The sequence below is a fragment of the Mytilus trossulus genome, chromosome 12 (genome assembly GCF_036588685.1).
Source record: "Mytilus trossulus isolate FHL-02 chromosome 12, PNRI_Mtr1.1.1.hap1, whole genome shotgun sequence".
NCBI classification, from domain to species: Eukaryota; Metazoa; Mollusca; class Bivalvia; order Mytilida; family Mytilidae; genus Mytilus; species Mytilus trossulus.
Genome location: NC_086384.1, coordinates 42,731,899 through 42,852,031, shown reverse-complemented (window position 1 = coordinate 42,852,031; position 120,133 = coordinate 42,731,899). Strand labels below are relative to the sequence as shown.

Sequence of the window (120,133 nt, the reverse complement as noted above, 5' to 3'; positions counted from 1 at the left end):
CATAAAATGACCTGTACCAAGTCAGGAAAATGGCCACTGTTTTCATTATAGTTCGTTTCTGTGTGTGTTACATTTTGATGTTGTGTCATTGTTCTCTTATATTGGATACGTTTCCCTCAGTTTTAGTTTGTTACCCTGATTTGTTTTTTTCTCTATCGATTTATGAATTTTGAACAGTGGTATACTACTGTTGCCTTTATTTAGAAGCCATCATGTCCTTCAGCTTATGATTTTTATGGTCTTTTTAGTATCGTGTTAATCATATCTTTGTAAAGCAGAAACTGTCTCCAATATGCATTATACATGTTATAACGTATAGCGGGATATTTTCGCGGGGTGTAAATTTTTGCTTATTTTCGCGGATAGAACAAAATCGCCAAAATAAATTCTGCCAATTTAACAGTGTACATGGAAAGATTATGCTAAAAATGTTGAATCCGCCAAAATAATAACCGCCAAAATTTTTTGTATACCTTATTCAATGAAAATCGCGAAATTTTACACCTGCGAAAATAACCCGCTATACGGTATCAAATTCAATTAAAAACAAGAACAACCATGTAGATTTCAATAGGTTTATTCCAAAGAAAATGCAGTTAATATAAAAAAAAAAAAGGTAATTATATTGCACTCAAAAGAAACTAAAACTAATTCATTTACCATTTCAATTCATAGCTAACAAAGCAATTGTACAAAAATGGCACAGAGAAACTTGTCTCAACCTTTAAGCATGAAGACTATTAGATTGATATTATCCTCGCAAATGTGAAGAGAGAAGGTATGATAAAGCCTCTTAAATGGTCACTTGTATATGAACAAATAACAAAATTGTCCTTATCTCTTTATTATCTATATTATTTCAACTAACAACATCCTTAAGATGTCATAATACTTCAAAATTATTTTTATTTTGGATCATATATTCTTCAAATTTCATGCAATTAATGCTTAACAGTAAAACTGTCAATAGAATATCACTTTAGTTTTTGTAATATATCTTTCTGAGATATGAAAACGGCCTAACATAAACTATATTTTGCTCATAGTTATCTCAATACTATATTTTAACTGACCATTTGTGGTAATTTTAAAAGGAGTAGGTCCAGTAAGACCCCTTTTAAGCCCCAAAATATAGCAGTTTTACAAAATTGTTAAAATGTAAACTTTTAGTTATTTATTGGACAATAAAATGCTTCTGCTACATAAATATGAGCTGTTTTTGACAATACAATGCACATATATCGGGTACTAGCACCATAAAGTAATGCTAAATTACTGAAAAATTCTAGACGGTTTTCGCTCAAATATGAAAAATCTATCAAATATGCCGAAAAATTTCACTTTTCAGTTGTTTTTTGTCAAAAATGAAAGTGGCCGCATTAGTGTTCATCCTTAATATTGAAATGTAAGTTGTATTTTATTATAATACATAACATATATAAAGGTTGAGGATGAACACGGATGCGGCCACTTTCATTTTTGACAAAAAAACAACTGAAAAGTGAAATTTTTCGGCATATTTGATAGATTGTTCAGATTTGAGCTTGAATCGGATCGTTTTTAATGACTTAATCAGTTAAAATCTTTCACATAAACTGATTGATTCAAATGAAATAGACATTTAAGTGTTTAAAAAGTGGTCAAAATCTTCCGTCAGATGAACCTGAAATTTGAGGCCAAAATTGGGCCTTACCAGACCTACTCCTTTGTCAGTCAAATTAGAAATGACATTTTGCACTATAATGTTCACAGTGTCATCCAATTAATTCAGAAATAAAATAACACAATTTTGAATTATACCATTTTTCCAATTTTTATGGCCAAATAATAGCTTTCACCAACCATTCTCCTATTAGAGAGCAATAAATATACAATTTTTGTACATTGTCAGAAAATATAAAAATTTATTTGTCACACTTTAGAAGCAGGACATAAAAGCTCAACGAGATATTTCATATTTCCAACCATATACATATTGTTTTCATCCTGCAATTAGCACCCTGCACTAGAAATTTAAGTTGTTAAAATCTGTATCATTGTCTATTTTTTTCAACGAAATCAGCATAGTTTTAACAGGGACAGCAAAGAGGACCATAAAATGAACTGTTAAGCAAAAAGAATTATCCACATTACTGCTTGCTCAACATGTAGCAGGGTAACACGAGACTTTACTTGTACAAGTACAAATAAAACAAAAAAATATTTGTGATATGTTGTTTTTACAATATGTGGCTGCTTGCAGGACAAATGTGTGCACCTACATGTAAACAAATAATTTTTTATCTAGGTTAATGATATAGTCTCTTTAGAGAGGTTTCACTGTGACATTTTCAACATGATTGAATTAATTAAAGAATACAATATTTTCATTAGCAACACAATTATCAAATTAAATTTAGAATAAGCAGCCTTAAATGATAGATTGGGCTTTGATTTTCAGAGGAATAAAATGTCGCAAACAAACAAAAAAGTGAAAAAATTTACCCTGCTAAAAGGTGATTACTACAAAATTTAATTTCTGTGCAAATAAAGCATTTTCCAGTATCTTCTTAGATATTGATATTTGTAAAAGTGTCATTAAATCAATGCAAAGAGGAAAATTAGAGATTTATTTAAAAATAACTCCCATTAAATTTTGGACATTTAGTGTATGCAAATATGCGCACGTCTATTTTAGATGGTGCAATATTTCTAATATGCAAAAACAAAAAAACAGCATCAAACTAAAATCAAAAGAACATTTTTCATTTTAAAACAAATTCCATATCTCTTTTCATTTACTTAAACTTTTCAAATGAAAAATAATTGATACTTCTCAGCAAATATTAATTATTTTCATCCCAAGAACTTTCAAACCACTACCAAATTTAAAAATTAACATTAAAACAGTTAAAAATTTCAAAAAGCAAATTGAAGATGCCTGCCAGTGGAGCTGACATCTCTTTTATATTCTCCTTGAAAAATGTATAAATGCTTAAGCAACAACATATTATGAGTATAGCAATGGTGTATTAATAATATTTATTCTCAACTGGACATTATAAAATATCCTAAAATTTAGAGTTCCCAACAAAATATGTTAGAAAAATAGCACTGATGCTTTCTTTATTCTTCCTTTATAACACACAAAATCTATGATATATAATGTAGCCTAATAACCCGTGAAATGTTTTAGTTCGTTGGGACAATACAAATAATAAAATACAGAAGTGATCTTGATGCACTTTTGTTGAATCTTTTATTTTTGTGGGTACAAATTTTAGTGGAGGGAAGCATTATTGTATATTTGTGGTTAAATTAATGGTTTTGCCATATTATTCATACAAGCGTTTATTTAATTTGTACTTTATGACACATTTGAAGTTCTGGTTCACCTTTATCAACAAAATTTATAAAAATTGGTACATTGCGAATATTTCATGATATTTATTTTAATTCTGTCCATTTTTTGGTTTCTCAAAAATAAGAAGTATGGTTTATACAAAATTGAAAGAAAAAATACATCTTAGACCATCAAAAAGCATTAGACGTATAGACAAAAAACAATATGGTTCTTTACAAATGATAGTTGATGGTGACAAAACAATTCTTAATAGGCACAGTTCCTTAACAAACAAATCTTCTCAAGAATATACTGTAAACCAACTTATTTTGGCAAATAGAAAAAAAGGCGAAAATATATTGTCTTGAAAGTGCCACACAAATAAGACTGTTTGAAACTTAAAACTTGAATTTTCTCCGATTTAAAAACATCAACAAAATTAAAAATCATGTTAGACTAGTCTAAAAGCTGCTCAAAAGGGTATAAACACTGAAGTTGTGTCTACAAAAATGAGCTGGTTCACAGTATCTGATGACTTAAAAATATATGTATTTGACTGTATTATGTACAAAAGGCAAAATAGTGATCTAGCTCACACACATATATTTCAAATTTATTTCAAGTCAAACCAATTTAAGGTGGTGACCTTTTACAGTGAATCCTAGCGATTGTGGCGTATACACTCTAATGAGGGTCCTAATAGGGGTACTTTCAAGACGAATAATGATTAAAATACTTGCAAAATGACATAAACAGTTTTTTTGGTGCATGCAATAAATTGTACACTTCATTTGGACGATAAAAAAATCTACTGATTTTGAAGAATCACGTTAATTTTTGTCTAAAAATGATGGTAACATTAATTATTTGAGACCTCTGACGAATCATAAGGATACTTTGATGAATCACGGTAAATTTTTAACCATTTTTTTGCTTACGGTAGCCTAAAAAAGACAATATGAAACCTGACAATAAAGGACAATACTCCCCTCTATAATGTACATGTGTATTTCTCTTCTTTCTCTGTATATATCTAAAATGTAATACATCTTATGATTGAGTTGAAATAAATGTGCTTTCAACTTTAATCAGCAACAATCATTTTAATCCAGACAGTGACACAATACACCACCAAAAAAAGTCTCAATTTTGTGTAGAAGGCATTTAAAGCATTTTATCACAGATAATTTGACAGTGTAAATACATAATGTTTGATATAAGAAAATGCCCATTCAATGAATTCTAGAAAAATGGCCTTTCAAAGAATGTTCAGAGTAATGCTTATACTACATACTGCTAATTTTACATTTTAATTGATGAATTCAAATAATCAAATTACTCTATATAAATAATTTAAATATTCAAACATTTAATTTTCAGAATGAATAATATGTATTGTACAGGATAAGGTTTTAAGATGATAGGTGTGTAAAAGGCATCAAGAAAATTATTTTTGATAAGTTTGTTTACTGGAGATTAATTGATTTATTGGTGATTAATGCCACTTTCAACACAATTGTGCTTTTTTGTAGTCTTAATTTTTATTGGTAGTTATTTACAGGAGAAAAACTGACCAATATCGATATATTATCTTACAAAAAATCTGTATAAAAATGTAGACTAAGGTGACCAAACTGATGAGTAAACCTTCATTACAATGAAAAATGTGAAGATGACCAAATGCTTCAATGATTTTCTAAATCTCAATATTAAACTTTAGCCTCCTGAGATTGGGTAAAGATAAATATGAATTAATGTGATGAAAATTTTTCCTAAACCCTAGTTTGTTACCAAAATGTGTGCCCTGATGGGTCATTGCTAATATTATAAATGACCTTTAAGACATTAAATTAAATTTATGAAATGATTGATAAACAAATTAATGCACAAAATGATACATCCCTTCAAAAACTCTGCAGGATCAAGGTAAATTACAGAATTTTGCAAAGACATTGAAATAACAAAATTTTACCCAAACCAATTCAAAACATTTGACTGGTATGATTACTTTACAGGTAAAAAAACAAATGTATTAGTGTCAACAAAATTAATCAGTTCTAATGAATCTAAATTGATTTTTTAATTTCAGTCAAATTTGAAATTTGAAAATGCACTGAGCTGAATATATGTGTGCTTGAAATCAAAATGAAAGTAAACAAACTACTTAATAAATGGAGCGTTTTACACATGTGATGCATGCTTATACACACGTTGAAACAAACTTCCTGCAAAGCAGAATAAAAAATGTATGAATTGCAAAGCAGCAGAATGCAAACATGTGTTCACCAACTTTCTTGCAAATGGTTTATTTATTTCAAGTTTTATCAAAAGCTTTTTAAAAATTGATAAATACTTTTATATAATTCAGGTAATATATATTGCTTTGATCAGACGATCTTAAACATCATTTACTTAGGTTCAACATTACAGTTTCAGTACCAATACCTTGTTTTATATAGCACTAGATAAAAACAATATAATTCACAACTTGAAAAAAATATGGAAAGTAAGGAAAATTGATAAACACTTTTTTTTTCCCTCAAGCAAACCATCAAATAATGGTATTTCATAACTTATAATATTTGACAGTGTCAAACAAATCTCATAATTTTCTACAGATAATTTTGTTGCTTTCATTATAAGATCTATGTACTTAAATGTATAATTTCATATAGTTTAAAGTTTCTTAATTTTTTATTTTACCTAGCAGTTTGCTTAAATTAATAGTAGCAACATAAAAATAGCAGTTATAGTTTCAAAATACATAAAAAATGCTTAAGTTTGGTAAAGATCAGACTACTCTTTCATCACATTACATAAATATTACGATTAATCATAAAAATTTCAAAGGATTTCAAAGATTTCTATATATCTTTTTTTTAAAGGTTGTTGTTTTCAATTTCACTTGCATCAATCTCCTGGATTTTATCAATTGTTGAACTTGAATTCTTATCTAAATCTAGTGGAAGAACTTTTATATCATCTGAATCATCTGTACAAGATAGTTCAGTTGCCTGGTTTAGACTAGTTTCTACTGGTTCTGACTTGGCTGGACTAGTATTTACTGGTTCTTGCTGTATTGGACTAAGTTTGTTTACTGGAGATTAATTGATTTATTGGTGATTAATGCCACTTTCAACACAATTGTGCTTTTTTGTAGTCTTAATTTTTATTGGTAGTTATTTACAGGAGAAAAACTGACCAATATCGATATATTATCTTACAAAAAATCTGTATAAAAATGTAGACTAAGGTGACCAAACTGATGAGTAAACCTTCATTACAATGAAAAATGTGAAGATGACCAAATGCTTCAATGATTTTCTAAATCTCAATATTAAACTTTAGCCTCCTGAGATTGGGTAAAGATAAATATGAATTAATGTGATGAAAATTTTTCCTAAACCCTAGTTTGTTACCAAAATGTGTGCCCTGATGGGTCATTGCTAATATTATAAATGACCTTTAAGACATTAAATTAAATTTATGAAATGATTGATAAACAAATTAATGCACAAAATGATACATCCCTTCAAAAACTCTGCAGGATCAAGGTAAATTACAGAATTTTGCAAAGACATTGAAATAACAAAATTTTACCCAAACCAATTCAAAACATTTGACTGGTATGATTACTTTACAGGTAAAAAAACAAATGTATTAGTGTCAACAAAATTAATCAGTTCTAATGAATCTAAATTGATTTTTTAATTTCAGTCAAATTTGAAATTTGAAAATGCACTGAGCTGAATATATGTGTGCTTGAAATCAAAATGAAAGTAAACAAACTACTTAATAAATGGAGCGTTTTACACATGTGATGCATGCTTATACACACGTTGAAACAAACTTCCTGCAAAGCAGAATAAAAAATGTATGAATTGCAAAGCAGCAGAATGCAAACATGTGTTCACCAACTTTCTTGCAAATGGTTTATTTATTTCAAGTTTTATCAAAAGCTTTTTAAGGAAAGTAAGGAAAATTGATAAACACTTTTTTTTTCCCTCAAGCAAACCATCAAATAATGGTATTTCATAACTTATAATATTTGACAGTGTCAAACAAATCTCATAATTTTCTACAGATAATTTTGTTGCTTTCATTATAAGATCTATGTACTTAAATGTATAATTTCATATAGTTTAAAGTTTCTTAATTTTTTATTTTACCTAGCAGTTTGCTTAAATTAATAGTAGCAACATAAAAATAGCAGTTATAGTTTCAAAATACATAAAAAATGCTTAAGTTTGGTAAAGATCAGACTACTCTTTCATCACATTACATAAATATTACGATTAATCATAAAAATTTCAAAGGATTTCAAAGATTTCTATATATCTTTTTTTTAAAGGTTGTTGTTTTCAATTTCACTTGCATCAATCTCCTGGATTTTATCAATTGTTGAACTTGAATTCTTATCTAAATCTAGTGGAAGAACTTTTATATCATCTGAATCATCTGTACAAGATAGTTCAGTTGCCTGGTTAAGACTAGTTTCTACTGGTTCTGACTTGGCTGGACTAGTATTTACTGGTTCTTGCTGTATTGGACTAATATTTACTGGTTCTTGCTCGATTGGACTAGTATTTACTGGTTCTGAGGTTTGAAGTTGCAAGGTAGGTTTTGAATCTGAACATTGATTATTTTTATCTAATGGAAGATCAGGAGAATTGTTAGCACTATTTGATTCTGACTTTACTTTATCATTGAAGTTAGAATCTTTGACTGGACTTTGATTAACATGGTACATGACAAATTTTTCTGGGTCCAAAGGTGAATCTAGCTGTAACTGGTGTATTCCAGTTTGAACCTGCTCATCGTGAGTATTAAGATCTGATTGGAGGGAACTGGTTGCATCACATGATGTTAAATTCTCTGGTTGTTTTTTGTCCTTAAGAGACTTCTTCTTTTTGCTTTTTTCAGATGATTTTCCACTTTCTCCTTCTTCCTCTTCTTCACTACTGGTTAAACTCTCAAGGTTGTCCTTGCTTCCAGCCATCATGGTGTGAGAGGTCAAAGGTCTAACCATTATATCCTGCTTCATTCTGACCCCAACAACTTTCATCACTGTGTCCAGCTGTTTCAGGTATTCACCATGTCCAGTGACCTGTGAAAACAATGAAGTTATTTGTTTGCATAAACACATTATAGAGTTAGAATTCTTTCATTCATAATATAAAATCTTGTTTGTGCATGCTTGGGAATACATCAGAGCAAATCCATGGCCCAATGAGATATATCTACAGTATGAGTATTTTCACATAGATAGTACAAAGGGTAAGCACTTTGAAAATTAAGGAACCAAAAGTAGAAGCAATATTGGAGAGTTTTACATTTTTAACTTGTACATAAAACACTTAATCCAACTTAAAAAAAAAGTTTGCATGTAGATTTCCTGCAGACACTTACTATTGCTGTGAGATCTATGTTGTGCATTCTTCTGTCATCCCATTTGATTGGCTGTAACCCAGCAACACTAAATTGTACTGATGAGGTTCGGTAGAGGAACTTCAACATCCAATCAGCCCTGCAATATATCAATAAATACATTTGATCCTGTAATATATCAATAAATACATTTGATTGGCTGTTTGATTGGCTGTAATCCAGCAATACTTAATATGACTGATGAGGCTCTACAGAAGAACTCCATTTACCAATCAACCATATAATTAAGATAAAAATAATTTTCAGTTTCGGAAAAGTCTGGTAACTTTTAGCAAAAATCCTGTTTTCTCATTGCATCAAATTGTTCTGTAGTGTATGGAATCAGTTGAAACTGTAATGATAAATCAGAATAATAGGACAGGATGCTTTTATTAGATTTTCCATCTTCACATGTTTAATCAGTTTTTTAATTGATGCAAATAATGTAAGAATTCATTTTTTTCCTTGCATTCTTCTTTTTGGATTTACTTTAATTATGAGATTAACTATATTTTCTGTTTCATCAAAGCTTGCTTAAAATCTTCCAAAAATAATTACTTTGAATATCCATTGATGATTTTTCCTGCCACTACCTTGCCCAGGGTTTTCCAACTTTTTGCATCACCAGTAACTGGGGCTCCCAGAAGGATAACATCTTCAATTATGCCTTCACAGCCTATAAATATAGGAATGACAGAAGTGTAAAAGAAAATAGGGAGAGCTCAAAATAGGATAATTTAAGAAGATATTTTATTAAGAAATAATTCTCTTATGCCATATGCTGTACGCTCATTTTGACATGGGTAGGCATTATATTTGTCAATATCTTTATACCAAACGTAGTGGCGTAACCATTTATAATACAACTGACGTTGCAGTTTCAATTGTCACATCAAACATGTGCAGCCCATTTTTTATTCAACTTATTATTACAACATGGCCTTGATTCTAAAGCGAAAGAAGGGTGTCATATTAGAATTACTTTCAAGGTAAGAGGTCCAATATTGAGATTCAATTTTTTAAAGGAAAAAAGGGAGTGTCCCCATAGAACTGGTGATAACAGAATTCACAAACCCATGTCAACTGAATAAAATTAGGGAGAGAGTTTGGTGCTCTCTGTACATTCTGTATGTATGTGCCTGTCCCAAGTAAGGAGCCTGTAATTCATTGGTTGTCGTTTATTTATGTGTTACATATTTGTTTTTCTTTCAATTTTTGTACATACATGTAAATTAGGCTGTTAGTTTTCTCGTTTGAATTGTTTTACATTGTCATTTCGGGGCCTTTTATAGCTGACTATGCCGTATGGGCTTTACTCATTGTTGAAGGCCGTATGCATGGTGACCTATAGTTGTTAATTTCTGTGTTATTTTGGTCTATTGTGGAGAGTTTTCTCATTGACAATCATACCCCATCTTCTTTTTTTTTTTTATAATTTAACCTCCCCACATTCTTTATGTGCCTGTTTACAAGTCAGGAACCTCTATTCAGTGGTTGTTGTTAAGTGCTGTATATCATATTTGTTTTTTTGTTCATTATTTTGTACATAAATAAGGCTGTTAGTTTTCTTGTTTGAATTGTTTTACATTTGTCCTTTCAGGACCTTTTTATAGCTGACTATGTGTCTTTTGTGATATGGGTTTTATTCATTGATGAGGGCCATACAGTGACCTATAGTTATTAATTTCTGTCATTTGGTCTCTTGTGAACAATTGTTTCTTTGGCAATCATACCACATCTTCTTATTATTTATATTATCAAAATTACTTACATTTTCTCTTTGCCATCTCTTCCAAACAGTGAAATATAACCCTAGCACCTAGACTGTATCCTATCAAAGTTACTGGCCTGTTTCCCTGGAAAGAATACAATGCATTGTCTTAGAGTTTAACTATTTGATTGTGGACTTCATGCATAAAAGTTGTGTCCAAAATTGTAACTCATTTTTTAGAATTTTTTCTTGAGTCACATAATGGAAGGGCAGACACGAAAATTACTGAACAAATAGATTGATATGTTCTCCATTCGTGGTGATTTTTTCAAAAAAAATCAGAGGTTATGCATTTTCTACATCCAACTTGATAGATACCCATGTCGTCAACTTGATATCTAATTGCTCTGCTTAACTATATGTAATAGACAAATTGAAACCTTAAGCAAATGGTGTTTTAAAAACAGAACACTTCGTAATTGAGAAGAAAATAGTAATTTTATTTGTTTCTATTAACTTTTTAATTTTTTGTTACTATAGTAAACATTACAGTGAGCATTTATCACCTTCTCTAACAAAGAGCTTCTATTCTTTTGTTCTATTTCAACCGGGTTTCCCCCTGAAAACCATCAATGATTCTGAATTGAGGAGTACCAAAATTGCATCCCTGCTTTAATTCACATCCTCAAAAATCAAATAACATGTTTTGTTCTATAAATTCAAATATTTAGAACAATTTAACATTAGTTCATGCATGGTATTCTTTTTTTTCAGAAATGGGTGCTTGTGACATATGATATTTTATTTGCCCCTTTCTAAAAGATAAATTTTTGTAAAGGTTGCATGGCAATGTTTCTGTAGGTTTTACTTTTTCAGAGAATGGTTCATGTTGATACATACTGTGAAAATTTTGTGTATATCTAAATATATTCACCTATGTTGGAAGACATTCTTATCGGGGTCTTTTAAAGCTGACTATGCGATATGGGCTTTGCTCATTGTTGAAAGCCGTACTGTGACCTATAGTTGTTAATGTTTGTGTCATTTTGGGTTTTTTTGTGGATAGTTGTCTCATTGGCAATCATACCACATCTTCTTTTTTATATGTATAATGTCAAATCATAAAATTACAATTTGTTTGGTGTTAAAGAAAGCTTATAAGATTTCCACACCTACTTTTGTTAGAAAAGGTGCAATTTTGGTAGTGACGTTATGCATCAATTTCCAGTTAAATTCTACCATAAAAAGATGCACCTCATGCATATTTCGTTTATTTTTTTTTGTACAAAAAGTAAGTTGATACATTTTGTACCACACTTCTAAAGTAGAATATATATTTTGTACCTCACATTTGGCAGTAAATAATTACAGATGTACATATATTGTCGTTTGTTTATGTAATATATACGTGTTTCTCGTTTCTTGGTTTTTTATTTTATATAGATTAGACCGTTGGTTTTCCCGTTTGAATGGTTTTACACTAGTAATTTTGGGGCCCTTTATAGCTTGTTGTTCGGTGTGAGCCAAGGCTCTGTGTTGAAGGCCGTACATTGACCTATAATGGTTTACTTTTTTAAAATTGTTATTTGGATGGAGAGTTGTCTCATTGGCACTCACACCACATCTACCTATATTTATTATTATATTTATAGGCAGCAAGTACATTTTAACTGTACCTGTTCTCTAGCTAACAAGGTTTCTGCTAATTCTTTCCCCACCGTGACAGATCTCTGTAAACAAACACTCCAGGGATTGTCAATAATATTAGCAGCTGATATCAGAGTTGCTGGCCAAGCTATAGCACTTATTATCCCTAAAAAAGAAAAGTCCATCTTAATGTTACATGTGCAATCATCTTACCTTCAAACCTTATATACTGAATAAGATTCATTTGCTCCTCTAAAATCATTCAAATTGCTGTAATGATCATTCTACCTCTTACAAATTTCCTTGTAGGCAGTCAATTGTATTCTTAATATAACAGTAAATTAAATCTGTATGGCCTTTTTAAGAATTGTTTTACATTTTTCATTTCTTGGCTTTTTATAGCTGACTTTTGGGTATGGGTTTTACACATTGTTGAAGGCTGTATAGTTACCTAAAGTTGTTCATATTAGTTTCATTTGGTCTCTTGTGGAGAGTTGCCTCATTGGCAATCATATCTCTTATATACCATTCTTATCTTTATATTGGCAATCAAAATTACTTAACCAGAATAATAGAAATGACTTATTTCAACTAAACTTTGGAATTTCATTTTCTTTGAACATCTTTCAGTTTTTGATATAATAACTAATAATATATTTATAAAGAATTGATTACTTGTAATTAAATTTGTACAACTTTGAGGAATCTTATAAAAGATTTCATCTAACCTGAGAGAAGTGTATATTTCAATGCCTCTTGAGTTGCCATGGAAACAGCTCCGCTTAAAAACAGTTCAAAGGCATCACCAAGGATACAGAGATGTTTGGATTCATAACGTAAACAATACTGTTCATTTGATTCTGCCAGATTCTTCCAGGGAATCTTGACATCTAAAATAAAAATATAAATTCAATGTACGTAAATACCTGGCTGCGTCAAACTTATAAAACTAAACTTGGGTAAACTGATCTCTTGCATCAGATCCTACAGTTAATATTTTGTCAGTAGTCAATAAAATTGAGAATGGAAATGGGGAATGTGTCAAAGAGACAACATCTCGACCATAGAGCAGACAACAGACCAAGGCCACTAATGGGTCTTCAACGCAGCTAGAAACTCCTGCACCCGGAGGGGTCCCTCAACTGGCCACTAAACAAATATGTATACTTGTTCAGTGATAATGGACGTCATACTAAACTCCGAATTATACACAAGAAACTAAAATTAAAAATCATACAAGACTAACAAAGGCCAGAGGACACCTGTCTGTTCTGAATAAATCAGACTTACTATGGGATATCATTTACTACTGGTACTGAACTAAAAATAGTTTTATTTACATGTTTTAAAACCACTTGGTATGCACTGCTGCAAAAGAGATACCATTCATAGAGTTAAGCCAGTATATATTCATTAAGAAAATTTGTGATTAGTTGAAAAATCAGTTCTTGTTTTCCCTGGACCAACGAAACCCTTGAAAATTGGTTCCAAACTAATACTAATGAATCCACTATGTTGCATTTGGTTGACGGTAGCCGCATAAAAATAAAAATAAAACATTTATATAATTAGCCATAGAAGCTCACTGTATCACTGAACTAGTATACATATTTGTTTAGTGGCCAGTTGAGGGACCCCTCCGGGTGCAGGAGTTTCTAGCTGCGTTGAAGACCCATTAGTGGCCTTGGTCTGTTGTCTGCTCTATGGTCGAGATGTTGTCTCTTTGACACATTCCCCATTTCCATTCTCAATTTTATTGACTACTGACAAAATATTAACTGTAGGATCTGTTTCATTATAATACGTTATTCTGATTGGCTAAACTGCAATCTTGCGTTATTCCTTATTCAATTTCACTACACAATAAAATTTATCATTCATGATGACACGAGATCCCACAATAAAGTGCACAGGTAAATTGAATAAAAACTTGATAAAAATGAGACAGCCAGCCAGTGACAGCAATAGTAGCATGTAACTGTTTAGACATAGAAGCCCTCTGTAAGGCTCCACCAGATATCATTGGCTTAGCGATACTTACCTTTCATTGAGTGAGACAGCCAGCCAGTGATAGCTATAGTAACATGTAACTTTTTAGCCATAGATGCGCTCTGTAAAGCTACACCAGATATCATTGGCTTAGTGACCCTTACCTCTCTTTGTGTGAGACAGCCAGCCAGTGACAGCTATAGTAACATGTAACTGTTTAGCCATAGAAGCTCACTGTAGGGCTACACCAGATATCATTGGCTTAGTGACCCTTACCTCTCTTTGTGTGCGATAGCCAGCCAGTGACAGCTATAGTAACATGTAACTGTTTAGCCATAGAAGCGCTCTATAAGGCTCCAACAGATATCATGGGCTAATTAGTGACCCTTACCTTTCATTGTGTGAGACAGCCAGCCAGTGACAGCTATAGTAACATGTAACTGTTTAGCTATAGAAGCTCTCTGTAAGGCTCCACCAGATATCATTGGCTTAGTGACCCTTACCTCTCATTGTGTGAGACAGCCGGCCAGTGACAGCAATAGTAACATGTAACTGTTTAGCCATAGAAGCCCTCTGTAAGGCACCACCAGATATCATTAGCTTATATTAGTGACCCTTACCTCTCATTGTGTGCAACAGCCAGCCAGTGACAGCTATAGTAACATGTAACTGTTTAGCCATAGAAGCCCTCTGTAAGGCTCCACCAGATATCATTGGCTTAGTGACCCTTACCTCTCATTGTGTGAGACAGCCAGCCAGTGACAGCTATAGTAACATTTAACTGTTTAGCTATAGAAGCTCTCTGTAAGGCTCCACCAGATATCATTGGCTTAGTGACCCTTACCTCTCATTGTGTGAGACAGCCAGCCAGTGACAGCTATAGTAACATGTAACTGTTTAGCCATAGAAGCCCTCTGTAAGGCTCCACCAGATATCATTGGCTTAGTGACCCTTACCTCTCATTGTGTGAGACAGCCAGCCAGTGACAGCTATAGTAACATTTAACTGTTGAGCCATAGAAGCCCTCTGTAAAGCTACACCAGATATCATTGGCTTAGTGACCCTTACCTCTCATTGTGTGAGACAGCCAGCCAGTGACAGCTATAGTAACATGTAACTGTTTAGCCATAGAAGCACTCTGTAAGGCTCCACCAGATATCATTGGCTTAGTGACCCTTACCTCTCATTGTGTGAGACAGCCAGCCAGTGACAGCTATAGTAACATGTAACTGTTTAGACATAAAAGCCCTCTGTAAGGCTCCACCAGATATCATTGGCTTAGCGACACTTACCTTTCATTGTGTGAGACAGCCAGCCAGTGACAGCTATAGTAACATGTAACTGTTTAGCCACAGAAGCTCTCTGTAAGGCTCCACCAGATAGCATTGGCTTAGTGACCCTTACCTCTCATTGTGTGAGACAGCCAGCCAGTGACAGCTATAGTGACATGTAACTGTTTAGACATAAAAGCCCTCTGTAAGGCTCCACCAGATATCATTGGCTTAGCGACACTTACCTTTCATTGTGTTAGACAGCCAGCCAGTGACAGCTATAGTAACATGTAACTGTTTAGCCATAGAAGCTCTCTGTAAGGCACCACTAGATATCATTGGCTTAGTGACCCTTACCTCTCATTGTGTTAGACAGCCAGCCAGTGACAGCTATAGTAACATGTAACTGTTTAGCCATAGAAGCTCTCTGTAAGGCACCACTAGATATCATTGGCTTATATTAGTGACCCTTACCTCTCTTTGTGTGCGATAGCCAGCCAGTGACAGCAATAGTAACATGTAACTGTTTAGCCATAGAAGCCCTCTGTAAGGCACCACTAGATATCATTGGCTTAGTGACCCTTACCTCTCATTGTGTTAGACAGCCAGCCAGTGACAGCTATAGTAACATGTAACTGTTTAGCTATAGAAGCTCTCTGTAAGGCACCACCAGATATCATTGGCTTAGTGACCCTTACCTTTTATTGTGTGAGACAGCCAGCCAGTGACAGCTATAGTAACATGTAACTGTTTAGCCATAGAAGCTCTCTGTAAGGCACCACTAGATATCATTGGCTTAGTGACCCTTACCTCTCATTGTGTTAGACAGCCAGCCAGTGACAGCAATAGTAACATGTAACTGTTTAGCTATAGAAGCTCTCTGTAAGGCTCCACCAGATATCATTGGCTTAGTGACCCTTACCTTTTATTGTGTGAGACAGCCAGCCAGTGATAGCTAAAGTAACATGTAACTGTTTAGCCATAGAAGCCCTCTGTAAGGCACATCCAGATATCATTAGCTTAGTGACCCTTACCTCTCATTGTGTTAGACAGCCAGCCAGTGACAGCAATAGTAACATGTAACTGTTTAGCTATAGAAGCCCTCTGTAAGGCACCACTAGATATCATTGGCTTATATTAGTGACCCTTACCTCTCATTGTGTTAGACAGCCAGCCAGTGCAGGGACTAAACTTAACTGTTTTTCTCTAGGAGCCAGCTGGGCCCCTAAGATATTTTTTTCAGGGGCCCGCTTAAAATTTTAGGAGCCCACTAATATTTATACTAAAATAAAACAAAACTGAAAATTATTTAGTATATACTTACTAACAGTGTTCCAGCTTAAATCTCAGGGCAGAAGGGTGCTAGTTTTCTGAAAGGGCACTTTAGCGCAATAACCGGGATTGTAAGGATACTTTGTATAAATTACCTTGAATATTGCTAGCTATAGGCTCAGCTGGAGAACATTAATTGTATTTAAACCTTATTCAGAAATTAATATGTTCTTGATGTTGGTTCCAGTCAGATTTTTTTTATCAAATTATCATACCATGAAGCAAAGCAAATCATTTTGATGTTCATGTTAACAAACTTGTACATTTGTTAAGTGCTCCTACGTAAGGAGGATCGTTCATACAAGAAGTAAAACAGGAAGTGAGTGACAGCTATAGTAACATGTAACTGTTTAGCCATAGAAGCTCTCTGTAAGGCTCCGCCAGATATCATTGGCTAAGTGACCCTTACCTCTCATTGTGTGAGACAGCCAGCCAGTGACAGCTATGGTAACATGTAACTGTTTAGCTATAGAAGCCCTCTGTAAGGCACCACTAGATATCATTGGCTTAGTGACCCTTACCTCTCATTGTGTGAGACAGCCAGCCAGTGACAGCTATAATAACATGTAACTGTTTAGCCATAGAAGCCCTCTGTAAGGCACCACTAGATATCATTGGCTTAGTGACCCTTACCTCTCATTGTGTTAGACAGCCAGCCAGTCACAGCTATAGTAACATGTAACTGTTTAGCCATAGAAGCCCTCTGTAAGGCTCCACCAGATATCATTGGCTTAGTGACCCTCACCTCTCTTTGTGTTAGACAGCCAGCCAGTGACAGCTATAGTAACATGTAACTGTTTAGCCATAGAAGCCCTCTGTAAGGCACCACTAGATATCATTGGCTTAGTGACCCTCACCTCTCATTGTGTGAGACAGCCAGCCAGTGACAGCAATAGTAACATCTAACTGTTTAGCCATAGAAGCCCTCTGTAAGGCACCACTAGATATCATTGGCTTAGTGACCCTCACCTCTCATTGTGTGAGACAGCCAGCCAGTGACAGCAATGGTAACATGTAACTGTTTAGCCATAGAAGCCCTCTGTAAGGCACCACCAGATATCATTGGCTTATATTAGTGACCCTTACCTCTCATTGTGTGCGACAGCCAGCCAGTGACAGCTATAGTAACATTTAACTGTTTAGCTATAGAAGCTCTCTGTAAGGCTCCACCAGATATCATTGGCTTAGCGACACTTACCTTTCATTGTGTGAGACAGCCAGCCAGTGATAGCTATAGTAACATGTAACTGTTTAGCCATAGAAGCCCTCTGTAAGGCTCCACAAGATATCATTGGCTTATATTAGTGACCCTCACCTCTCATTGTGTTAGACAGCCAGCCAGTGACAGCTATAGTAACATGTAACTGTTTAGCCATAGAAGCTCTCTGTAAGGCTCCACCAGATATCATTGGCTCAAAGCGAAACTCTTCTATAGCACCAAATCTTTTACGCATTTTGTGACCTGTTAAAAGTCATGTGATAAACTTATATACCGGTATGTAAGATAAGCGAAAAGATATGAGAATGTGTCATAAGATATAGCTTACTGAGATAAGCTTTGTAAAAACATGAAAAAATACATAATACATATAAAGATTTCTTGACATTTCTTTTCTTAAAATTGTGGAAAAAAATAGTCAAGGAATAGATGATTAGTACAAGGAAGGTGGTTATACTAAAGCAGTCAGTTATTATCTAAGAAGATCTAGTTTAGTTCTCAAGGAATTTATAAAACTCAGTAAACTATTATCTTTCCATAAGTCTGTCTGTCAAGGCATGTATTGTAATAACTGTAATAACTCATAAAACTGATCTTTATAAAGTATTTACACAATGTTGTATTCAATGAAGATCAGCTTTGATACTTCCTTTCAATATCAACTGTCATTTAGATTTAGTATTCCAGACAACATGACTTTGATCGTTAATGCTTTACAATTCTAACCAAATCTCAATTGAATTCATACGAAGTCTACATTTATAGAATTTTAAATTGAGAATGGAAACAGGGAATGTGTCAAAAAGACAACAACCCAACCAAAGAGCAGAAAAAAGCCAAAGGTTTCTGTTAATCAATGGTGGCATATTTATTAGTGGATTGCAGAAATTTTGCAAAAACAATTCTCCTTAAATGACTGACCATACCTGCAAGTCCAGCCCCTGCAACACCAAATAGGGAGCCAATGATGGCCACACCTGCAGTTGTACCCAATGCTGCTGCTCCGGCCCCTCCAATGATGGCAGATGCCCCTGCTGCTACAAGGGGAGCTGCTAGTCCTCCAGTCAAACCTGTAGATAAATCACACAACATGAAACTATTTCAAATCTTATATGTTTTGATTGATTGATTGTTGGTTGCTTAACGTCCAGTGGCAAATATTTCATGCATATTCAGGATGAGAACAAGTTAACAATATATACAATAGAAAGGTCTTGTCATAATATCTAGGTCATCTGGAATGTGATGGCCAGGGAAATTTGGACTGCCACTGGAAAATGAGGGTATATTGGATAGGGACAGAAATTTTGCCGTGCAACAGGCCACCTACGGACCCCTCAAAGAGTTGTTGCAAGGGTTCTTAATGTACAAAGAGCGTGGCACTCTCTTTACACAAGACATCAGATTTAACGTCTCCATTCTGATCGGACATGACTGCGTACTTAATACATCCGGCACAGTCAAACGGAAGCCCCACTTTGGCAAGCGTTTTACTGCCGGTCGGGAGAAGACCAAGTGACCATATTTCTATTCCCCAGTCACCCTTGGGGGGTATATGTTTTGAATAATGTTATTAATATCATTACAGTGATATAAACACTTTATAAATTTGGTGCATCTGAAGCAACGCTTAAACCTCATAGAGCTTAAATAAGTGAGGAGCTAAATATATGATAAAAAAAGACCTAAAAAGAATAACTAAATCTATCTAATGTCAATTTTCCTGAGGGAGTTAGAACCTTATTTTCTTAATAATTTCTAACTTTATTAAATGTGAGTTTAAATAACGCTTTCTTATAAATAATGTCAGTATCCAAGCACAATTGTGGCATTTCCGGGATATGGTAGTTAGTTGAATCTGTCATGTGACTTCAATCACCATATGACGTAAATGTAGGCAATGTCACTTGTGAACTTCCCACTGTATATCTATACAGCCTTAAAAACTTACCTATTAAAGCACCACCACTAACTGTTGCTATGCCAATCAAAGCATATCTTTTTATTTTTGAGTTTCTGGATTTCTTTTTCTTTTCAGTTTCTTCCTCTCTGAAAATTTCAAAAAAGAACATTATTTTGCAACAGAAAAATACACTTAATCATAAATTCCTGCTTCAATTTTACAGGATTTTGATTAGTATTTATGGAAAGCTAGGACAGGACTTGTATATTAATTTGGGTTTTCTTGGACATAGAAATATGAAGAAGTGGTATGATTGCAGCCACCAGAGTTCAAATAATTGGACATGATGGTTTTTCTTTAAGTTTGTTTTGCTTCACATTCTAAAATTGGGTGAAGATAATTTTTTCCAAACAAAATCATAAACGAATATTCAATATCTTAGGGACGACATCAAAAGTTCAATGAAGGATAAAAAACTTAATTCACATAGTTTTTTCACTGACCCCCACACCCCCCCTCTTAACTTAATTTTGGAAAAATTGATTGACCAATAGGGATATATGTAAAATCCAATTTAGATTAACAAAACTTGCAGCAATGTTGACCCCCCAACCCCCAAACTATTTGATTTAAGTTTTTTATCCTACATCGATCTTTTGATGTCGTCCCTTAATTCCTTCTACCCAAAAATTTTACAATATGTTACCTTATAAACAAGGCACAATTCAGTCTTATATATGGTATCAGTACAGATTTCATGGTGAATTTACAGGTTAAAAATAAGTGTAGCTGTCCCGCCGGGGTTTCAGCTATTTCTCCCTTTTTTTCAAATTTTCAAAAATGAATAAGGGGGAAAAATTAGATAAAAGATGTTTGAACTTTAAATAGTAAGAACACACTTGAAAACACAGTTTTATTAATCCTGATTCAACAAAGTTTGTAAAAAAGAAGTTGTGAATGTGCATTCTTGAATTAGTGTCTTTTCTTATTATCTTAAGCAATAAAGAACTATAACTGCTGATAAGCAAAAGTGAAAATTTGTTAAAACTAAACCTAATCTCTATTTTGTCATAAAACTAGAGGCTCCAAAGAGCCTGTGTCGCTCACCTTGGTCTATGTGAATATTTAACAATGGAGACTGATGGATTTATGACAAAATTGTGTTTTGGTGATCGGGATGTGTTTGCAGATCTTTCTTTTCTAAACATTCTTGCTGCTTACAATTATCTCTATCTATAATGAACTTGGTCCAATAGCTTCAGAGGAAATGTAAGTGAAAATTTACAAATTTTAGGATTTTTTTTTAAAAATTGACTGAAAAGGGCTATAACTCCTTGGAGGGTCAATTGACCATTTTGGTCAAGTTGACTTGTTTGTAGATCTTACTTTGCTGAACAATTTTGCTGTTTACAGTTTATCTCTATCTATTATAGTATTCAAGATAATAACCAAAAACAGCAAAATTTCCTTAAAATTACCAATTCAGGGACAGCAACCCCACAACAGGTTCTCTGATTCATCTGAAAATTTCAGGGCAGATAGATTTTGACCAGATAAACATTTTAACAACTGTCAAATTTGCTCTAAATGCTTTGGTTTTTGAGTTATAAGCCAAAAACTGTGTTTTACCCCATATGTTCTATTTTTAGCCATGGCGGCCTTCTTGGTTGGTTTGGCGGGTCACGCCACACATTTTTTAAACTACATACCTCAAAGATGATTGTGGCCAAGTTTGGATAAATTTGGCCCCGCAGTTTCAGAGGAGAAGATTTTTGTAAAAGATCACTAAAATTTACAAAAATGGTTAAAAATTGACTTTAAAGGGCAATAACTCCTAAAGGGATCAACTGACCATTTTGGTCATGTTGACTTATTTGTAAATCTTACTTTGCTGAACATTATTGCTGTTTACAGTTTATCTCTATCTATAATAATATTCAAGAGAAAAAAACAAAAACAGCAAAATTTCATTAAAATTACAAATTCAGGAGCAGCAACCCAACAACAGGTTGTCCGATTCATCTGAAAATTTCAGGGCAGATAGATCTTAACCTGATTAACAATTTTAATCCATGTCAGATTTGCTCTAAATGCTTTGGTTTTTGAGTTATAAGCCAAAATCTGCATTTTACCCCTATGTTCTATTTTTAGCCATGACAGCCATCTTGGTTGGTTTGGCGGGTCACGCCACACATTTTTTAAACTAGATACCCCAATGATGATTATGGCCAAGTTTGATTTAATTTGGCCCAGTAGTTTCAGAGGAGAAGATTTTTGTAAAAGTTAACGACGACGGACGACGACGATGACAGACGACGACGACGACGGACGACAGACGACGGACGCCAAATGATGAGAAAAGCTCACTTGGCCCTTCGGGCCAGGTGAGCTAAAAAACTACATTCCAAAATGTTAAAAAAATGTTAAGCTATTGTTCAGAAACCCAACATCAAGTGCCATTTTTGAAACAAATTTGTTTAATTCATGGCCTGGGAAAAGCTTGAAGGAGATACAAAATATTCAAGAAAATTTACAATAAACATGAAAGCAAACATCCTTCTCACAACTCCAAAATATAAGTACAATCACTACTTTTGTACAAGTTAAACGACTTTCATGACCGCAGGTTAAGTTTTCTAAATGTTTCAACTCGAAATGAAACTCCTGACCACGATTGTTTATGATTCCCCCATTTTGTTTTTCACAATGGAGGTTTTTTTTTCTCAACAATCTTTGAAAAAACATATTTTAGCAGTGTTTTTACGCCCGATACTAAAATATCGATGCATTTGGTGTTTATCATAACATCCATGGAGCAACGGGGCCAAGAAACATGTTTAAAAGTTGATTTTACTGTTTGCACTGTGACCGTCTAAAAATAAAAATCTATGTATCCTTAAGGATACATTGGGCATCTACACCAGTGTGCCAAAAGGATACATTCGGCATGCGCGTGGGTGTGCCAAAAGGATACATTCGGCATGAAAGGGTTAATTAATAACATAAATTATATCTACATTTTCTGTAAATATAAGAATACAGGTACATTGTACAACAAGAAAACTTATAAATATAAAGGAAAGTGTATATGTATATCTAAAATAAATATATGAAAATCATGATCAGTAAAAAAACAACACAAAAAGGTATTAAAATCTGAACAATATGAAAATTAGGAGATGTGGTAGGATTGCCAATGAGACAAATATCCACCAAAAAAACATACAATGAAGATATAATACATTGTATTATCGGTAATTCGTATATTTTCCCTTTGATCTTACTGCCTAATATTTTAGAGTATCAACGTACTGGCTGTTTCACTGAAAATAATAGGCAATACATTGTGTGACGTCATAATTACATTGTACCGATAAACAGAATAATAGGTAGTTTCGTTTTTGATACTGACTATATCATGTGGAATATCTAGACGAGCCCGTTAGCCTTACGGGCTCGTCTAGATATTCCACATGATATAGTCAGTATCTAAAACGAAACTACCTATTATTCTATATATACATTTAGTACAATGATCCATAGCTGCCATAGGTAATTTATTTGTAATTAACATCACAACATGGGTAGTGAATTCATGATAATTGAGCACTTTAATTATAAAGTTTCTGAAGTACAAATTGTGGTTACAAAATGTAATGTCATAATATAACTATGGAACATGTGGAAACATTATTTCAACTTAAAGTCATATGAAACGAGTGACTGGTGAAAAATAATGCTTATCCAATTCTTGAACCAATGCATGTATATATCATAAACTTAGTCTTCTGTGCAAGAATTTATCATTTTTTACGCAAACATATCGTATAATCGTCAATTTTTTTTTCTTTCTGTTTTGAAGTGAAAAAATATGGAGGCCAATACATTGTCGTGTTTTCAAGCCGTTGTTTACCGATTGTCACCTTATAGTAAACAATCAACAACAAAAAAAGAAGCATGGATATGTAGCACCTGTATAACATGAACAATAAGATAATAGTTTATTGCAGTGACAGATCGATGTGTATTGTGACACCTGATTTTTACAAGGGGGTCACGCTAAAGTCACTTTGCAAACGTAAAATATGTCGGCAAATTGCTTCCTGGAAGCAAACAATTAAAAAAAGTCATCTTTTTCTAAATATGGACAAATTAAAGAATTTTCTTCAGAAAAAAGTATATGTACATAAGTTTAATATAAAAACTATCCATTTTGTTTAATTTGAGGTTTCATATGACTTTAATGTGTTGGTTTACTCTACCCAACAACAATAACATGATCTTAAATCAAAATTGTTTCACCTAACCATTTCTATGGCAGTTCTCGATTCAGAATTTATAGCACTCTTTATCATTGTTTTTTAAAAGTTTACTTCAAAATGTTGTCATTTATAAACAACTCACTTAACAATTGATATTCAACCAATTTATTTGATAATTAAACATATGCTTTGAAACTAACTATAGTCCTTAACTACTAAAATGATAAAACAATTACCATTTTGTTTCAATTTGTTTACAACATTAATCTTACCTCTTGCGCTTCCTTTGACAGAAAGTAAACAAAAAATATACAGGTATTATAACATTGTATAATATAAGCAACCTTGAGTAGTAATACTTTTAATATATATTATTACACAATGAGCTGTTGCTTTATATACTGGTATGCCAAATAAACAAAATGCTCACCTATTATCTCAGTCGTGGATCCAGGGGTGCATGGGGTTGGACCCCCCCCCCCCCATTTTTTGACGAGATGCATTTGAATGGGGACATATATTTGGAACTACCCCTCCTCCCTTTATCCTGAGTTGGGAACATCCCCTTTTAAAAGGGCTGAATCAGCCCCTGAACCTATTACAGAATACTTTTCAAGTCAATATCAAGAATATAGTTTTCCCCTCAATGTTTGACACTTAAGGTGGTACCTAACACTACAGGGAGATAACTCTATAAAATCAGCTAAAAGTTTTAATTACGTTATGTTGTTAATAGAATATTAAGCTTCTCAATGATCAAAATTAGTGTTTGTCAAACTGCTATATAACCAGTGTAATTTTTCTGATAAAACGGTTGGTTCAAATTTTTGAAATTTTTATATTTTTGTCAAAGGGTCAAAGTAAGTATTTTGTAAAAAATTTATGAAAATTAAACGAGCCAAATAAATTTTAGTCAAGGTGTTGGGTACCACCTTAAGAAAATAAGGAGTGTCAAATTCTATCTATAGGGTTGTTTAATATATGCATAGTGAATTACATTTTCAAAGACCTACATGTACACTATAAAGTTGAAATACTATTTTGTCTCAATCAACTAAATTATTACAACACAGGCAATGTTTCTGCAGTACTTGGTTTCAACATGTTAAATGGGTACAAATGAAGACTTAACTCTATGTAAAACTATTAAAGTCTCCACTGAATACTATATGCCAACAAGCAATCAGTCTATCTAATTTGAATACATACTCTGATATTTCATATTGCTTTGCTTCTAATGTTTCTGCCAATACAGTTTCTATTTCCTCTATATGATCCCAGCTAACTCTCAAATGCCAGGCCACATGTTTTATCAATGTTCTCATTCTTGAATCATATCGCCCTAAAAAAGCAAATCAACATTAGAATTAAAATATTTAGCATATGTAAAGTATATAGCAGGGGTTTAGCTTATTGGTGAAAACAGTACGGTGACCTATAGCTGTAAAGTTTTAAGTCATTTGATCTCTGATGGAGCTGATTTGCTTATTGTTGAAGGCTGTACATTTATAATTGTGGTGTTCAGTCCTAAATTTTAATATACTTCATATGTCAATCATATTTTAATCTTTATATTTTTTTTAAAATAAACTAGGATGGTTTTTTTTATGTTTAACCTTTGTATTTTTAGGGTCTTTCATACACATGTAGCTTAATTGCTATGCTGTATGGGATTAGCTCATCGTTGAAAGGCTGTACAATGCCTTAAGCTGCACACGTATTTGGACTGATAAGCTCTGGTAGTCAGTTGTTTCATTGTTAATCAGCTTATTTTTATATTGAATCTGGATTTTTTGTTTTCTTTCCATTTTATCATTAAAACGCCAAAGGAACAAATATATCTTAGTTTAAACATACTGTATTTGTTAAAAGGGACACTTCTAAAAAGTACTTTAAGTCTTTTCAAGAATACCATTACTAAAATCATACTATAAATGCCTAGCAGAAAATCAAGATAACATATATTGAATATATAGACAGCTTATTGAACTGGTACATACCAGTGAGTAAGGAGAAGGTTACCAGGTCAGTAACAACAGGTACACCACTGCCATTTAAACAGGACTCAGTCAGAAGAATATCTGCATATGGTTTAGGATCATCAACTCCTTCTCCCTCTGTGATAGCTTTCACTGACTCACATGCCTGTTAAAAATATCAATAATAACATCTGACCATGCAAATTATGCAGAGAGAAAAAAAACAGATGCTCTGCAGAGCACAGCTTTATACGACCACAGAGGTCGAACCCTGAACAGTTGGGCAAGTATGGACACAAGATTTAAGCTAGATATAGCTCTGAATTTGGATTGTGATTAAATAGTTGACACAACATAGTTTTCTGACACAGAATGAATGTGGTCTAAGAACTTAAACTTAAAAACTTAAAAATTTCAAATTGGACATTTACCTGTTATGGTCCAATATCCAAAATCTAAATACATGGTTAGATTCAGCATACATTTGTATCATAGAACCCCAAGAATTCAATTTTTGATGAAATCAAATAATGTTCAATTTTAAACCCTTTAAACCTCAATGTGAACCAATTTGATAACCGGGCCCAAATATTAAAAATCTAAATACATGGTTAGATTCAGCATACTGAAAAACCCCATATACTCACATTTTGTTAAAATCAAACAAACTTTAATTTTGCACCCCGATTTAAAGCAACTTGAAAACTGGGCCCATAATCAAAAATCTAAGTACATGTTTAGATTCAGCATATCAAAGAACCCCAAGAGTTTAATTTTGGACCCTTTGGACCTTAATGTAGACCAATTTGAAAACAGGACCAAAAATTAAGAATCTAAATACATGGTTAGATTTGGCATATCAAAGAACCCCAATAATTCATTTTTGATGAAATCAAACAAAGTTTAATTTTGGACCCTTTTGGCCCCTAATTCCTAAACTGTTGGGACCAAAACTTCAAAAATTTGTAAGGGTTCCGCGGAACCCAGTGTCTCGCCTACTTTTGCTGTAAATCACACACTCATCAAAAATGATGAAAAAAAGCAATAAAATTATTCCTCTCGATACTATCTTTTGATTGTCAGAAGCTTCTGTCCAAGTTTTGTAAAAATCCAGGCTAGTTTAAGAATCTTAAAAATGTTTTAAATACTTTAACTGCAGACTGTATGTAATGTTAACTGTAGAAAAACTAAGTCCATTTACATGTATAAGTAAAATACGGGAAAAATGGAATTTTATTTTTACAAAATTTACTTCTGGATCTATCTTCTGATCATAAACAAGCTTCTGGCCAAGTTTCTTACAATTCCAGGATAGTTTAAGAAAGATATTAACATTTTAAAAACTTTAACCACAGAGTGAATGTAATGTTTCCTGGCAGAAAAAACTAAGTCCATTTATAAGTAAAATACGGAAAAAATGGAATTTTATTTTTACAAAATTTACTTCTGGATACTATCTCCTGATCATAAACATGCTTCTGGCCAAGTTTTGTACATTTCCAGGATAGTTTAAGAAAGTTATTAAAATTTTAAAAACTTTAACCACAGAGTGAATGTAATGTTTCCTGGCAGAAAAAACTAAGTCCATTTATAAGTAAAATACGAAAAAAAAGGAATTTTATTTTTACAAAATTTACTTCTGGATACTATCTTATGAACATAAACAAGCTTCTGTCCAAGTTTCATACAATTCAAGGATAGTTTAAGAAAGTTATTAAAATTTCAAAAACTTTAACCACAGAGTGAATATTTGTGGACGCCGCCGCCGACGACGCCGACGGAATGTAGGATCGCTATGTCTCGCTTTTTCGACTAAAGTCGAAGGCTCGACAAAAATCAATCCCAACCTTCCTTTTGTGATCATAAACCTTGTGTTAAAATGTCATATATTTCTATTCACTAATACTAAAGTTATAGTGCGAAAACTAAATGTCTTCAGACGACCACAACGACGACGACGCCAACAACATTCCAATATACGACCAAAAAATCTTCAATTTCACGGGAAATATATATACAGTGTGGAAAAATACATTTCATGAGGGGACTTCTTTTGCATCAATAACATTCATTATAAACCCCTTTTTATGATGATGTATTTCGTTATTTAAGTTTAAAAACTGTATTCAGTATAAAAAAACTATCATATAGAGGCATGTATTCATAGTGAATTAACATCTTTTATTGACTCGCGGTGCATTTTATGCAAATTACCTGTTTCTAAAAATAGAACCAACACTAATGAATAAAAATGTGGTTTTTATATCCTCTTGATCGTGTTGATGTGAAGATTCTTGGAACATATCAAACATAAAATTTCTTTGATACTGCTTCTGGACCATATTTCACATATTTTGCTTGGTTTAGGCTGAGACAGCTTCTTAAAATAAGTACAATCTTGTTCGTTATAAATGACTTAAGCTAGTAGTCCCCTTAAAAACTCTATTTTTGGGGTTTTTTTTTTCTTGTCATTTTATTTAAATATTCCCTGTTTGCCAAGACATGAACCAATTTAAAACTGTGCTTATCCTATGTACACTAAATCTCTCTTTTAAAAACTTTGTTGTGGTGCTCAGCTGCTGTCTTGAATGCAATTGCTTTGCAATTCTATATCTGTATAAATTTAATTCTTGTATTCCGGATTAAGTATAAGTTGTCTCCCTTAAAATTGTAACAAGTTTTATAGGTTATTACATTGTTCAGGTTTTGCTCATTGTTGAAAACTGTAGGATAACTTTTAGTTATTGATATTTAGCTATATCCTTTAGTCTTTGGTGAATGTGGTGGAAATAAGTTTCACAAGCAAACCTTATTTCTATTTTGTAATTTGTTTAAACAGGAATTATAGTCCTCTTATCACAAGTCTTACATAGTGTTATCATTGTATACACTTACTTGCGACGGTAACCGTAAATGAGCCAAGATAGATTCTATGGCAGCTTTCTTGAATTCTCTGAAAATTAAAAGACAACTTCATAATACATGTATTTTTTTGACACTAGTAATAAAGGAGGTCAGTTAACTAGTAAAAAAGTAAATTTACAATATATTGTCTTTGAACAAGCATTTTTGTGCATGTCTGGAAATTTCGGGTTCTTTATTTTTGCATTTTCTTAATTTGCTATTTTTTTTCTCATTTTATTTGAGTGCCAATAATCTCTTCTCTTTCATTTTCTCTATTCTTTCATTTTTGCTGCCAATTTTTTCTATTCCTTCATTTTTGCCATTTATTCTTTTTTTGTTGCCAATTTTCTATATTCTTTCATTTTTTCTTTTTTTGTTGCCCATTTTCTCTATTCTTTCATTTTTGCCATTTATCATGTTTATTCTTTATTCTTTTTTTGTTGCCAATTTTCTCTATTCTTTCATTTTTGCCATTTTTTCTTTTTAAGTCATGTAAGTTGATGCCAATTTTCTCTATTCTTTAATTTTTGAAATTTATTCTACATGTATGTCCTGTCTTATATCTTTATTTCTACCTGTTCCATTCATCATTGAACAGCTGAAGTAGTGAGACTCCACAAAGGCACGAATAGGAAAATGTCCCCACATCTGTCAGTTTGCTGGGAAGGCAGACAACTTCCTGCTAAATAAAAAAATAAATGTGTATACTTGAAAAATATGGAATACTAATAGTCATTCATAAAAAGATAGAACAGAGAAACTAATAAAATTGAAAAGGGAAAATCAGGATGACCATTCATAATAACACACAGGTCTTACATGTGTAATATGGGAGATAACTCGGATACATTTAATTACAGTATTAGTACAGCAAACTGTAATATGAGAGATAACTCTAGACATATTTAATTACAGTATTTGATAGGTGGCAGGTACCGGTTTTGGTGTACCAGAACATGTGTCCCACGCAGAAATTTTGTTATAGTTAAGCATTGAGGTATATACAATGTAATGGCATCATGTGGACTGAAAAAATAAATGAATGTAAATTCTAGGCTATTGTACAGTCTACTACACAAGTAAGTAGTTGCATACACAGGTTGGGGGTTTCCTTCACATATGGGTCAAATCAGAAGTCAAAATGGTGGTCTCCTCACTTGACGGCATCCAATCAAAGTGGGGAAAAAATTAATTTTTATGTAAACAAAAATATCTTGAGATTTTGATGGTAAGGATAGGTTCAGACAAGGCTCTTATTCACTGAATATCCTTTATCTCTTGAATTTTGCCTAAAATTCTTGTCGGCTTTTAGCAGGATTCTGCAGGTGAGAATTAGATTATTGGTATCAGAGCATCACATTTTTTGCCTTATTTGCAATGCATTTATAAATTTTTAAATCTCCATGCTGGACAGACACCCACATTTAAAGGTTTTCTATATATTTACATAAGCATGCACACATCTTAGTTCTTTGAAACCATACATTTTATTTGTATATAAGCTTGAATGAATTTTCAAAAAAATAAAATCATAAATCCATGAAATTCTAAAGATTTATTGTAAAATAACTGGTTTCTGCCACCATAGTCATGTGATAGTACAGCAAACTTTTATATGGGAGATAACTCTAGACACATTTGATTTCAGGATTTGATTGCAGGGCAGACTGTCATGACTGTAGTATGAGAGATAACGAATATACATGTACATGTTGGTACTACAACATTTTTAACACTGTCTTATCTAACCTTGTTGCATGCACTTTTAAAACATGTTGAATACATTCATTGACATTGGTAATTGAGAGTGATTGTGCAAAGAAGACTGACTGCACACTTTTGGTTAAAAGGGCTATTCCATAAAGAGTCTGCATCCCAACTGTCAATATGCAGTTCAATATCCAAGAAGAAATCATTCAGACTTTGATAAAATTCCTGAAATTTCAAGGTTTATGTGGACTCTTTGGCTTAATTTTCTCTAAGCGCAGACAAGCATGTACAGTGATGATTTGGAAAATTGTCAATGCAAAGATATACAATATACATGAAATATATGAAATTCAAATGCATTTTATGTTTCAAACTTAATGGGATTTCACCACCCATTTGTTTCATTACAGCTGCAGACATGGCAGAATTAAAGGTGCCAAAACTAATAAAGTTGGGAAAGATTTTTGAGAACTTGTCTTCCCCTTGTGTGATCTGTATTGAATGGCATGGACAATTACATATCTAACAACGAAAATTAAATGAGATTGAAACTGTGTTACTGAATGGGCCGTATCAAGTGAGACTCCGGTGTTTGGGAATGATTTTTTTTTTTTAGAGCAATCCACTTTAATAAGTTTTGAATAGTTATTAATGTTTTTGAAACTGAAAAAAATCTGCAAATTCATAAGGTTTCATGGGTCTGAAAACTGAATTGTCTGAAAATTCCAGTATCTTTCATTTACATATACAAATATACACATGATGTATACGTACATAGTAGGCTATTTTGAGAGGGGAAAATTCTGGAAAATAGCTAGATGCAAGAAGTTTTGGCCACACTACCAGTGACAGACTTTCTGGCCATACTTTGTAAAGTATATATATATTGTTTTGAAGGGATACAAGTATAATATATTTAGAAACAAATAAAGAGAAAAATATAATTTCAATCATACATGTGTACTCTGACATTTGTCTGAGAGTGACCCGACAATGAGACATTGATTAGATATAGGAAGATGTGGTGTGAGTGCCAATGAGACAACTCTCCATCCAAATAACAATTTAAAAATTAAACCATTATAGGTTGAAATACGGCCTTCAACACGGAGCCTTGGCTCACACCGAACAACAAGCTATAAAGGGCCCCAAAATTACTAGTGTTAAACCATTCAAACGGGAAAACCAACGGTCTAATCTATATAAACAAAACGAGAAACGAGAAACACGTATATATTACATAAACAAACGACAACTACTGTACATCAGATTCCTGACTAAGGACAGGTGCAAACATTTGCAGCGGGATTAAACGTTTTAATGGGCCCAAACCTTCTCCCTTTTTCTGAAACAATAGCATAACATCACAACATAGAAAAACATACGATAAAATATCAATTGGCAGACTTAACTCAATCAAAAAACGTATGATTACACAATGAAGGAATAAATTTGATCTGCGATATCTGAATACAAATGCACAGTTAATTAAATATTAGAGACAAACATTCATGACCAAAAGGCTAACAAACAAATTCAAACACACTGAGAAATATTTAACCAATCAATGTTCACTTTAGAAAAAAAACGTTTTTTTATAATCTTGAGTTTATACAAATGTTGTAAGAATAAATGAAAAATTGAAGATATTACAAATAATCCAAGCTGGTATACAGACAAGATCCATATAAATAAAAAAAATGACAAAAAAGCATTATAAACAGTATCAACAGGTCGAATTAACAAGAAAATATGATTTGAGAGTACTCGCAGTTACTGACAGCTACACATTAATGAATTTTATTATATGGTCTACCTACATTTGTATACTTGTTTTCAACAGTATATGACTATCCAACAAGAAATGATATATTAAATGAGGAAGGTAATTGTTGTTTTCATCATAATAATTATGATTATATATTGTATCATGTTTATTTTCATTTTTTTTTTATCATGTATCTGCTGTAAATTTATTAGATGCTTTAATTTTGATAATTGTAAAACAACAGTTTCAGACTGATAAATTTATATTTACACTCAGAGATAAATTTAGGGGGCAGGGGTAGCGCCCCCCCCCCCCTCTTTTGTGGGAAAAATTTGGTTGATTATATAGGGAATCACTGAAGCATAACTGAAGCTGGCCACCTCTTAGGTAGTAAGAACCCCTATGCCTTATGAAAAAATCTGGTTCCGCCACCACTTCCACTTTTAATGATTGACACAAGCTGCTTGAGTAACCTGTTGAAGTTCCAACCTTGAAGCATGAATGGAATCCCAAATACTGCTGATTCAAATTAATTGTGAGAATTGCAGTGAACAATAATGTACCTTACATGTGATGAATATAATTTAATTATAATCATGTTGCCATAAGAAAGTCATGTGTCCTCTAGTTTCAGATCAACTTTAAATGACAAAATAACTTTTGGTATTGTGACAAAGTTGCTTCCCTAAGAAAATGTGGTAGGTAACTTAGTCAGCGTAAGCAGTTGAGCTAAGGAAATACTTCTTTAGCTCAGTCGGTTAAAGGGTTCCGGATTCAAGTTCTAGTGGAGACATGTGATTTTGCAAGTAGAATTAATCTAGTCTAAATAATTATGAAATCTTGAAAGGCTATCATATTTTTTTCTTTGACGCCTTACGTCATAATTATTTTGACTAAAGTAGAATCATGCTCTCCAGTTACAGAATTTAGTAATATTTTTTTCAAAAAACAAACTTATATTCATAACAAATTTAAAAGGCTTAAAATATAAGAACATGTTAACAACACGAAAAAGTAGTGCCGAATCGACTGCCTAACTCGTTTGTTGTCTGATCGAAACGTCGCAAAAGCAAAATACCCCACGGCTAAATCATCTCCATATGTTTTTAAAAGAAATAACACATCTTGTCATTTGTAAATTTAGAAGCAGAACAAATAAATACTTTTAAATGAGCAAGTTTGGAAGTAGTATGAGCAAGATTATGTGTCATAACTAACCTGATTACTATCTGTCATCTGATGTTTTGACATTTTTATCAACTTTCATGTTGACATCCTCAACATTTCCTGTTGTTCGAGCCTCTCTAGCCTTTTCGAGCCGTACAGGTTAAGTCTCGAGAAACAACCGTGACGCAATTTCCTCTCAAGGCGGTTTGACAGGTTGCTATGCTTTGTGAAATAGGTATTTCTTAAAGTTTCATATGGAAACTTATTTTAAGAAAATTGCAAATTGGGAAATATATATTTAAGCGATTTATTGGAAAAGTACATTTATTCTGCATGCCAATCATTCAGTACGAACGTGTTGACAGCCTGACTTTTCAACAGGTGATTTTTGAGTCACACCTGATTAAACTTTCATTATACAGTAAGTTATTAACAGTTCATCGCTTATTTTAATCTATGATTTAAAGAAGCCGGTCGGTGAATCAGGATTACTATACCTGTCACTTAGCTGTGAGTAATATTTATATTTTCAAATGACCATATTCAGAAATACACTTATTATCAGTAAATCACTGTCTAGCTTGTTATTTCTTTAAATATTTCTTTATTCACTGTTGTTATTCTATAATCATGGATTGTTTTCTTGGGAGTTTAGGATTATTAGTACCACAGGTCAGATGTGTACCAGGCTTGATACAGAGCTAGGTTCAACTGATACAATTAATTGATGTCTGACCAGTATGAGATGTAGTCCAAATTTTGCGACATCTTGAAATCTTTAAATTCTATTTTTTTCTTTGACGCCTAACTTCGCCTGCCTTACTTCGCAGGGAGGCGTCAAAGCAAAAATTTAGAATAACCTTTCAACATGTTCAAGACGTCATAATTATTTGGACTAGAGATGAAGTCAGAAGATGCTGGCAAATGTTAAATTCACAGCACCATCTTACGTGTTATGGCTTTTACTAATGATATGTGGTGCTACCGTAAAACGTTTCATAAAGAAGAAGAAGAAAAATTAAAATAAAATAGTTTTACTGATTCATTGTCATCATTGTGATGCTTGTGTATAATTACCACTATTTTAGTTAGTTATATATATATCATGCATGTTTATCAATGTTTATACATCTTCTAAATTTGTCTCAATTGACTTTTACTTCTTTATTGCAAATTCTTTATTTGTTGGTTTCTTTTACTCTGTGAAGTTGAAGAATATAAATAAAATTAATCATTTCACAATAAAATGTTGCTTAATAATCATGATAATAAAATATGTAAATCCTACGTGCCTCTTTGAATTTCAAATGACATTTTTTCACAAGTTTATAATCATAATTATATGAACTACAAAAAATGTATTTGAAAAAATGCTAGGTAAATTTAATCAATGAATTAGTTGAATTCATTAAGGGAAAATGCATTTCTTAATATATAGTACGCCTTGTGGTAAAATAAGATACATTGTATAATCATTGTCTTTAATTAATTTAGTACATGGTACATGTACATGTAAGAACAACACCTTTAGGATATTTTGACATGTCTAAGTTTGTTTATAATCTGATAATGTAAACAATTCAAACCAAATTTAATTGATACATGTAAAATAACACTTAGTGGGTTATTGATTTGATTAGCTGATTAACCCTTTCATTCTTTGAAGTAAAAATACATTTAGTTTATAGTCACAAATGTACATAAACACAGGTAAGACAAATATTAATGTAAGAGGAAGGCTGCATAACTTCATACCATTTACTGTGTTTTAGAATTAAGACTTTTGAGTAAACTTTTATCATAAATGGTTATTTTGAATAATTATAATTATACATGAAAAAAGGAAAAATGTGCTAATTGATTTCCAGGTATCTGATTTAATTTAATTAAAATTGAGCAATTTGCTAACTAATGAAGTACAGAAAAATTTCCACTATATGTCTATCCAAAATTAACTGCCAGGCATATAATATTTTAAAATTTGATAACATGTCTGGTCTTTGGTAACACAAGTCTGGCATGTCTGGCAAAGGTTCAATATTAAGCTTATAATTTAATGATAAATCATATTGCATATATGTCAAAATTACGCCATTGCAACAACATTTGTGTAATTTAAACAAAAAAGAAAGATAATATACATGATATAGATTTAGGAAGATGTGGTGTGAGTGCCAATGAGACAACTCTCCATCCAAATAACAATTTAAAAATTAAACCATTATAGGTTAAAGTACGGCCTTCAACACGGAGCCTTGGCTCACACCGAACAACAAGCTATAAATGGCCCCAAAATTACTAGTGTAAAACCATTCAAACGGGAAAACCAACGGTCTAATCTATATAAACAAAACGAGAAACGAGAAACACGTATATATTACATAAACAAACGACAACTACTGTACATCAGATGCATGTAATTTAATACATGATATATGCAAATCTTTGCAAATTTTGATAGTTATTTTTGGTGACAAAAAAAGTAAATTAGAAAAGGTTTTCTCATTGTTGAAGCCCATACAAACAATGAGATACCTATAATTGCTATCCTCCAATGTCATTTGGTCTTTGGTGGAGAGCTGTATTGATACTCATACTAATTATATCTACATTGTACTTATTTCTATAAGCAATTACAAGCTGCAGTTCTTTCATCTTTATGACTAAAATATAAAAGAAAAAATTGTTTAAATGCAACATTTAAATTGAGATCTGTATTTTCATAATGTATTTTTCAGAAACACACAATGTCAGCTAGAAGAATTCGTGTGATAGCTGCCAGAAACCAGAACCCTCGGTACGTCCAGGCTGGTCGACAAGATGTTGTCAGTAGAAAGAAAGAAGAAAGACAAATCAGACAACAGCATAAACGAGAGAAACAGATTGACTCATATTTAGCAGATGATGAAAATTTTCCAAGTTTCTCAACACAGCTAGGAAAATTAGGTCTTCAGCTAAGAGATATTCCTGGCGATGGGTAAAGGTTTTTCATTATAATTATAGATAGATTTGATTATTCAAACCTTACAAATAAAAATATATGTGTGGTTCCAGTAACCCTACCTACCATACTTTTTAGTCTCTTTAATAGCCTACCCTAAAGATTTTTTTGCCATTTTTCATTAAGCATGTTAAGCATTGTTAAAGTGAGATTGTTTCTCCCATAGACTCAATGTAAAAATAAAACATAAAATAAAAAAAAATCTCTACCTACCTACCCTAATTTTTTTAAAGATGTAACTGGAACCACACATTGTTTTTTATTTGGCCTTATACTGAAATACTTGGTTTCTATTATGTTGAAGATCAATTAATGCCATGAATTCTATTTATATTTATTCATACCCTGCATACCTCAGAATATTGCCTACATACATGTATTTGTGTTTGACCTTATTTATTTCATTTTCTTTTTCCAAATCAGAATAAAGGATTTAATTAGTATTTGTATATCACAAGTCACCATAAAATTTCAATCAAATATTCAAAACTTTTGTACTTAGTCGAACACAATTATAATGATCATGATGATCATATTTAAAAGCTTACAGATTTTTTTTTATAAATTCTTATTGATGGATCTTATTTCTACAGCATGCAGCATCGGCCATGTTGACAACAATTTATTTTTTATAACTATGATTTAAGGTAAAATATAATGAGGTCAGACAAAGTGTTATTCATTTGGAATGCAAGCATATTCTTCTTAAAACTTTTTCTTGGAATTGATTGTATCGAGGAACAAAATTGTTGAAATTAACATATGAATGTAACAAATTTTACCTGTGAATTATAGATAGGTAAAATATAAGACAATCATGACAATTGTCCAATTCAGTTTAAATTTTATCTTTTTCATCTACAAAAAAGGTACTCCACATACAATTATGCATTATCAATATTAACTTATAATAATAATAAATTCTTTATTTAAAGAGGGTAAAACAATAATTATAGGTTTTGCTCATTGTTGACTGCTGTACATGTACAGAGACCTAAAGTTGTTAACTTTTATTTTGATTTGATCTCTAGTGCCATGAGAGTTGTCACATTGTCATTCTAGATCCACCACATCTTTTTATTTTTATATTTTACGAATTTAAACAATTTTAAATAGTCATTGATAGTGAAAGTCAATATTACTGTTGTATAGATTTACTAGAGTTTTATAGTTTCAGCACCTTATAGATCATGTATGTTTTGTTAACTTCTTAAAAACAGTTAGAGAGAATTTATCCAAAATGGTACACAATTTTGTACAGGACATAAAACTCTGCATATACTATTTTAATTTACATGATTTATGATTTGAGTGTTTTTTTCTTCACTCACCCTGATAGAGCCTTTTTGTGCTGATTTGTTGTAAATCAGTCAAACTGAGATTTTTCTGGTGATCCCTTTAGTGAAAAAAATAGACGTTTATTTCCCCCCATTGAATGGTTTTACACTAGTATTTTTTGGGGCCCTTTATAGCTTGATGTTTGATAAGAACATATGCTCTGTGTTAACCTTGACCTATAATCATGATAATGGTTTACTTTTGATAAATTGTGATTTGGACGGAGAGTTGTCTCATTGGCTCTCATACCACATTTTGTACCACATCTTCCTATATCATGTATATATATTTGCTCTTTCTGTTAATATTGACTGCACACAGCAGAATTTGAGACACATGTATGTCTGATAATTGGAAGACCTAAGCACCAATTTTTAATTACCTCTAGATTTTGCACATGCATGACATATCCAATGCAAAAAGTTGCGTTGAAAGTTTCTACATAAAATCATTTGTAAATTGCAATAATTAACAAGAAATAGTTTCTATAAAACATTTATGACCATGTGGCTCTTGATTTTATTTCAATGTATGAATAAATGAAACCACATGGTGTCAAGTTTAAAACTTATTTATATTTAAATAAATGAAGAATCTTATGAAGTTGAACACATTATTTTCTTTTGATGAAGAAATTATAAATGTCTGAATGAATCTGAAAAGATTCACAATTTTATGAAAGAAAGAAAGATAAATTAAACGCTACAGTAGATTATTCTGATTAACAAATATCAAGTTTCTGTCTGGGGTTCATTCATGTATCATTGTATGTTGACTGAATAAAAAATCATCAGAAACTAAATATATATGTACCAGTATGTAACATTTAGTAATTTTTGATATCTGATTGTAATTTGAAACCCACAATTATACCAAGGAGGTGGTATAGATTACATATATATCATAGGCATTACCTATCATCGTAGAATATATTAGAGCAAATGTGATGAAGTGTAATCGTAACTTAAACTATAGGCTAAAATTGCAGTAGGCCATAACTTACGGTCAAAGTATTCAAATGGTGACAACTTATATGTACAGAGTACCTAATGAATGTCCCATACAAAGTCAATAAAAAATATATAATGCCAGATAAAACCATTAGGATTACAAAAAGTTAGCTTAATTCGAAAATTACTATTGGTATTGAGATTTTCTTTGGCATGAACCAGCGCTGATCCAGAAATTTGCATAAGAGGGACTGTTACCCACTGACTGCCTATTAGCAGGGGCACACTCCAGTCATGCTTCAGGGATTCCATTTATAATCAACCAAATTTTTTCCACAAAGATGGTGGTGGTGGTGGTGGGGGGCTAAATCTGCCTATATGTGCCCTTAACTCAAGTGTATGTGCCAGTAAATCTTACATGGCGGTTTAGTGATTTCTTTCATATGAACCCTTTGGACTTAAAAGTGAGTCTTATTTAAATTTTAAGTGTTGAAATCATACTGGAACTAATTTGCGTCTATTTGATTGTCCCATGAAAGACCACCTTTAAACGAGCATTGTTGCAATTATTTAATTTTATAGGACAGCTTGACATGATATCTGGTCAAGGTTTAGCAAGCCATTAAGACTTTAAAGGCCACAGTACTCTGTGCTGTGTTTGTTCACCTGTCCTACTTGTGCTTTGTGCATAGCTTACACAGTTCAATTTTAAAACGCATTATATCTTTTATTTACATGATTTAGATATACTTGCATAAATTATATTGTACATAACCTGGCTTAAAACAAATTCTGGAAGTCTGGATTGGGTTTTCTTTAACCTTGTTTAACCAACATTTTCTTTTTATTAAAATCTTTTTTTGTTAATTTTATAAAAGATCTAGAATTTTGAACTGATGGTCAGATCTTTCCTCATTTTTAAAGTTAGATGATATTAAAAGGGGATTGTTCAATAAGATTGTGATAAGAATTCATAAATAAACAAACTATGTCCAAAACTAAAAAAAAATAATTATGTTATGTTTGGACAGATGTAGTCAGAAGATTTCATGATGCGTTTTGCTGATGGAAGAAATTATTTGTCAATGGGAGTTAACGCTCAGTCTATTTCTTTGAAGGCGTATATTAAGTTTCCATTTCAAAATTTGTATGGGTTCTTTCGACATTTCACAATTTTTGCAAGTAAACAAACCTTGGATTTGACAGGATTAACCTGATGGAAAATTTTATTCCATTTTACCTACTTAAGTGTTTTTGTACTTATTTGGTTTTAGATTATGTTTTGATGAGTTTAATTAAAATTCATGAATCTGCTTTGATGTAAGTTCATCGAGGCATAACTCGATACCCAGTTCATACAAATGAATAATTTACTTTTTTAAATTCACTACATTCCGTTGATGTAATCCGTGTTTATATTTAATTCATAAGAAGCTTTTACTATGTCAGACTGTTATGAAGCAAATAGTGGGTGTTTAATTTCTAAAAGAGGCCACAAAGTCGGCCTCATGAAGGCAAAGCATGTATGCTTACTAAAGCTGTCAAGAAAAGCAACAAAGTGTTATATTTAGAAAAAAAAGAAATTATATTCTTTTATATAAAAAAGATGCTTTGGTATGAATCTTCTTGGCAATGAGACATTACTCTCCACAAGGACCAAAGTACACAGATATTAACTACTATAGGTCACAGTACAGCCTTCAACAATGAGCAAAGCCTTTACCCCATAGTTACCGTAGCTATAAAAGGCCCAAAAATGACAATGTAAAACTTTTCAATCAAGAAATTTATATTCAGTATCGTTAATCATGTTGGCTATGTTCATGTATGTATACCTGTAATGGTATAACGAAATTAATACTGCCAATGATATAAAAAAACAGTTCTATTCAATCAAGTATTTAGCTATTGATATTTGGGAATGTTTTTATTTGACTTAAAGTTTGATACACCTTTATATTGTAATCAACATATCCGTCAAGGCACCTTTTAATTATTCACCCCTCCTTTATATACATCTTTAAAAGAAGATGTGGTATGATTGCCAATCATGTGACAAATCTCCACCATGTCCACAAGAGACCAAATGACAGAAGTTAACAACTATAGGTCACTGTACGGCCTTCAACAATGACCAATTCCATACTGCATAGTCAGCTTTAAAAGGCCTCCTTCAGTCTATCACAATCATCGCAATGTTAGTAAGAAAAGATGTAAATTTTTAAATGATCGCATTCGTCATTACAATGTTTTAAGAAGGGACAAAAATGTGACATTGATCATTGCCATTTTGAGGAACATCTGCGTACAGATCTATACATGTGTTAAATATAAAATGGGTTACTCAAACAGTCACTTTTTTTTTGCATTAATAAAAACCTTGCAATATTTCTGAATTAACAGTAATCTAATGGTTGATATTTGATTATTAAAGATACTTATTTCAACTTTATAAGTTTACTGTGATGCAAGATCATTGGAGCAAAACTTCATACCCAGTATATGAAATATTTTACTTTTTTAAATTTACTTAAAATTCCATTGATGTAATCATGTTTAAAATTTAATTCATAAGAACCTTTAACTATGTCAGACCGTTAAGTAATATAGAATATAGTGGGTGTTTAATTTCTGAAAGACGTCAGAAAGTCGGACTCATTTCGAAGGAAAGCATTTACGCTGCACTAATACTAATGTTTGGAAGAAAACTTCATATCCAAGATAAGATATGGAAGGTAAACCAGATTAAGGGCTTTTAAAGGAAATATGGAAAAAAGGAATCTATAATCCTATCTGGTTGATCTGGATAACTCTCCCCTCCCCCCCCCCCCACAAAAAAACCACCCTTTTAGATCAACTATTAAAAAAATTGTTATAAGTAGAATTCTATAACTAGTATATGACTGTTGAAATACAAAAAAAGACAGGTACTTCTAAAATATTTAGTTAAAAAGCTGTGTACTGCAAAAAATTGAAATCTCATTAATGTCAATAATGAGATAGAAAAATATGTTATGGAGGAAAATAACTGCTGAAATTATGACTGAAAGTTATTATTATTGCAAGATTGATCACACTGTTACATTTTTGACTTAAAAAAAACAAAATCAAAAACAATAACTGAATTTACAGTACTAGTTTTTGATTTTTATAGTGTCTTCATCTTGAATTAAAAATTACTTATTTTATTTCAGAAACTGTTTGTTTAGAGCACTTGGTGACCAGTTAGAAGGCCACTGTCGTAACCACTACAAGTACCGCTTTGAGATTTGTAACTACATGTCTGAACACCGAGACGAGTTTGAACCTTTCGTAGAAGATGACACACCATTCGAAAAATACAGTATGTATCTATTAATTAAAAAGGGGGGGGGGGGGGGGTAGATCTTGGTGTAGGAAGATAACTCTTTAAATCAGTTATTTGTAAAAGTCAAGTTCATCAATGTATTGTATCTTGTGACATTGGGTTTATGACTCACAAGAGTTTGCTCACTTAAATATAAATTGTCATCCATGGATTTATTTTATTACTTCACATCTATTTTCATGACCTTTTTACTTGTAAAAAAAAATACCGAGCTAATTCATAGATCTTAATATACACGATTATTTTTATTCTCTTGAACTTAAATAATTATGATTTGATTTGCCTAAGTGGCATGTAATTTATCTTAAGTGTGGACACATTTTCATCTCCTCACCAATCATATATATACCTAAAAAACTTGGTCTTTATAGATGAATACCAATATATGACAATCACATAGTTGGATAAGGAAATATTTCATTTCCTTTACTTCTTTGTTTTGAGTTTACATTATGTTTGTTAAATTTTGAGCAATGTTAATAACATTGGATTAAAGATTAAGATTAAACTTGAAATGGATTGCACAGATTTAAACAGTCTTAATAATGGCATATGATTAAAGCTTCTTTATCTTTTAACACTTATATTTGAATTGGAATTTTCAATACTTAAAGCATCCAACTTTATCTTCTTTTGATTAAAATGATGATTGGAAAAAGAATTGCTTTTGAAATTTCATCAAATATTTCTGTTAAAGTAAAAGATTCAAAGTAGAAATGTTAATCTTATTGGCCAAGTAGTTTGAATGTTCGACTAATATCACATTTTATTTTCTTCAAGAAATTATTGAGACCATACACCTAAAAAAAGTTTGTATTTTTGATATAACACCAACACTCTTTTAAATAATAAGTTTTTTTCGTCAGAAAATGTGTTGTACTTTTTTTAATAAGTTTTTGAAAGAACCTCTAGTCCCTGTTTAAAGGAAAACTAAAGGTTGAAGCTTTTAACAATAGAAAACAAAATGGAAAATAAATTTAATATTTTAATTTACTATTTAATATAGTATATAAAGCCAGTTAAGATGTAAACTTGATAAAGTAAAGCTGCAAATAATCCAGACTCAATTATTCTATTCATAAGTATGTTAGAAAGTATAATTGATTCACAAAACATTGTTATAGGGTTATGTTTCAATACCTTTAGCTAATTTTTATCAAATTTAGGTTTTGAATTACTATAACCATATTTGAATTGAAGTCCCATTAGTGAAATTACCCTTTCAAACCAGAACTCAAGATTCAACTGATGGTTCTAGCTGACTGGCTAATTTTGTTTGGCCCATGCAATTTTTTTTAAAAAGCATGATTTTTGCACCCCACTCTATTTGAATAAAACACTGGTGCTGGAATGCTGCTTAATGCTAGTGGAAAAAACATAGTTTTGGTGTATTTTCATTCTTGTCCAAAATTTATTTGTTTTCAATATAAATGGTAGGCATTTATTGGGAAATTAACTCTAAAACATTTTGCTGTCCATTAAAATGCATTCATGGTTCAAGGTCAATGGGGTGAATAATGAACCTGGCAAAAGTTGAATATCCTATTTTAGACTCAAATAGCTCACAAACCATAACACGAAAATATATTAATATGTAAATAAGAAACTTTTGTTATAAAAGATAAATTAAGGTTAAGCAATGTTAAATTATTATGTCTGCCAGAATAATTATTTCTACCACTCAAAATGTTGTTTTCCAATTTAATTGTTTTGGTGAAATGAAAGACTTTCTAGCAACAACAAAGACATGAACTTTTTTCAATTTGAATATTTCATTCAAGATGATACTTCATATACCTTTAGTTATATATGATTAAAACATTAGTTTAATACTGAGAAAAATTTAATGATGAGACCACACATATTTAAAAGATATTTATGGTATATTAAAAGTGTCAATTTTTATTTTAACAATATATATATATTATATAATAATTTTGTTCCATTGATCGATGGAATCAACCAGATTATTAACTGACAGTGGAGGTTGGGGACAGGCACTTAAAGTTTGACACTTTAGAAATTCCATGATCAGATATTAATTTGAATATCCATCATAAAAACATACCGGTATTTACGTGAGATTAAAATTGCAAAATAACAATTTTCAATATTATGAAACAATACCCTATGATCTAATGGTGAATCAAATTGTAGAATAGGGCTCTTCTCAGTTAGTTCGGCCATATTGGATAGGGGGCAGATTTTCACAATGGAGGTAAAAATGGTGTGAAAAATATGGAAACACATCATTAAAATAGAGCAGTTGCTTAGAAACATGCATAGGATTTCCCACACTTTCATTATAACCATTGCCACCTATTTTTCAAAAAAATCTGCCCCCTATCCAATATGGCCGAACTAACCGTGTACAGCCCTATTGGACTTTTTGATTTACTGAATATCAGAAATAAGGTGAGGGTTTTGGACAGGCACATACAGTTTAATTCTAAAGAAATTCTGTCATCAAATTTTCACTTTAATATCTAAGCTATCTTCATGATCTTAAACATGTTAGATACATCGATTAATGTTATAACAAAAGTACAAAATAACATTTTTACAATATTGCATAACAAGATCCCATATTCTGACACTTGAGATGAGCGTGGGATCAGACATTTAATTTATTGAATATCATATGAAGGTTTATGACAGGCTACAAAAAAGAGTAAAGAAATTTCAGTGAATAGTATATCTTATAAGCATATTTTTCCTAGATTAAAAAACAAGATAACTATTTTACAATATTGCGTAACAACACCCAATATTCTGGTAGATGTAGTGGTAGTTAAAGATATCGTGGGATTGGACCTTTAATTTACTTAATATATATCAGTAATATGAAGTTCAACTTTCTCTAGGTGTCAAGCATTGTGGTGATGACCTGATTACACCTATTAATGTATATTTATTTTAAATAGCCTACAATAATAAAAATTGGGGTCATGGTTGGTTCAGATAATTATATTGGGTTGAAATTCCTTAAGGTGATATTTTCTCAAAGGCTTTAAATTTACGTCTGATATTTGGGACAAATTAATTGCATGTTTTCTTATTTCTTGTTTTAAAACATGTAAAAATGTTGCTACTGAAACTTTTAAAAACTTTTAAAACTTTTAAAAGTCAATTTAGATGTAATCAAAATGCTATAAAATTGTTTTGACTCTAGGGCTGACACTGACAGTGACAGTTCAGTAGTACTTTAGCAAATTTTAAAAACAAATTGAGGTATTTGTAACCTCCATGTACAGGAGTTTTACATTAATATAGACGAATTAAATTTAATATGCACTTTTATGCACCATTAATTTCATTTATCAATAAATATAAATTTTATACTCAAATTTATTGCGTCATTAAAAGGGGTGGCATGTTTGTAATCACAGAAACATTTTGATAATGGTTGTTAAAGAATTTTTTTATTTTTTTTTTACTAAGATCAATTAAGGTGCAATGTCAATTAAAATTGTATATATTGTACATTAAAGGCATAAATGAATCATATTTGTTAGCCTGAAAATAAGTGCAATTGAGACAACTCTCCATCCATGTCACGATATGTAAAAGTATGGTCTTCAACACAGAGATGGCTCACACGGTCAGAACAGCAAGCTATTAAAATAGTCCCCAAATTACTAGTGTAAAACATGTCTTTGTATTTATATGAAATTACAATGTACAATGTGTGGAAATCTCTTAAACAAAACACACCTAGTATATAATTCATTCATTTTATCAAATTTGTATGATAATACCTACCATATTTCTTCTCTTTACAGTAAAGAACCTGAGTGCCATTGGAACCTATGCTGGGAACGATGCCATTGTGGCGTTTGCTAGACTGTATCAAATCAATGTCGTTATACACCAGCTTAATTCACCCTTTTTATTGGTAAGTGTAAAAACATCATAACGTGTGTTGAATAAAATTGATAGTGGAGAAATTTCTAAATTTGAATATATGTACTATGAATGAAGTCTGTTAGTAGATAGGAGAACATTGTGCAAGTGCCAATGAGACAACCCTCCATCCAAGTCACAATATGTAAAAGTAAACCATTATAGGTTTAAGTACAGTTCTCAACACCATGGGTCACACTGAACAGCAAGCTATAAAGTTCCCCAAAAATGACTAGTGTAAAACCATTCAAACAGAAAATCAATGTTCAAATCTATATAAAAAAACCAGAAACACTTATGAACAACATCAACAAATGATATCTACTGAACATCAGGATCTGACTTAAGACAGGTGCAAAACAGTCATAAGTCTTATTCCTTTTTGCAGCTTAAAACTATTTTTATGCCCTATTTATGGCGGCATTATGTTTTCTGGTCTGTGCCTCCGTCCGTTTGTTAGTCCGTCCGTCTGTCCCGCTTCAGGTTAAAGTTTTTGGTCAAGGTAGTTTTTGATGAAGTTGAAGTCCAATGTTGTTTGGACACATTCTTGTTTCTGATATTTTTAGGTAAGAAAAGTGTTATCCATTTTACTCAACTTTGAGCAATCTAGTTGTATATTGAGATGATGGGAGGCAATGTGAAAATAAGAAACTGCATTTAGCATTTACGAGTGTAGTAACAAATAATTTGAGAAAGTTTATTTGCCATTCTATATTCAGTAACATTGTTGTGGAAAGATATTAATGATGTATTTGTTGTGTATTTTTTTAACAGATTCAGGGACCTAAGACACAAAGTCAAACAATAAAACAGATACATATCTCTTACCATAATGGAGACCATTATTCTAGTGTACGTAAACATGGTGATAATACAGAATCTCCAGCTAATATCAGGGTGAAGGTATGTATTAAAATTACCTGATCATTTAAGAATTTAAATTCAAGAAAAAAAAAAAAAAAAAAAATTAAAGCTATAAAAAGATCTAAACAATCAGAATTATACGCTTTCTATTTCTACTTTATTTATTCTTGGTCTTTAAGAAATAATAAAATGCTTTGACTTAGTAAATTTTAGGTTCATGGATTTATAACCTATAGAAATCTTTTGTAACCAGATCTAATGATGTACAGCTGAAACCTTTTTCATTCTCAAAAATCATTGCTATCTTAAGTCTATAACTGGTTATGATATATAAAGTTTTTTATTCCTTGAGCTAGTATAAACACATAGAAAATGCACAATATATATCAAGTCTAGGAAAGGGGGCTATATTGCAATCACCTCCAACACATGTGTTGTCAATTTTCTTAGAAATTACCCAAAAGAATATATCTGGTTAGCAGCTCAACCAAGTGAGTTGTATAAAAAAAGGGTGTGCATTTATCAGAAATCATTCTCCTGTTTTCTAATTATAAGTTGGGGTATGCATTGCAAGACAACATATGCATTATTGTTATTTCTGTTATATTTAAATGCATTGTATTTGCTTTGGTAGATTGGAAGTGACAGCCAATCAGCTGCAGGGAATAAGTCTCAGGCAAACGGTGTCACGAATGGGGACATCCCATATTGTGGCAGGGTTGTTAAAGCTGTCAGAGATGTGGAGATAATAGAACAAGAAATAATGGCTGCCACTGGTTGTGATGTAAGTATTGAAACCAAAATTTTCTACATCCAGACATTTGAAAAACCAAGAACTCATAAATACATACAAAAAACAATTGAATCCATTGTGTAATTATATAGAAATTGAATGATCTATACAGAAATCTCAAATTTAGATGAACAAATCTGGATTAAATTTTTTTATACGACCGCAAATTTTTAAAAAATTTTCGTCGTATATTGCTATCACGTTGGCGTCGTCGTCGTCGTCCGAATACTTTTAGTTTTCGCACTCTAACTTTAGTAAAAGTGAATAGAAATCTATGAAATTTTAACACAAGGTTTATGACCACAAAATGAAGGGTGGTATTGATTTTGGGAGTTTTGGTCCCAACATTTTAGGAATTAGGGGCCAAAAAGGGCCCAAATAAGCATTTTCTTGGTTTTCGCGCTATAACTTTAGTTTAAGTTAATAGAAATCTATGAAATTTTGACACAAGGTTTATGACCACAAAAGAAAGGTTGGGATTGATTTTGGGAGTTTTGGTTTCAACTGTTTAGGAATTAGGGGCCAAAAAAGGGCCCAAATAAGCATTATTCTTGGTTTTCACACAATAACTTTAGTTTAAGTTAATAGAAATCAATGAAATTTAAACACAATGTTTATGACCACAAAAGGAAGGTTGGTATCGATTTTGGGAGTTGAGGTCCCAACAGTTTAGGAATTAGGGGCCAAAAAGGGACCCAAATAAGCATTTTTCTTGGTTTTCGCACCATAACTTTATTATAAGTAAATAGAAATCTATGAAATTTAAACACAAGGTTTATGACCATAAGGAAGGTTGGTATTGATTTTGGGAGTTTTGGTCCTAACAGTTTAGGAAAAAGGGGCCCAAAGGGTCCCAAATTAAACTTTGTTTGATTTCATCAAGAATTGAATAATTGGGGTTCTTTGATATGCTGAATCTAACTGTGTATGTAGATTCTTAACTTTTGGTCCCATTTTCAAATTGGTCTACATTAAGGTCCAAAGGGTCCAAAATTAAACTTAGTTTGATTTTGACAAAAAATTAATCAGTTGGGTTCTTTGATATGCTGAATCTAAAAATGTATTTAGATTCTTGATTATTGGCCCAGTTTTCAAGTTGGTCCAAATCGGGGTCCAAAATTAAACTTTGTTTGATTTCATTAAAAATTGAATAAATGGGGTTCTTTGATATGCCAAATCTAACTGTGTATGTATATTCTTAATTTTTTGGTCCTGTTTTCAAATTGGTCTACATTAAGTCCAAAGGGTCCAAAATTAAACTTAGTTTGATTTTAACAAAAATTGAAATCTTGGGGTTCTTTGATATGCTGAATCCAAACATGTACTTAGATTTTTGATTATGGGCCCAGTTTTCAAGTTGGTCCAAATCAGGTTCTAAAATATTATATTAAGTATTGTGCAATAGCAAGTCTTTTCAATTGCACAGTATTGCACAATGGCAAGAAATATCTAATTGCACAGTATTGTGAAATAGCAATATTTTTTTTAATTAGAGTTATCTTTCTTTGTCCAGAATACTAAGCAAGAAATATCTAATTGCACAATATTGTGAAATAGCAATATTTGTTTTTAATTGGAGTTATCTTTCTTTGTCCAGAATCAACTCAAATCTTTGTGATATACAATGTATATTCACTTTTTACTACCAACTGATAAATTAAAATAATCTTTACCATTCAGTGATAACAAGCATTTTTTTTTACATCTTAATATTTTATGATGTATTTAAATGAGTAGTTATTGTTGCAAACTCCATTAGAAATTTAATTGAGATTAATTTGGAATAAGGGAAAGGGGGATGTGATTAAAAAAATTGGGTTCAATTTTCTCATTTGAAATGAAATTTCATAAATAAAATGAAAATTTCTTCAAACATTTTTTAGAGAGGATTAATATTCAACAGCATAGTGAATTGCTCTAAGAGAAAACAAAAATTTTAAGTTCATTAGAACACATTCATTCTGTGTCAGAAACCTATGCTGTGTCAACTATTTAATCACAATCCAAATTTAGAGCTGAATCCAGCTTGAATGTTGTGTCCATACTTGCCACAACCGTTCAGGGTTCAACCTCTGCGGTCGTATATAGCTACGCCCTGCGGAGCATCTGGTTTTAAAAGTAATTAACATTTGTGTATATAAAGGGAGATAACATTTTAGTCAGTTGAAGATGGGAGATAACTCATTACATTTTCATAATTTTACCCATGCATGTACAAGTTGATGTAGATAATTGTCATGATAATAATATGATTTTGGATAACACGTTATTGATATATAATTATCATTGAAAGAAAATATATCTTTTTAATGCCCCATTTATGGGCATTATGTTTTATGGTCTATCCGCTTGTTCCTTCATCTGTCCCGCTACAGGATAAAGTTTTTGGTCAAGTTGAAGTCCAATCAACTTGAAACCTAGTACACATGTTCCCTATGATATGATCTTTCTAATTTTACTGCCAAATTAGATTTTTTACCCAATTTTTAGGGTCTACTGAACATAGAAAAGAATAGTGTTGATGGGGCATCTGTGTACTCGGGACACATTCTTGTTTTAATTTGAATTTATTGTCTAAACTGAACGTACAACGAAATAACTGTGTTCTCAGGCCATTTGACCCATAAATATACAAGATTATGTTATTTCCTGTCATAGTGATGATTTGATTTAGGATAACTCTTTATTGATATGTAAATAGCATTGAAAGAAAACATTTTTTTTGTGTGTAGATATTCAAATAATACATTGTCTCTGGTATTTGTGCAACGGGGTAAACCAAATTTAACAGAAATTTCTTTGAGAATATTTTTAATTGGATCAGAGTCGCATGATGCTATAACATCTTAGATATAAAAGTCTAAGGAGAACATTAAAAGTGGGTTAATAAATGTCATGTGTTTCTCAAAATTTAATAGGATATAGAATATGGCCATTGTGATAATGTGTCTGTCAATTTGGTATAATGGGAGATAACTCTTTATATTTCAGGATTTGACAATGATACATGAGTCACTGTATGAATGTGATAATGATGTTGATAGTGCTATTGCCCATATATTACAGATCATGACTCTTACAGATGAAAGTAAGTATATTAATTCTACATCATCAAATTGCAAGGGGGCTTGATGGGCGAGTGGTGTAAGTTGTAATATAACTGTTTCACTAGCCTTTCAACACATAGGTTGTGAGTTTTGAACCTGAATTTGGTAGGTGCATTTAACTAAAATCTGCATTGACCAGGATTTCCAGTTTCTCATCACAAACATTGATGGTTCTCTGTAAGCACTCTGGCTTATTCCACTAAATAAACCTGCTAGAAATAACCTGTTGTGCTGAAGTTTTGCCCTGTTTACCACTCAAAATCAATCAATCAAGTTTCCCTTAGTCTAAGTTTTATACAGAAGAACTATGATGTAGGTTAAATTCAGAATAACTTATGCATATGAAAAAACAAGTGAAGACAAATTTTAGTTATGTTGTAGTAAACTATTTTTTGCAATACTAAGATTTTTTAAATTTCATTTTTAGCTCACCTGGCCTAAAGACTACTCAGACCTTATTTCATTTCATATTGCTTAGAAAATAGATTTTTTTTATATGTGTATTATTTGTACTTGTGTGTTTAATTATTATGAAGAATTTGAATACACTATTATAAGGTTTGGTATTGCTAAAAGGCACAATGTTCAAACTATGTAGTTTACCCAAATCTTATACCATCTTTCATGCATTCCATATTTATGACGGCACATTCTACCTCATATGAGTCGAATAGTTTGGTTGTGTCACATCGGCTTCCACACAACTGTATCTCATTATTATTAAGTAATTCTTCCAAACAAAAATTCTGGTCAAGGTTGGTGGTTCTCCAAATTCCTCCACCAATAAAAACTGAATGTCAATAGCTAATATTGCTAAGCGTGGCATTAAACACCTATCAATCAATCTCACATCTATGCGATTTTTTTTGAAATTTTAAATATTTTAACTATGAATATTATTCAATATCTTACATATATCATATTGTATGTATTTCATGTATTTGTTTTCATTGTTGAAAATAAAGAAATAAAAATTAAACAAAGAATATTATTTATTTTCAGGTTTTAATACAGAGACTTCCTCTGAGGTATCACAAAGAACATCAACAGATAGTGGAGTTTGTACTGGTAATAATTCCCCTGTATCTAGCCATGTGAGGGACAATAGTTATGGTGGCAGCTCTGGATATGACTCTATCGGCAGTAATGGAGGAGCTAGACCTAAAAAGGTACACATTTTGTTTCAATAGAACTATCAGACATTTATTTAGACAAGGCATCTTTGTCTCCCCTTGACATAGGTTTACTGTTTCCGACAGCAATGTCAACAATGTATAAAAAAAACATTAAGGAAAAACAAAAATATAAGTTAATGATTAGGTCAGTTTATGTGGAACCACTAGCAGTAGGTCAATAATATTTGGTATGCAGTAGCTAGTATTAGCATTGGCACATCTCATTGCCATTGAGATTGTTTGGCCCTAAACCATGGTCATGGTTCACTGACTTTGATCATTTTGCATACTTACATGACTTACATGTTAAAGTATTGCTCTTTTAATTTCAACAATTGTATTTGTCTATCTAAATATTAATAAGGCAGGACATATCTCTTTGTTAACTCTCTATTAATTTTCTTTTCTGTGGATTGATGATTAATTATATTTTATGGATTTTTAATTTTGTAGTTATGTGAAAGTTTGCTTTAATACCAGCTCAAAGAAATATGTTGCTTCATTCAACATTTAATTTCTTTTTAATCTGTACCCTTGAAATCAACAAAAACTGGGATCCCACTAGTAATAATGAACCCACAGTATTCTTTTATGATGAATTCCTATTTCAGGACGCTAGGGTCACAGCAAAAGAACGAAAGGAAGCAAAGAAGATGGAGAAGAAGAAAAGAGCCGAGGAAAGACACAGGAATAAAGTTGGTGGAATGAAAACACAATTCAGTGATGATGAAGATGTGCACACTGTCATCACTAAAGATATAGCTATGATGAAAATCTAAGCCTGAATTACTCTTCCATTTCTCAAGCAAGAGAATTGAAGATAAAGGTTGTGAGAATACTCACTTGTTCAACTTGAATGTTGATGTAAATAGTAGATTTATATGAAAAAGACTTGTCTTTAATATAAATTGAATTATATGCTCAATTATAGAGAAAAATTATATATGAATCACGAAAATTTTAATACAATTTTTCTTTATTGTAAAAATATGTCTCCTTCAGGGTTGTAATGTAGAGACCTGATACTGACGGCTTTTTGAAAATGATGAAAATGTAATTATTATTTAGTATTTGTTTATGTATATTTAAGGGATTTATTTTATTTTAGAAAAAGGAAAGCTTTAAAAGTGTGAGGAAAGTTCAGATTCATACTCTCTGCTCCTCTGAACCCTATTTAAACATTCATGGCAGAGTTAAATTTATTGCTATTTGCAATCCCTTTTTTTGAAAGGTTTGTTCAAAGTCCAAAAACTAGCTTTTGTCATGATGATTGGAAGGCCCAAGTCTCAATTGAATAAAACAAAGTCTCAGTTTAAGGTTTTATAAAAAAAATTGAGTATGGTAAAAAGTTTTTAAAAGCAAAATTGTCTCAAAAGAAATTTAGCATTAAAAATTTAAAAATGAATGTTTCAGCTATAAATTAATACAAATATGTTATAAATTACTAAGAAAAATCCTATAATCATTGTAAGAATGACAATTTTAGACTTATATGTAATAGTAGAACCTATAACCAAGTAACCAAACAGGATTTATCTGATATTTGATGTTTTATATATATAAACACTTGTAAATATTACTAACTTACTTGCTTAGTCCTTACTCTGCCTTATGGGACTTAGGGCAAGGACAAGTTGTAAGTATATATTACTTCTATTGATTTTAATGAAAAGATAATATACCATATATGTTGAATTATCCTTTTTATGTCATTGAAAGATCTGTCTTTCCCATTTGAACTAATCCTCTTTTCCAGTGACAATAAGATTCATAGTTTTTATCCTAGTTTATTCACTTTTGAGGGAAATGCATGTTTGCATTTTGCTTTGACTTGTTTTAAAATCATGCATCAACAGTGTTGAATTACATTGTTCACTACTCTAAACAAATGTGTCATTTTCAAAAATTATAATAATATAAGTAAGTCTCTAATAAGATACATTTATCTGAAATAGAATTTGTCAATTAAGTATTGGACAAATACATAATTCTACTATGTAGATTAAACTATAACATATTTACACTTGTATGCAAATTTGTCCACCATGACGTAAAATCACACAGGTTCCCGTAAACTTTTACATCATAACTTCAAATATTTGACTTCACAATTCAAAAGTGATTGTTGCTTGACGTCGAAAGGTGATTCGGAGTCAATCTAAGGTCATTGGGAGGCAAGATACAGCTAAATACTGAAAGTGTAAATTCCTTTATTGAAACCAGGGCCCATTGTATTATAGTTGTTACAGTAAAATAATATGCAAATTGTTATATACCAAGTATTATCTATATAAGAGCCAGTAACTAATATTGTGTAAATTATAAAATGTATTGTTTATGTAGAAATATGTCTCATTCCACTCCGTACTTGGTGTTCATAATGTTTTAGTACTGTAAATATTGGTACCTAAAACACAATTGACCCAAAAGATCATTTTTAAAATGTTGTTTTTTTTCCTTTTCCCTATTATCTACAGATAACTTCAGAAAAAGAGATGTTGACTGTCAAGCTTCAGTCAAATTTTGGTTCCAATAAAAACAATTTTTAAATTTAAGAAATTATCTATCATTTGTTAAAAAATTGGGAAAATAATTTTTCAAAGTTATATTTTTTTCACATTTAGATTAATATAACATGCTAAGGATCATCAGTACAGGGTTAAAATCATGACAGTATTCAATTTAAAGTGTATATATAATTGTAAATATGTTAAATATTTGTTTATGTTAATGATTCTTGTTCTGTTATACTGTTTTTGAATATACTAGCTATTTACCATGACATTTTATATATATAGGTTGTATTTGTTCTTGTTTTAGGCTGTTCTAGAATAGAACACATGGGAGTCATGTTAAGTTCCTAACTTCCTATGACTAAAATCATACCAAATTTTCAATAACTAATAATTCTTAGGAAATATTTAGAAAAATGCATCGGCCTAACCGGCTCCAACTCCTATCGCTCAATCACAAACAATTTTGGAAAAGCCTTAGCATACATGAATGTTTGCTTCATTGATGATTACATTCTTTTCAAAGACAGTAAGCTCATTCAAGATATTACAATACTTTTACTTATCTAGTTATTATCTAGAACATTCTTACTGTGATTTCATTGTATATTTTATACTGATATGTACACCAAGTGCTTATTTACAATTTTTTGTCATGACAATGAATTTGAAATCCTTTTGTTTCAGAAGATTGATCGAAATATTGTTTTATTTTGCATACCCTATTGTGTCTTTCAAAAAATATTGATTTTAATATTGAAAATATTTAGCTAAAAAAAATTGGCAAAAAAAAAGTATGAAATTTGTATCATAAAACTATGAATAAATACATTGAATATTTATTACTTAATATAGTCAATGTGTTATTTGATTAAATTGGAAGACTCAATAAAAGACAGAAATGCAGAAAAAATAATAAAAGTTTGACATTAACAGTTTTTTGGATAAGGTTTTATTAGCATTTTAGCACTTGACATTAAAATAAAGTACTCAGATAAAAGATAACTGGATGTCTGCCTTGAAAATTGATAATCTTTGTTATCAATATGCTACACCTTGATGTTCAAACAATTTGTTGCATGAGTTGTCTCTCTTGAGTGTTATGTACAATAAAAAGGTCAGAGAACTAGATTGTTTATTTACTGGGGATTCATTAATTTTTTTGTGGGCACCAATTTTCATGGATGAAGGAAAACTTGCATATTTGTGGACATTTAATTTCATTTTTTTGGGTAAGTCTTTATACAAGCCTTTAAAAATTTAATTTCGTGGTTCGCTTATAATCCTTAAATCTACAAAAATTGGTATCAAACGAATAATTATGAATCCACAGTACTTGGATTTAAAAAGTGATCAGAAGGTGAAGGTTGTAATATCAATTACAAGTAACTTTTACAAAATCATGGGATTTCTAAGATGGTCTAGTATTGAGTTTGATAATCATGTTTTTGTACTCTTAATTTAGCCACGATTCTTTCATTTGTAAATATGTGATAATGTTATATAATAATAATGCAATAGGAATGTATTCACATATCAAAAGGGATTTATATGCCCAGTTTATGTTCTGTGTTAACTCATATTTGCTTGTTGAAATTATATTAAAAAAATATTTTATTAACTGTGTGTTATTGAGTCTTTTTGTGCATGTAGACGGTTACCAACTGTTGTTTATATAAATAAGAAGATGTGCTATAAGAGCCAATGAAACAACTCTCCATGCAAGTTATATTGTATTAAAAGTTAAAATCACAGAGCCTGCATGGGCATAAAACAGCAAGCTATAAAGGGGCCAAAAATGACTAGTGTCAAACAATTCTAACAGGAAAATGACATAATCAATATAAAAAAAAACACCAATGAATCCCACATTCAAAGGACAATCACTGAACAACAGTCTTTTGACTTAGGAAAGGTGCACAACAATGCAGCAGGTTTAAAGGTGATTTTGATATGTGCCAACCTTCACCCTGCTTCAGTGATTCCCTATATAATCAACATAGTTTTTCTCATGAAAGGGAGGGTCAGTGCCCCCTGGATCACCCTATGTTCAATAGTATTAAAACTAGATGAGCCCAGGCGACACGAAGGCCCAGTCTCAAAAAGTTGAAAAATCTGCAATTTCAATAACAAATGTGGACACAAATATGATGGTAGTCTCACATATCAAAAATCAGCTCAAAATCGGGAGGCGTATAGAAAAAAGTCTGTATAACTGATTTTCAAGTTTTGTAAACCCTTAATTTTGGTAAAAATTTGCGGAGCAAAACGAAACTTAAACTTGACCTGTAAATCATCATGGTTAACTCACATACCAAAAATCAGCCAATATCTGATGGCGTTCAGAACACAACTCTGTATAATGGTTTGTTGTGGAATGCCAATATCTGATGGCGTTAAGAACACAACTCTGTATAATGGTTTGTTGTGGAATGCCAATATCTGATGGCGTTAAGAACACAACTCTGTATAATGGTTTGTTGTGGAATGCCAGTCTTACGGACAAGGGTAAAAACTATATGGCACTGACAACTTCGTTATGGGGCCATAAAAAAGAGAGACAAACAGAAGAAGCGAATAAATGATGAAAGTGATTGCAATATAACCAAGCAAATCTGATATGTAAACTTTGAAATTTAGATTAATATTTAAACACTGGTAAACTGAGTACAGTTTGACACCAATAACCTAGTAATTCTTTCGGTTTTGTGATTACACATGTACAGATTACTAAATTAATAAATACCATTTTATTAAAATATTTATTCAAAAATATCATCACAGATCATTATAAAATCAACAGCATTAAAATATGTTAGTTTTTCACACATTTAAATTCTCATTCATAAACAAATACACAAATAAACAAATTTACACATCATATAGTCAAGTAAAAACAAAGAATGAATTTCTGAAAAAAACTAATGGAAGTTAAATATTGCTTACATCAATAATCTTATTAATAAATGCAAAAAATAAACTATTTAATTTGTAGCAAGTTTAAAGTTTGCTTCCATCACAATTCTACTTGAATAAACACAAACGGCAGAAGAAAATGGAAATTACTAAAAGCAAGTTCAAAGAAATGAACATTGTCATGTAAAGATACAAGCTCATATATATTAAAGATTAATGCTATAAATATTGCAGATAAAAAAACCAACAACCTAAAAAATATATTAATAAATAAATTAACAAATGTTTTCATCAATCATGTCAATGAGAAAAAATAGTTGATTTTTTTTTATAATCACATTATTCTTAAATCTTTGCAATTTACTTATCTTTCCTATGAAAAATTTCCATAATTAATAATCAGTCAACTTTTCTGTCACAATTTATCGTAAGAACTAGTTAGTAGTACAATTTGATCAAAACTACTTCTTTGCCTCTTTTCATCAAAACAAAGACTTGCTACCAGCTGTAATACCAATAGCATAAATACAGATTGGTCAAGTTGGTCAACATATTTAAAACAAGTTAGTCTGTAACATAATTCGTATAAATTCTGATTGGTCGACTTTCCCATCGCCATTAATGTCTGCTTCTTCTATCATTTCCTCTAAGTCTCTCTGTGCAAACTTCATCCCAGCTTCTGTGCATATTTGTTTTAAATTGTCTAATGTAATAGATCCAGAATTGTCTAAAATAGATTTAGAAATAAGTTATAAATACAAAATGATTAAATCCATAGATTTGGATTAAAAGAAGATTATAACAATTCTAACAATCCTACAATATTTAAATGACTTTATAGAATGTTTTTTATGGATTATATATGGGGACATACCACAAGAAGATTGCATTATGTAACTTTCTTCTGATGTCTGTGTTTGGTATAAATTTTTCCCAATGTGTTGGCATTCTAAAAGAAACTTTCTTTTTTTCAGATATTGTATAATGACCAATTTTCATTTGAGACAGGTTTGGGAAAAGGTTTGTGAAATATTTTTTTTTCAAATTGTTCCATTTTTTATTTATAATCAGTTTTAGTTATGTTGAATTGAATGTTCTTTGGACAAAATGCCATAACTCTGACTTAACTGGGAGTGTTTTAAGTAATGTTCTTGTGTACTTATTGGTAACCAATGAAAAAAAAATATGTTAGTTCAGAGTTTATGAAAATATTTTTTCCAAAAATATCATGAACTGTTGAACAATGACAGCCTCATATCTAGTTTATAAAATTGAGAATGTAAATAAGGAATGTGACAAAGAGACAAAACTAAAAGGCAGATCGCCAATGGGTCTTCAAAATACAGCAAGCCTATCATTGTATAATTCAAAAAAAATATTGTATAGATCAGAGAGCAAATATTTCTACCTCAAAACAAACATTGATTTTCTGACAGAACAGAGTTACCTACCTTGATCAAACATTTTGAATCCCTGGAGTATTTCATCATAGATGTCTCTAGCATCGTCTTGTCTGTCAATGATGACTTCTAAAAACTCTACAAAGCTGATCTGGCTACAAATACAATATAAATTGTCTATGTTAATTGTTAAAAAGCAAAATTTATTCATTAAAATATTCAAGTAAATATCACCCCATAGGAGAATGAAATCTGATTCCCAGTTTCGACATGGTTTTTTGGGTTTTTTTGTGCCACTTTCTTTCTTAATCATTCCTTGACAACATATAACATTGTTCCACTTTTTACAGTTTTCTAGTAAAGTTCAAAATTATTGAACTGCAGCTATAAATTATCTCATTGCACTGTTACCATAGTTCACAGTGTAATATTGAAATGATCTGACCAATTTATTAATCAGTCAGTTCTTGGTCTCTTTTTAGCTTGAGGTATTATATTTGAGTTGTGAATGATACTATTTTTGTTTGTTTCCTGCTTTGTTAAAGATTTGTATATATATTGAAATAAATATGCTTTACAGTTAATAAAAGTGGTAGCAAGTCATTTTTATTTGCCATAAGCGACTCGTAACATGGTAAATTTGGTTTATGCTCAGTCCACTGTGACACATGTATGACCTTAAACAGTTAATAACATTAAAATGAACTTTGACCTCGAAACTACAATGTATTTTCCATGATTTAACATCATCATATGCATGAGGGTTTCATAAGAATGTCTTCTATAAGGTATGTCATACATTGTACATTGCAAAAGGGCATAATAGCCATCTATAGCAGTTTTACCTTTTTCCTTTAACACTGACATCTGAAATCATATCTTTGGCATCCTCTCTTGAACATTTAAATCCAAGTGCTCTCATTGCACGTCGTAACTCTTTAGCATTGATATATCTGAAAATGAGGAGTACATCAAGTACTGTGGATTCATTATTATTCGTTGGATACCAATTTTCGTGGATTTCATGAGAACAGACACAGTATATTGTTTAATCATACATGTTCCTGAGAATATGAATTTTACATCTTCTTTTTTATATGTTACAAAGGGGGAGAAATTTTAACTACATAATCGTAATATTTCCTAATTTATATAGGTTCAAATTGTTCTTAGAAATTCATTCAGAAAATAAAACATGATAATGAAAGAAAGTATAAACCAATGCAAATGTATTTAAACAAGAGTGCACACACTGAAATGTCTCGCCTTCTTTACTTAATCATTGATATTATGTTGATAGTCCTAAGTATAAAGCTTTATTACAACTGTCATATAAACTTAACATTAACCAAGATAGCTAAACAAAGACCAATGAACCATGAAAATGAGGTCAAGGTCAGATGAACCATGCTAGGCAGACATGTACAGCTAACAATGCTTCCACACATTAAATATAGTTGACCTATTACTTATAGTTAAAGAAAAATAGACCAAAACACAAAAACTTAACACTGTGCAATGAATCGTGAAATTAAGGTCATGGTCAAATAAAACGTGCAGGACTGACATATAGATCCTAAAATATTTCCATACACCAAATAGTTGACCTTTGGCATATAATATAAGATAAAAAGACCAAAACTCAAAAACTTAACTATAACACTGAACCATGAAAATGAGGTCAAGGTCAAATGACATATGCCCGCTAGACATATACACCTCACAATCATTCCATACAACAAATATAGTAGACCTATTGCATAAAGTAAAAGAGAAACAGACCAAAACACAAAAACTTAACTATAACCACTGAACCATGAAAATGAGGTCAAGGTCAGATGACACCTGCCAGTTGGACATGTACACCTTACAGTCCTTCCATACGCCGAATATACTAGCCCTATTGCTTATAGTATCTGAGATATGGACTTGACCACCAAAACTTAACCTTGTTCACTGATCCATGAAATGAGGTCGAGGTCAAGTGAAAACTGTCTGACGGGTATGAGGACCTTGCAAGGTACGCACATACCAAATATAATAATCCTATTACTTATAATAAGAGAGAATTCAACATTACAAAAAATCTGAACTTTTTTTTCAAGTGGTCACTGATCCATGAAAATGAGGTCAAGGACATTGGACATGTGACTGACGGAAACTTCGTATCATGAGGCATCTATATGCAAAGAATGAAGCATCCAGGTCTTCCAGCTTCTAAAATATAAAGCTTTTAAGAAGTAAGCTAACGCCGCCGCCGCCGCCGCAGCCGCATCACTATCCCTATGTCGAGCTTTCTGCAACAAAAGTTGCACGCTCGACAAAAATTGAGAGAAAGATTAACTTGTTTCCAATTCCTATTTTGAATTTCACATAACATTGTACCCCTTTGTTGCTATTTTCATTAGTAAATACTGTTTAAACTTATACACATGTATGCACATGTATTCAATAAGTGTTAGTTTACCTTCTGGTGTTTGTTTCAAATCAGATATAAGTTTTAGCAAACAAAAATATCCACATTTAGTTTTATGTCTTTAATCTCCTCCATGAAATACTTACCCATCAGAATTGGCATCAAACAATTCAAAAACAACAATCAGGTCTCTTATTTCAGAAGATGTTAAATTCTTCAGGATTCTGTCTGATACTTTGTAACCATGGATTTCTTTTTCATTCACAGGATGTTGTTTCAATAGATTTATCAGCTGTAAAATAATTAAACAACATTTTATTCAAACACAAGTTTACTAGCAACAGCTACAATGTATTAGTATTTAGAAAACTGTAAAAAAAAAATTATACCATTTAAACATGTTAAAACATACAAGTAATAAACAGTATTGTGTAGATTAGTTATACATTGTATGTACCAGACATCCTTTAATTTGCAATCACAATATGTTTTACTGGTTTCAATATTACTAGAACACACCCACAAAATAGCGCCTATAGTGCGTTGTTGAAAGTATTTTTTTTTACTTTTTCCTATGTACATATGTGTGTTTGTCTGATATTTTGTAATTGTTTGTTATATTAATTTCATTGTATTTCATGAGGGCCTCAGGGTAGATTTGTTTTATATATCTAACTGTGCAACCCTCTTTAAATAAAGAATTATTATTACATTATATTATTATTAGTATTTTAACTGATGTAGAATGAATTTTCGTAAAATATTTTATGACTGGCTTATTAAAACAATATCCATGCAGATGATTTATTTTTGATTTTTTTCTACCAAAATAACTCAAACTGAATAATCATAAGAATGAATGACAAATGCGGCTATGCATGTTACCTATAGGACACAGGGGCATGATGATTAATTTATTGTGGAAGGAAGTGAAGTGACACACAAAATGAGGTCTTCTCGTTTATTAGTATAGAAATTTTAGAATTGAGGTTTTAAAAAAACAACTTTATAAGGTGGCAGAACATAACAATTGAAATATGATATGGCAAGTATATCAGATTTTGCAATACGAAAAATTGTATTCATGATAATAATTAGTGATATGAAAATGAACATTTGTTAGCACTTATACTCATCATGCTCATACACTACATGTACATATTTATGATTGATATAACAATTTAAGGGTTGCTATATATATGTTTAAATGCTCTTAAATAACAATTGCTATCAGAGAAAGTCTCAAATCTTCAGTGGTCTTTATTTTAAGAGGACCATACTTTTCCTACAGGACACTAGTATTCACAATAAAGGGTATCAGATACCTTCGCCCTAACGTTACATGTGTAAGACCTGAGTCTGTTTGCCCTGCATTTGTTGACCCTTATTTTGTCCTACCTTTATCATGTTTATATAAAACCCAATATATTAATGGTATTTCAAGGTTGTATTTTTTTATTAAGATACTTGTATAAATATATAATATATATCATGTACATGTATATGGTAAATATTACAGGAAATATATATCTCTCAAAATTCGTAATAAAACATGGAATATTTATTTATAAAAATACTATTAATGACTGCAGTTCGTAGTGTAGAATGCTGATCAGGTATAATTATGATTTCTTTGATCACATTCATTGTTGTATTAATTAATTGTCTTAGTTTGATCATGTTAGTGGATTAAAAAAAATACAAAGTTGTTTTTATGAAGATATAAATACAAAGAGATAACTTTAATTTCAGCTGTTTCAGGTACATGATGAGTATTAAATGAAATATCTTCTTTTCCTGAACAATTTTCTGCAAATCAAATCAAATCAAAGAATATGATTGCAACATTATAACATACATTTATATGTAAATATTCAAAAAAACTTAATAACACTCCTTACTCAACAATGCTCAAATACTAGTAGTAATTGACACATTATACAACATAAAAAATATATATCAGAGCAAAAGCACACAGGAAAAATTGGAAATTGAGCAGCCGACCCAGATTCCACATAATTTAAGATTGATATATATATATATATATATGTTATAATTCTCCATTATTATGCACGTTATCAAGTAAATCAAAAAGATGTCAAACAGTCAAGTGTAACTTCTTCAATGCACACACCAAACCTAGACATGGTTGTGCACGTCAAAAGCAGACATCAAAATAATTCTATTTAAGTTTATACTTCATCAGATCAGTAAACTTTCTAACCTTTTCTCTTGGAAGCGGGGGCGGTGGGATATGAGTTGGAGTCATTGGATCTCTTGGTCCTTCGCTAGTTTTTGTCTCTTTCTTTGACTTCCCCTTTTTACCCTTCCCTTTCTTTGATTTTCCCTTTTTCTTCGGCATGTTTATCTTATTTTCTTAATTGACTCAATCAAAACTATTGTTTTCACAACGTTAATTAGTTTCGGGCACCTGTCGGCGCCATTTTGAAGCTTTGTTGTTGCTGTGTGACGTAGTGAAAAACTAACGGTTAACTCAAAAACGAAAGGGAAAGGTGATACTTTCCGGAAAATGGGTGAACACAATTTTTTTATATAAAAGATCATAAAACTTGGATCATCTTTGTTTGATAGTTTCTTCTGTTTCAGAAATGATAGAACAATCATTAATCTATAAAAGTATTTAATTGCAATTGAAAATATGTGAAATAACAAAAATACCGAACTCCAAGGAAAATGCAGTTTGCAAAACGGAAAGTCCATTAACAAATGAGGGGGAGGACAGGCGGTACCCTCACAGGCACTTGTCTCAGAAAAAAAAAATTAAGGTATATAGGTAATTTTTTTTTCTGAGACAAGTGCCTGTGTAATGGGTGCCGTAGGAGGTCGACCGGAATTTTTATCGAGGATTTCTTGGCATGTAACAGATAATAAACTCAGGGTTAGAATTCATAGAACAAAAAGGGCCAGTGGCAAGTATTTCATGTATATTTTGAACACAGAGTGAATGACCCCGGCACCCTTTGCCAAAAAACCTTCTTTTTCTTATTTGTGCCTTCGGACTTTATGTTTTGAATTGTAGTTTCACTTTCCATATTTGGTATATTCTAATGTCAGCTCCACGTGGTAAAAATCACGTGATGCAGGAATAAAGTATGTCATGGCTATTTCTTTCTTTTCACGGGGGTATACTCCAAGCAAACAACACGCATGTGTATAACGGCACTGTAGATTTTCGTATTAAATAAAGAAAGTTGCCGTTCCGGTACATGAACAGATTGGTTAGAAAGCAAGGTTTCAATTTTAATAAGATTGAAAAGCTTAATTCGAGGGTTGAAAATAGAGAGCACAAAACAAAAGGGGGGAGGTATTCCACATGAAATATTTTTATCTTATGAACTCTACATTTGAAAGGGTTATTATTATTTTTATTTAATTAAAAGAGAAAAACGAATGTAAAACAAATTGTGAATGGTCTTTCTGTCTTTCTCTTCAACATGATTTTCGATTGTCCTTACCGTTATCTTCTTTAACATGTTTAATGAAAACATTGCTATAATAAACAATCATGGTTCTTAGACTTTTGACATACAATTGTGTAATTTTTTAAAGTTCAACAGATTAAAAACGTACGTATAGTCCTACATTGAATTTTCAATATGCTACCGTGACGATGAACACGGAAAAAAAAACCACATGAAATTCTTAATATCCTTAATATGCTACATATATCAATCCGAATGAAAACATATTGTCAAATACACGATTCAAAGCTATTAAAACATTATTTCTTTTTCTTTTATACAATTTGGGAATGCGTACGTTGAGCGTACGTAACCCGATTAAAACGTTTTTACTTGTATAAGATTCAATTCATTTACACAGAACCCGACATAACATGACCCCCCCCCCCCCCCCCCCCCCCCCCCGAATGAAAACAATATTTAGATCATGCCATTCAACATGAACACAAACTGCATTTAAAATTATCAGCCCGAATGAAAGACAATTTTCGATTATCCGTTTCAACACCATGCTTTACATTTTAACCAGCAACTAGTGACTGATGAGGTTGAAAATCGTTGTAATATTATCTTAATGATTGTTTGTCATAAGTGCACACGCACATCGGGATATCAGCTGCCGAACATCCCCTGTCTTAAATCATCAATGTCGATACACGTGCATTCATGAAATTTTTGAGAATTTACCATGGATACGAACGGTAAGCTATTTTTGTTTCACTTGTAAATCCTTTTTTGATGTACATGTGTCATTTTTGTTTACAGATTATGAGATAACTTAACGAATATATGTCGATTTATCTTTATCAAATACGAAGATATATATATGCACATGCATGATGCATGTAGACAGTAATGTTGTGCACACTGTTGCTTTTCACACTCGGCTTTGACGGTGCGTAACAAAGAGGTGTAAAACACAATAAGTATCGATCTATGAAACTTACAATGTTGTGGGTTTTTAATAGTTTTTGTAATGTACAGTTTACAAAATATTTCTTAAAGCAGATTCAAGAAAGAGCGTGGAAATTACTTTTTCTGAAACTATATTTTATTTTTAACCAAAATAACAATCAATCTGGATTTCATCAACATTCATAATCGTTTTTGACAACAATAATAACATGAATAACGATCAATAAATAATAACATGTATGTAAATATTCCCACTGGGACCTCGTAATAAGGTTGATATTGATTCATATCATATTCTCATTGAATAAACAGATTTTAATGTCATAGTTATTGTCCAGTTTCTGTGAGCTATAATAAATGGTATTTTGATATATTACCTTAATCCACTTTGAAGTTAATTTAATCCACCAAGACTAAGTTATATTGATACATATATTTCATATTCGATATTTTTACTTTGTAAGTTAAAGTTAACTATTTGGTAGCTGAAAAAAAAGAAGAAAAATACAGGTTTTATTCAATTATAATGACTATAAATTGACCGTGGGACACTACACAATGTATAATATGAATTCTAATAGTACGAGGAGAATGAAAATAATTTATAGTCAATGGGTGCATTTATCTCATACTACATGTACTATATGTTTTATCAGAATTCTTTTTTTGGTGACACTACAGCTAGTCTTTCAAATGTCTGAACAAATTCAAATGACTTTTTTAATTTTTCATTTGTGTACAGATAGAAGTATAAGCAACGAAACAGATATACTATTTTAAAACAGATGAACCAATATACTATTATAGTTATTTGAGAAATACCTTCCACAGAAACACACACATAAGCAAAAAATTTCAATGTAATATCTTTCAAAATCAGTTATAATTTTTACTTTTCACTTTCACTGTCTGAGTTCATTGTAGGTCAGCGAGTGTAGATATATCTTATACAAACAACTTATTTCTTTCTAGTATGTAATTTAGAGTGATATTTTCAAATGGTCATATTATCCTCATGTATTGGTATTAAATGTAATTAACACACATCAACGCCTCATATCCATATGTACAGCACTAAGTTTATATAGACTTTGACATTTTGATAAACGAAATTGAAACAGCTAATACACTATCATATGATAATCATGAAAAGTGATGCTTCTGTTTACACATACCAGCCCGATGAGTAACGACTGTTATATTGAAATCAACAACCTTGTACTACAGAATATATAGAATGGTCGTAAAGCCAATACACACGTGTTTCATGGCTTGAACATACATTAACATTTCTGTAGTATTTGCTTAAAGTCGCATGGGTAATTAATTATCAGCACCAATAAAAACTTGATGGACTGGATAACCAATTAACAATATTAGTTACGCGGAATAGTCTAGATTTGTAAATATTCATAAATTGTATTTGTAGTATCCGTTGCATAAGTCGTGGAATCTTGCAGTTAAAAAAAATGACGTCTGACGGTCTGGGACTGGGTAACGAGTTACCGGTTTAGGCTACGTGGAATAGTCAAAAATTGTGAATATACATGGTTTGTTCAAAGAGTATTATGACAAATCTAACTTTCAACGTACAATGTATAAGCTTTCTGAATGCTCATGAAACATTTGCCACTGGCATTTGAGTTAAAAAGGGAGAGGGGATTTAGTTAGTTTAAACATATTTTATTTGCTGAATTAAAGCAAAATGGATTAGACACAAGTAAATCATACTTATGAAGTCTTTTCCATAATACAATATAAAGTTACAATAACAGTATAATATAATGGACATGCATATAAAACAAACAGTTTATACAATATAATACTAGCTTTCATAGGTGAACAAAGAGGAGACAAAGTAAAAAAGGAAAAAGAAAGTTTGAAAAATCGTATACCTCTGTGACGAACCGGGCTGAAGTACGTCCATTATTCATAGTTCATTATTCATTATTCAATAATGAATAATGAAATAGTTCATTTTTCACTATTCAATATTGAAAAATGAATAATGAATAATGAAATGGTTTATGTTTCATTATTCAAATTGAACCGGTGAATAGTGAAAAAAATATAAAAAAATTTGACCGTGACACTATAGCTACATTTTGATCTGCAATGACCATAAGAGGGTTTACGGACGACCTAAATGCAACAATATGCATAAAAATGAGGAAATATAAAAAAGAAGATGTGGTATTATTGTCAATTAGACAAACATCCACAAAAGACCAAAATGACACAGACATCAACAACTATAGCTCACCGTACAGCCTTACAACAATGAGGAAAGCCCATACCGCATAGTCAGCTATAAAAGGCCCCAATAAGACAATGTAAACAACTAACGGCCTTATCTATTTTACAAAATGAACGAAAAACTAATATGTAACACATAGACAAAGGACAACCACTAAATTACAGACTCCTGAATTGGGACAGACACATACATAAATAATTCAACGGGGTTAAACATGTTAGCCAATTTTGAATAATGAAATGGATATTTTGAATGATGGAATGGACTGCTGTGACCCTTTAACCCCTAATTATAGATAAACCTTATACCTCATTCGAAAGCTTATAACGAGAGGAACAAAATGTATATAGTCAACATGTTCCGCAACGCATATTACAGGACTTAAATGTCGAAATACGCGTGAAAGTTAAGAAATAGCCAATTTTGAATAATGAAATGGATATTTTGTAAAATGGAATGGACTGCTGCGACCCTTAAGCCCCTAATTATAGATACAATTCATACCTAATTCGAAAGCTTATAACGAGAGCAACAAAATGTATATAGTCAACATATTCCGCAACGCATATTAGAGGACTTAAATGTCGAAATACGCGTTAAAGTTAAGAAATAGCCAGGTTTGAATAATGAAATGGATATTTTGAATAATGGAATGGACTGCTGCCACCTTTTAGCCCCTAATTATAGATAAACTTTATACCTCATTCGAAAGCATATAACGAGAGAAACAAAATGTATATAGTCAACATGTTCCACAACGCATATTAGAGGACTTAAATGTCGAAATACGCGTGAAAGTTAAGAAATAGCCAATTTTGAATAATGAAATGGATATTTTGAATTATGGAATGGACTGCTGCGACCCTTTAGCCCCTAATTATAGATAAACTTTATACCTCATTCGAAAGCTTATAATAAGAGGAACAAAATGTATAGTCAACATGTTCCGCAACGCATATTAGAGGACTTAAATGTCGAAATACGCGTGAAAATTAAGAAATAGCCAATTTTGAATAATGAAATGGATATTTTGAATAATGGAATGGACTGCTGCGACCTTTTAGCCCCTCATTATAGATAAAATTATACCTCATTCGAAAGCTTATAACGAGAGGAACAAAATGTATATAGTCAACATGTTCTGCAACGCATATTAGAGGACTTAAATGTCGAAATACGCGTACAAATTCAGAAATAGCCAATTTTGAATAATGAAATGGAAATTTTGAATAATGGAATGGACTGCTGCGACCTTTTAGCCCCTAATTATAGATAAACTTTATACCTCATTCGAAAGCTTATAACAAGAGGAACAAAATGTATATAGTCAACATGTTCCGCAACGCATATTAGAGGACTTAAATGTCGAAATACGCGTGAAAGTTAAGAAATAGCCAATTTTGAATGATGAAATGGATATTTTGAATAATGGAATGGACTGCTGCGACCCTTAAGCCCCTAATTAAAGATAAAATTTATACCTAATTCGAAAGCTTATAACGAGAGGAACAAGATGTATATAGTCAACATATTCCGCAACGCATACTAGAGGACTTAAATGTCGAAATACGCGTGAAAGTTAAGAAATAGCCAATTTTGAATAATGAAATGGATATTTTGAATAATGGAATGGACTGCTGCGACCTTTTAGCACCTAATTATAGATAAACTTTATACCTCATTCGAAAGCATATAACGAGAGGAACAAAATGTATATAGTCAACATGTTCCGCAACGCATATTAGAGGACTTAAATGTCGAAATACGCGTGAAAGTTAAGAAATAGCCAATTTTGAATAATGAAATGGATATTTTGAATAATGGAATGGACTGCTGCGACCCTATAGCCCCTAATTATAGATAAACCTTATACTTCGTTTGAAAGCTAATTTCGGGAGGAACACAATGTATATATATAGTCAACATGTTCCGCAACGCATATTAGAGGACTTAAATGTCGAAATACTCGTGAAAGTTAAGAAATAGCCAATTTTGAATAATGAAATGGATATTTTGAATAATGGAATGGACTGCTGCGACCCTTTAGTCCCGAATTATAGATAAACTTTATACCTCATTCGAAAGCTCATAACGAGAGCAACCAAATATTTATAGTCAACATGTTCCGCAACGCATATTAGAGGACTTAAATGTCGAAATACGCGTGAAAGTTAAGAAATAGCCAATTTTGAATAATGAAATGGATATTTTAAATAATGGAATGGACTGCTGCGACCTTTTAACCCCTAATTATAGATAATCCTTATACCTCATTCGAAAGCTTATTACGAGAGGAACACAATGTATATAGTCAACATGTTCCGCAGCGCATATTAGAGGACTTAAATGTCGAAATACGCGTGAAAGTTAAGAAATAGCCAATTTTGAATAATGAAATGGATATTTTGAATAATGGAATGGACTGCTGCGACCCTTTAGCCCCTAATTATAGATAAACCTTATATCTCATTCGAAAGCTTATAACGAAAGGACCAAAATATACATAGTCAACACATGTTCCGCAACGCATATTAGAGGACTTAAATGTCGAAATACGCGTGAAAATTAAGAAATAGCCAATTTTGAATAATGAAATGGATATTTTGAATAATGGAATGGACTGCTGCGACCCTTTAGCCCCTAATTATAGATAAACTTTATACCTCATTCGAAAGCTTATAACGAGAGGAACCAAATGTATATAGTCAACATGTTCCACAACGCATATTACAGGACTAAAATGTCGAAATACGCGTGAAAGTTAAGAAATAGCCAATTTTGAATAATGAAATGGATATTTTGAATAATGGAATGGACTGCTGCGACCCTTTAGCCCCTAATTATAGATAAACTTTATACCTCATTCGAAAGCTTATAACGAGAGGAACCAAATGTATATAGTCAACATGTTCCACAACGCATATTACAGGACTAAAATGTCGAAATACGCGTGAAAGTTAAGAAATAGCCAATTTTGAATAATGAAATGGATATTTTGAATAATGGAATGGACTGCTGCGACCCTTTAACCCCTAATTATAGATAAACTTTATACCTCATTCGAAAGCTAATTTGAGAGGAACACAATGTATATAGTCAACATGTTCCGCAACGCATATTAGAGGACTTAAATGTCGAAATACGCGTGAAAGTTAAGAAATAGCCAATTTTGAATAATGAAATGGATATTTTGAATAATGGAATGGACTGCTGCGACCCTTTAGCCCCTAATTATAGATAAACTTTATACCTCATTCGAAAGCTTATAACGAGAGGAACCAAATGTATATAGTCAACATGTTCCACAACGCATATTACAGGACTAAAATGTCGAAATACGCGTGAAAGTTAAGAAATAGCCAATTTTGAATAATGAAATGGATATTTTGAATAATGGAATGGACTGCTGCGACCCTTTAACCCCTAATTATAGATAAACTTTATACCTCATTCGAAAGCTAATTTGAGAGGAACACAATGTATATAGTCAACATGTTCCGCAACGCATATTAGAGGACTTAAATGTCGAAATACGCGTGAAAGTTAAGAAATAGCCAATTTTGAATAATGAAATGGATATTTTGAATAATGGAATGGACTGCTGCGACCTTTTAACCCCTAATTATAGATAATCCTTATACCTCATTCGAAAGCTTATTACGAGAGGAACACAATGTATATAGTCAACATGTTCTGCAACGCATATTTGAGGACTTAAATGTCGAAATACGCGTGAAAGTTAAGAAATAGCCAATTTTGAATAATGAAATGGATATTTTGAATAATGGAATGGACTGCTGCGACCTTTTAACCCCTAATTATAGATAAACTTTATACCTCATTCGAAAGCTTATAACGAGAGGAACAAAATGTTCATAGTCAACAAGTTCCGCAACGCATATTAGAGAAGTAATGAACGACCTAAATATCGAAAAACGCTTGAACATTAAGAAATAGCTTATTTTGAATAATGGAATAGACTGCTGCGACCTTTTAGCCCCTAATCATAGATAAACCTTATACCTGATTCGAAAGCTTATTACGAGAGGAACAAAATGTATACAGTCAACCTGTTCCGCAACGCATATTAGAGGACTTAAATGTTAAAATACGCGTGGAAATTAAGAAACAGCCAATTTTGAATAATGAAATGGATATTTTGAATAATTGTATGGACTGCTGCGACCCTTTAGCCTCTAATTATAGATAGACTTCGTACCTCATTCGAAAGCATATTTCGAGAGGAACAAAATGTTTATAGTCAACAAGTTCCGCAACGCATATTACATGACTTAAATGTCGAAATACGCGTGAAAGTTAAGAAATAGCAAATTTTGAATAATGAAATGGATATTTTGAATAATTAGGGGCTAAAAGGTCGCAGCGGTCCATTCCATTATTCAAAATATCCATTTCATTATTCAAAATTGGCTATTTCTTAACTTTCACGCGTATTTCGACATTTAAGTCCTCTAATATGCGTTGCGGAACATGTTGACTATATACATTTTGTTCCTCTTATTATAAGCTTTCGAATGAGGTATAAAGTTTATCTATAATTAGGGGCTAAAGGGTCGCAGCAGTCCATTCCATTATTCAAAATATCAATTTCATTATTCAAAATTGGCTATTTCTTAACTTTCACGCGTATTTCGACATTTAAGTCCTCTAATATGCGTTGCAGAACATGTTGACTATATACATTGTGTTCCTCTCGTAATAAGCTTTCGAATGAGGTATAAGGATTATCTATAATTAGGGGTTAAAAGGTCGCAGCAGTCCATTCCATTATTCAAAATATCCATTTCATTATTCAAAATTGGCTATTTCTTAACTTTCACGCGTATTTCGACATTTAAGTCCTCTAATATGCGTTGCAGAACATGTTGACTATATACATTGTGTTCCTCTCGTAATAAGCTTTCGAATGAGGTATAAGGATTATCTATAATTAGGGGTTAAAAGGTCGCAGCAGTCCATTCCATTATTCAAAATTTCCATTTCATTATTCAAAATTGGCTATTTCTTAACTTTCACGCGTATTTCGACATTTAAGTCCTCTAATATGCGTTACAGAACATGTTGACTATATACATTTTGTTCCTCTCGTTATAAGCTTTCGAATGAGGTATAAAGTGTATCTATAATGAGGGGCTAAAAGGTCGCAGCAGTCCATTCCATTATTCAAAATATCCATTTCATTATTCAAAATTGGCTATTTCTTAATTTTCACGCGTATTTCGACATTTAAGTCCTCTAATATGCGTTGCGGAACATGTTGACTATATACATTTTGTTCCTCTGATTATCAGCTTTCGAATGAGGTATAAAGTTTATCTATAATTAGGGGCTAAAGGGTCGCAGCAGTCCATTCCATTATTCAAAATATCCATTTCATTATTCAAAATTGGCTATTTCTTAACTTTCACGCGTATTTCGACATTTAAGTCCTCTAATATGCGTTGCGGAACATGTTGACTATATACATTTTGTTCCTCTCGTTATATGCTTTCGAATGAGGTATAAAGTTTATCTATAATTAGGGGCTAAAAGGTCGCAGCAGTCCATTCCATTATTCAAAATATCCATTTCATTATTCAAAATTGGCTATTTCTTAACTTTCACGCGTATTTCGACATTTAAGTCCTGTAATATGCGTTGCGAAACATGTTGACTATATACATTGTGTTTCTCTCGTTATAAGCTTTTGAATGAGGTATAAGGTTTATCTCTAACTTTGGGTTAAAGGGTCGCAGAAGTCCATTCCATTATTCAAAATATCCATTTCATTATTCAAAATTGGCTATTTCTTAACTTTCACGCGTATTTCGACATTTAAGTCCTGTAATATGCGTTGCGAAACATGTTGACTATAAACATTTTGTTCCTCTTGTTATAAGCTTTCGAATGAGGTATAAAGTTTATCTATAATTAGGGGCTAAAGGGTCGCAGCAGTCCGTTTCATTATTCAAAATATCCATTTCATTATTCAAAATTGGCTATTTCTTAACTTTCACGCGTATTTCGACATTTAAGTCCTCTAGTATGCGTTGCAGAATATGTTGACTATATACATCTTGTTCCTCTCGTTATAAGCTTTCGAATTAGGTATAAATTTTATCTTTAATTAGGGGCTTAAGGGTCGCAGCAGTCCATTCCATTATTCAAAATATCCATTTCATCATTCAAAATTGGCTATTTCTTAACTTTCACGCGTATTTCGACATTTAAGTCCTCTAATATACGTTGTGGAACATGTTGACTATATACATTTTGTTCCTCTTGTTATAAGCTTTCGAATGAGGTATAAGGTTTATCTATAATTAGGGGTTAAAGGGTCACAGCAGTCCATTCCATTATTCAAAATATCCATTTCATTATTCAAAATTGGCTAACATGTTTAACCCCGTTGAATTATTTATGTATGTGTCTGTCCCAATTCAGGAGTCTGTAATTTAGTGGTTGTCATTTGTCTATGTGTTACATATTAGTTTTTCGTTCATTTTGTAAAATAGATAAGGCCGTTAGTTGTTTACATTGTCTTATTGGGGCCTTTTATAGCTGACTATGCGGTATGGGCTTTACTCATTGTTGTAAGGCTGTACGGTGAGCTATAGTTGTTGATGTCTCTGTCATTTTGGTCTTTTGTGGATGTTTGTCTCATTGACAATAATACCACATCTTCTTTTTTATATTTCCTCATTTTTATGCATATTGTTGCATTTAGGTCGTCCGTAAACCCTCTTATGGTCATTGCAAATCAAAATGTAGCTATAGTGTCACGGTCAATTTTTTTTATATTTTTTTCACTATTCACCGGTTCAATTTGAATAATGAAACATAAACCATTTCATTATTCATTATTCATTTTTCAATATTGAATAGTGAATAATGAACTATTTCATTATTCATTATTGAATAATGAATAATGAACTATGAATAATGGACGTACTTCAGCCCGGTCTGTGACGATGACTTGTGGATTGATGACAACGATGACGTCCTGTGACAGCAATAATAATAACGCTCTATCCAGGCATAAGAAATCTGTTTGACCTTTTTATGTAATTCTGAACTTGTTTGAAAATTTGAATATTTTGTTCGTTCGAGAGTTCCAAGTGTCCGCAAATTAATAGTTTTGTATCTAAAGGGGATTTCGATCGAACGTAATGGGGTAAAATGAGCAGATAGTAAGTCTAGTACGGTACCCAATTCTTTTCATTTGTTTCAAATATTATGAAAATCATACCCAATATACATGCAATATTTTTGTAATAAAAATACCACTAGCTTCATAGCTCTATTTCATTGAAAGCAAAGTTAACATGAAATTGTTAAATATCTGATGCATTTCTGACTAGTTTTGATTGCATCTTTAGATAATACTTTGAATTTCGGATAATAATGATATGATTAGCAATCTTAAATATTTCATATTTTTTCTTTTTTTTTCAACCTAATCATGTATTACGAGGCTTATATAAAAAAGGATACACATTCCAGCGGTTCATCCCTACCCGCACGCATTGCATAATAGTTTATATACTAAGCATATGCCAGTAATAATAAGTGACCTCAAGCATAAGAGCAAACACAAGTCAATGTTTCTTACGTAGTATATAAAAAATATGGCAAGCCGTATTGATATTTATTCAATTTTCAAGATATTTTATCATTTTAATGAAATATCATATATAAAGTATATAAGATATCTTAATAAAGTTTTGCCAAAACTTAATCTCCAAAAAACTAAGCTACGACCACGTTGAATACTAGTATATATTAAATTATAAATATATGCATATCTTTCTATGTTGTAATGTTACACTATTGTTTCACGTAAGGGTGCAGGTCGGTACCTATAAAACGTTAAGCACCTGTCTTAAGTAAGGAACCTGATGTTCAGTGGTTGTCGTTTGTCGATGTTGTTCATAAATTTTGCTCATCATTTTAATACTAGTTTTATAGATAAGACCGTTGTTTTCACCGTTTAAATGGTTTTACACTAGTAATTATTGGAGCCCTTTATAGCTTGCTGTTCGGCGTGAGCCAAGGCTCCGCCTTGAAGACCGTACTTTGACCTATAATTGTTCACATTTACAAATAATATGACATGGATAGGGCGTTGTCTTATTGGCACTCATACCACATCTTTTTATATCTAAATGCATGGATTAAAAGACGACTGCAGTGACAACCACATTTAAAGCTCTTATTGGTCACATATCTCATTTCAAGAATATTTCGAAGCTCATTTACAATTTGCTTTATTTGAGCAATGTTATATTTCATTTTGCCCTCAGCATGTGTTATGGCAAACCGTTTTACTATTCATTCTAACTTCAAGATATCTCATATAATATATAAGATATCTCATATAATTATAGATTATCGTTGATCATCTCAATGAGATGATCAATGATAATCTGTTTATCGCTATTTTACACTGTTCCCAGGACGACGTTGTCAATTTCAATGTCAATTTCGTTAGCAACGCCACGTGGTCTCCTTAGTTTCTAGCGATAATTTTTCCATCTCAAGCTAGAAGCATGATATGAAAATTATCACAAAAAATATCAAAGGAAAAATGCACAAAATAGCGATAATATATAAGATATCTCATGTAGTATTTAAGATATCTCATATATAGTATATACGATATCTGATGTAATCCAGTTTTTATCTCTGGTTTCTATTTTCCTTCAACTCATTTGTTACATGACTTCTTATATTATTGATTGACTCGTCGTTTGTGAAGTTTTCATGAACCCATTTTAACGGACAATAATGTGAACTGCAAAATCCAAAATTTGTTACAGTATTTAACGATTATTGTGGTCATTAAATTTCAATCAGGCATTTTTATTATGATTAACAAAAATCTTTCTTTTATCTGTAATTTGCAGATTCAGACGAGAAAGTTAGAATGACCGGAGGTTCTTTTGCAAATGAAGACACATCTCTAGTCGTGTCAACACAACCAAAAACCATCTCCAGAAGGGAGAGTGAAGCCCGAAATAAATCAGCATTCAATGGACCTTTTGATGACCGTTATTGTGAAAGAAATTGGTCGTCTGGAATATGTGCATGCGGTAAAGATGAAAAGAGAAGCGGTAAGTTTGGTTTTACAATCCCATTTGAATTAGGTGTTCAAGTTATACACATGCCGACCTTTAAAACCTCTAGGGCCTGCAAAACAGCCTTTGGACATCAGAGTAATCTCGGACTACTACCTTATATGCCTTTATTTCGCCGTATAAAACAAACCATACCGGACATATGAAAGCAACCCAAGTATTCTATGATATACATGTTAAATCTTTCTATGTAAAGTTTTATTTTCAGATTCAATAATTTCTTTTGTCAAGAAGGGTTTTTATTTCGTATACATTTATAAATAATTTAATTTTGGATGTAACGCGTCTTCTGATTGGCCGGCGTTATTTTGTAATGGGCCAATAGACATAATTTAGTCATGTGACCGTGACGTAATCAACGTTTTTTCATGGTTTTCTACGGTTTAAGGTGGTAAGGGAGTCTAAAATAAAAATGATAGAATTTGTACATACTTTACCAAAACATAGTATCTATTGATATATGTTCAAAAATATAATAAAAATGATAGGTCACCGCGCATTTTCTCAAGCTACAGGACGTGACAAAATGACACATTTTGTATGGATTATACATGAAAAAACACCATTTTGTGATTAGAAACTAAACAAAATGATAGAATTGTTAAATACTTAAGGAAAATATGGCTTTCAGACAATGTTTTGAGAATATCAAAAGAAAAGATATGGTCACCGGACGTTTTTTCCGGCTAAAATACAAAATAGGAAAATTTCATGTAGAATCCTTCAGAAAATGCACTGTTTTAGAGTTACCTCCCCTTACAATGCCAATTAAAAAGAATATAAACAACCATATTAAAAAAAACCAAAAAATATTAATATTAATAAGGAATAATCTTATAAATTGTTTTTTTTAAATGAAAATTCACATTAAATATCTGCATTCCTGCAACACATTTTGCTAGCTTGATAGAAAATATGGACCTTTGATTCTCTGGAATTAAGAATTAAAAATTATAAAAAATGACTGTAATATTTTTTCTGTCTATTCGAAATAACATAAAAAATGTGGTGCACATTTTAAATAACCCGCTACGCTCGTTATTCAGTGTGCACCAAATTTTTTATGTTATTTCTTCATAGACAGAAAAAATATTACAGTCATTCCTTAAGAAGAACTGATTTTATTTAGTATATATTTTCGAAAAGCAGCATTCAATTTTAAAACAAAATGTTACATCATCACCCATGCATACGTAAACAGGTTATTCCTTAATTAAAACAACATGAAATGTCTTAATCAAAAAACAACTAACAAACTAATCTTTGCAAATCGTTCCTTAAAATTTCTGCAGAATGATTACTAAATGCTGTGTGTTATGTTTGTTCATATAGCATATTTGCTGGAGGTATAAGGGGAGGAGGGTTGAGATATCACAAAATATGTATAACCCTGCCGCATTTTTGCGCCCGTTAGAAGTCAGGAACCTATAGCCTCCGTTGTAAGTCTTGTGATTGTGTTTTTGTTTGTGTTTTTATTTGTGTTTTTTTATATCAATTTCGGTTCATTTGTATGTTTTGGTGTTTAGTGTGGCGTCAATGGCGTCGGTAGAAAGGATAAAGCAATTCAGAAAACTATAATTAATTAATGAATTATTATTTTTCAGGTTGTTGTTATTTCTGTTGCTGGCCTTATTTTAAATACATGATTGCAACCAGATTAGGAGAGACGCCATTTATGGCTTTAATTCCATGTGCAGCATTTGCGTTGAGAATTAAAGTTAGGACTTTATTTGGAATCAAGGTAAACATGTAAAGAGATAAAATCCCTTTGAGATTTGATAGTTCTCGAAACCGATGGCAAATATAGATACACAAAGCATAACAATTTCGAGAACAAAGAGACTAAATGAAAAAAAAAGAGAGAAACTAAACGATTTAAAAAAAAACAACATCTGACTAAAAATAATATTGAGCAACACGAACAGCATCTTCGCTAGCCAAGGGTTACGATCCACTCCCGCTCTCTTCGTGGAGTGGAACGTAAACCTTGGCTAGCGAAGATGCATGAATAGTGCTTACAGTGGTGTAACATTCTGGTGCTCAGAAAGTCTTACGAGTTGTACAGAAACATGTGCCGTATACTTCTGCAGCGGCGTTTATCTACTACTGATTAGTATATGTAGTACATTTATATCATTAATGGGATATTTAGGGCATGTATCAACGAGAGAATAATCCTGCAACAAAAATAACCAAAAGTCGGCTACATACAGGTTTTTATAATATATGTTTTCGTAAATTGATGCGAACACCTTCTTTTTGACAGTTTATAAAACAAAAAATTGTGATACCGATTCTGCAATGTACTCAACAACTATTATTGGAATTTCATTCCGCTCAAAATATAAAGTGAGGGATGGCAAACACAAAACGTTTATAAGTGTAAAAATCAAATAGACGTATAGAGAACATGGATTTGCGCCAAATTAAAATCTGCTCTGCGAGTCCTTAATGTTGATATTCCATGTGACAATTATACAAGTATTAGTATATTTATATATAAACGTGTATATCTAAACGTCCAATTCAAGACATTTACTTACATTATTTTGACCCTTAATGAAGATGATAACGTTTTCAACACAATTTGTAAAAGTATATACATGATATAAAACATTCAATAGTTCACACTTTGATTATGATCTATTAAATAATGACGATGATTATTTTCTCAATATTTATAAAATGAAATCTGTTTCTTGAGTTTTAAAATATAAAAAGCTGGCCATCAAATAACTTTTTTTATATATATTTTCAGGGTTCTCTTGTAAGTGATTTTTGGACTACGTGTTGTTGTGAACCATGCGCAGTGTGTCAGATGACGAAGGAACTTGATAGTATTGGCATGTAAAATGTCTCTGTCGACAGAAAATGAGGATTTTGTCTCTATCTATGATTAGTGTCTAATAGTTTAAGGGTTTCTATGGTTAGTGCATAATATTTCAATGGTTTCTATGAAGAATATCCATTGTTTCAAGGGTATTTATAATGAAAGAATGCTATTTCAAAGGAGTAATCAAGTGTTCAAAGTCTGATATTGTAAACTATGTTGAGACTTCTGCAATTCTCGAATAGCCAATTTAAGTTTTTTATTCAGATATTCTTGGATACACACGAGGCAAATATATCAAATCATTTAAATAGAGCGTGGATGATGAAGTCCAGGTTTTCCGTGATACAAATTATGTATACAACCGTTTAAAGACAGAATCATTTTTTTTTATATTTTGTCGGGGTTTTTTTCAAAGCTAAACAATATTTTTTTACAACAACTTCATCAAGCAATATATATTACGAAAGAACAACATAATTTTTTCGAAACCTGTTCACCTGGAAAAAAAGAGCCTTAAAGTTATGTCCGAAATGGATGAGACCACACAACTTAAAACAAACTTCAAACAAGTCACAGACCCAATGAAAAACTTTCCAGTCGGTCTGTTTGTAACTGTCACTTCAATAATATCCTCATAGGACAAATATAGTACATAGTTGGACTATGCACTGTTTTACATATACAATCGACAGCCTTAATATGGCAATCGAAGTCATCTATCTATGTTTAAAGGATCTTTTATCTTAGTATAAACTTCCGTTTGGAATTGCACAATATTCAGTAGATGTTTTTATCAAGTCATTAAAATAGAATGTTTATACTTCAAAGACAAATAGAACAGTAACATAGTTTGTATTCATATACATTTGTAAATTGAGTGTAAAATGATTGTAAGAAATCTGTTATTGTATATAGAGTAAATAAAATTTATCAACTCTTTTAACTTCTTTGATTATATTGCAACACTGATGAAATCAAATGATGTATTTAGATTTCTATTCTGTAATCGATCGATGCCAGATTTCATTTTGATACCTTGATATTTCGAATTAGAAATTTTCTGAAATTTTTAACTGAACGCTATTCTATAAAGTATACTTAAATTGATGTTTGCTAAACATCCAGTGACAAATATTTCATGTATGTAAAGGACGAGATCCAATTAAAAATAAACACAGTAGGTAAGTCCTGTAACAAATCGGGATAAAGGTAGGATATTTTTGGACTCCCACCTGAAATTGAGGGTATATAGAATAGGGACAGCCATTTTGCATCAGTAACATACAATCTACAGTTCTTACAAAGAGTTATTACAAGGGTGTTTTAATGTGCAGAGAGCTTTGGATTCTCCCTACAAAAGGCATCGGTTTTAATGTCCCAATTCTGACCGAATTGTTATAATTTTCTATTTTGTCTCCCAGGCCCCTGTTGATAAATGGCTTTTCATTTTGGTCTGTTCGTTGTCAAAACATTATGCTCGCCAAAATCTGGGACAGACGACAGGTCAGTGTTTCCTTTATTTTTGTTAACACCTTGAATTTAGGACAGATTGTAAAAGAAAGTTCTATATCTGTACAAAATTAATTTGAACTGAGCACACAGAAACACTTAATTTATGAGCATCTACGTAATACTTCAATTTAAATATTAGTCCCCAATTCATTTAAATGAATGCATTATGTCTGTTCGGCATTTGGTTGATACGAAAATATTTATAAATTGCAACTTCAAAGTTTCCCCATTTAAAAGTTATGATAAGATAAAGATTGACCTTTATAAACATCTTGTTTTTGTAAAAATAACTAGACCACTGTACCGAGGACTAAAGGTAGGTCCGAAAGATACTTTATTACAATTTGTTTTTTTTGCATTACAAAATAGTGTGAGAAATTAATTAAAAGCTTTAATCGTCATAACTTGGAACGTATACAAATAAAAGAAAACGATATTGATATCACGATATTGTGTAACATTTTATTAATCATCATTGAATTTGCATAATTATTATTCAACATTCAATTGTATTTAAGAATTTAATGCTTGTTTTTGCAATCTTAATTTGGGTGAAAAAGCGTAAACCGGAGCACAATTTGTATGGAGCGCGGCAGCGGTTCATACTAAAACTGTGCGCATTATTAACGGTTTTTACTACCAAATAACATTACAAAAAAAGCTTTGACGTTACGCGCGATGTTCGTACTCATTGGAAAATCGGTGCAGTTGACATAATGCAAGTCAAAAATATTTTATTTTGTGATATCATATTCATTGCTATTGTATGCATTTTGAACAAAAATGTTTTTTTTTTAAATAAAAAAGAAAAATATTTGTTGAAACTATCTTTTATGCTGCATGCGACAAGCTTCAGTTTCGAAAAACGGCTATTTTTAGTCTGTCCCGCGTAACATATTTCATTTATTGTAACCACTAAACTGTGATTTTCTTCTAAACTATTTAATATTTTGAAAAACGTTTTTTTCCATTATTTAACAAAGAGTTTCCTTCATTTTTTATGCATTTTTTATGACGTTTTGATGACGTCATAGAAAAAATAAAGTGTTCCTTACTACAAGGGCAAATCTGTCCCACGGGAGAAAAAAATTGGTACTCCAGATTTGAGAATCAAAAACATTTATCTAAAAGGAAAAAGGTTAGTATTTGTATTTACTACATCAATGTTATTTTGCTTAATTTTATGAATTTAAAAACAAATATCCTGAAAAATGATGTATGGTAATTCATGAGCGATTTTTCAAAGGCTTACAAGGTTGTCGCACCGCCATTTTTGTAAAAACGAACTCAACTCAAATTTACGTCAATTGTTTGCTTATCAGAGCTCTTATAATGGTAGAATTTTATTATTTTTAAAAATGTTGTTTTTCTTAATTTTTCAAAAATCTAAAGTACATCAATTTTCGATAAGTAGTTAAAACGCGTCGTCGATTTTGCGGAGTCTTACAAGAATGTCGCACATGCTTAAAACCAACGTTTCAGTCGAAGTTTTAGTTTGAACGTTACGAAATATTCGCGACGTTATGTTACGCTTACATGTACGAACATCGCGCGTAACGTCTTTCAAGTCTTACAATTATACATGTATATGCTTCATCCTTGAAATTACGAGTTTTAATAGAATTTTCGTTTGTCTTCCTGTGATTGTAGTGACGTAGTCATTTTCATTAGGAATGCCTCGTGATTGTTATCAACAAGTTCTTATGGCGAACGGATTCTCATGAACCATGTCAAGCAATAACTATTATTTAAGAATATACGCACGGTCAACGCTTTTACAACCCTATGAAGTTACAAAAAGAAGCATTCAATACTTATAATTACATTTTTTAGCTATGATCATAAAAACACGAATTTTCTATTTTTTTTAATTTAATTCACCTGTGCACTTTTTGTGGAACCACGTGTTATCATGAATGAAAAGTTTTATTGAGTGATGCAATTGCTTAAGGAATAATAACACGTGATGTGCAGTTAGCCAATCAGAATGACGTATTATAATGAAACATACATATAATGTAATTATTGTGTATTAAAAAATGAAACCAACACGTTATAAATATCATGCGTCTGCAACACTTTTCTCGATTTACTTTCTTCAGCTCAAAGTCGAATATTTGAAGGTCAAGGATGTATAAGAACCAAAGCCGTTACAGAGCTTTATCACCAAAAGGGATTTAAACAAAATAAATGTTAAATCACGGCCATCAGGCAGGTCAACTTTTCATGAGGATGTTGAAACCTCCGTTTCTTAAATTTTGAAAATTTAATTAATTTTTACGTTTGTCTGTATATTTGTTTGCATACCTTTTATGAACCACTACTTTTCCAAAAAGTGCACATTCGACAGCATGAATACAAAACCGTAAAAATTTGAAATTCAATTAGAACAAACAGCAACATCAATATTACCACATTCCATCCCTCGCAGTGTTGCTGTTTTGTTGTCTAATCAACAATACTATTTTTATTATAATAAATGACCTTACAGTGTGCTCAGTTTAACCTTTGTCCTTTTAATCTCCACACTGTTAATCTAAGTGTTAATAAATAGAACACTGCTTGAACGCTTTTTTGTTACACTTTTTGAACGTGTAATGGCGTTCCAAATGTTTACACTAGTGTTCATCAATTGAATGTGTGGTGTTCAGTTTTTAATGCCTTTGTGTTTCATTTTTGAACACTTTATGTTAAAGACCTTAACATTAGTGTTCAACGATTGAACGTGTCCGAATGCTCAAAATCTTAATACGTCGACGCGTTCAACAGCCATGTAACACTGTTTGAACACAGCAAACATGTTCAAAAAGCAAAATGTTAAGATTCAGAACACCAGACGTTAACATTCAGAACAGTTGACATAGATGTTCAAATTGATGGTGTTCAAATGTGGAACATGTTCTATTGTTAAGCGTACATAGTTTTCCATAAGTACTAAACTTAATTAAACTGTATATAAAACTATATTGAATCCGGCAAAATACAACAATAAAACATATTTTAACAATTCTCTATATAATCAAATGAGCATATATGTAATAAAAGTGCACAAGAATACCTTATGATATCACAAGTAACAGTTAGTGAAATCACATACATAATGTTTTTAAAGCGACTTAAATATATCACAAATAATTAGTTTCTTCTACATGACAAGATATAGTTGCTACATCATGTGTATCCTAACCAAAAAAGCATGTCAATGTGATAAATAGATAGTTTATGATATAGATATTTGTTACAATGAAAGTTTAAAAGTTTTCAAATTCCAACAGTTCTTGTACGATCACATAAGATGTACGCTCAACTTTTCAGTGCATCTTCACTTAAAGCTATCAACTAGGTGGCATTTTATGTGTTATCATCAACTTCCAATGTCAAATCCTCCACAACAAGTAATCTCTATGAGCCTATATATCCTGCAAAATAAAATTTAAAATTAATAGAAGAGAGTTTTTCATAAAGCATCAAATTATGCAATAGAAGTTATGCTTTAATTTCGATATATACTCGAGTATAAATTGATATTCTATGGCAGTGAAATGCAAATATTGACATTATAAGTTACATAAGTCGATTTCTTGACCTAAGGTATACATATATAGAAATGATACACCTACATAAGCTATTAATATACATATATTGTCATACCTTTTTGACAGCTTTTTTTCCCCAACACTTTATAGCATGCAGAAATGACCTTCGTGAGCTTATTTGCTACCGGTTTCTAATTCAAACATTCCAATCTAACGATTCCTGCAAATAAAAAAAAAGCATTTTCTAAGTCAAAAATGGTGCTCATATGTTTACACTAGTGTTCATCAATTGAATGTGTGGTGTTCGTTTTTTAATGCCTTTGTGTTTCACTTTTGAACACTTGATGTTAGAGTTATTTAACACTTATTGTTCATTAATTGAATATGTGGTGTTCAGTTTTTAATGCCTTTGTGTGTCATTTTTGAACGCTTGATGTTAGAGTTCTTAACACTTTGTGTTCATCAATTGAATATGTAGTGTTCATTTTTTAATGCCTTTGTGTTTCATTTTTTGATCACTTGTCTTTGATGTTAGAGTTCTTAACCCTTAGTGTTCAGCTAATATACGTGGATGTCAAAATCATCATTTATTCTATACAACAGACAGACGATCACAGACTGGTTATTCAGCAGTTTAGAAAATCATCAGAACAAAGCTGACAGTTATTTACGTTAATACTGTTCTTTAATTCGTCTTTTATGTTGAATATTAAAAATTTGGATATAACAGTTATGAATATTTGACAAATATATGATCATATATATCTGACATGAGAATATAACAAGGAAGCCAGCCATCGAACTACCTATGGAGATTATCATAACTTGTTACTCACTTCTTTCGTGTTCATGTGGGACAATAGTCCCTTCTCCAGTTCTCCTCCTTATGTGTATCCTTTCTTCGTTTAACCGCCTAAATCACCAGCCGATATCTGTTTCCGGTATTTGGTAAGCTGGTATATTTTTTTAACGCGAGGTGTTCAAAATTTCGAGCGATTGGAACACTGATTGAACATGTAATATTAATAAACTGAACGGATCATGAAATAAGATAAACATCGACATATTTTTATTACGATATTATCATAACAGGCCTCATTGATTTGCATAATTATGTCACTTATAAGTAAAACTAGTAATAATAATAAAATAAGTTCATAAACTATACATATATGCCAGCTTGGAAGTTTAATATTTCACAATTACTAAATTATTTGTCAAAAATTCACAAGATCATCATCCTGTGTGTACATTCATATTTTTAAATGAATTTCTTTGTAAATTTGCCAATTAGAAGGATAGAAAATCGGACAAACAACTATCCTCTTTTTTTAGATCAGAATTTGAACACCGGTGTACACTGTGTCTGAACACACATGTTAATATTTTTAACACAAACGTTAAAACTTTGAATACGTCTCTAAGCATGAACATATGACGTTAAAATATTGAACATTCGGTGTACAAATTTGAACGCGTCCGGACGCATCAGGCGTCAGGTAGATTTACAGTGCAGTAACTTCATTTTTCGAAATGAACTGTCCGTTTAGTTTTCATATGAGCCTATAAACGATTGTATTCTTTTTTATTTTTAGCCATGTCGTTGTCAGTTTATTTTAGATTTATGCATTTGACTGTCCCTTTGGTATCTTTCGTTCCTCTTCTAAAAAAAGGAGTACAGAAAACTAAAGATTAAGAAAATTCTATTATTGTTAAGGCTTGGCATTAAATTATTTGATAATTGTTAGTAATAATCATGATAACGTTTCTTGCTCAACTTGTGTTGTTTTATGAATATGATGTTTACGTATGTTTATATGGTTTATTGCAATAAACTGAATTTGCAAAGACGGTTTCAACCTCATAAAACAACAAGAGCCATACTGAAATGTCACACAACAATAACCATGGAGGGTTTTCAGAATTAAATCTAAAGGAGAATCATTAACTCAATAATAGGAGAGAGGAGTTATCTGCCCTTGATGTGACATGTAGTGTTTTCGCAAGCTCCGGTTAAAATTTAAAAAAAAACATCTTTAAACCTATTGCTTGTTGTACTTTTCGTCGGATATATAACCTAAATTCATTGCAGAGGTCTTTTCCGTCCAAGAGTAAGTGAAAATGAAGTAAACAAACTGTCAAAACTGATTTCTAAGTGAACACATATCGTTTTGTTTACAAAATGGCGAGCCAACTAGACACAGTTCACAACAATAATCAACAAATACAAAGATACACGTCAGTACACTTCAGTTCAAAGTATATCAAGGGGATCACACATACAGATATTCTAAACGAACTGGAAAAATATATAAATAGAGAAAAGGTTAAAGCTATACAACTGACTGAAAGAGAATGTGTTGTTACGGTTGATGATCAGGTATCGAAAACATTATTACTAATAAAGGGTATCGAACTTAAAAACTATCATTACAAATTTGTTGATGTTGAAAAAGAGGTGACACATGTTACGATTAAGGATGCACCTGTCGAGTTGGGTGATCTTGCAATTTGTACATTTATGAGACAATACGGTGAAGTAGTCCAAGACTCAATTAAAAGGGGGACTATAAGAGGTACTAACATTGAAACCGGTACGCGGTATATTCAGCTGATAAATTGTGTCCCAACCATCCCCAATATCACCAAACTCGGAAGATTTGAAATCCGACTTTTCGCTGACAACAATAGAACCCAATGTCGATACTGTAGTCGAACGGACCACCCTTCATACCGTTGTGATATGAAACCACAAAGACAAGAAAGACAGCGATACTGTTTTCGTTGCAGTAGCCACGACCATATTATTCGAGACTGTCCGCACACAGATAACGTATGTTTCGAATGCGGTCAAGAAGGTCATATCAAACGAAATTGCAATCGAAATAAACAAACCGTTAGAAAAGACGAGCAAAATGAGAAAATAACCGAAGATAATGAATACGGGGACTATGTTCATGAAATTAGGGAGGGACGAGAAACTACGGAACAAGATCAGATCGAGGAATTGAATGTCTACATTGACAACGATACCACCAAACACTCGGATTATGAACAATCTGTTCCTGAAAACGAAGACAACTGTTTACCATTACCCCCTATTACAATCATTTTAGGTGCATCAAACTGTTGCCGTCTCAAGATATCTGACAACAGAATACACAATGCATCTGTTTCTGGTAGTACAGCAGAAGACATTGACAAACTTTTAGTCACACTGGACAAAAGTGTTGATAAAAATTATGTGTCGAAGGTCATCTTCTGTTTGGGTACAAACGACGTCACAAGAAACATGACAGATAAAGAAATGATTTGTGTTAATATGACAAATGCTATAAATAAAGTTAAAGCAGAGTTTCCAAATGCGGATATATGCATATTCAGTATACTGCCAAGAAAGGGCAAAGGTCAAACTTTAACAAAATGTAATTTAACATCTCATTCTGTTAATTTGTATATGGAAAAGGTATGTTCAAAAGACCAAAGGCTATCTTTTATCGATCTTTGGGATGATTTTTGTCGACCAGGCATGGGTGTCAACCCCATTAAAACATTGTTTGATAAAAATGACCCATCCGGGGTACATATCAATCCAGAAGGAGCAAAACAACTTGTTTCTCTTGTCAAGAACTTTATGAGTATAGACAGATTAGGCGAATACCAAACACCATGTGGTAAAAAGAGAACTCGAAGTTCAGCTTCAACACCAGGATCAGGCGAGAAACAGCAATCAAAAAGACAAAACTCTTCTTTGGAAGAAACTGTTTCTAAGTAAATTATCCCGGCATATTCCTTAAACGAGCTTATGGAGAACTTTGTGTAAAATGTATATAATATATTATTATAAATTTTTATCATATAATGAAAAACTTACAAAAAATACATGCTATTATTGTGTATGCAAAATCTTGCATTTATTGTAAATATTTTGGAAAATTTTTGAACTGTATTATGTTACTGATACAAATATGTGTATTTGTTGGTGAAATAAGTAGGCAGATAATAATTATATATGAAATATATGGTATGGGAGATAACTCTAAAAAAAAATGCATTGCAAGTGTACATGCAAATTCATTTATTGTAAATATATTGAATATAGGTTGGACTTTTATTATGTTGTATAACATAAATGAAATCGGTAAACTGTATAGCAAACTAAATATTTGAAGACAATAATATAAATATATATTTCCCCCATAAAGTATGTCTATTCGTTTAGTTTCATTAAACGCAAACGGTATGGGAGATAAGTCAAAACGAAATGCATTATTTCAATGGTGTCAAAAAAAGAATTTTGATTTTATATGTTTGCAAGAAACTCATTGCACAAAATTTGTTGAAAATGAATGGAAAAAAGAATGGGGAGGTTTAAGTTTTTGGTGTAACGGGACTTCCGTTTCCAAAGGGGTAGCAATTTTAGTGAAACCAAATTTAGATATAAACATTACTGAAAAATATAAAGATGCAGAGGGAAGGAAATTAATAGTTGAATTCAAATTAGACTCAAACGAAACTATTAGAATTTTTAATGTCTACGCCCCTAATAATGGCATAGAAAGAAAACATTTCTTTAATAAGTTAAAAATAGATAAAGAAAATGATATTGTGAATTACGTTATGGGAGATTTTAATTGTTGTCTAAATAGGAAATTAGATAGAAAACATATGCCCAAACGTGAAGATGCGGGAAATTATGAACTAAAAAATTTCATTGAAAAAAATGAATTGACGGACATTTGGCGTCTCAGATATCCAAACAAAAAACAATATACATTTTCAAGGGGTCAATCATACTCGAGAATAGATTATATATTCACCAGTGAGAATATCGATTGTAGAGTAAACAATGCAAAAATTGTTTATTTTCCCTTCAGCGATCACGACGGCGTAACAATTACTATGAACATCGTCGAACCAGAAAGAGGCCCGGGTTACTGGAAAATGAACAATAGTATAATTAAAACCGACCTTTTCAAAAATACTTTTGAAACATTTTGGAAATCTTGGAAACTTAACATAAATAATTTTAAAGATAAAAAGGAGTTCTGGGATTTAACAAAAACTAAAATAAAGGACATAACAATAACGGTTTCAAAGAAACTTAGATTAAATGAAAATGAAGTTAAAAATTGGGAAGATAAATTAGAAAATCTGTTAGAAAATGATGGAACACAAAAAAATCTGAATGAGGTTGAAAAACTAAAAAAAGATATTTATAAATATTACGAACAAAAAGCAGAAGCAGCACGCATAAGATCAAAAATAAATTGGTATGAAAAAGGTGAAAAATCCACAAATTATTTTTTCAGATTAGAACAAAAACGAGGAAAAGAAAAACTATGGTCAAAAATAAAAGCCGAAAATGGCACATACAAAAATAATATTAATGAAATCTTAGGCGAGCAATTAAAATATTATGAGAAACTTTTTACCTCGGGGGGTTGTAATAGAGAGGCTGGGGAAAAATTACTATATAATGTAAGTAAAACTCTATCTGAAGCAGAAAAACGGTTATGTGATAGTGAAATTACAAAAGATGAAATTTTCAAAGCAATTAAATTAATGAAAAGGGATAAATCACCAGGGGAAGATGGCATAACTGCAGAATTTTATCAGGAATATTGGTTTTTGATACAGGATGAGCTTACGCAAATATTAAAAGAAACCTTTTTTGATAAAACACTTTCCGAATCGCAGAGACTTGGAATGATAAGCTTATTATATAAAAGTGGGGAGAGGGAGGATATTAAAAACTGGCGACCTATAACATTATTAAATGTAGACTATAAAATTTGCTCAAAAATTCTGGCTGAACGTTTGAAAATAGTTCTACCATCAATTATAGAAACAGATCAAAAAGGGTTTGTTAAGGGCAGAAATATTTTTGATTCTAATAGAATGCTGCAAGATATTTTCGATTTTATAGATATGGAAGACGAGGAAGGATCAATCCTTTTTCTCGATCAAACAAAAGCTTTTGACTATGCAGAATGGGAATGGTTAGATGCATGTTTAGAAAAATTTCAATTTGGGGAAAATTTTCGGGAATGGGTTAAAATGTTACTAAAAAATGCTAAAACTTGTTTAATGACTAACGGTTTTCAATCAAGATACGTCCCAATTTCTAGATCAATCCGTCAGGGCTGTCCAATATCGCCGATGCTTTACATTTTACAAGCAGAGCCGATGGCAGCCACAATTAGGGCTAATCCGAAAATTCAAGGAATAAATTTACCCCACCCTGACATAGAAAATGAAAAGAAAGAGGTTAAGATTAACATGTTTGCAGACGATACACAATTTTTTAATAGAACAGAGGAATCAATAGAGGAAACATTCAAGGTTTTAGAAATATATGAGAAAGCATCGGGTGCTAAGATAAATTATGAAAAGACTGTAGGGGTATATTTGGGTCGTTGGAAAAATAAAACACCAAAATATAAAAAAATTAGGTGGTCTAGCGAACCAATTAAAGCATTGGGAGTCATGCATGGATATAGTGTTGATATAGAAGCTATATGGTTAGAAAAAATAAAGAAGATTAAGGCGTGTCTTGAGGTTTGGAAATCTCGTGACCTAACATTGAAGGGCAGAGTCTTAATATTAAAATCATTGATCATTTCTAAAATAGGGTTCGAAATCGAAATGCGAGGTATACCTGAAAAATATAAAAAAGAAATAAACAATGTCATGTGGAATTTTATATGGGAGGGGAAAGTAAATTTAATTAAAAGGGACGTGTGTTGCTTACCGTTAGAAGAAGGGGGGATTGGTATGATCAATATAGACTCGTTCATTAAATCCAAACAAATCAAAAGTATGCAAAAGATTTTAAGATCAAAAACCGATAACTGGAACACAATAGCCAAATGGTGGCTACAGAAGTTTGATATCAAATATAATTGTAATAATTTTTTAGCAAAGTGTTCGGACTTACGAGGATTGCAAATGGAAAATTTTCCAAAATACTATCTTGAGTTAATTAAAACGTGGTCAAAATTTTTAAGTATACAAAGTCCAATAAATAAAAACGATATCCTAAACCAACAACTTTTTGGAAACATAAAAATTCAATACAATAAAAAACCTATTTTTTTCCCTAACTTCGGAAAAAGTGGAATTCATACAATAAAAGATATTTGGGATGAAGAAACGAAAAACATCAAAAGCGACAACTTTATATACAATACTCTTAAAGATAAGAGAAACTGGATCTCGGAATGGGCAAGGCTGAAATTAGCTATTCCTAAATTGTTCAAGGACAGACTAAAAAACGTCCACGTTGATCCAGAACCCCCCAAAAATGGTTATTATATTAAAAATACATTTGAATTTTACGATAAACAGAATAAAGTAGTAAACCCAAGTGAGATATCTTTGAAATTAATCCAATATTCGTTAAATTTAGATATAGTTCCAAACTGTCAAATAAAATGGAATATTCAGTATAATTCGGAATTACCGTGGAAAAAGATCTGGATAAATTTAAATAAAAGTATGTCCTCTAGGAAAGCAAATCAAATTAGCTGGAAAATTGTTCATAACATTATCTATACGGAGCAAAAACTATTTAGAATGGGCAAATCAAATAATGGCAAATGCCATTTTTGTAAAACAGAAAACGAAACTCTCACACACCTTTTTCACAACTGTAACATTATAATGGTTGTTTGGGAACACATTTTTGATGCGCTTAAAACATATAATGTACTAAATAACACAGTATATATTCCATTGAGCGAAGAACTTATCATGCTAGGAATGTACGATTACAAAAAAAAGTACAATGTCATAACTAATACGATTATGAATACAGTTAAATGGATTATTTGGAAATGTAGGAATATAATCAAATATCAGTCTAAAAGTTTTACTTCCAGCCAATTGATAGCATATGCAAAACGGGAACTGGGAAGTTTAATTGAATCTATGGACAAATCATTATCATCCAAAAAAGAAAATTTTGCAGCTGAAATAAAACTTATAATAAATCTTATACATTAGTAAGTGACGAAATAATTTGTACTTACTTTCTTTTCCTTTTTAGAACATAATACATCCAACGATAGAAATATACAATACACGCATTTACAAGGTCGAGCATGTGACCTATAAAACCACTGACCGACACATAACAATGTAATCCAGGTGTTAAAAGTACAAAAAATTAAATGCCAATTATATAAGTAAAGGTAAATTATTGTGTAGATTGTAGTGTGTTTTGGGGGACTTTTATTAATGTATTTTATTTACTGTAGAATATTGTGAACATTTTATACGCAAACTCAATCTGTGTAATTAATATGAATGTATAACTTATGTATGGAAAAAAATATTAAATAGATTTTTTTTTATGATAGAGTCCACCGTTTATCCCTGGACGTTGGATCATTGTAAACACAGGGCCCCTTGTGTATTCTTCCCTGAGTTATACAAGGAAAATGTAATCAGGTGATTTTCAATAAATGTATTTCAAGTCTTAAAAAAAAAAAAAAAAAAAAACTCAATATTTTTCACCACATTTTTCGGTAAGTGTGCAATCAAAAGATCCTGTTCCTCGGTTGCCAAAATCTTTGCTCAATCTATAGTTACAAAAGAAACTCTATTGTTGTCGATTCAACTATATCAAGCACACACCTTATTACCGATTAATTATCACTACGGAAGATAATTATGGATTATCGTGTGTCACCTCAACAAGATGGCTTTGCCCGCTTGAGCCGGTACGCCGAGATTGAGAAAATCAATTGAGTTGACATGACCAATGATAATCTGTTTATCGCTATTTTACCTTTGACGATGCTGTTTTGTAATTTCACGTGCGCCCTTAGTTTCTAGCGATTATTTTTCATATCACTTTACTTTGCTGATAAAAGAAATCATCAGTAAATTAGATCAAAGCAACAAATAGCGACAGAACAGGATCTGGACGAAGAGCGGTTGAATTATCAATTATTTGCTGAAAGGAGACCATGTACACTCTCATAACCGACTATCACTTCGACAGATACACTGCTCACAAACGGTCAAATATACAATACCCAAATGCGCGCAAATATAATGCGCCAAATAAGATCTGGATTCACAATTGTCATTCAAACAATTGTTTTTGCTACTGTGTAGAGCAGATTATTGTATGTTTTATTTCGATTACCGTAATTTTTGCAATACAACAGATTTTGCAGTAGTGTACACGATTTGATATGTGCTACCTATAGCCGGAAGTAGGGCTATTTATCGTATGGCATAAGTTTACTCGAATTAGGCAGCAATTTGCGAATTTCTTTATAGCTTTATAATATGTGTAAAGTCGATAACAAAACAACATGTATGAAGCGCATGCTCTATTGCTACTAAGGCATATATACCAGTTATTTATCAAAGTACTAGTGTTTCAATCCAATATGTGTCGGGACAATCTGATTCAAATCCAAATGCTGTGTTCGATCCTTGTTAGCATGGTCATAGGAGCTATATTCTAATCAAATTGTGGAAAGGAAATCATTCAATCGCAAAATATACAATTGTTGAATGAATAAAAGAGGAAGATGTCAAAGGGACAGTCAAACTCATAAATCGTAAATAAACTGACAACGCCATTGCTCAAAATGAAAAAGACAAACAGACAAACAATACTACACATGACACAAAATAGAAAACTAAAGAATAAACAACACGAACCCCACCAAAACTAAGGGTGATCGCAGGTGCTCCGCCGTAAGGGTAAGCAGATCCTGCTTCAAATGTGGCACCCATCGTGTTGCTTATGGGATAACAAATCCGGTGAATAGTCTAATTCGGTAGGTCACATTCATAAAGGGAAGGGGATTGTAGTTACGACGTAAGGAACATTTCCTATATCATTTGTGAAACGGTTATTCCATAACGGTCAACCAACTCGTGATGGCGTCCGTAAAATTTACGAAGGGATAATTTCAACTTCACTAAGAGAGAAGAAAGATTTCAACTTCGATAAGAGAGGAGAAAGATGTAAGTCGAAAACAAAATGACAATGCAACGGCAAAACACGAAAAACGGCAAAAGGCCAAACAGCATACACTAAGGATAAAAAAAAATGGTTACCCGAATGAAATACATGAACGAATTAAGGACTTTAGAAAATGGCAAACATGAAATATTTGTCCGTTTTTATTCCGTTTTCACAATGCAGTGTCCTTCGCCATAAAAGAGGACCCCTACTTTCTTTCTGGTGATCCATCATCTCTGCATATTGTTTAATATTAATTTAGTTCTGATGATATTGTATATATATATATATATATGTACACATTTGTGAATAGACAAGACGAAAATATCTAATCATAATTTACTTCTAACACTAAAATTAATAAAACAAAATCAGTATGACACATGCATTAATTCTAATATTCAATTTTAATCAAAACATAAATTGCAGGTAAAATGACTTTTTAAAACCACTATATGTTTGATAAATGTACCCGAATGACAGGAGTAGGGCACATATTGGCATACAACTTAGAATACAAGTTAAACTTTCAGATAAGATGACATTGAAAAATTAAAAATTACCAAAAGATTAACAAAACGAAAAAAGCAAAGTTAAATAGTGATAAAGAAATGACTTTGACGGTCAATGGCAACCTTCAAACAAACACAAAATCAATTTATTGTATCAATTCTATAGAAAAAATAAATAAAGTTTGATAAAGCTTACCTAAAGTGGTACGATGTTTGCGTACACCCACTATGCAACCAATGTAAACAAGTTCTATGGGTTGTGCCATACTGTTACTACATACATGTATATATATACAGATCACTTGGATTTATTAAATTTATTCTCAGCAGAAGATCGACTATGATGTTCAAAATTGTTGTTGCTTCCGCAGTTATCTCCCTTGTTTTGTCAGCCAGTGTTGGTGATCCTTTACTTCACAAGGACTGGGTTACGGATATACCAGTTGCAACAAAAGCAGGTATCTTAATTTGTGTAGACTACTTGCAGAGGATTGACTTTATTAATTAAGAATAAGATAACGACTACGTGTCTCGGAAAATAATTCATGAAAAGAGTTTTGGTCATCACCATAAGCATTTGACAGGACAAACAAGAACCTTTAAAATTGACTTGTTTTTTTTTTCTTCACTTCATTAATGGTCATACTTTTTATTTTTCCATTTATTTTATTCACTTAAACAGAAATAATTGAAATACAAATGTACACAGTAAATTCATGAAATACTTTTTTTATATGTTAACTTTGATTCCATTTTCAGATGGACATGCTGCAGGCATTCAGGTATTACAATTGCTACATTTTTTAAAAATCCAATTCAAATTTTAAGTAGCATGCAATCATTCACTAAACAAGGAGAAGTTCGATATTATTGGATAATCATAATACAATACATTTGCAACAAAAAAAAAAAACCAATTTGCATTGAATTTAAAAAATCGGCACAAAACCACGATCAGGATCCTCCATATTCCTGTAGGATTTTGATAATTCCACAGGAGTATTATGCTGTGTCGCAGTTTTATACTTACCAACGAAATATAGGATTTTGGGTATCTCTATAGAGGAGCTGTAATACGGATCTATAGTATCTAAAATGCACATCGGCAATTCATACTTCAATTCACTTGCTAAATCGTGCATAATTTTGACCTAAATGGTTACGTCTGCGATTGTGTAGATAATTGCGATAGTTAAATCGTGGATTTTACCCTCAAAAATATATAACGACGTCCAATCAAAACAAATGTAGCAGACTTAAACTAACACGAAGATACATAAAAAACTAAGAAAATTGTTGAAATGCATAGAATGGGTGAACATCTAGAAAATTTAAGAAGTAAGTACGTTTTTGAAACATGTATTTCAATTGTTATCATAAAAAACATACCTATTTATACAATAATTCTAACTTTATGTGTAACATTTTGTCTAACTTAATTTGTAATAAGTTATCTAGAATTAATTTTGAAAAACAAATTTTAGAAATATTTGTTGAATTCTATTTGCAAAGTTATGTCGCATTTGAGGTTGGAAAAGTACATGTTCTTTTGAATTGGAGGGTTTCTCCAATGTTTTCCTTCTCGGTTTATTAATATTGTGGCACATAAAGTACCGATGTACTATCTTTTCAGAAATACCAAGTAGCTAATGCTGGCATCTCACAAGCAGAGAAGCAAGCAATTGTTGACATTCACAACAAATACAGGCGTATGATTGGACACAATGCTACCAATATGATGAAACTGGTATGTATAACAAATAAAAACTAGAGGGTTTTTGTTGACAAAATTGAAAATGAACTCAATTCTTTAATACTAAATATAATATAAATCCGAGGAAAAACGATTTGTCTTTTTTTGCTTGAGGATACAGAATTCATAAACCTAATGTTAATAAATCTGACATATCTTGACTCGGTTATAAAGCGTTATGAAATTAAAGACAAATTCTAAATCCGATAAATTACATAGAATGTACAGTATATGTCAATGGTCCAGTCCAAAATCTCGTCAATGGTTGGACTTCTTGGTTAATTTGTTTTGTTCTTGACTAATTGTGAGGAATACTTCTTCGATTGATTCTGTTGAAGTCCTTCAAAATTTATTTCACATTTGGAGCGATTTATAACGTGACATGAACACTCTTGTCTACCATTAATTAAAGACCTTTTGCTCTGAACAGCTTCCGTGTGCGTTTGACTATTTCCATATGAGCAAATTTCGGATCGGGCAAGTTCAAAAAGAAATAAGAACTACCTAGCAACTATAGACCCCTTGAATTTCAAAGAAGAACTGTCGCATTGTAGTTAATCTGTTTCAAATTTTGTCGTTCGGTTTAGATTGGTTGTTGTTTTTAAGTTGATAAATAAAAACATAACTGAAGTTTATTACCACGCATATCTTTTCTATTATTGCACGCATTACACTGTGTATTCATCATACGAATACAACGCTTATGACAGCAGAATTTTATAAATACACGTGGCTGTTTTAATTTTCACACCTAACTTCAGGCTCCTTCAAACACAAATAGTTACCAAAGGTACCAAGGTTAAAACTTAATAATCCAGACGCCAGACAAAACTGCTCATTGCGGTATTTAAAAAAAGGAGTAATTGTATTTGATTATATGTGTAATAAACATCCTACTTGGACAATTTCAATGACTGTTTTTTCAGTACTGGGACGACGAACTAGCAAATACTGCTCAACATCATGCCGAACAGTGTCAGTTTGCACATGACGAGCTTGTTAATAGACGACCATCATGTAAGCATGACCGTATTTTAATAAATAAGTAATATTGATCATATTCGACATAGTCGATCGATTTACATAGTTGCCATCTTAAGGGTGACTGGGGAATAGAAATATGGTAGAAATTGGTCTTCCTCTAACAGACAGTAAAATGCTTACCAAGGTAGGTTGTTTTTTGGTTGTGTGGAATATTACAAAGGCAGCCACGTCTGTTAAGAATGCGGATTTTAAATTTGATGCCTCATGTGAAGAGAGTGCCATTGCGATAGGAACCCTTGTGACATCTCTTTAAGCGGTTCGTAGATTACCTGTTGCAAAGGAACATTTATGTGCCCATTCTTTCCAATGGCAGTCAGAATTCCAGCGACCAATTCCCGACGGCCTTAATTGCATGACCTTCATATGTAATTAATTGTTAATTTGTTGTCGTTCTGGAATGTACGAAATATTTGCCGCTGGACGTTAAGATTTCCCCTGTTCTCCAAATATTGGTTATTCGGAGGAAGATGGTAGACTCCAATTTTGATAAGATATTCTATTTAATGTTGATAGTTCTCATAGAATACCTAAATGATAACAGGTTGTGCCAATTTTAAAAAGACATGTGGACAGGAGCGCTTAAATTCATTCCATGATTTTTTAATTGGTTGCTCAATACAAGCCACTGGTCTCGGAATATTACAAATGCAAAAATAACCATTATTTACATATACAAATATGTCATTGAATGTAAACGGATAACCTGTAACTACCTTGCTGTAACATCAAAAAGGTCAAACTTATTCGTTCGATGAATGTTCATTTGTTTTACTGCGTCTTTTCATTGAGTAAAGTCATGCCAATTGATATTTTATAGTGTGTCTTTCTATGTTATGATATTACACTTTTGTTTCAGATAAGGGTGAATGTTTGGTACCATTAAAACGTATTAACCCGTTGCATTTGTTGCACCTGTTGCATTGGTTGGTGGTTGCCGTTTATTGATGGGGTTCATTCGTGTTTTTCGTTTCTGTGTTTGAATATAGATTAGACCGTTGGTATTCCTGTTTGAATTGTTTTACACTAATCATTTTAGGACTTTTTATAGATGGCTGTTCGTTGTGAGCTAGGGCTCCGGGTTTAGTACAGTTCTTTGAAATATAATGGTTTACCTTTTACATATTCTAACTTTGACGAAGAGTTTGTCTCATTGGCATTCATACCACATCTGCTTATATCTATAGAAGATTCTCTTAATTTTTTTTTGAACTATAATGCCTGGTATAACTAGTTATCTTATTAAACACAATGTTATCTTCCTTTCAGCTATGCCTGGTATATATGTCGGACAGAACATGTGCATTGGGAGTAAATCATGGGAAGATTGTGTAAAACAATTTTATGACGAAAAAGTTAACTTTGCATATGGTTTTGGAACAAAGACTCTTCGGTGGACTGACATTGGACATTTTACACAGGTTGCTATACGTTTAAAAGTTACGATGTCAAAATATTTATATACAAAAAAGAAGTAGGTTCAGTAAGAACTCTTTTGGCCCCAAACTATAGCACTTTTATTTTTGACAAAACACATCTGAAAAGTGACGTTTTTTTAGCATATTTGATAGATTTTTCATGTTAAAGCTTGAATCGGAGCGTTTTCAATGACTAAATCAGTTGAATTATTTCACAATAACTTATCAAATCAATTGAAATAGACACTTAAGTGTTTAAAAAGTGTTCAAAATCTTTCGATAGATGAACCTGAAATTTGAGGCCAAAATCGGCTCTTACCGGACCTACTCTTTTGATTTTGTTCCAAATTATATATGGACAGAGTGTCATACGTCGTAGAAGTTTTGGAAAAAGATGACGTGTAGAGTCTTTAGAAATTTTCTTGTGCTTGGTGTGTATGTTAATATTATTTTAAAATCAGCGGCAAATTTATTCTTGAGGTAAATGTATACCTAATTTTAGTGATTTTGGCTAATTGATAATGTTTTTGTAGTTCTCCCGCCTCCCCCCTCCCCCATTTATACGGTTTCTTTGCAAATTATTATTTGACCGAAATCAAACGCAATTTCTAACAAATCAGTTGCTCTCATTCAGACCTTATTTGCTACCATTGAAATGTAATAATTTGCAAAAAGTAAAATAACAAAAATACCGAACACCGAGGAAAGTTCTTAATCAAATGGCAAAATCGAAAGCTCAAATACATCAAAGGAATGAATAAAAACTGTCATATTCTTAAATTAACTTGGTACTGACAAATTCTCATGTAGAACATGTTGGAATAAATCTGGATTTATAGCTAGATAAACCTCTCATTTTTATGTCAAACAAAGAAAAACAATTTATGTGCTCCCATTGAAATATAAATATTTGCAAATAGTTTGCGCCTCTCAAACTGATTCTTAAACAGGAATAGCTAACACGTTTCTTCTATAACATTCTCACTAAACACCGTGAATTAAACTTACCAAAAAAAAATACGTAAAAGAAAAGATAATTATGTTGTATAAGAAATATTATGCTTCTCAATGATCAAAATTGGTGTTTGTCAAACTGCTATATAACCCTTGTAATTTTTCTGATAAAACGGTTGGTTCAAAATTTTAGATTTTTTTTATATCTTTGTAAGTGAGTCAAAGTTGATACTTTGACAAAATTTTATGAAAATTAAACGAGCCAAATTAATTGAAGTGAAAGTGTTGGGTCTTAAATATGGATTTTTAACACGATTGACGAATTTAAAACTTTAGTAAATCGTCGTCTACATATTCGGCACAACGTTTAATGTATTTAATTGCCGATGATTTAATTAACTATTTGTGGAAATTTTGTATCAACACAATATTCAAAAGCTGAGATATTGCAAAAGTAAAACAATTTGTGAATCTACATAGGTATACGGAAAGAAGCTAATTAAATGTAAAAGGTCAAAAACAAAACTTTACAAAACATTTTTATATTCAAAATGTTATTATATACATTGATAATAATATTTATTTTCTTAAATATCGCTATGAATTGACCATTTTATATATTTTAGTTGGCCAGTTGGCATATTACAAAAGTTGGATGTGGGTATGCTGAGTGTGTAGGACGTACAGATAAAACATCAATGGTGTGCAATTATGCGTATGGGTAAGTGGCTTGGGGAGAGGAGTGTTCGGTTTTGCTTTTGATGATTTCGAACTATTAAAAAAAAGGGCAAAACAAAAAGAATCCATCATAGCCAGATAGCACATATAAAATGACTGATCATACTAACATAAGTACAGGACCAATAAAACTAAAATGATGGGCAATAATCCGTATTGCCTTATTCTGAGGAAAATAGTTGTCCATTGTCACAGAAAGCACTGATATCACATATATTGTGGTGAAATCAAAATTATGTATCCATCCTCCATCTTTTTTTGTTATAAGGCCATTCTGGCACTTTTTGATTCGAGCATCAATGATGACTCTTAGTAGACGAAACGCGCTTCTGACGTAAATAGAATAATTTCATTCCTGGTATCTATGATGAGTTTATTTCTATCACTATAACTACATAACGGCAGCTATGAGTTTCAATGGATTAAAAGAAAAACACGCAAAAACAATGCAAAACCTAAAGAACTCATAATATAGAAATTTTGTTTAGAACTTCATATTCAACAGAGTGAACAAGTGTTGTTATATGTTTTTGTTTAGCCAATACTATGAAGATATCCAAAGACCTTACACGGCTGGTGTTAAGTGTGGGGATTGCCCTGATCACTGTGACAATGGACTTTGTGGTAAGATATACGTTTTCGTTGGAAAATTTCGTGTTATAGCTAAGATAAAGGAACCCTGAAGTTTTCTCTTTGTTCATCAACTATTTGGCTTTCAAGCTCGTAAAGTATTGAACATTGTGCAAAAAATACAGGCAACCCTTTGTTTAAAGTTTTTATGAAAAATGCCAAAAATAATTTAATTAAAAACATTCAAAGGGTAAATAAAACAAAACTACGAAATTGTAAAATGGTTTCATTCTTGGTATGATAAAACAAAACTACGAAATTGTAAAATTAAATAATATGAATATTTTAATTCCTCTGATCTTTTCTGGATTGTTATACGATTTTCAAAATGTAAATATGATCGTAAATACATGTGTATGTTTAACAAACTTCTCCTGGAACAATTCTCGTATCCCGAATTACACCGCTGTGTAAAAGTGATTGAAAATCAACTTAAACAAACGACGCGTATGCGACATATAATATCCCTATCAATGAAATTTGTCTCGGAAATAGTTGTTTTGTTAGTTCCTGAATATACAATGACATTTATAACGCCAGGCAGCAGGAACTGTGTCATAGAGACAACAAACCAACCAAATTGCAGAAAACAAAACAATTCACCAATTATGGGTCTTCAACACAGCGCGAAAACCCCATAGTATATATCTTTAGTTATCATGACCTCACGTTTGGTATTTATTAGCATTAGCGATTCTACATTTATTGATATAAATTGTCGTTGTCAAGTCTGAAATTTTGTTGGTATCTGAAATATCATTAATTGCTACAAAATTTAAGAGTAATATCTTTATTTTATTCATTTACAGATTGTGGAGACACCACATGTGAGAATTTTGGAACCTTTGATGTTAAAACATGCACATGCAAATGTTTGCCATATTATAGCGGAAAATCTTGTGAACAAGGCAAGTTTTTTTCAAGAATAGATTTTAAGATTCCCCGTATTTATTTTTAGTTATTATTTCACAAAAGTCGTTAAAGTGCAATAACAAGAACTTTTCAGAGAAAGAATCTGAACAGGCATTGCAACCAAAAGACATACATACAGAACCGAACCAAACTATATACTTTGACGTATGCTAGTTAACTTTTACAAATTGTGAGTTGGATGGAGAGATGTCTCATTGGCACTCATACCACATTTTTTTTAGATCTATCTTAAATGGTGTTGTTCATAGCGGTTCATTGTGTTATCTAAATTCTATCATATGGACTTTTCAAATGGCTTGTTGATATCATGTTTCTGTCTCACTCTAATAAGTAGATTCTTCTTTTGTTTGGATGCATCATACTTCATTGTCACTGCACCAATATTTAAAAAGGATTTTTTCTTTCTAACCGAATGTCCAATGGCACGAGACCATAAGTGTAATATGACATACTACCAGTAGCACTTGTTGCGCAATAACCCTTTTCGATATTTGCGTTATTTTACTTTTTGCAACACTGCTATAAATAGGCTGCTAAAGCAGCTATCATTATAAAATGTAATGTTTAGATCTATAATGGCCCTATATAATATTTTAAGCACATAAAGCCTGCTCATTGATCCGTCTTTGATACGTTTTCTTTCTATAACTGTTTTGCTCGTACTTCGTGCCTTTTTTAAAATTTGCATACCTGCATTATTAATTCAAAGGCTCATATATAAATAAATTTACAGGACGTTTGATTATATTAAAACTTTTTTTTTCACCGATCGATTTGAAACAGTAGGGGTTCAAATCTTAAAAGACTAGTTTATCTTCTGTGGTCGCCTATACATATTCCACAGTGTTATCATTTTGATTATATATTTTGGATGGTAGATATATACTAGATTCTGTTACATTTATTCACCAATTTTTGTTTTATAACATTTTAATGCGATAGTCGGTTTAGGAGCTTAAAATAAAATTAAGTTATCAATTTTTAAGATTCAGAACAATTTATGTTATGACCAACTGTACATACACTGTCTACTGTTAAAGCTCATTATGTGTTGACTTCTAGATATTTGCGGTGTTTTTTTCTTCCATTTTGTCACTCACTTATTGACGTTTTCACCTGTCACAAATAAAGACAACAGTAGTATGCGTATAGCGCTGTAAAATAGTCATGAATCGATTAAGCGAAAAGTATATCCGGGTCGCAAACCAAACCCAATGGAAACACATTACCTATAAGATGAAAACAACGAAATAACAGACACACCGAACTGCTACAAAAATTTTCATTTAAGTATCTATTTAAAATATCTGTAGCTGAATATCCATTTTGAATAAAGAAGTAAGATTTTTTTACTATTGAATTAAATACATTTTTACTTTTTAGTTACATGTGCCATACCAGAGCATACCGCTTGTGTAAAACAGACAATGAACGACTGCAAAACTGGTGTCAACATTGCTGCAGAGTGTCCAAGAGCTTGTGGGAGATGTCATTAACGAAGAAATGACTGGAATTTACTGAATTAAACAATTACAACAATTTTATCAAACATTTTGGGGGAATTACTTTTGAATAATACTTATTTATGACTACTTTTATGATAATGTTACTTTCGGTTTATGCTCCAAAATAGTCTATTGAAGTTTATGTTTTACTGATTTTTAGTTCTCATATAACTCCAAATTTCGAACTGTTAAAATTGAAATAAACAACAAAACTATCTTATCTAGTAAATTTTGGCCACATCAGACCTAAAATACTAATCTACGAGTATTTCGAATAATTACCTGGTTTTGCGTCATCAATGCTAAATGCAATGCATACACCACCCGTCATGTGAATTTAGACTAGTAAAAATATCTAAATTGGCAATAAGACACAAATGGTAAAACTACTGTTTTGTTATTTGATTTTGTCATGTGATTATGGAATTCCGAATTGATTTTCCTCTTAGTTCAGAATTTTTGTGATTTTACTGTACTGGAGTTAGGGTCATAATTTTTTTTGCTCAGTGCTCGGAGCACAACAATCTTGCTTGAAACATGAAATTCATCATTTTGAATTGTCGATTTTCGAGTACGAGTACAAAAAACAAGTTTTAAGACTTCAAGGCCAGGTATCCTAGACGGCGAACGCAATGTCGCTCGTGAGTTGAGACACTGTTACATCGTTTCGAGTAGAACGTTTTTAGTGTTGTTAACCAGTAAACTTATGCAATGTCGATTTCAGTCGTTTTGTTTTGATAACATCATAACTCCATTGGATGAGTTTTTATATAACGAGAATACCCCTGTTGAAGACTACACAATGAGAACATGCACAAGCTGATTTTTGTACTGAAATATGAAATCGCAATGCAATGGAGCAGAGGGTAAACTTACTGCTGAGAAATGGGAAATTGACATTTTAAACATGAAAATAAAATATATTAACTTAATTGAGACCGATACTTTAGAATAAACCACTTTAGAATTTTCCTAGTCTTTATTGTCTCCACGACAGTTAGTCGGTTGCCTGGAATTTATTGTGTTTAATTCTGGGACAAACTAAATCTCAATGATTAGAAGATGCAAGGAAAAATCAAGTGATTCAAATGTCAGATAGACACTCAACTTGTAGTCCAAAATTCAAGTTGATTGATAAAAAACCCAAACATTGTACGCCCTCTAAAAACATGTAGATGACATTAAACAGTTAGCAAAACCCATACCAAATTAAGGAGTAAGCTATACGATGATCATTTTGCAGTTTTGTAAAAATATTATAATGCTGATAATTTTTTATTCGAACAGTTTCCGTTTGCTTTAAATAGTTAACAAGGTAAAAGACACACATTTATTAAATACGGACCATTCTTTTACAAAAAGTAGATTTTTGATTCGCATTTATAAAAATGTTTTGTCGATTATTATTTCATTTGTTTGTGCTTTTCTCTGATGAATGTTAACGTTGTTGCATGTGTTTGTGATGTGTTTCTGTCACGTAATGTACTCATTTAATCTTATATCTTTTTTTAAATGTCATAAAGCGGGATGTCTGGCTAAACCAAGTTCAACCCACCATTTTTTGTTAAATTGTCCTTTACCAAGTCAGAAATATGGCAGTTGTTATCAAAAGGGTGATTTGATGTAAGTTTATGTTTTTTTGTATTGCACTTCAGTGTTCCATTTGTTCCTTTGTTTTTTTCTTATATTTGATGTGTTTCCCTCGGTTAAGTTTGTAATCCAGATATGTTTTCTCTCACTTGATTTATTTCTTTTAAACACCGGTATACTTCTGTTGACTTTATTCATAAGCACACTTGTATTCCTGGTAAATGTTCTTTGAACAGTTTCTATCTGTTATAGTATTCAAGGTGATGCTCAAAGTGCTAAAAAAATTAAATAGCGTCAATTGAAAGAAAACCTCACATCTGTAGATAACTGGTATAATAAGTGGTAGGGTATTTTGGAAAATATTGATTTTTTTCTGATGATTACTATTTACATTTTTTTTTTTCGTTTTTCTGTCATAATTGTAAGTTTCTCAGCGAACGTTAAACGCTGATATTTATTAAAGAATTTTCACCGTCAAATTGTACATGGATTTCAGGATATTATACATACATTTTGGCATGATACGGGTTATATTTATGCAGGTATGATACTTTATCTTAGCTCCTATACATTTCTAGGAATATGATTGGTTAAAAGCGTCCGCGTGGAGACTGTGCATATTTCATATTTAGTTAGTAGGGAGGCGGAGCTAATTTCATACACGGTTAGTAGTGGTGGTACGTCCCTTTATATTCCTTATTAGGTTAGAAGGGAGGCGGGGCTTGTTTCGATACACGGTTAGTAGTGGTGTTACGTCCCTTTATAAAAACAAAACGGTATTGAGAAGAAATCTTAAAGATTTATACAGACGAAGACATTGATGATTTAGATTGAAATAGATTCACAAAACACATTCAAACCTAACAAGTTGTTATTATTGGCATCTGTTTTATAGGATCAATGGAAGTAATTTCTTAATGCTACCAGTATTGAAGACTTGCTCATTTATATAGGTCTGAATTTCACACGTTAAGATAGTCGGTAAGATAAATTCGTTACATAGTGTGCTAGTGACGTAATACGGTATATATGGGGTCAGTAAATTCCATATGGGGATCGAGCTTTGCTCTCGACCCATATGGAATTTACTGACCCCATATATACCATTTTAGGTCACTAGTACACTATGTAACCAATAAATCCCCAAGGAGAGGGATATTGCTTGATTTTCATAAGATGAAGACATAATCTTTCAATCATTTTAATTGAGGTCTGGACTGGCATATAATTAACTGCTAGTCCTTTGTTAATTTATGTACCATTGTCACATTGCTGAGATCTTACATTTGTTTAATAGTCTTGTATGTTTTAAAAAAAATTCTAGATCATTTATATGTTTTGGAATTTAGCATGACGTCCAATTCACTGAACTATTTAACATTTTTTAGGAGCCAGCTGAGTCCAACCTCCCGGTGCGGGATTATCTCTCTGAGATGGGGACCCATTGTTGGGGTTCGCTATTGTCTGCTCTATGTTCAGGCTGTTTTCTCTTTGACATATTCCCCATTTTCATTCTCAATTTTATTTAACCCATTAGAGACCTACAACGACGGACCAAAATGATAACGTATAGAGCCTGACAAACGGAAAAGAAGATATGGCTAGTTTATGATTATATATATTTTTGAATGATTTGTGCGAATTTAAAATAAAATATCAAGTTATGGCTGTGTGTAGAATGAAATCATTTCGATATAAAAAAAAACATGTTGAATGTCGATAAGAAATTTCGATAATTTGTATCGATAGTGACAGTCCCTTAGAATTCCTCTATGAAAAATAAAAAGAAATGATTTATGAATAAATAATAAGGATAATATGATACAAAATGAAAATATTAAAAAAAAATTTAAAGTTTTATGATAGGTCATTTAATTCAAATGATATCAGCTCAGTGCATTTGAGTTTATTTATCTGGTATATCTAAATATAGATCGTAGATACCTATATGTCAATCTTACATGACAAGGAAGTTTAAAGTCCAGTCAACAACAATGGCGATTGCACAGGAAAAAACAGACAATTTTGATGATTTATTGACGTGTACCATATGTTTGGAGACCTTTACAGCACCAAAATATTTACCTTGTCTCCATACGTTCTGCAAGACATGTATTAACACGTATATTCTGTCTACCGTGGACAATGAGAAAACTAAAACGTCTTTTAAGTGTCCGATTTGCCGACAGAATGTTTTGATGGGTGTGTCAACAGATAATCCGGATGCATGGGCTGAAAAACTACCAAGTAATCATTTCGTTGCTTCAATGATGGATAGACAAGCAATTAGAAGAAGCGAAAAAATGTGTGATTCGTGTAAAATAAACAATAAATCAGAACTTGCATTGTCTTGGTGTCCAGTATGCGAAGAGGCGTTCTGCAAGGCATGCGAAATATGCCATAAATCTTTTAAGATTAGTGCAAAACACCCGTTAGTATTACTGAAGGAACTTTCAACGACGAACGAAACGGCAAACATTTCAACAATACTATGCTGTGAGGAACATGCGGGAGAGATAATTAAGATTTACTGTGTTCAACATAGTAAACCCTTATGTACAGTATGTGTAACGTTAGAGCATAGGAAATGCGAGGAAGTAATTACGATTGAGAACGCAGCTTCAGGTATCAAGGATACTAAGCAAACAGCACAATTTTTAGAAAATCTAAAATATAAGAGAGAAGTATTGAAGGCTTTAATTAAAAATCGCAAAGGACTGTTAGCAAAATCTAAGAATGAAGCAACCGAAATTCAGGACAAAGTTAAACGTATTAGACAAGATTTATTCAAACATATCAGTGAAAAAGAAGACGAAATTAAAAGGGAAATATCTAAATCTCAAAAACAGATAGAGTTAGTCGAATCAAACGATACAGCAAAATTAGAAAGCTTCGAAAGTACAATAGTTAACTGGATATCGCTAACGGAAACCTGTTTGAAACACGGTTCTGACCAGCAATGTCTGTTTGAAATAAATAAAATTTGTGCCAACAAAGCAACCTTCGATGAAGACTTTTCACAAAACATTTCTAAAATCAAGGATATGACCATCAATTTCACAGATGACAAAGTTTTCGTGCAATTTCGAGATAAAATCAGTTCTCTTGGTCAAATCAGCATTTCCGAGAGTAAATTAGCCAGTGCTTATTATCCCACAGGCATAAATCAAACTTTCAATTTTCGAACCGGAGATGTAAAACGTTTGCAAACTATTCAACTACCACGTCAACATTGTCATACTAGTGGAATATTCTTCGAGACGGAATTAGTGTTTGTCCAGTATCATGACTCTAAGGTGCTAAAATGTAGTCAAAACGGATCCACTATTTCCACACTTACTCTCCCCAATAAAACGTATGATATTTCACCGATGGACAAACCCAGAGCCGTGGTGTCGACAGCAGAAAAGTCAATTTTTATTATAGATATGAAAAAAATGAACTCATTACAAACAATTGCCATTGACTCTGAAGTTTGTGGTATAGCATACACAGACGATATATTCATTGGTGCGAACGATACATTCATTACATGGATTAAAGCCTCATCAGGAGCACGAATACGCACAAAACCAACACGCGGCGATGCCTGGTTTGTTTGGGCAGGCAGCAAAGACAATTTCATCTGCGGAAATGGGACTCACGAAATAATGATTTCAAAACCTAGAAATGATACAATAATATATAGCAATACAAAACTTTCAGCGCCTAGAGGTATTGCTAAGGATTGTGATGAAAACATATATATTTGCGGACATGATTCAAAAAACATACACCAACTTTCAAAGGATGGCAAACTAATTCGAATATTTGACGCCAATGCAATTGAATTAGAAAAACCATGGGTGATTCGATTCAAAAACAACAGCAGCATGTTTTTCGTCACTTGTTTTGATACGGGGAAAGTAGCACTCTGTGAATTTTCTTAAGGCATTTCAAAGATGCAATTGTTTTCAAAACTATGCTTTATACAACAGTTTAATTTCCTGTAACACAAGTAACGAAATAAAATATTCTTTCAAAATCAAAACGTGTGCTTTACCAAAAAACGAAATAGCAGTTTATTTGACATAAGTTGTTGTTCTAACGACATTATAGTAAACATTCTAAATATATGAAAGCTTGTTATTAAAAATTATATTAACTTTATTGACATAAGCTATAGTTGCTCCCAAATGGAAACTATGAAGTCACTCTGAGCTCACCAACATTTCAAAATTACGTATATGACTTAAAATACCATTTCGCGCATAGAATTTGATACAAAATTAAACAATCATCTTTGTAATGTATATATATATTGTAGCAAGTTTTGTTTGTGGTTAAGGTCTTGTTTCTACATACATGATAAATTACCGGATATCAAAATAAAGATATTTTGACAAGTTTTGACTAAATAAAAGAAGTCTCAAGCTCCTTTACTAGCATACAAGAAACAAATAAAAAAACGCATAAATATTAATGTCCGACAGACATGAGTCGCAAGAGCATCTAAAGGATGTAGTATTAATGATTTTTAGTACCTTTTAATTTTCAAACAAGGTTTAAAAAGGGGCGTTATTACACTTTATTATTACATGATAATTATGAGACATTTGTTAAGTACTTACATAATGAGTAAGAGCTTTCGCACTCAAACTTTAGTAAAAGTGAATAGAAATCTATGAAATTTTAACACAAGGTTTATGACCACAAAATGAAGGTTGGGATTGATTTTGAAAGTTTTGTTTCGAACAGTTTACGAATAAGGGATCAAAAAAGGGCCCAAATAAGCAGTATTCTTGGTTTTCGCACATTTACTTAAGTATATGTAAATAGAAATCAATGACATTTAATCATAAGGTTTATTAGGGTTTGGATGGGGTTAAATGATTAAAGAATAATGCCCTTAAAAAATGAAGATAAGAGAATAATGAGCCAAAAAATAAAAGAGTAGAGAATAAAAGGGTTAATTTTAGGAAGATTAGAGAAAAAAGGGGTTAATTTTTTAAAGATTAGAGAAAAATGGGGTGAAAATTAAATGTTTACAGAATAACAGACCCCCCAATCCATACCCTCGTTTATGACCACAAAAGAAAGATTGGGCTTGATTTTGGGAGTTAAGATCCGAACAGTTTAGTAAAAAGGGGCCAAAAAAGGCCCAAATAAGCATTTTTCATGGTTTTCGCACCATAACTTTAGTATAAGTAAATAGAAATCTATGAAATTTTAACACAATGTTTATGACCCTAAAAGGAAGGTTTGATTTCAACAAAAATTAAATAATTGGGGTTCTTTGATATGCCACATCTAACTGTGTATGTAGATTCTCAATGTATGGTCCCGTTTTCAAATTGGTCTACATTAAGGTCCAAAGGGTCCAAACTTAAATTAAGTTTGAATTTAATAAAAATTGAATTCTTGGGCTTCTTTGATATGCTGAATCTAAACATGTACTAATATTTTTGATTATGGGCCCAGTTTTCAAGTTGGTCCAAATCAGGATCCAAAATTATTATATTAAGTATTGTGCAATAGCAAGAAATTTTCAATTGCATAGTTTTCAGCAATAAAAAGAAATCTTCAATTGCACAGTATTGAGCAATAGCAAGAAATTGTAAATTGCACAGTATTGCGCAATAGCAAGAAATCTTCAATTGCACAGTATTGGGCAATGACAAGTATTTTCAATTTATAGTGTGTTTTGTATGTTGTGACTTTACACTATTGTTTCAGGTAAGGGTAAAGGTTGGTACATATCAAAACGTTTAAAACTCTGCATTTGTTTCCGACTGTCAGAAACCGGATGTTCAGTAGTTGTCGCTTGTTTATATGGTTCATAAGTGTTTATATATATAAGACCGTTTATTTCCTGTCTCTATGCATGGAATGATTTTACACCTGTAATGTTTGTGCTCTTTATAGCTAGCTGCTAGGCGTAAACAAAGGCTCCATATTGAAGATCCTACTTTATAATGGTCTACTTTACAAATTGTGGCTTGAATCGAGAGGTGTCTCATTGACATATTTAGTTCTTCACAAAAAAAAAGGCCAGATCCCCTTTTTGCGTAACCGAGAATCTCTTATTTTAGTCAGAGTTTCAAAAATAACTTTCTTTACGTATAAAAAAAGGAGATATGGTATGATTGACAATAAGACAACTCTCCACAAGAGACCAAATGACGACAATAAATGTTCACATCAATCTAACACATGACAACGAGGTTTTAAGTCCAATCATCACAAATGGCGATTGCACCAAACAAAGCAGACAATTTCGATTATTTATTGACGTGTACCATATAGTTGTAGACTCTTACAGCACCCAAATATTTACCTTGTCTTTATACGTTCTGCAAGACTTGCATTTACACTTTCGACCGTGCAGGAAAACAAAAATACTACTAACTTAAAGTGTCCGATTTATCGACAGAATGGTTTGATGGGAGAGTCACCAGGTAATCCGGAGACCTGGGCCAAAATACAGTAATCATTATGCTGCTTCAATGATGGATAGATAGGACATAAGAAAAAGCGAAAAATGTGTGATTCGTGAAAGGTTATCAACCAATCGGAACTCGCATTGTCTAGGTTCCCAGTATGCGAAGAGGGGTTCTGTAAGTCGTGCGAGTTTTGCCACACATATTTTAAGATTTCTGAAAAACATGAAACATGAATCATGAACACTTAGTTAAACGCCTATTTCTACATATACAATATGTATTCAATGGCGTTGTACATAAATGACATATAAAATACAAAAATACTATACAAAAATACAATATGTATGTACTATACCAAAAATTGAAAATATATACTGTGATACACAAGAAAAAAGTCAGAAAAGTTCAAAATAATTTTCGAAATACTATGTTTTCAACCGACATTTAAAAGTGTCCAAAGACTTTCTTACATTTGTACCTAGTTCATTCCTCAATTTTGGGCCAAAAGTACTAAAGCTTTTATCTGAAAAAGTTTTCTTTTTGTTATATGTGACTGCATAACAACCAATAGATGACTCTGAAGACCTTAATGAACGTTTCGACACTTGAGGATTTAATAAATTGATCAAATATGACGGTGCATTACCTACATGACAGTTGTACATATAGGTTAAGATTTTGAATGTAATTCTGGCTTTGATCGGAAGCCAGTGTAAGTCAAACAATGTCTGCTTGGCACTATCATACTTAGAACGGTTTAACACAAGTTTGGCACACATATTCTGTATACGTTGCAATTTATATAAATCAGTTTGTGAAATTCCAAAACGTATAACATTGCAATAATCTAAATGTGATATAACCAAAGATAAGACCAAAGTTTCAGTTGCTTCTTTCGATAGATAGGATCTTATGCACTTTATTTTGTAGTAGTTCATCATTGCTGTCTTACATTTTTTAGTAATATGGTCATTGAAGTTTAGAGTCTCATCCAGAAAAGTACCTAAGTACCGTATACATGTTTTTGATTTTATAACATCTCCACAAATGATTATGTCTTTTGTCTGACATTTAGAGAGTTGGTGTCGACTGCCAAAGAGAATAAACTCTGTTTTCGCATTGTTCATTTTTAGTTTGTTACTGTTCATCCAGGTGTTTATATGAACAGCGCAGTCCTGTAAGTCACGAATTGCATCCATCTTATTCGTTAATGTTGGCACGAAACGTTTATTAGAAGTATGGTCGTCGATGGTGAAATAATGTCGAATAGAGTTTCCGCGTAGACTAAATAAAGCCAGGGACCTAAGCAACTTCCCTGTGGTACACTACACTCAAGTTACCGTTCTGATGATGTTGTAGAGCTGACATTTACATGACAGCTTCGAGGTCCCAAATAGGAATCGATCCATTTAAGTGCGGTTCCATTTACACCGTACTGATATTCGAGTACTTTTATCAAAATACTATGATCTACAGTATCGAATGCTGCACTTAAATCAACGGCGATCATAGCGGTGACTTCTTGATGCTCCATCCAATCGAGAATGTCATTAACGAGACGTAGAAGGGCCGATTCGCACGAATGGAATTGACGATACGCAAATTGGTTTGGAGGAGGGAGATCATGATCTTTCACGTGTTCATTCAGTCTATATAGCGCACATTTTTCAATTAATTTAGACAGGAAAGACAAAGTGCTTACTGGTCTATAATTTGAATCAATTAGTTCAAGACCAGCCTTTTTCAGCAGAGGCCTGACTTCCGCTTGCTTCCATCTTAATGGGAAGACGCCTTGACTAAGAGACAAGTTAACTAACTTTTTGATAACAGGCAACAATTCACTAAGGAACGATTTAAGTACTTTCGTAGTCAAAATGTCAAGTTCGCATGATTTACATTGCAATTTATTTATGATGGTCTTAACTCCATCTTCTGAAAGATTTTTAAATGATGTAAATAACGGAACGTCTTTGAACAATGGTTTGTAATCGTCAAAGTCTCTCAGAGATCACGAATTGTTTTTATTTTGTTCATGAAGAAGTCCGCAAATTTATCGGGAAGTTCATTTTCGTTTTCAACAGCTGGCATCGGAATTTCTGACTTACTGCCTGTTAAGTCTTTTACGAATTTATATAGCTTTTTAGAATCACCTTTAAAAGAAAGTACTTTTTGACTAAGAATGGAATGTTCTCATTTCTAAGTTCATGGTGGTATTTGTTCATGGATGATTTATAAATTTCTTAATCACACGGTTTTCGGTGTTTTAAAACGCCAGAGTCTTTCCGATTTCCGCATGAGTCGTTTCAAAGACATGATCGTTTCGTTAAACCAGGGCTTGGGTGCTCTACATATTTGTGTCTTTTCCTGCATTGGTGCATGAGTATTAAGTAAAGATTCGATAGTGTTCTCAAATTCGCCAACAAAGGTTTCAAAATTATCGGAATATAATGACAATTTTTGGAGATCTTCTGTGAAATTTTGTTTGTTCATATTTTTGAAGTTTCGGAATGAAATGGATTTGCTGACAATGTTCTCTTTTTGTACCCTCGTTGTCACTTTAACGGCGCAGTGGTCAGACAAAAAAGGACCTGCTTCATACGACACGAGATCGACTCCATTCGTGAATTCCGTGATAACCAAGTCTAGACTACGGCCGTGAATATGCGTTGGAAAGTCTACATGCTGTTTTTATCCGAGTGCATCAAGAGAGTTATTGAATTCCGAAATCGCATTACTATTTTCTTCGATGTGCAAGTTAAAATCACCCATGATTATGAGATTTGAATACTTAGGGACTATATCTTCTATAAACTGAAAAAATTCGTTCACAAAATGATTTGGTGTCGCTAAGGATGGTGGTCTGTAAATACCAATACAATTTATTGTTATAGATTTAGATACTAGTTGCCATATTCCATACTCAAAACACGATTTTGTGCCGGAAAACAGTTTACGCATTTTAATACTGCTTCGACATGATAGGGCAACGCCGCCACCAATTCTATTTTGCCTGTTTAAAACGCTTATTTTGTACCCATTTTGATTAAGTTCTGATGTTTCGAATTGATATTGCTTTTCATCGGACTACCAGGTTTCTGTTAAAATTGCAAAGTCAACATTTTGTTCACGCAGCATTTGCCCAACTAGGCCGTCTTTTTGACTACCGATCGGCAATTGACAGTCAAGCAGATGACATTTTCTGCGAAATTGCTCAGTATATTGCATCGTTTGGGATATATCAAGTTAGGCCGTGTTCACACCAAACGCTGTGTACAGTACACATGTTTACATTTGGTTTAATGTAATGCACACTAGTTTCACATTAAATTTGTTCACATCTATACACCTTGTTTAGCTACCTGTACATAAATTTTGTTCACACTTGTAAACTATATTTCATTTAAATGTTCATTACGTAGAACAGAATTCACATTTTCGAACAACTTTTCCAGCAGTTAGGGAACGAGCATTTGACTTTAAAAAAAGGGGGTGATTTTACAACAATTTGATTTTTAAAAAATCGGGTCATACAGATGATTAGAATGAACAAATGTTCTGAATCCAAAGTTTGCCCATACATTATAGTGTCAAATATTGAATTGGTACCATAGCAAAAAAAAAAATATAAGTTTTCGCCAGAGAAAAAATTCTGACTCAGATGTCTCGATTACGCATTAAAAACGTAGGCTGCATCAGCTTGCTTACAGAACAGACGAAGAAATAGAATTGCGAAGTTAAGGATCACTACATTTCTATCTTTTCTGTTTGTTTCAAATGGTATTTTTTCTCCAAGGAGTATTTAGCAAAAGGAGGGGGTTATGTTTTTATCTAACTGTATTTTAACGCACTTGAGATAATGCACAAACAAACAATTAGCCTCACCCTTTTTCAGTAATGCATTTATGAGTGAATCGTTGTTTGAGTAAAGACCAGTGGCAAATATTTCTGTCACTGTGTACGTCAAGTCGATTTGGGAAGACCTTTTCAAATGAATTATGGGTTCGGCAATGATGATTGATGAGTCTTGTTTGTCTTGATAAGGGGTTAATATAAGGCTACGTAAAAAAAAAATATAACAAATAAACATATTAAGTTTAGAAATATATTTCTGCAAAGAACTTTATTAATAAGTGTTATAAGTATCAATTTTATATAAAAATCGCTTCTTTTTTAAATATACATGGGAAAATAAAAGTTCTGAATGCCTTGTTTTGTGTACACTTAACATACACAAGGCCTACATCGACTATCGACTGCATGTAGACAAAACATGATTTACACTTCATGTAAACATTGAGTTTTATCAATGAGAACGTAATGATGTTTAGTTTATGTGTGAGTTACACTAACACAAAACCGAGTTTAGGTCAATGTGACCACGGCCTTAGACGGATTAACACCAATTTGTTTTCTAGATATTCTATGAGATTTATTTTTCTTTTTGCCTGAGCGTGATCTTCTATAATTTAATATTTCCAAACCTTTTAATCTTTCTTAATAATCTTAATATGTCACGGTCTGGTTTTAATCAACCGTCTAGGGACTGAGCGATAATTCATCAGTTCACTTATACTATATGATCGTCGTACTGTACCTTGCGGGTTATCCATGATTACACGTACTGAGTAGGTATTCACTAGGTTGATACACAATCCTTTATTAAAGTTTGATAGTCTAATGCAAAATATTGCAAATAAAATTCCAACAATTAAGTTCGTATTCATGATTGATGCATAATTTTGAATATTCACAACAAAAGTCAAATATATCCAAGCACTATATGTATCACTTTATTTTCAATTTAATCGAAAGAGAACAATTAAGTACAGGTCCATGTAAGAATCAGGCAAACAGTGATAAGTCCATTTTGGCAAATTGATCAAATTTCGTATTCTAGATATGGATTTACCTTATTAGAACTTGAATATGAAATTTTTTTTTGAAAAAAATAATTTTTGTGTTAAAAATATTCATTTTCAAATTCCCCCCTGATGGCCCCTAAAAATGAGCAAGGAAAACTACAAAAACGCACGTTTTTAAAGTAATTTATCTTGCTTTAATAATATATTTTTTGTTGCTAGTATATACTTTATATAGAGTTAATATGTATAGTGATATGAAAACAGATTGAAAATTGATTTCAAATATTTTCTTCCCTAGCAACCGTAACCATGGAAATGTGATCAAAATGAATTTTAGAAAACTGAAAATTTCATCTAATTTCATTTTATTTTTTTAAGAAACAGCAACAGTATACACACTTTTATTATATATTCCCTTTTAGTAGAAGCCCTGTAGAATAAATCGAAACAAAAAAAAGTTCGGAAATATTTGGCTGTTGTACATGTAGGTGGCAGCACCATCAAAATCGTCAATTTTTCAGTTTTTTTTTTAATAATTTATGATTTTTACGCCCCATGTTGATCAAATTTAGGTGAAATATACTTATATCATGCCAATTCCTATACATATGATATACCAGGGTGTAAAGGGGTAATATTTTGCATTTTGAGTGGAACAAAATATAGTTTGTTTGTGTATATTTGAGGAAGAGGGTCGCCTGAACTATTTCCAAGGGGAAAAATGTTATGATTTACATTAGTAATGAGCCTTAGTCCACAATAATTGTGTTGTTACCTTGCAAGCATCAACAAGGGTCTGAATTGATATAAATGAAGGATTTGATTTCTTAGAAACTAATAGTTTTCTCAATATATTGATCCAAATATCACACGGCACTTTAGTGTAGTAATTTTAGCAAAGGATTACTATGTTTTGTGTCTCCCACATTGATTTTTCTATTTCAGATGTGATAAACAGGTACTCCTGCAAAATATTTGTTCAGTGGTACAAGCAGTTAATAAAAAATAAACAGTTCACTTAAGTGTCCCCATTTTCTTCCTCAATATGTAAATATGCAAGAATCAATGGTCTTGCATGCAGAATTTTTCCCTTTGGAACAGAACATATCTAGTGAACTAACATGTATTAAGTGAAATCACCCTTATTCACAAATCGATAATATTGAACTTAAATTCAATGTTAACTACCAGGAAGAAAGTCAATTGGAGATAATGGAAGTAAAGAATAAAAAAAAAGATAGATAATAAGTTGTTCAAATGTTTAATTTTCTAATAACTAAATAATTATATGGTCATGATGGTACAAGCAAAATTATTTTAACATATGTTCTAATAATACTTAGTTTTCATTGATCAAATATGTATCTTAACCTTCTATTCAAAAGAGTGATTGCTTAGCATGCTTAGTACTTTAATAATATGTGACAAATACTTTTATGAAAAAAATTATAAGGAAATCTTGATATTCTCCTGTCTTTCTTTGAAGCCTATCTCATAATTCATTTTCAGTCCCATCTGCTGATGTTGGTTTATTTTTTGGTTGTAAATACCACTTCATTGCACAACCTGGCCAACTCAGGTGTCAGGTTGTTTCCTGTTACAACTGTTAAAAATGCTTTCCTATATTTATATAAATTTCAAGATTTAGTAAAAGTTTATAATCTAAGAAGACTTAAAGATGATTCATTTAACATCTGACTGACGAAGGATATCTGTTATCCGAAATATTTATAAATAATTACATTTATAGTTCCTTTTTGTGTTATTGGTGTTGTTATGTACACTTTTTAGGCGTTTATATAATTTATTGTATTGTGTACATGTATCGTTACTTGTAACGATCCAGCGCCCTCGTGGGAAAAATCGTTGACTATTATTCAGACGTTTTATATATATATATATATATATATAGCTATCAATAGATGGTTTTCAAGTCTATTTAAGGTAGCAAATCTAATGACACAGCCAATTTTTGAGCAAAAGAACAGCATTTAATCAGAACCTTCTGAGTGATGAGAGGATAATATGGTTGAGTCTTCACCATTTTCTGTTTTATTTCTGGTCCTTCATGGAGATTAACTGCACCATCTGTTTTAGGTGTTTTGATTTTTCCAGTGACATTAACAGGTAAATAAAATCCTGATATTAACACACATTTTTCTGTTTTATTTTCCTGTCGGTTACCAAAATCCATTTGGTCTATGGATTTATAAGGAATAAATTTTACTTTGCCAATGTTGTAGGCTTTCCGCAGTAGTATACCATCTTCTTCAACTCACAACTCATTTAAATAATTTATTCCATTAAACTTGTGTGTTATAAGTTTGTGTTATGAGGTGTAGTTAGCACATTCAGAGACTTGACATCCAGCATAACCTGTGAAAAGAAATAATAATGAAGGCAATTATTAACCGATTCAAAGGGCATGTTTTCAACTTCAACAAAATGTGTGTACATTACTACATAGGTCAACATGATATTTTGAAGAAACGAAAATAATTTTAAACGAGAGGCTCCAAGGAGCCTGTGTTGCTCCTATGATAATTTTATTTACAATTGATGCATGGAATAATGCAACAGTTGTTATACTTTTGCTCTAGTTTCAGAGATACATGTATGGACCAGTCAAAAACTGCATTTTTCCCCATGTTCTATTTTTAGCCAAGTCTGCCATGTTTTAGGCAGACAGGATCACTGGACACATGTCAGATTTGCTCTAAATGCTCTGGTTTTTGAGTTATAAGCCAAAAACTGCATT

The 120,133-nt window shown here is 31.9% G+C and overlaps 6 protein-coding genes across 11 annotated transcripts; 4 read left to right on the top strand and 2 right to left on the bottom strand.

Annotated features, from left to right (window-relative positions):
* Window positions 1–7,298: 7,298 nt before the first annotated feature.
* Window positions 7,299–33,851, bottom strand: LOC134692138 (transmembrane and coiled-coil domain-containing protein 4-like). 2 transcript variants are annotated; one of them, XM_063552567.1, is made up of 14 exons: window positions 33,663–33,781; window positions 29,542–29,645; window positions 28,958–29,015; window positions 26,084–26,228; window positions 25,293–25,425; window positions 19,870–19,967; window positions 18,845–18,988; window positions 18,015–18,161; window positions 12,836–12,997; window positions 12,137–12,273; window positions 10,521–10,605; window positions 9,308–9,425; window positions 8,732–8,849; window positions 7,299–8,429 (listed from the first exon to the last, which is right to left on the bottom strand). In XM_063552567.1, the coding sequence occupies exons 1-14, from the start codon at window positions 33,693–33,695 to the stop codon at window positions 7,668–7,670; spliced, it is 2,244 nt and encodes a 747-aa protein (XP_063408637.1). In that variant the 5' UTR covers window positions 33,696–33,781; the 3' UTR covers window positions 7,299–7,667. The 2 variants fall into 2 exon arrangements, with proteins under 2 accessions (XP_063408637.1, XP_063408636.1); XM_063552566.1 differs by having other exon boundaries at window positions 7,300–8,429; window positions 29,542–29,648; window positions 33,663–33,851.
* LOC134692139 (OTU domain-containing protein 3-like) lies at window positions 33,744–56,243 on the top strand. 4 transcript variants are annotated; one of them, XM_063552570.1, is made up of 9 exons: window positions 33,744–33,846; window positions 36,350–36,588; window positions 42,095–42,243; window positions 46,050–46,162; window positions 46,945–47,073; window positions 47,669–47,818; window positions 50,819–50,915; window positions 51,937–52,103; window positions 52,721–56,243. In XM_063552570.1, the coding sequence occupies exons 2-9, from the start codon at window positions 36,359–36,361 to the stop codon at window positions 52,886–52,888; spliced, it is 1,203 nt and encodes a 400-aa protein (XP_063408640.1). In that variant the 5' UTR covers window positions 33,744–33,846; window positions 36,350–36,358; the 3' UTR covers window positions 52,889–56,243. The 4 variants fall into 4 exon arrangements, with proteins under 4 accessions (XP_063408640.1, XP_063408639.1, XP_063408638.1 ...); XM_063552569.1 differs by having other exon boundaries at window positions 33,814–34,032; XM_063552568.1 differs by lacking the exon at window positions 33,744–33,846 and adding an exon at window positions 34,167–34,283.
* Window positions 56,244–58,014: 1,771 nt separating this feature from the next.
* Window positions 58,015–63,835, bottom strand: LOC134692137 (uncharacterized). Its single transcript, XM_063552565.1, has 5 exons — window positions 63,579–63,835; window positions 61,501–61,646; window positions 59,784–59,891; window positions 58,990–59,093; window positions 58,015–58,265 (listed from the first exon to the last, which is right to left on the bottom strand). The coding sequence occupies exons 1-5, from the start codon at window positions 63,714–63,716 to the stop codon at window positions 58,093–58,095; spliced, it is 669 nt and encodes a 222-aa protein (XP_063408635.1). The 5' UTR covers window positions 63,717–63,835; the 3' UTR covers window positions 58,015–58,092.
* A 1,507-nt stretch (window positions 63,836–65,342) lies between these two features.
* Window positions 65,343–80,360, top strand: LOC134692135 (placenta-specific gene 8 protein-like). Its single transcript, XM_063552563.1, has 4 exons — window positions 65,343–65,537; window positions 76,915–77,121; window positions 78,750–78,886; window positions 79,904–80,360. The coding sequence occupies exons 1-4, from the start codon at window positions 65,525–65,527 to the stop codon at window positions 79,994–79,996; spliced, it is 450 nt and encodes a 149-aa protein (XP_063408633.1). The 5' UTR covers window positions 65,343–65,524; the 3' UTR covers window positions 79,997–80,360.
* A 1,413-nt stretch (window positions 80,361–81,773) lies between these two features.
* On the top strand, window positions 81,774–104,663 carry LOC134693424 (cysteine-rich venom protein TEL1-like). Of its 2 annotated transcripts, none has more exons than XM_063554238.1 (10): window positions 81,774–81,806; window positions 95,857–95,987; window positions 96,289–96,311; window positions 97,163–97,276; window positions 98,209–98,299; window positions 99,593–99,744; window positions 101,322–101,416; window positions 101,972–102,057; window positions 102,873–102,971; window positions 104,380–104,663. In XM_063554238.1, the coding sequence occupies exons 2-10, from the start codon at window positions 95,870–95,872 to the stop codon at window positions 104,490–104,492; spliced, it is 891 nt and encodes a 296-aa protein (XP_063410308.1). In that variant the 5' UTR covers window positions 81,774–81,806; window positions 95,857–95,869; the 3' UTR covers window positions 104,493–104,663. The 2 variants fall into 2 exon arrangements, with proteins under 2 accessions (XP_063410308.1, XP_063410310.1); XM_063554240.1 differs by having other exon boundaries at window positions 81,794–81,806; window positions 95,860–95,987.
* Window positions 104,664–108,069: 3,406 nt separating this feature from the next.
* On the top strand, window positions 108,070–110,030 carry LOC134693423 (E3 ubiquitin-protein ligase TRIM33-like). The gene has a single exon (XM_063554237.1). It carries the CDS (start codon window positions 108,086–108,088, stop codon window positions 110,018–110,020), a length of 1,935 nt encoding a protein of 644 aa, XP_063410307.1. The 5' UTR covers window positions 108,070–108,085; the 3' UTR covers window positions 110,021–110,030.
* The last annotated feature ends 10,103 nt before the right edge of the window (window positions 110,031–120,133 follow it).

Coding starts and splice junctions, on each gene's coding strand:
- LOC134692138 (XM_063552566.1), bottom strand. CDS start 33,695: ATGTCAAAACATCAGATGACAGATAGTAATCAG. Junction 25,426..26,083: donor AACCTTCTCCTTACTCACTG/GTATGTACCAGT, acceptor TTGCTTTTTTAG/GGCGATATGATTCAAGAATG. Junction 12,998..18,014: donor GCTGTCTAACACAATGAGAG/GTGAGGGTCACT, acceptor TTTTTATTTTAG/ATGTCAAGATTCCCTGGAAG.
- LOC134692139 (XM_063552568.1), top strand. CDS start 34,242: ATGGATTGTTTTCTTGGGAGTTTAGGATTATTAGTACCACAG. Junction 36,589..42,094: donor AGAGATATTCCTGGCGATGG/GTAAAGGTTTTT, acceptor ATTTTATTTCAG/AAACTGTTTGTTTAGAGCAC. Junction 52,104..52,720: donor GAGGAGCTAGACCTAAAAAG/GTACACATTTTG, acceptor TTCCTATTTCAG/GACGCTAGGGTCACAGCAAA.
- LOC134692137 (XM_063552565.1), bottom strand. CDS start 63,716: ATGCCGAAGAAAAAGGGAAAATCAAAGAAAGGGAAGGGTAAAAAGGGG. Junction 59,892..61,500: donor TTTGATGCCAATTCTGATGG/GTAAGTATTTCA, acceptor CCTCATTTTCAG/ATATATCAATGCTAAAGAGT. Junction 59,094..59,783: donor GTCAGTGTTAAAGGAAAAAG/GTAAAACTGCTA, acceptor TTGTATTTGTAG/CCAGATCAGCTTTGTAGAGT.
- LOC134692135 (XM_063552563.1), top strand. Junction 77,122..78,749: donor TAAAGATGAAAAGAGAAGCG/GTAAGTTTGGTT, acceptor ATTATTTTTCAG/GTTGTTGTTATTTCTGTTGC. Junction 78,887..79,903: donor GGACTTTATTTGGAATCAAG/GTAAACATGTAA, acceptor ATATATTTTCAG/GGTTCTCTTGTAAGTGATTT.
- LOC134693424 (XM_063554238.1), top strand. CDS start 95,870: ATGATGTTCAAAATTGTTGTTGCTTCCGCAGTTATCTCCCTTGTTTTG. Junction 102,058..102,872: donor CTGTGACAATGGACTTTGTG/GTAAGATATACG, acceptor ATTCATTTACAG/ATTGTGGAGACACCACATGT. Junction 102,972..104,379: donor CGGAAAATCTTGTGAACAAG/GCAAGTTTTTTT, acceptor TTTACTTTTTAG/TTACATGTGCCATACCAGAG.
- LOC134693423 (XM_063554237.1), top strand. CDS start 108,086: ATGGCGATTGCACAGGAAAAAACAGACAATTTTGATGATTTATTGACG.